The sequence below is a fragment of the Asterias rubens genome, chromosome 6 (genome assembly GCF_902459465.1).
Source record: "Asterias rubens chromosome 6, eAstRub1.3, whole genome shotgun sequence".
Lineage (NCBI taxonomy): Eukaryota > Metazoa > Echinodermata > Asteroidea > Forcipulatida > Asteriidae > Asterias > Asterias rubens.
Window position 1 is genome coordinate 2216565 of NC_047067.1, and position 130091 is coordinate 2346655.

Sequence of the window (130091 nt, forward strand, 5' to 3'; positions counted from 1 at the left end):
TAAATTTGGGCGACAAGGGTGGTGTGTTCTGAATGGGGCCACGCCGCTCTGGTTGAGGAGTGACTTCCCGTTATTCCCCTTACACCCCCCTTCCCCCAACAAAATTAAACAGAAATTGTTGTACATTGAGTTTATATGACAAGTAACTTTTAAGGAGACTTAAATAAACGACTTTGGAGTTGGTTCTACTTTTTCAATTTTTGGCAGCACAATGTCCGTGAGGAAAAATAAATTTCGGGTGGTGTTACTTTTTGGGGTAAATTAGCAAAACATAAATTTCAAAAGACTGACCTGCCAAAATATCAAAAGAAATCTGAAGGTTGGTGATCCAAAAACATATCTGAGAGTTTTCAAGGCTTTTTAAGTATGTTTGCGGATTTTGTTTACGTTATTGGCTGTTCTACTGCATGCTAGCTTCGGGGAGTTTAATTTATTTGTGGCGCGCCACATAGCCCCCTCTGCAGTTGAAATAAAGCAAACCCAAATTGCAAGAAGTCAAATCAAGACTACTACACTCAGCCTCGCTACCATGGGCAGCGCGCCGTACAGATACCTCTCGTCACTAACCCCCTGGGAGGGATTAGCCTTTAATCAAGGCGCACGCTGCGGCGGCACGTACCCCCAGATATCACGCACGAAAAAAAGACTAGCAACTCGTTTTTATCTAGTCTTCTTATTGGCCAACAACTCATCACGCTCATGCTTTATGCATTACATTTCTCCCACCAAAATCTGTGGCAAAAAGTAAAGAAAAACATAAGGCCCCAAAACGAGTTGCTCAAGGCACTTCGCGGCTCCGCCCCTCGCGCGCTGGTCTTTTTTTCGTGCGTGATATTTTGCGGTCGTGCTTGACATTCTGGGGTACCGCGTGCGCCTTGACTAAAGGCTAGGGAGGGATGTGCTGAGAAACAACGCTGATTGGCTCAGGATATTGGTTGATGTCAAGTGCGAGCGCGCGTAGTCTTAAAGGGTGTATGTAACCTTTGTAGGACAAAAAACACAATGTCCACAGATTTAACACAACTAAACTTACACAGTTTGAAGATAATGATAGTAGAAAGCTTCCCTGAAAATAATACGTGCTGAGGTGCTATAGTTTTTGGGAAATGAGTAAAACAATGTCATGAAAATAATTTTCGTCTCATGAGACGACCATTATTTTAATCATTTACAAACGGATTTTCATGACATTGTTTTACTTATTTCTCAAAACTACATCACCTCAGTAAGTAAGATTTGAAGGGAAGCTTTCCACTATCATTATCTTCAAACCCTGTAAGTTTAATTTAAATCTATGGACATTTTGAAAAAGTACCCAAATCCTTTAAAGATGCTATGTCAGTGTTTGGCCGATTTGACCCAAAAATGTTGATGGGGGTCGAGAAAGTTACAAGCTTTCATTTGAGCCATTGCTCGAAAAAGCCCGCCAATTATTAGTAGCAGTGAAATAAGTGCTCAAAATTAGATAATTAGGGTTATGATCGAGCAAGGCATGCTGGGAAAAAATGGCGCGGCGTATCACCCTTAGGAACGAGGTTGTACTGCACTTGACAGACTTTGCACAATCTCTATGGGTGCGTTCGTTTAGCTTCCCCTGGGTCGACCCCGCAGTGCTCACTCGGGTGAGCCCCTGACAAAGAGCTAATCGAACGATCACACTCGCCCTCTCAGGTCACCCCAAAGTGACCCACTCCAGAAGCAGGGCACTGGCCTGGGGGCTGAACCGGGTGAGCCCCTGGAATGACGTCAAAGCTATTCGAACGTACTGGGCAAACCTGGGTGGACACAGGGAAGCTAAACGATCGCACCCTATCTGCACAAACCCACGACTGTGAGCAAAGTCGCTCAGCATCCCATACGGCCGGACGCCGTGCGAGAGCTAGTATACACCAATCTGCGCAAGAATCTCGAGATTGAGCAAAAAGCCAGAACGCGCGTTAAACACTTCCGTATGTACTGTGTGTAAGCACACAGTCACACATCTTCGCTCGTCCCCAGCGCCTTGCTTTTAATCACAGGGAAACGTATCATACACTGTCATTGGTTTAATAATGCGCAGTCCCGTCATGCATCACACTCACACTGCACCATATTATTTCTATGCACTGCATACGGGCGTGACGTACTTCCTGAACAAGAATCTGTGCAAGCGATTAGCCCATCCCAGCGGTCTAGATAGACTGGCCGCTGGGGGGCATGGCGAATCGCACATCAACACAGTGCATGCATGCATGCAATGTGTGGCGCGTAGTATTTAGCCTATAAATAGAGTAGTGAATATTATTAGCATACAGAGCTAATGTCATGATGTCGGACACTCGTTCACAAAATCGTATTTCGCTTGTGTCTTTTGTTTTGATTTAAAGCCCATCGTGTCACCGAGAACAACAATAACACGATTCTGGGATCCCGATTTTGCACTAAAACGTCATTATTGTCGTTCACGGGTAAGTTTACCAACAGTTGAATTTGTTGCGACAACGTAACCTTCCTCCCGACGGCGAAGCCGGAGCCGTCGGGAGGGGGGTTACGTTTTCGCCGCAACTAAACAAAGTGAAACAATTGAATGGAATTGATGATTATGCATGTATGTTTCGTCATGTTCGATCTTTTTTTTAGTCTTTCCTCTAGCTCTTGTCATGTCATCCAGCAAGGCAGAGGTCTAACATTTTAACAATAACAACATATTAATGTTGACATTGTTATTGTTAATTAATCAATACCTTGGACGGTTTGAAGTCTCTGATTGGTCAAAACCCGGTCACGTGTGGGAGTGTTAACGGTGGTATAAAGACCGGCTTTGGAAAATAGCGAATAAGTGGCCACTTAATCAGCATACATTGTGTAAACCTTGCGCGTTGCACTGTATCGCACGCTTATTTATATCCCTGTTAGTTTCATTGCAACTTCGCGCACTTACGCGTACGCGCGCTGAAAATGTATCAATTTGAGTGTGCGCGTGTAACATGTTCGCGCGTATAAACTGACGCTGAGCTCATAGGGTTATGATCGAGCAAGGCATGCTGGGAAAAAATGGCGCGGCGTATCACCCTTAGGAACGAGGTTGTACTGCACTTGACAGACTTTGCACAATCTCTATGGGTGCGTTCGTTTAGCTTCCCTGGGTTGACCCCGCAGTGCTCACTCGGGTGAGCCCCTGACAAAGAGCTAATCGAACGATCACACTCGCCCTCTCGTGGTGTGGGCATGCACCTCAGGTCACCCCAAAGTGACCCACTCCAGAGGCAGGGCACTGGCTTGGGGGGCTGAACCGGGTGAGCCCCTGGAATGACGTCAAAGCTATTCGAACGTACTGGGCAAACCTGGGTGGACACAGGGAATCTCGAGATTGAGCAAAAAGCCAGAACGCGCGTTAAACACTTCTGTATGTACTGTGTGTAAGCACACAGTCACACATCTTTGCTTGTCCCCAGCGCCTTGCTTTTAATCACAGGGAAACGTATCATGCACTGTCATTGGTTTAACAATGCGCAGTCCCGTCATGCATCACACTCACACTGCACCATATTTCTATGCACTGCATACGTGACGTACTTCCTGAACAAGAATCTGTGCAAGCGATTAGCCCATCCCAGCGGTCCTGGATAGACTGGCCGCTGGGGGGCATGGCGAATCGCACATCAACACAGTGCATGCATGCATGCAATGTGTGGCGCGTAGTATTTAGCCTACAAATAGTATACACATAATGAATGTTTATGAGTGCAATGGTGCAAATATGTTCATGAGTTGAAAGATGGAATGTTCTATTCAACGAGGCGGAGCCAAGTTGAATAAAACATTCCAGCTTTCAACGAATGAACATATTCGCACCATTGCACGAATGAAAAACATTCATTATTTGTTTTATATAACATCCAAGTAGATCTTTGTCATTTTGATTGAAAGATACAACTTTTGAAACAAACAAAGCGTAGGCCTCCAATTTTTAATTGTAGAAGACGAATGCTAGTAATTTTACTAATATGCCTTGCTGCGTTACCGAAGACAACGCGCACGCAGTGATGTTTTTACTCAGCTTTTTCGTTCCATCCGAAAAGTACCATTGTGTCTTTTTCGTTTGTGTCTTTTGTTTTGATTTAAAGCCCGTATGCAGTGCATAGAAATAATATGGTGCAGTGTGAGTGTGATGCATGACGGGACTGCGCATTATTAAACCAATGACAGTGTATGATACGTTTCCCTGTGATTAAATCAATCTGATTTTGGTGATTTTTTTTTTTTTTTTTTGGGGGGGGGGGCCCGGAAGGGGGGGTACTCCTAGACCTAGAACTAATTCGGTTTCATCCGCTATCGTCTCATATAGGGTAACATCCCTCACGACAATACATATGGACACGCGTCTGGGAACCACTCTTCGTAGTTCCAAGACGCGTGTCCATATGTTTTGTACACAAAGCGCGGATTGGGTATTTTTTCTTTCCAGGGCGAACGTGTGCAGATTGTTCTCTATGTTTGTCCTGGGGAAAAAAATACGCGCATGGCTACCACCACCCACCCAAACTTGCTCATAATATAAACCTTGACATGGTTGTAGGTGGAACCAGTTACTGGGGTGCTGTACTAGTTTTTGAGAAAAATTGACATTATCGATCATACTACCGATAATGACAAATTTTGAAGAGAAAACGAGTAAGGCACCCCAGTAACTGGGTCCAAGTAGATGTATTTTGATTTTTGGGTTGTTTTAAATGATTTTTAAACAAGTTTTAACATTTTCTTTTACAGGTTTGCTTTCCAGTAGAATTTTTAAGATGGAGAAACCCAAACCGCCAAAAGGTATTAAAGTGTGTGCTGTCTGTGGAGCGAAAAACGTTCGAGTAATGCACATAAATGGTGACATAGGTAGGGCCAAGAATCTCGCAGGCCTCGTCCAGAAATATGGTGAAATAACTGTTTTTGGTGTAATGTGTTTGAAGTGTGTACGAAGAGTGCTTATCATACATAAGCATGCAACAAGATTTCACGATTTGTGTCATAAGAAAGGCATTGATAACAATGGGGACGTCTTATCTCGAGGCTGTCAACTTCCTGTGAATGACGGGACAGACACCTTAGACTTGGCTTATTGTTTACAGTCACTGCAACAAATGCAGTCTCGGTCACCGGTGATACATCTACCCCAAGCAAACATTGGTTTGAAACATTTAACTCTGAAGTCAATTGACATGCCATTGTCTGTGCTAAGACCTATCGCTCCTAAGCCACCCCAGAGTGATGTGCGCATACCTGGCAACGATTCTCTTGTTGATGGGACGCCTACTTCTATTTTGGATCTTGGGTCTAGGACTAACTCACAGGAGCTCCAAGCTAACCAAAGTGTTTCCACTCAACTCTACGAGTCTGTTATCACAAGTTTAATTGAGGGTGCTTTAGATCCCGATGCAGGCAGCCCACCTCCTCCCAAAAAGCCGAAGCTACACAAGCATCATGACGATTGGGACTCAAAACCCTTTGGTGATCATACATACGGCAAAGCATTAACTGCAGAAGAAATTCTGAAAAAGCATGCTGATGAGTGGATAGATTTACTATCGGCTGATCTTCTCCGCCAAAAGTCCCAAGAAATGATAAGTCCAGACAATCAAAATATCCTTTTAATCAAAGCATCTGAAGGTAAATTGAGCAAGATTGCAGAAGCCGTCTTAAAAATGCCAAAACTCAGAGCACAAATCATGGCTTGCTTGATGTCGGACGTGAGTAACGCTCTAACTCGCATCTCAAATCGGAAACGTGGGAATTTAAGTTGCCTGAAACCGAAAGGTTTTGAAGATAATATGAACTTCGACTGGAACAGTGTTATCCGAGAAATGGATTTGGTTTCGCCAGAGTTGCTGAAGCTCTGTATGGCTATGCTCTTCAAGCCGGATAAAACCCAGCTGAACTCAGTCAGGATGGCTAAGGAGACCATACCAAAGATCGGAGTTGTCTTCGCCGTTCTTGTCCAAGGTCGATTCAGAGAGTTGACCAAAGTGCAGCGCATTATTAGTCTGGTGCTTCGTAGAAATGGTTGCAACGGAAAGGTGAATGTTGTCCTTGAATGATTTTAAAGAAGGGCTTAAAGGTCAATTCTAATTTTGTGATGTTATATTTCATATTCCAATAGATCAAGACTTGTAAGTCTCAACTCACTGTGTAAAATACCGCTGTTGAATTTGACCTTTTGTCTGGTGGAATTTAAAGACCCATTTGTGTTTGATGTTTGAAAACGCCATGTTACAAATTTCGCTCAGAACGAGTATCTCATAAAATGATATTTCACACCAATTTAACTTGAGGTTCGAGTCTAGTATTTTCCCTCTTCACTTTTATGAGTACTCTATCCATTGGAACATAGTGCATCTCAAAATTTTAAACTTGACTTTGGGGCCCCTCTTTAAGTAATTTTCCTTAGTGTATTGTACTTTGTTGTTTTGGGTTTTCGTAATTGTTACTATGATAATACGACAGATGAGTTTTAAGAAGGTTGTTTGCCATAAATTATTATTATTATAGTAGTATTTCTGGTATGAAACTGAGGATGCCTCATACATGTTGGTGAACTTAATTACGCATAGCTCGCAAGCCTGAGAAAACCTGTTAGCAAGAGTCTTGCTGTGTGAGCCAGAAACGCTGGAGTTAACCCCCTACTCGTCTGCGATAAGTGTTCTGGGTTCTTTTTCATGTGCTACCAATCTTAGTAAATAGGACCAACGGAAAAGCATCTTGCTCACGGACACAAGTGCCACGACCAGGATGTGAACCCACATCCTGCTGATTAGAAACACCAGGGCCCAATGTCATAAAGCTACAGCTTGAGAAATGTTCTTTGTTGAAAAAAAATTGAGTTGGGTATCAGATCAGCCACAACAATACAAACTTTATGTCTTTTGGGCTGGTAACCTATTTCTGCTGAGCAAGTTTTTGTTCTTACAGGCTTTATGAAATTGGGCCCAGAGCTCGAGTCCGGTGCGCTTAAAACAACTTAGCCATAACATTTACTTGTAAATGTTATGGAAAGGAGGAAGGGTTGATACTGTGTTGTGTGATTTACTATAAAAACTACCATTGTCGTAACAAATTTCTTGTTCATTGAATATTTCCAGGCTGTATGGCAGAAGATGAACCCACTGGGTCTGTGTCTCTCCTACACAAGTATGATCACTTTGGAGCACGGACTATGTGCCAACCAAACTACCTCCCAAAGTTCCAAGATCACTGCTGGTGGTACTCAAGAAGATAGCGCAACAGTACTTGCCCAAGAAGCCAAAAAGGGAATCACATTCGAGAGCACGAAAACACCAGCTAAGAAACCTATCCTTAAAATAATTCGAAAAACTGTCACTTCTGACCAAGGATCAGGTACTACAAACAAAATCCCTGACTACTCAAGTGGTGAGTTTTCCAACGGAGGACCTGGCACTGGAACCGATGAAGCTTTCCCTGTGCCTGCTGTAGCCACCACAAATACAATGGCTATTGAGAATGCAGCATCACGAATGAGTATGGGAGCAGTACTCGCCCAAGAAGCCAAAAGGGGAACCACACTCGAGAGCAAGGAAACACCAGCTAAGAAACCTATCCTTAAAATAATTCGAAAAACTGTCACTTCCGACCCAGGATCAGGTACTACAAACAACATCCTCGACTGCTCAAGTGGTGAGTTTTCCAACGAAGGACCTGGCACTGGAACCTATGAAGCTGTCCCTCTGCCTGCTGTAGCCACCACAAATACAATGGCTATTGAGAATGCAGCATCAAAAATGAGTACTATTACCTCGGAGCTGAATACTCAAAACTACTCATCAGAACTCAAACGTCTTGCAACGCAGGTTTCTGACACCCAACAGGACGATTTGTCGGATAGTGATTTTGTTTTTCAAGGAATTACTTTTTAAAATCATAATTTGGGTCAAATTTGGTGGAGATGGTTCATGCACAGGGAAATCCTGCTAAGAAAAAGCAGGTTCTCAACCAAAATGCAAAGGGGGATTTTGTCGTTCTCCAATTGCTTTCTGCTGAACAAATGAGCTCATTTGTGAGGACCATTGACTTAGCCCAATTTCATAAAGCTGTTAAGCAGAAAATACTGCCTAGCAGATTCTTTTCCTATTAAGCAAAAAAAAAAACTGAGTGGGGCACCAGTTTGCAACATTGCCAACTTTATGGAATTTTGGCTGGTAACCAGCTTCTGTTGAACAAAATTTATCTGCTTTTAGCAAGTTTTTATGCCCACATGCTTTATGAAGTTGGGCATCATGGGCCCCATTTCATAGCTCTGCTTGGTGCTTTCGGAAGTAGTGAATTCCGTAGTTTTCTCAAGCGTGTTTTACAGATTAGCAGGGATGTTTGCTTGTGTGCTTTCAATGTCCACCTTACTGGGTAGACATTCTTCACGTACACAGCTAGCGCAGAAAATCCGCGCTTGCCGTGTAAGCGAAAATTGATGTTCGCAAGCGCAGAATTTTGTGGTAAAGCAGAGCGATGAAATTGCACTTTAAAGGAGCACATTGCCTTGCATCGGTCGAGTTGGCCTTTGAAAAGTGTTTGTAACTGTTTGTTATAAAATGCATATTATTAGAAAGATATTTTAAAAGTAGAATATTAGGATCCACACAAGTGTCACTCGAAATTGCTCGGTTTTCCTTTTACCTCGTCCACTAACACGGTCGGCCATTTATGGGAGTCAAATATTTGACTCCCATAAATGGCCGACCGTGTTAGTTCGCAAAGTAAAAGGAAAACCACGCAGTTTCGAGGCAAATTTGTGTGGATCATTGTATTCTACTTTTAAATCATCTTTCTAACCACATGCATTTTATAGCAGACAGTTACAAACGCTTTTCAAAGACCAACTCGACCGATCCAAGGCAACGTGTTCCTTTAAAGAGGGAGTTGCTAGGTTTTGTTTTACCTGAGGGTGTTTATAAAAAATACATTAATTTTGGTTTGACCCTTACACCAATGTGTGTTAGCACTGTATACTCTGTACTTTCTTGAGTTCTGTGAAACAATGCACAGGCATATAACTCGGGTGGGATCCAAACCCACGACCCTTGCAATTCTAGGCAGTTTGAATTCTTTATTTTAGCAGCGGGTACCACAATATAGGGTAAAAGGGTGTAACGGTAAAACCAATGTTAATATTCTTTATCCTTGATGCAAATTTAATATACTGTTCATACAGAAGTCATGACAATGTCCATTAAATGGTTTTTGCTTCATGTTTTAAGACAAAGACTTGGTGTTAAAGGAACACGTTGCCTTGGATCGGACGAGTTGGTCTATAAAAAGCGTTTGTAACCGTTTGTTATAAAATGCATTTGGATAGAAAGATCTTTTAAAAGTAGAATACAATGATCCACACATAAATTTGCCTCGAAATTGCGTGGTTTTTACTTTGCGAACACACAGTCGGCCATTTATGGGAGTCAAAAATTTGACTCCCATAAATGGCCGACCATGTTGGTCGACGAGGTAAAAGGAAAACCATGCAATTTCGAGGCATGTTTGTGTGGATCATTGTATTCTACTTTTACAACATCTTTCTAATAATATGCATTGTATACCAAACGGTTAAAATTGCTTTTCAAAGACCAACTCGACCGATCCAAGGCAACGTGTTCCTTTAAGGTTTTCAGATGAGATTGCTATTCATAAACAGCTATAGATGGTAGCGATTATTCAAATGAAAATAAATTCAACCTGAATTGATGTAATCTTATAATGATTCGAGGCATTGCATGGTGAGGTATCAATAAATACACCATGTGTGTATCTACTTGCCACTTAGAGTTTGTTCTTAGAGAACTGTCTTTCTTTATTCTACTACCGCGGAGTAGATTATCGGGTGTTCGGGAGACTTCGGGAGACTTCTCAGTTCTGAAAAGAACTGTCCTGCTTTTTAACTACTACCTGGGCGGAAGGTGTAGAAAATGTGAAAGAAGCTGATTAAAGTCAGTGGACACTATTGGTAATTACTCAAAATAATTATTAGCATAAAACCTCACTTGGTAACAAGTAATGGGGAGAGGTTGATAGTATAAAACATTGTGTGAGAAACGGCTCCCTCTGAAGTGACGTAGTTTTCGAAAAAGAAGTAATTTTCCATGAATTTGATTTTGAGACCTCGAGTTTAGAATTTGAGGTCTCGAAATCAAGCATCTAAAAGCACACAACTTCGTGTGACAAGGTTGTTTTTTATTTCATTCATATCTCGCAACTTAAACGCCCAATTGAACTCAAATTTTCACAGGTTTGTTATTTTATGCATATGTTTAGATACACCAAGTGAGAAGACTGGTCTTTGACAATTACCAATAGTGTCCACTGTCTTTAATACCTGTTGTATTATTCAATGTTGTATACAGCTTGGGTACAATTGTTTGTCGATTCATTGGTGAGGAGGTGTCGAGTAGTCGGGGGTGGGGGTGCTGTACAAGACAAGTCCCACTGTTAAGTTGAGTTAGCAGTGGAAATATTCCCTGCTAACTTTTGGGGTTAGCAGCGAAGTTAGTAGCAAAGTTAAGTATTTGTTTGCGTTCACACATTCAACAATTTTCACTGTTAGCTAGCAGCAAAGTTAGTTACTTGTGTGAATATACCCAACTTTTAGGAACCTAAATCAGAGTTGTATTTTGGATAGGGTGGCTGACAACGGAATCCCTGACAACACCTAGCCTGTAACCTACTACTCCCCTGAATTTGGGGTGGGGCAGCAGTCAATTAGTGGGGAAGTGCATGAGGGTGGATTGGAACTCCAAGTTGGGAAGGGTGGAGGTAGATTACGAAATAAATGCTTTACATCAACTTTTATTACTCCAAATCTGTAAGGTTACGCTGTTTGGAATTGGTGGTGGCTTATGAACGCCTTTCACCCCTGATTATATGGTGTTATGGACTGTAGTAACACTTCTCGACACAAGACTAGTCAATTGTGGTAAAAATGAGGGCGCTATTTTCGCTCAACGCGCGCACACGCTACCTACTCTTTAGAAACAAAATGGCGGATAGCAGTGTGCGAAGACGACGTCGAGACGATAGTGAAACGGTAGGAAGTGGGGGAGAAGATGGTAGCATCTCTGGTGGAGAATCTCAGTCAGGACATGTAAGTCATCTTAGTATAAATTTAATGAAATATCGTGTTGTACTGTTTACAAAAATGATATTCTTGAATGTGGTGCCCAGTATCCGGTCAACTTTAGCTCAACGTGTGTGACCCGCCGTTGTTGTATTGTTGTAGTGCTCATGCATGGCCGATTGTTTGTGTGTGTTTTCGACTGTTTTTTTTAAGCACTATCTATTAATATTTTAATGATATTAATTATATCGATATCAGTTTGATATATTAGAAGATTGAATGGTCTTATTAAGGGAAATGTTTCCGTATGGCGCCACCACTTTTTCATTCGAAATAAAATAATAGTATCTAATTTACCTGATGATATATCCCTTTTTGTAAAAATGGGTGAAAAATTGGTGGCGCCATACGGAAAGTTATCCCTATCCTTATTAAGTTCTAGCTAGCAATGTTTTTTTTATTAATGCCTATTAATTAGACATAGTTATATTATAGTATTATTATATTTATAAAAATATAACCGCATGGTGCGATAACGTAACCTTCCCTTTTTACCACTCTCAAAACTCATGACACAAATTCTGAGGGTACGAACTTAATCCTCAATGTCTAATGAAGCCTGCCATAATACTCAAAACACCATTTAGGAAGTATTTCGAAGAAAAATGGACAAAAACTTACCAGATCCCGGAGCGAATTCCCAGGTTTATATTTTGAACCTGTCGCATCGCTTTGCAAACGCATTATTTTGTTGTTGGGCTAAACCATTCTGTAAAAGGGGTGTTACAATGTTGCAATGTCCGTTTGCATTGCACGCCGTTCACAGCACTGCAACATTGTACCACCCCTTTTAGTATTTACAGAATGGTTTAGCCCAACAACAAAATAATGCGTTTGCAAAGCGATGCGACAGGTTCAAAGTTTTTGTCCATTTTTCTTCGAAATATTTCCTAAATGGTGTTTTGAGTATTATGGCAGGCTGCATTAGACATTGCGGATTAAGTTCGTACCCTCAGGATTTGTGTCATGATTTTTGAAAGTGGTAAAAATGGGGCAAATCTGGTGACTAGCTGTCGAAATTGTACGTGTTGGACCAGATTAACCATTGCCGCTCGAACCGAACTCGTAACCCTCCGGTCTGTCGGGAGGAGGGTTACTTTATCGCAACTAAACCGCATAATGCCTAGCCCCACTTGTGTGGCCAAGGCTAGCTGAATCCTTAGCCACCTGCCATACCATTTCCTCATGCAGCTAAGAAATAACCAAAAATAAAACAATTCTGGCACCTCCCCTACGAGCCACTCTGCAGTGTAACCGGCTGAATGTGTTCTCCTAGCTCTTAGCTTGCTTTGTATACATTGAAAAGTGAAACAAATAAAATTTTAAAAAGAAATTTTTAACGATAACTTTGCTACCTTTCTCCGACTCTAATTTCCTCGATTCGTACTCGGGGCAGCCATCTGGGAATATGCCAATCAACATGACGTCATCGGCTATTTTATGTGAATTAAGCTTGGGTACTTTTTAGGGGCACGCGCTTCGTAGTTCACAAAAAATACCCAAGCTTAATTCACATAAAATAGCTGTTGATTTGTATTCGCGCCGTCATGGGCCCACAGCTCGGCATATACCATATAACTACAAAGTTTAGTTGAAGGGGGTTCAACGACCATCTGCCAGATTTATTTTTTACCTATAACAACGGGAAAGATCAGCAATCTGATTTCTGAATTTCAATGGGAAGAACTAGAACATCGGAGGGCCATCCAACATTTGTCACCAGACCAAAGTGTACAGGGATAGGGTTGGAACTAGACAACAGGCTGCAACGCCAACAGAACAAAACAAGTTAAAATGTTTGTTTTAATGAATATTTGCTCTGCAGGAAAGTGATACCATTTTGGACAGGGAAGATGAAGACACTGATGATTATGAGAGCGCTGAGGAAAATCAAAAAGAGGTAAAAAGATGTCTTAATTTTGGGCATTTCTCAAACCTTGACTTGGGCTCTAGCTCCCTGGGTCGTCTGCTTTTCTGACCACTAAGATGCGTGCATGCTGCTCCAAAAAGTTCAGGCCTGAAGGCCGCTGCCTTTACACTGCATACGCAGCACCCGGAGCCCAAGCCAGAGTCAGAGACGGAGCCTTTTAAATAAAAAATTATGCAAGTCGCCAGACACACAAGGCCTGAAGGCCACTTCAAGGTGTGGGCTACAATTATTTTTGTCCAGAGGCCGTTGCCACCTACTCCTAGGGCTGAAACAGGGTTATCCCTTTACAGAACATACGAATGTATGCTTGGATATCATCAGTCCGAAGCCTGGCCGGTAGAGCAGAAAGCACTACCTCTCCAATTTTATGAAGCAAGTGTCACGACCGGGATTCGAACCCACACTCTGCTGATCAAACACCAGAGCTTGAATCCGGTGCTCTTAACCGCTCGGCCATGACACGCTGGGGTTTGAGAAAGGCCCTTGGAGTTCCATTTTCACATCAAGAGCACCAAGCTTTTCCTGTCATGGAAACCAGTTTGGTGTTTCTGAGAAGGACTGATAGACTCAACATTTTAGACAGTTTACTCTGTATGTTGTTAGGAGACTGCTGGAGACCAACTGCACCTTAAAGGCAGTGGACACTATTGGTAATTGTCAAAGACTAGCCTTCACAGTTGGTGTATCTCGACATATGCATAAAATAACTAACCTGTGAAAATTTGAGCTCAATCGGTCACTGAAGTTGCGAGATAATAATGAAAGAAAAAAACACCCTTGTCACACGAAGTTGAGTGCATTTAGATGGTTGATTTCGAGACCTCAAGTTCTAAATATGAGGTCTCGAAATCAAATTCTTGGAAAATTACTTATTTCTCAAAAACTATGGCACTTTGCAGAGGGAGCCGTTTCTCACAAAGTTTTATACCATCAACCTCTCCCCATTACTCCTCACCAGGAAAAGTTTTATGCTAATAATTATTTTTAGTAATTACCAATAGTGTCCACTGCCTTTAAGAATCTAGCAATCTCCCGATTAAGCCTGATTTGAATATCAAAGGCACTGGACACCTTTGGTAACTGTCAAAGACCAGTATTCTTACTCGGTGTATTCAAACAATATATGCAAAATAACAAATCTGTGAAAATTCTGGCTCAATTTGTCATCGAATTTGCAACGGAATAATGAAAGAAAACAACACCCATGTTGCACAAATTGTGTACTTTCAGATGCCTTAAGGCTTCAGGTCTAAAGTGTTTTAATATTTGATTTGAGAAATTACTTCTTTCTCAAAAACAACATTATTTCAGAGGGAGCTGTTTCTCACAATGTTTTCTATCAACAGCTTTCCGTTGCTCGTTACCAAGTAAGTTTTTAAGTTAACAATTATTTTGAGTAATTGCCAGTAGTGTACAGTGTCTTTAAGATATTCATCTTACTCTAATTCCACTGTATAGCGGGTCGCAGCTCAAGATGGCGCTGACCACATGAAGGATGGAGATAGTGAGATTGAAGATGGTGAGATTGTAGGAGACAGTGAGGATGACAGCCAAGATGATGCAGAGGAAGATGGTGAAGAAGATGATGATGAAGAAAGGAAGGAAGAGGTGAGACAAGATGTGCTGAGGTGACAAAATATTAAGCTTGCGCGAGTAGTGCAACTAGTGGTTTAGTCGCGACTTGGTAAATCGTGCAGCCACGACTACTGCAAAGTTAGTTGCGACTACTATAAAAATAGTCACGGCCACCTGTTTGAAGAAACAGTTGTGTCTCACAACTATTCACGACAACATAATTTACTAGAACATTTTGACTAGTCTCAACTACCGTTTTTCAACTACTAGGTTAATCCTGCAGCCACGACTACTACAAAAAAAATTGTGACTACTAAAAAAAAAAGTTGTGACCACCTGTTTTTTGAAACAATTGTCTCGCTCACGACTGTTCACAACAACAGGCCTCAAATTTCCCGGCGGCCACGACGGCCATGGCCGCCGGTGCCCTGCTTACTGGCCGTGGTGCCCCGAGAAAATCTGACATTTTCGCGGCCAAAAAGGCCGTGCCCTTTTTCTCCGATGGCCGCCGTGCCCTTTTTGAGATCAAAATTTATGTTTTGATACACCACCATCCGTCTGTGTGCACATAAAATCAAACACTTACATGTACATTCTATATTAATACACGCACACAGAGCGCGGTCGGTTGAATGCTCATCACACGGAATTTAAACGGACGGCAGCATATCCATGCAGTGCATGTGTGTGTGCACGATGCAGAACGAACGACAGACGTGCATCCATCATAGACATTGTGTACTCGAAGTTTATACACGGGCCGGATGTACTTGCAACGACCATTTGAGAACAATCGCACTGGTACTCATCTTGCAACACGCGTACCCACGCAAGGTTGTCCATGATGGGTACCAGCTAATCACAATTTCGGTTCCATTCGAGGTTGGGCGTCCGCCTATTCCACTGGTATTGTGCTTGTTCACTGGTACTCGTACATGTTTGTGCACGTGGGCCATGTTACGTAAATCACGCATCATGTACATGTACATGAAAGGTACATGTACATGTACATGAAAGGTACATGTACATGTATGGTACATGTACATGTATGTCCGTTAAATAAATTTCCGCTATGCACAGAGTCAAGTGACAGCTCATTGTTTACGTCCGGCCGTCGCAACAAAATCTCCGCTGCACACAGTTAAGTGACAGTTCATTGTTTACGTCTGGCCATCGCAACAAAAAATGGATGCTTACTTTTACTTCCCATTAATCAATAAAATTAAATACATTTAAAAATACTTGATGTTTTTTTGTTAAAGGAAAGCAAAAGTAATGAAATGGTTCATTAAAATAGCCTTCGACCTGAACAGAAATTGTTTCATGATCTTTATTTTTTATGGCCTTGATGCCCTTTTTGAAATTTTAAGTTGGCCTTTGTGCCCTACCCCATGGCCTTGGTGCCCTTTCAAAATTTGACAAATTCAAGGCCAAAGTGGCCTTGCCCTAAAAATCGGGAAATTTGAGGCCTGCAACAACATACCTTACTAGCAAAACACAATCAGACATCAGTGACCATCCCTTCAGCGTGAATTTTACTATATTGCGCCTGCGGCAAACTTTATCCCGCAATACATGTTGGGAGGTAAAAATTAGTCGCGACTAATGTCGAAGCTGCACTATTTGAGGTGCGACTGGATAAGTAATAAAGTTCACCAGTCGCTCAGGCCTACAAAATATTAAAGTCACCTGGAAATAGAATTGTTTTTTCTTCAAACATTAGAGTATTTGTTTCTGAACAATAAAATAATTTTTTGAGTAATTGTTTTTGAACGATTTGTATGTTTAAAAAAAAAATTGTGTGGGGGTGGCTCCGCCTACCCCTTTTGTGACGTCAATCGAGGCAGACTTTGCCTCGATCGAACATCGAACACACGTACGTGCAAGTACAAGTCCTAGTCGTGAGTTTGTACGTTTCGAAAAAGTTTTTTTCTTGCATTTTCCGGCAATGTCGACCAGGTGTATAATAATAATAATAGTTTATTCATTTATTATGTGCAAGTTTCATAAAAAATATGTACAGATGCGCATTACAACAACATACAGATATTAACAATAATTTAAACAGATTTAAAAATGGTAATTACACTGAAAATTACGAGAAGAATAGTTAAAATCAGACAGCAAAAATAAAACCACAGTCGGCAAAAGGCCACGTAAAAGTGTATTGCTGCTGGATGCAGCAAAACAACTGAAGATGGGCTCAGTTTGCAAGTCTTTTCAAGCGCTGTGCAGAAAACACTTTGAGCCGTCGTGCTTCGAGAAACCGGAATACACTACACATTTTGACATGAAGAGAAAAGTTCTTTTCTAAAACATGACCCCATCCCAACAATTTTTCCAGCTAGTTGGGAAGTCTAAGAAGGTACCTGAAAGATGTAACGAACCTAAAGGAGCATTTGCCTAACATGAAAAAATCAGGTATTGTTTCAACTTTGAGGGCATGTTTTTAGCTTGCGCCAAGCGTCACTATCTTGTGTTGGCAGTGCATGCGATTCATTGCACCTCGATTGACGGCACGAACAGTGCCCTCTCGGGTCGGGCTTCTTTTCAAATTTGTAAATAACATGGAAACTAATTTTGTTAAACCTTAGTTAATTGTTTATTCATATTCCACTCATCAAAACACATATTTTAGTGACAAAAGCTTTTTTTTGACAAAATACCACTTTCAGGTGACTTTAAATCATTTTTAAAGGGAAGGTTTACGTTTGGTAATCACTTCTAAAATTATTGGCAATCAAAACTAATATGTAGAAGCCTTTAGTAGCTTTCGATAGTACGTGTATAAAGCATTGTGAGAAAAACATTTCACTTCAAAGTAATGAGATTTTAAAAATTTGTTTTTGTTTTTATGCCCCTAAATTTGAATCTGAGAAGCGTTACTGTGGTAACACTATAAATTGCTACTTCTGGACCATCCATAATCTTATCTCATAGTTTTGAATAGTCTACTTAATAGTAATTTTAAAAGTATGTTTGATTTCTTTAAAGACACTGGGCACTATTGGTAATTGTCAAAGACCAGTCTTCTCACTAGGTGTATCTCAACATATGCACAAAATAACAACCCTGTGATAATTTTAACTCAATTGGTCGTTGAGTTGCGAAATAAGAATGGATAAAAGAAAAAACAAACGTCACACGAAGTTGTGTGCTTTCAGATGCTTGATTTCGGGACCTCACAATCTAATTCTGAGGTTTTGAAATCAAATTTGTGGAAAATTACTTCTTTCTCGAAAACTTTGTTACTTCAGAGGTAGCCATTTCTAACAATGTTCTATCCTATCATCAGCTCTCCATTGCTCGTTACCAAGTAAGTTTTTATGCTAACAATTATTTTGAGTAATTACCAATAGTGTCCACTGCCTTTAAGAAGTATAACTTATTTTTCTTTGTTTTGACTCCAAGAAGGATTTAGAAGATGAGGAGAGCAAGAAGAACCTTGATGCGGACCAGGACCTAAAGAATCCAGCCTACATCCCAAGAAGTGGCCCGTTCTATATGCATGATGTCAGGTCCATGGTAACCAAGGATGATGAGGAAGAACAGAAGTAAGAAACCAAACAGTAAATCACCCTCACCCTCACCCTTGACACTAGCCTGGCACAGGGTTGTAGCTAATAATAATAAAAATAATAATAATAATAATAATAACAACCAGTTTTTCAATCACAATCACAAGAACTATCTCTGCCCTCACAGGTACCCATTTACCCCTGGGTGGAGAGAAGCAATTGGGACTAGGATGCATACATTTTTCAAAGGTGATCCAAACTTTCTCACTTTTCAATGTTTTATTTTCCTTTCTCAAGACCCAAGGATAAGAAACAGTTGTGGAAGGATGACAACAGATGGCTCCATGACAAGTTTGATATGCTTGATCAAGCACCAAAGTCTAGAACGGAAATGGTGAATGTGTATGGCTATGATGTACGCAGCTCTAACGACTTACCTACGTCTGGATTCTCCAATCAACATAGGTGGGTCTGAAATTATTCACTTTCCCTCTGTTCTGTATCTGTTAGCTAGTGTGCAAACTCCATCTGGTGGATATCCAGTACAGGGCGCTGACGAGAAGCAGGCAGCAAGCATTTTAGTGAAGAGCCCCCCCCCCCTCAGGTCAGTTCAAGTAGACTACTAGAACTTGATTGATGCTTTAAGGCCAGGTCACACTGCAGCGATAACGATAACGATCATGCAGCAAAGAGAACACATTCTATTGGTTGAAATGCTCCATGCAAAATACGCCCACGCTCATTCAACCAATCGAGGGCGTGCATTGTTAGCATTCTCGTGTGTGACCGGGCCCTTAGGTTGTCTACGGTGGGTGATTGTCTAATAAATGCTGGGAGAGAATTGATTGTACAGTTGTTCTTGGGAGAAAGGAAAACTTGTAGCAGTCCTTATGGGTCGGTAGTTTCCTGTATGAGGAGGATGATGCTTGTTTGGTTGTAGGACGATGATGTCTGGCTTTTTTGTTGATAGACAATTTACTTAGGTCAATGGCTGCGGATTGGGTGGCTGCTTTGTAGAGAAGAGTCAAGAGTATTCTAAGCCGTCTCGCCTGTAACAGATCCCATTCCAGGCTCTTTTTCATGGCGGCTACGCTGCTTTTCCTGCTGTAGCCACCCGATGCAAATCTGGCAGCTCGGATTTGCACAGCTTCAATACGATCGGCTGATGTTTTGTGATATGGGTCCTAAGGCCTGTATGCTTCGTTTTTGACCAGGGGGCATGGAGGCAATCGCCTCCATGAAGTAGCCTCCATGAAGTAGCAGGCATGTTTTCCTTCAGCCCTAACACAATTGACTTTTAACCACTTTACAATGGTACTTTTGAAAAGTTTTTTTGCCAGCGTGGAATCCTTTTTTTTTTTTTTTTTTTTAGCTTCTTGAGTAATCGCTTCCCTTTGAAAATATCGTTGCCTCAATGAAACCCTTGACAAAGAGAGGAAACAAAGGTTCGCATAATTAGTTTTGGATTTGATATTGTCATGCAAAAAAAAATAGAATACGCATTCACTGTGATTGGCAGAACCTGGGCCATCTGCCATGGCCGATAATCTGCTATTGTTTGCTGAAATCTTGGAATGCTTGGACTTGCCCGCCATAAGTCTGTCCAAAATTAATATGCGCCTACAGACATCACCCATACATGAAGTGTTGAAGAGAAAAATAGTACTTTCCATGCAAGAGGATCAAGAAATGCCTTGTCTTTCATTTATAAAAGTCTGAAACGGTTTGAGATAATTTTGGTCTGTTCTTTTTTTTCTTCATTCAGAAAACTTTCAAGAGGTTCTGGTGACTTTCATTTATGCATGTCTGAAACGGTTTGAGATCATTTCTTATTTAATTTTTGTTTTCCGTTCAGAAAACCATCCAGAGGTCGTCGCGGTGGAGACGGAGGACAGTGGGGAGGTGACAGAGGTCCACGTGGAGGAGATAGAGGCCCCCGAGGAGACAGGGGGCGTCCGAGGTACAACCAACAAGACCGTTACGAGAGGCGCAACGGGAGAGACAACAACTATGACCAGTCAGAGAGGACCAGTCCCCCTCAATATGAAAGAAACATCAGAAGTAGGCAGCAACCAGGGTATGAAAACAAACGACAAACAGAGGAGTCAATTAGCCATAACGATAGCCCAGAAACGAACAATGGCGATGATAAAAGCCCAAATTACACCCGCAGTGATCATCCCTGGTCTGGGAGGTCACGAGGTCGTGGAAGAGGTCGCGGTAGAGGCAGAGGTCAAGGGCGAGATAACCTTGACCATAGCGGCCCGAATACTGATGAAAATGCAGCGATACCACATAAGAGTGAATGGATTAACAGTAACTCAAACCGTCGGGATCGTCAGCATGACGGGATGAATACACGGGGTAGAGACAATGAGAGAGGGAACCGGCAAACGATTACAGAGGATTTCCCCCCACTAGGCGCCGATCCCCAGAAACAGGAAATAAGACAGCCCAGATCCTACCAGCGGGATCGCCGCCAGCCGGCCCAGCAAGAACAAACCGGGAACGGAGGAGGAGGTAGCTGGGCTGGGGTGGTGACACGCCAGAATATTAAATCTGAACCCAATGACACCACAACAGGGTGGTCTGATGGAGGTTCACAACCCAGTGCTTTGGCAAAACAAGAACCTAGTAAACCTAGGTCGTATCAACGGGATCGTCGTCAGCGGGTTAAGCAAGAACCGGATGATCAAGAGGAAGAGTGGTCAGGGGACGTAACGACCCAGATGGGTAAGATGAGCTTAGATGAAGACAAACAAGATGGGTCACGGCAAAATGAAGGCCAACGCACCAAGGCACAAGGACTGCTTCCAAAACCAGAGCCAACTGGTAAATATTCTTCTTACAATGACAGACTTTTGAGACTTTAAGGTCCTTTTTGCGGCTCTGAGTGTGCGCGCACATGCTCGGCATTGCTCGCGTAGGTCTGAGCACGCGCACTACTGGCGAGAACTGTAGAAAAGGACCGTACAAAAGTCTCCCATTTAACAGGGCTTGAAATAAAACATGACTGCAGGCTCGAGGCCAGTAAACTTTGCGCCGGGCCAGTAATCTTACAACTGGAAAAGTCCATGATCATGTGTTTTTCAGACCTTGAGTCTGTCTGTGACAAATATCTTCCAATTATGTTGCGTGTGGAAACATGTTTTATATGGAAAGATACCTACCCTTAAAATATTAGATCAATTGTCTCTTAGTGTTTTTTCAACTAAAGCAGTAGGCCTATATTTGTTAAAACTAAGTTGATCTGTGTTTTTCTCATTTCCATTCTGAGCTTGTAAGAAGAGTTACTGGCTTAGTACAAATTTTGAGCTGCAAGATATTGTTTGAGTTCTTATTAAAACTCAAGAGAAATACAACAATATAGCACGCTGATGTTATCTTTTATTTTAATGTTTGTACTCAGATCAAGTGGAATCACCTCAGGATGGTGGAGACAGACTGTACAGCGATAAAAGAGAGGTACGTCAATTGAAACTGTGCTTATTACTCTATGGTATTTAATTAACTATTATTTTGTTTACAGATTGAATCGTTTACTGCATATTGTTGTTGTGATTTCCTGTGTAGCGTCTTATGTAAAATCCTTTATGAAGAATAAATTATTTTTGTTATTATTATTAAATAGCCTCCTAGACCGAAGCGTTACTCCTCCCAGCGCCAGCGTCAACCGGCCGATGCGGCACCCATCACCCAACCCCAAGCCGTCTTAAACACTCCGCAGTTCTACCAAGCCGCTCCCAAGGCACCCCAACCAGGGTACCAGCGGCAAGGCAACACGCCACCAGTGACAAGCTCCCCGCAGCACACCCTGGGGAACACGGCCCCGCCTGTGCGTGGAGGGGCCACACCCCCCGGGATGGGTGTGGTCGTTCAGCCATCAGTCTTACCGGGGGCGGTCATGCAGCAGGGGATTATTCTGCAAGGAGATGTGCCGATTCACCCACGTAAGTTCTCGTTCACTTCAAATCTGTTTGTAAAATATGGAAGCATGCATGCTACCTAACCCTCCCACAGTTGAAATGAGTTTGATGGATTTGGTACATAAGCAAACAGACACCAACCCTCAGAAATCTGATTCATGCAGGAATCACTTCTAAGATTCAAATTTGTTTTGGTGAAAAATTATCTAAACCATATTACTTCGATGGGAAGCCTGTCTCAAAGTATTTTAAACTATCAACAGCTGCAGTGCTTCTCATCAAGTAAGTAGATATGATCATTAAATTTTGGAGTACTTGACTCTACCCTTTAAATTGAAAACTTTCATAGGCGTTGCAACTTTTTGTATCACTTTTAAATTATTCCATGGTTCATTTGTTTTTCCTCAATGTAGGTATGCAGCATCCTTCTCCCACTCACATGGCAAACCCGTCAATTATCCATCCCCTTAGACCGCAACCTCCCCATCAACAGGGGGCGTTCCCCCCGCCCCCTTCTCATTTTGTCGTCAACTACGGCGGCCCACCTGGACAGCAGTACCAGCTGAATAGCCCGGTACCCATACAAACGTTCCCTCAGGGTACTGTACCAGTGAGCATACCAGTGAGTATATACTGTATTTGTCGTCTCTTAGCGAGTATTTTAGATAAATCCTCCCATCCCTCACCTCCCTCAAAACTAAGAACTTTTACAAAATAAATAGTTAAATTTTCATTTATTGTGATGTTTTCTGAATAAGGAAAAATTTATCAAATAAAACATTTCGAACCCATGACCTTTGCATTGCTAGAGAAGATGTTTTGCCACTAGACCACAGAGCAAGCCTGATGGCTAAAGCGAGTTGGCCCGGTGCTTAGAGTAGAGGTGGTATTGCAACGATTTAATAGATGTTTGGAAGGAAAAAAAAGATTATGTTCCTTATCCCTGAATAAAAATCTCTGAAATTGTTAGGGTAACCGCTGCTAACATTTTGAAGCTGACTTCAGCCACTAGGCTAGCTTGGTGGTATAGTGTTGAGGTAATTTCTCTGGTAATGCAAAGGTTTAATCCCATCCGGGAAAGAAACCGGGAAAGAGTATCGGTGTAAGAGGAAAAAATTATTCCTTAATAATCTTTTAGATTGTTGCTTAATAATCTTTTAAATTGTTGCGGTAACCGCTGCTGACATTTTCAAGCTGCCTTTACCCACTAGGCTAGCTTGGTGGTATATTGGTTATTTGCTCTGGCAATGCAAAGATCAAATCCCATCCGGGAAAGAACCCGGGAAAGAGTATCGGTGTAAGAGAATTGTATTAATAGTTCTGGTTGAAATGAAATCAGAGCCGTATTCATTATTTTGTTTTACATTTAATCAGTTGTAAAAAACTTTGTAACATTTTCCGTTCTATTTTCAGAACATGCCGCCTCCTCGCTCACAACCCCACCCCATTCCACCACACCCCTTACCCCAACCTACCCAACCCCTTCCCATACAAGTCCAGCCGATAATCAACCAGCAGACACCGCCCGTTCAACCTCTACCCCAAGGAGTTCAACCTCTACCCCCAGGGGCTCCATCCCAAACATTCGGGGGAGTGACGTACTACTCCCCCGAGCAACAGCAGCTGGCGGGGAAGAGAGTACAACCAAAGAGAACTGCTAACCCTATACGTATAGAAGAACCACCTGAGGTAAGACTAGTCTTTAAGTGTGCAGGTACTTATGTAATGAAAGGTATGGAGTTAGTTAGTTTTTACTCAAGCCGCTTTGTTAGTTTAAATTTAAAAAAAGTCTAAATGGTATTGGACCTCCGTATCTTAAAGCCATTGGACCCTTTCGGTACAGAAAAAAAATAAAAGTTCACAGATTTACAAATAACTTACAGGGTTTACAGAAGGTAGTGGTGAAAGACTTCTCTTGAAATATTATTCCATGAAATGCTTTACTTTTTGAGGAAACAGTAAAACAAGATCAATTCTCGATAGCGAGAATTACGGATTTATTTTAAACACATGTCATGACATGGCGAAACGCGCGAAAACTGGAGTGGGTTTTCCCGTTATTTTCTCCCGACTCCGATGACCGATTGAGCCTAAATTTTCACAGATTTGTTATTTTATATATAAGTTGTGATACACGAAGTGTGGGTCTAGGACAATACTGTTTACCGAAAGGGTCCAATGGCTTTAAGTGATCTTATACACACGTCCATTTCCTCCTGAACTACTTGTAATAAGACTACGTTGCAGCAAGTTAATACTAGGTTATGCACTATGAGAGACGGGGCTTTTTCTGCTATTGCCCCCAAAATGTGGAACACCATGGATGTATCTATTCAAGAAGTGGAGGCGGTAAATCTTTATAAGATTTTATCATTTTATACTGGTTTCATTTTAAATACTTTTCTGTTGTCGATCTTATAATTTGTTCATGATTGTTTTATGTTTTACATGGTTTTACTGTTGTGATTGATTGCTTACATACCTGTATACTTTATTTTTTATTTTTTTATGATCACATTTGTGGATCTTATTTTGATCTTTTCATGACTACTTTTCGTGGTTAAATGCTATAGGTTTTGTTATGTTGTTTTTATAATGAATTTGGCGCTATATATGTATTTTATTATTATTATTATTAAGAGTAAACTTTTAAAGAAAGCTTTTGAGCAGTCTCTCAGGTTTTAACTGTATTTATATTGTGTGCACAATCTGTGGGATTGTGTTGTCAGTAAGAATTTATTGTCATTTAATTTTAAATGTGTAATGTTTTATTCCTGTGTACCTTTCTATGCTTAAGTAAATCATCTTATTGAATTTTAACATAACCTTTTCAGTGTTTTGTGTTTCGCTTTAGAGCATTTCACGAAAATAGATTAGGCTCTATATAAATTTATTATTATTAACATTATTTTAAAAAGTAGGAGTTTAAATTTTGCATGATGGAAATATGATATAGTAAGGTTTGCGGTAACACCATGTAATGATAATTCTCTAAGTGAGGAGTGGTGGTTCTAAAAAGAACCGTTGGTTTCAACTCAATGTTTCGATTAGGATGCTTTGATCGTCTTCTCCACTGATCAAAATGTCGAGTTGAAACCACCAACGGTTCTTTTCAGAACTGCACACCAACTCATTTGGAGATTATCATTACACGATGTTACCGTAAACCTTAATAGATATCGTATTATTATTATTATTATTATTATTATTAAATTGTGTCAAGCTGTCTCCTAAACAACACAGTGGTGTATTTCTCATACCTTTTCCTTCATATTTTTGTATGCAGCGTCCAAAGCGACTTTCAGAGCAGTCTCAAGAAAGTCCGGAAGATTTAGCACAGCAGCAATTGTATATGCAGCACCAACAACAACTGCAGCAACAGCAGCAACAGCAGCAGCCGCAACAGCAACAGCAACAGCAGCAGCAGCAGCAACAGCAACAAGTATTTGAAGGTGGGACTACATAGTACATATCAAATTAGTAGGATTTTATACATTGGAGTGAAGTAGATCTCTTTGATTAAGTAGTTTGTTAATTTTAATGTGAAACATATTGATGGGACTCCCTGCAAATAGAAGGTTGTTCTTGAAAAGTGGTGGAAAGAGTTGAAATCTGCTGCAAACAGGGCCCAATGTAATAGAGCTGCTAAGCACAAAAATTTGCTTAAACATGAAATTTCTTCCTTGATAAAAACAGGATTACCAACCAAATTTTCACCTAATTTTCAGGATTAGCAAACAACAGCTGAATACCTGTAACAAGCAATGTGCAACCTATGGAAATTTGGTTGGGTAATCTTGTTTTTATCCAGGAAGAAATTTCACGCGAAGCAAATGTTTGTGCTTAGCAGCTCTATGAAATTGGGCCCAGGTTAATAGGGAAGGTTTATGTTGAAGGCCAAGGGATCGTCCAAAATGATTAAACCAAAATGTTTGCGTTCGTACAAAGAGTAAGGCAGTGGAGGGGGGTTGAATACCACATAGGACTTTAAACAGATGTTTAAAAAGTTGATAGATAAATAACCTGAGTCAGCTTCAAGTACTTCTTGGGGTTGGGAAGGGGGTCTGCCGACGATTTCACAAAACTCTTCCTAAGTTAGTTAGGACGAGTTACTCGTCCTAACTCGAGATGAGACGAGTCCTAACTCTTTGTGAAATCGACCCCTGATCACTTAAAGCAATGCTCTCTGTACGAGCTGGAAACTGTTGATAACTTTGGATGATTCAACATAGAACATTCATTTCACTATTTCAGTGCACGCTTTTTGTATTGCATTTTGAACCTAAAATGCCTAGAATTGTTTTTCTTTTTTGAAATTCTGTTTTGGAAAATAATAGAAAAATCTTTCTAGTCAAACAAAATATATCTTGCTGATTTTTGCTACCGTGGTACAATTAAAAAGTCAATATTATTATGCATTAGAGTGATTGCCCTCGCAAGATAACTGTCTGTTATTGGTCACGTAAGATATTGGTTACAGGTTGGATTGATGGCACTTTTTGAGAACATAAAATAGATTGTACATGTACGATACTGGCACTTTCGGAATACTTATCTTAATATAGATCATACATGTACGATAATGTCGTTATGGAATACTTGCAGGAGATCATACAGGTTCAATAATGGCGCATGCAGAATACTTATAATAAAATCGTACATGTTCGACCTTGGCACTGAAAGATTTAAGTACTGAAGCTAGGCATACCTGGAAATTGAATTAGTTAAAATATGTTCACAAAAACTTGTCTTCAGTTTGATTTTACTTTTTAATTTATACACTAAGATTCAGAGTTTGACTTTTTTAAAGTTCTTTAAAATCAAATTGTTTTTGTTTGTTTTCTTTTTTTTTATCAGAGATTGTTTTTACTTATCCTTGAATTTTCACAAAGAAGTGAATTTATAATTAACATTAAATCATTTGAATCGGAAAGATATCTGAACATTGAAAACAAAAAAATTTATTTATCACTTCATTTGTTGCAAACGAAAACTTTGATAGTGCCTGTAGTCTATCTGTCAATCTGTCTGTTTGTCTATCTGTCTGTTTTTCTGTTATTTGTTTCAAGTCTATTGCTCTTCATGCCAATTCAAACCAGACAGATGCTCCCCCCCCCACGCCAATGTTTTTTGCTTTCTCTTTTAATACCTATGAAATAAATTCAGATCATTATTCTCCCACAATAAAGAAATATTTTGGACACGTTATTTGCAAACAAAATATTCTGGATATCCAAAACACATATTTATTTATTGAAATTATTTGCATAAAGTTATTTCCAATAGTAGAAAAGGTACATTAATAAATAGCCAGGTAGATCATAGAAAACATTTAAGACAACAACAGTAGTATCCCAATAAATAATAAAACACGGTAAAAACATTCTCAAATATATGCATCCATATTTACAGTTGAAAGAATAACTGGTATAATTAGAAAACAAATGTACCGGTAAACATTAAAATTAACATAATCCTTTTTTGTATGTATTTCATTTTATTTTACTTGTAAAAGGGGTGGGTTTTTCCTGCCATTTCTGTAGCTGATTAAATTTACATGTTAAAGGAAACTATACCTTAGGTTTATGGAACCGTTTTATTATTTTAATCTTATATAAATATAGACATCTACAGTCAAACTAACCGGTGAAAATTTGTTTCAAAATCTTGTATCTTTTTTTTTGAGATATCGCAGACTATCTGGAGAGGTTATGTCCACACAGGAAGAATAATCCATTATTGGAATACACAACCTGAGAAACATTTCAGGCCGAATCTTTTTTTTTTTTCTAGATTGAAATGGTTTTGAATCCCTCTCTAAAACTGCATTTCTTAGAAGGGAATCGTTTCTGAAGATGTTATACAATATTAACAGCTTCAGTGCGTCTTATCAAGTAAGTTTTTATGGTAATTAACTTTGGGAGTAATTACCAATGGTATATTCCCTTTAAAGAGAAGACAAACGGATTGAGCTATTAATTGTTTGTTCAACAAATGTTTTTCCCCAAAAGTTCTTAATTATTAAAAATTATGACAAGAAAAAGACTTATATTGCACTTTTCTTTTGTTATCAATGCATCCATCATTTAGTTATGATTTTTATTTTGTGTTGAGCAATCTTCCTCAATCCGGGCCCGATATTATGGCTCTGACTTACCGTGGAATTCTGCGCTTACATCCCTCAGAATTATGTGCTGAGTGCTTTATACAGGGATCAGTAAGCGCAAAATTTGTGGTCAGCAGGGTCATGAAATACGACCAAGTTCTATGTTTAATTTTACCCTCTTTACATGTAAATCTTTCTTAACACAATTCAATTAGACAAACCAATAATACTATGAGTAAGTCATTCCAGTGTAGATTTTAAAACGGCAAACTTTCCTCTTGTTTTGAAGTTTTATTTTTGCAGAGCCATGTACAAAACGTCACTGCTTTTGTTTAACTTGTTCCAATATCCACAAAAGGTAACAAGCTAGAGAAAATAATATCGCCTATAGTTGAGTAATTGGTTTATAGAACAGCGCCCTCTATCATGAAGTAGGGTGCCATTGAAAAGTAATCCAAAAGCCCATGTTATGTTGTAGTGCTGCTATTGGTGGTAATGTTTCCCCACATCAATCCGGCATGATGTCATGTTTACAAAGGGCCAGACTTTTTGTTTCTTCCTGGGGTCTAGCCTTGTTGGTTTTGGCATGTTTATCTGAGTGGTATGAAGGCAGTATGTCACAAGAAGTCTGCAGAAATCTTCTGTGAGGGACACAGAAAAAAAATGTCTTTGAGGTTAGACAGGAGTAACACTCGATTCTTGATTAGGACTCCCAGCTTTTTTCACGGATTTTTTGTTGGTCAAACTCCATCCTATAGTTGTGGGGTCTTTTTACTTTGTTTTCCATAGGAAAAAGGGTAAAACATAGTATGAAAACAAAATTGTGTATTTTTAGTTTCAATGGTCTTTAACAATAGGAATGAACTTGAAGGGCTGTTCCCATGACGATCAAGCCACAGTGGATGGCTTCGGCTCTAAGTTTTTAATTGGTTTAATTGTGTTTGTGTGAGAGAAACTCATGTGGACAATTGACATGGTTTAACTTTAAATCGGTCATTACAATGCATATAATAATGTTTGTTTGCTTCTTTTCTGTTGTAAACAGAAGCGGTATTTCAATTTACAAAAACAAAACAATGAGAAGACGAAAAGAAAGACTTGTTCCTGATAAAGCTTATATACAAATAAATAACGAATCGTTTGACAAACCATACCGAGTTTACCCGAGTTTACCCGTAAGAAATGTTTTGTACAATAATTAATTGGTAACATTGCAGAATTGGTTTTTGCTAACAAAACAGTTGCTTGCAGTGTAAGCACTTAATGTAATCCACCATGACCATTAACATATACTGACAAACCTGTAGAAGTTTGAGATCAATCAGCCATTTTGGGTCATGAGAAAATAGTGAAAAACCTATGACATATTTTGCATGACATCAATAAAAACATTTTTTTTTATCTATATCTCATCAAATATGACATTTCAGACAGAAATATTTCAAGGGATGTTTTCTACTATCATCATAATTAGACCGTGTACATTTTATGTAAATCTGTGATCTAAGACGAGTTTTTGTTTTACCAATTCTGTAATGTTCCTTTTAAAGGTTTATAAAAAATGCAAACCAAGTTTTTTGAGAATGCCACATGTTAGTTTTTTTCTTTCTAAGAGATCGATGTGTACAATGTCAATGATGATGATGATTTGGGAAATACTTGGTTCCCAAAACCATCTTTTCCCTCTCGATCTGTTCCTTCTCTTGTTTTTCTCTCTCGGTCATCTTCTTCATCTTCATCCTTCTATTCTGGTACCAAATCTTGACCTGTAGAAGGGTTAGGTGAGATGTGGAAATATAGAAGAGGCAAGATGGAAAAATAGAGGTTTATTTGATGTAATTAATCCTAAAGTGAGTACACTGTTGGTTTTCCGTTCGATCTCTACAGATGCATAAAGTATCGCCCACTATATAGGCTCTGGTTTCTTTTAGTAGAAATTTTGCATTGTACACTGAAAAATCCTAATTTCTTATAGCAGAAAATGATAATTTCGAAAAAAGGACTTTATTTGAACGTGAACAATGTTTTTACCCTACCAGATTTTTGGAAAATGGGTTGTCCATCCTTTTGTTCAGATATGTAAAATGGTGGAAATGTGCACGTTTAAGTACGTGCCACGTGCAACTCTCAGCCAATGATAGTCTTCCCGGTGACGTCATAAGGGGTCTACTCGTTGAACTAAAGTGCGGTGAAAATGCTAGGCATGTTTTGTGTGATGTTATATGCGGGAACTGAACCCCGCCCACCCCCTGCACGTGGATGTAAACATGATGATAAACAACCGAACGGTGTCCACTCACTGGGCTACGAAACGCCGTTGCCACAGTTTACATTTTCAGAAAAAAGAGTGTGCTGGGGTCGAAACGTCAGGACATTAACTGTTTTTTGCAGTTTACATTTTGCAAAGAAATTCCTGCTTTGTTTTTGAACGTCATTTAAATTTAATTGAGCCCTTACACCTGTTCACAGACAAATAGACGACAGGGCAGAAGAAGACAAAGGAAATGCCTATAGACAAGAAAGAAGTACAGGTTATTCATTTAGACCGGGCAAAAATCGTAGTTAATTAATAAATTTATTTGATAAATTTAAGAGATTTAATAAATCACTTAATACCTGTCTCTCGGATAAGTTTAAAACTTCCGCCAACCTCGATCTCCGGTCTCGTGTCAAGTACATGTTATCCTGAAACTTCTTCTCCAGTTCAATGATCTGCAGCTTGGAGTACGGTCTTCGTTTCGCCCTCCTTGGGTTCGAGGTTACAGCCGATACCCATACGGAAGACGGCGTGGACGAACCTATGAAAGATAAAATTGTTTATTGTTAGTGTTTAAAAGTACAAAAAGATTGAATTGCGTCAAAATTACCATAGACAAAAGAAATTGCTTATTATAGACCTTTCCAACAATACTTATAAACAAACTGAGCTTGTTGCCATGGGATTCTGAATGTTAGTAATACAAAAAATAACTCATTTGCTTTAACCAAATTCTAAATTTTCTACAAACTTTCAGTTAAATAAAACACCTCTATCCAATGATTGGTTGTTTTGTTTCTAAATAATTCAATATTATGGTTGAATAATTGTGTAGCAATGATACAAACATAGCTTTCTGGTGTTTTTTCCCATTTTTTTTTTCCATTTAGGGCTTTCCATAGTTCTCCAACTTTAAAGTTGGTAAAACTTTGGGCTGTTAGACCTTTCTATAATTGCAACGTCACAGCCCGAGTTTTGCCAACCGAGGTTGTTAAATTATAGAAGGCCATAAATGCAAAGGAAAAAAAAACCACAATTTGTAGTAATTTTTCACAAACATTCAGAAATAGTGTTGAATTTGTTGGAAATAAAGCAACGAACCAGTTGACGTATTTTTTTGTTATTGGAAGTTAAAAAAAAAAATGTCAACCATGACCATTTTTTGATATGATGGACGCCATTTTGGACGCGATTTGTATCCCGTTTATGCATAAACGGGTACCAGCCAAAACATGTATTTTACTCTGTGAGCATTGACTAGGACTGGACACCAGCTGTCAAATTTAAAAACAAATGTGTGTCCTGTTATCTGCTGAGGCTGAATTAAGGCCTGTTTTGTGGACCCCACATTGTGGCATTTTGTATGGAAAGACCATGTATGAAAGAGATCAAAGCGTACAGAGGAAACAGGGAGTGGACAGAGAGGAGGGTACAATACGAGGGTTCTAGGGGTTGGGGCTTGCTGGAATTAATTGACCTAAAAATTCAGCTGAGATTAAATTATTATTCATCTAGATAACATTGATAATAACGAGTCGGAAAACACCGTGTAAAAACAACAATAAGTTTCTAAACTACAACGTGCGCGATAGTTCAAACGGTCACGAGAATCTGGTTCGGACCTAAAACAAACTTGACCGCACTAGACGGTCGTTAAAAACTACTTCAATAATGGTGTTTGGTCATAAAAGAGATTGTTTTCAAGTCTAGTGTAATGAAGGTATAGATAAGATAGGATCAAAACTTTCTTATTTTAAACTGGCGAAATTAAAAAAGTAGGTCAGACAGGCTGGTCAGAATCAGTATATTATACAACTTTTTAAAAGTGATTCGCACCAAATTCGCACCAAATTATTAGCGTAATTTCAAGGCATGTCCATGCAATCTATAGTGTTAGTCGTGTTTTACGCAAACGATTATGTTTAAAGTCACTGGACACTATTGGTAACTACTCAAAATAATTGCTAGTATAGTTTTTGAGAAAGAGGTAATTTCTCTCTTAAATAATAATGCTTTAGTTGAAATCTTGTATTATGCATCTGAAAGCACAGCAAAGTAACGCAACAAGGGTGTTTTTTCTTTCATAATTCTCTTGCAAATTTGATGACCAATTGAGCCAATTCACAGGTTTGTTATTTTATGCATGTTTGGACACTATTGGTAACTACTCAAAATAATTGCTAGTATAGTTTTTGAGAAAGAGGTAATTTCTCTCTTAAATAATAATGCTTTAGTTGAAATCTTGTATTATGCATCTGAAAGCACAGCAAAGTAACGCAACAAGGGTGTTTTTTCTTTCATAATTCTCTTGCAAATTTGATGACCAATTGAGCCAATTCACAGGTTTGTTATTTTATGCATGTTTGGACACTATTGGTAACTACTCAAAATAATTGCTAGTATAGTTTTTGAGAAAGAGGTAATTTCTCTCTTAAATAATAATGCTTTAGTTGAAATCTTGTATTATGCATCTGAAAGCACAGCAAAGTAACGCAACAAGGGTGTTTTTTCTTTCATAATTCTCTTGCAAATTTGATGACCAATTGAGCCAATTCACAGGTTTGTTATTTTATGCATGTTTGGACACTATTGGTAACTACTCAAAATAATTGCTAGTATAGTTTTTGAGAAAGAGGTAATTTCTCTCTTAAATAATAATGCTTTAGTTGAAATCTTGTATTATGCATCTGAAAGCACAGCAAAGTAACGCAACAAGGGTGTTTTTTCTTTCATAATTCTCTTGCAAATTTGATGACCAATTGAGCCAATTCACAGGTTTGTTATTTTATGCATGTTTGGACACTATTGGTAACTACTCAAAATAATTGCTAGTATAGTTTTTGAGAAAGAGGTAATTTCTCTCTTAAATAATAATGCTTTAGTTGAAATCTTGTATTATGCATCTGAAAGCACAGCAAAGTAACGCAACAAGGGTGTTTTTTCTTTCATAATTCTCTTGCAAATTTGATGACCAATTGAGCCAATTCACAGGTTTGTTATTTTATGCATGTTTGGACACTATTGGTAACTACTCAAAATAATTGCTAGTATAGTTTTTGAGAAAGAGGTAATTTCTCTCTTAAATAATAATGCTTTAGTTGAAATCTTGTATTATGCATCTGAAAGCACAGCAAAGTAACGCAACAAGGGTGTTTTTTCTTTCATAATTCTCTTGCAAATTTGATGACCAATTGAGCCAATTCACAGGTTTGTTATTTTATGCATGTTTGGACACTATTGGTAACTACTCAAAATAATTGCTAGTATAGTTTTTGAGAAAGAGGTAATTTCTCTCTTAAATAATAATGCTTTAGTTGAAATCTTGTATTATGCATCTGAAAGCACAGCAAAGTAACGCAACAAGGGTGTTTTTTCTTTCATAATTCTCTTGCAAATTTGATGACCAGTTGAGCCAATTCACAGGTTTGTTATTTTATGCATGTTGGGAACAGTGAGTGAGAAGACTGGTCTTTGACAACTACCAAATTATATAAGGCCTTATCATGCATTCACAAGGAAGCAGTTGAACCCAGTTCTTACCTTCGAATACACGCTTAATTATTTTTTTTAAAGTCCTAACGAGAACAAAACCCCACACTGCTTAACATATACATGTACTTCAGTTTGTCAATGTGTTTCTTTTCATCTTCTGTGGTCTTACAGCAATAACAAAAACACACAGTTGTACAGCTGTATTGCCTACCATCCGTGCCTGCCATAATGATTCAGCAAGCGTGTGATTAGCCAACCGTGTCGTGGCGTCTTCAAAACGTGTGGTACCCGTATATTTTAGCTTCATTGTTCCACTGAGTGGTTTTAATGCACTGCGCATACAGTAATACAAATCAGCCTATGTCTGAATATTTATTCAGTTCAGAAACTGGTTAGATATTCTATATACAGAAACAAATACATAAAAGTAAAATACAAATTGGAACAAATTCTGCCCACATTAAAGTATCATAATAATTTCAGCATGCCATAAACGGAAGAAGAACCCTCGAAATCTATTGTGTTTACAGATAATGCGTTGTAGCTATTTCATCCTTTAACTGAATCCATTTTAAAAACTGATAATTCAACTGTAGTTGGTGTCGTCCACGCTGGTAGATTGTAAATGCGTTTTCCGTAGTGGGGTTAGGGCCATATAATACCTAAATTTTGAACCACCGCTAGTGACCGGAAAGTCACAAAAAATGTAAACATATGCCATGATGTCTCCGTGAAACACCACAAACGGTAAATGAAAACGTGTATATTATTCACAATTCTTGTCTCCAATGATTCAACTTTACACGCAGGCAAGAGCGCAAACTGGCGGTACCACACGTTCTGTACGAAGAGATTTAATCCTACTCGTTAATCGGCCGTCCAGCTGGAGGTCTCCTATCTTTTTCCATTGGTCAGACAGGGGCATTGTCAGAGTATTCTTTTGTTACTCAGCGGTTTTGCGGGTCGTTCGAGCTCCTTCTCTTCCTTCCTCCATGCTCATCGTAACAACCTTAAAGCTCTGACTTAATTTACAAATAATGTTGGCCTCGAACAATGGTACAAGCCACTATTGGTAAAGGGCTATACAAGAAGAGAACATTTAAAGTGAAAATAACTCAGGGGAGCTGAAAGTAGGAATTGCTGGCCCTCCTAAAACAAACTGTATAGGTTGAGGGAAACGTGCACCAGGCAAGGGGTTCCAAAGAGATGTGTCTGGTCTACGTAGAATAACGTTGTTGGAATGGCCCTGTGTTCTACTTAAAGGCAGTGGACACTATTGGTAATTGTCAAAGACCAGTCTTCTCACTTGTTGTATCTCAACATATGCATAAAATAACAAACCTGTGAACATTTGAGCTCAATCGGTCATCGAACTTTCGAGATAATAATGAACGAAAAAATACCCTTGTCACACGAAGTTGTGTGCATTTCGATAGTTGATTTCGAGACCTCAAGTTCTAAACTTGAGGTCTCGAAATCAAATTCGTGGAAAATTACTTCTCTCTTGAAAACTATGGCACTTCAGAGGGAGCCATTTCTCACAATGTTTTATACCATCAACCTCTCCCCATTACTGGTCACCAAGTAAGGTTTTATGCTAATAATTATTTTGAGTGATTACCAATAGTGTCTACTGTCTTTAAGTTAGGAAAGTGGATGTGTGATGTTGAGAAGAAGCTAGCCTGGTGTCACGTTCATCCACCAGCCCAATAGCGACTAATATTAAGAGGAAAACTTGTAATTATCCAAAGGTTATTAATAAAGGTTGAATGTCATTATACAAAAATAATTAGTACGCCACGCTGTTGCTAATTCCATTTTTCATTGTCTAATTGCTTTCGTACAGGCTCGTAATGTTGCGGGTTGTGGGTGAATAATGACCCCATTCCTCCTCGTACAATATGCGTCATCTTTTTTTACAAATCCACCCGCTTTTTCAAGTTGTCTGAACATCCACGACTAAATAAAACGGTGTATATTTTAGTTGGCTAAGACTTTCTAGATGCAGCCTACCCCACTGATGATTGGGAACACACGTGCAAAGTTCATCGCTCGAGTTTTTAAAAAACTGGGCGAAGCAAAAATTTAGTAAGTTCTGTACATTTTCAACTGATTAGCCAAGTACATTTTATTCATTTATATCTTGTAGGAATGATGTGCCAAATGACAAAAACATATAACTTTATATTAAAGAAAACCATAACATTACCAAAGATACTCTACTAGCTTATTAAAGCAATCGCACAACATCGGTAAACAGTATTGTCCAAAGGCCCACACTTCGTGTATCACAACTTATATATAAAATAAAAAACCTGTGAAAAGTTGGACTCAATCGGTCATTTTGACTAGGATGTGATTTTAACCTGCGATTTGTTGATGAACAAATTGTTTGTGTCTGCGATTTTGTCGCTGGTGTATGTCCCCCCCCCCCCCACCCCCAATATTGTAAAAAGAACTTGGTTCAAAAGAGGGCGCTACCAGAGAAAATGTCTACACATTTCGCAACGGGGAACAGAATCTCCGAGGGGAGGGGTGGGAGGGGGAGGTAAAAGATCTCCTGCCACACCAAATAGTTCACACGTACTACGGCCTGTTTGTCAACCTTTTCCATTGACTATCAAGTGTACACAATTATTATCTGACATAAATTATTATAGTGAGGCCATCAATTCATAAAATTATTACAATCACCACTCAGCCGACTAAAACAATAAAAAGTGAACAGCACTCCTAAGTTATATAGTCTTAATTTATAACTATTATAAAGTTAAATTGAATTGTAAACAAAAATCTTAAGTGTGTAAAATAATACCTCAGACATAAAATATAATGAGAATTGGAAAGGCAAACACACAAGTTTTATGTTAAAGTGATTAAAGGTGATTGAGGGCGTAAAATTGTATATGGATTATTTTTTGCATGGTACCGGTGTGATATCGTTTACAATCGTGTGTATCTTCCAGTGTCAACCTTCAGAGCTACTTTTGTTTGACCGGGGACAATGTCCATTTATTTTTGACTGGCCTTGTGTGAAATCTGAACAGTGTTTCTAAATCTGAGAGTTTTTGGTTTTAGTCAACCAAGGCCAAAAACGCTAGAATCTTATTGTTTAGCGTCCTGCCTTGTTGGAAAAAGGAAGGACTTTATTTATATATATTTTTTTTTAAATGGCCGCCCGAAACATTTTTTTTTAGACAACCGTCTGTGCTATTTTTCACAAATAGTTTTTGTTTAAGTCAACCAAGGCCAAAAAAAACCCAGTATAATCTTATGTTCAGCACCCTGCCTTGTTGGAAAAAGGAAGGAGTTTATTTTTTATTTTTTATTTTTTAAATGGCCGCCCGAAACATTTGCTATTTTTCAAAAAAACATTTTTTTTTCGTCAGAGTTGGTTTAAACACGTTTTTTTTTAAGGTTATATTTGTTTACTTTGTTGGCCTAAAGTCTTTCTGATTAATTGTTTGTTGAAATAGAATGTCAACTTCATTGATCACCAAATTTTCGCTAAACACTGAAGGCCTACAACCATGACAGAGGTGTACATGGTTTGGGGTTAAAGGCAGAGGACACTATTGGTAATTGTCAAAGACTAGCCTTCACAGTTGGTCAGGATCTCAACATATGCATAAAATAACAAACCTGTGAAAATTTGAGCTCAATCGGTCATGGAACTTGCTAGATATGAATGAAAGAAAAAAACATTCTTGTCACACGAAGGTGTGTGCGTTTAGATGGTTGATTTCGAGACCTCAAGTTCTAAATCTGAGGTCTCGAAATCAAATTCTTGGAAAATTACTGATTTCTCGAAAACTATGGCACTTCAGAGGGTGCTGTTTCACACAATGTTTTATACCATCAACCTCTCCCTATTACTCATCACCAAGAAAGGTTTTATGCTAATAATTATTTTGAGTAATTACCAATAGTGTCCACTGCCTTTAAATTCATTTTAGCCATCGGGGTACAAAGTGAGGTGGGGATTGGGAGGATTGAAGGCTTGGCAAATTGGGAGGCGGGTCTACAATGAATGGGCCTGGGGCATCCCCGACCTATTGTAGCTTCGCCTCTGCCCACATATGTATTTATTAGCATGTAACATTGACCACTCCGTCCCTATACACAACCTCCAAGCCACCACGGACCGACCGGAGCCCGCTAGCTCTCACCGATAGCCGTTGTTATTCAAAGCAAGTTTGACGGGCGAAATTATTGGCGATCAACACTGCTACCCTACCCGTATAATTTCCTTATTCGCTCGCTGAACGTTTCAATAAAACAACAAAATACATGGCTCTTGAAAAAGCCAAGCCATTTATCCAAACTTTATTCTAGGTTCTGTGAGAATGCTGTTGTTTTCATTTGTACTTATATTGGGTCGCCCGGTTTCATTGAAAGCTATTATCTGCTAAAACGCGAATAACCACAAACAAAACAATTTACAAGTCGGGTATGATTTATGTCTACACCTCCATTGCCCTTTTCTAACTTATGCCGATATCTTGGTCTGCGAAAACAAATAACAAAATAATTGTGTAAGTTTGATGTGAATTCTCATAATGAGCAAGAGTTGCCACTGCCACATCAAGTAATATTAGGCCTAACTGCTCAAACATTAAGTGTAAATCACAATGAAATATTCAAAGGAAAGCACATAGTTGTTTAAAACGAACATTAACAGTGACAATGAAATCTCCTTTACTGTCTTCTTCATCATCCACTTTTAGATTGTATTATCATCCTATGATGTAATTTAGATTGAAGTTTATTTTTGTAAGTAAAAAATATGTGTTTATTGGTGCTGCTGTACATGAACCGCATGCGGTCCTGAGGTTCATGTAGTTGTTCCTGATCATGCTGCTGCTGTTGTTGCTTTTGCTGTTACTGGTGCTGATGATGATGTTGTTGTTGTTGTTGTTTTTGGTTGTGGTAGTGTTGCTGCTGCTGCTTTTATTTTTGTGGTAACGATGATGTTGTTGGTGTTGTTGTTGTTGTTGTTGTTGTTGTTGTTGTTGTTGTGTTGTGTTGTTGTTCAAGGTGATGATGATTCGCCCTGGTATTGGATCATTTGCATATCAAAATTTATGGGATACGTATGCAAATTAAAATAGTCTGGCTACTTTTCGAAATATACATCTTCGTCATTATCTCATAGTAGGGTACCAGATTTAATAGCTTGTTTGTACATTGTTGGTTGCCGGCGGCTGGCTGTACTATGAATATGAAACATATTATAATATTGTAAAGTCGTTGTCCAACCAGGGTCCAAGTAAGGAGTTTCCATCCAAGAGTTTACTATTGTAAACATGGTTGAAAATAAAGTAAACCACGGGGACGAGGTTGGTGTTTAAAGCACTTGAACAAAAACAGCAATTTGAAAGTCTTATATATAGCGTACGTATCTACCAACAAATTACTAAAGGCGCTGAGTATTTATACAAACTTTCAGAAATAATATATGTTATTGAAGCATGGAAGTATAGAACATGAATTCTGAGACCCAATTATGTAGCACCTTATAATGGTTTACAAGGTGCTACGGTGCATTCAGCAGCCACAGCCAGGATCAAATTTAAGAGGTTTTAAGTTTTTGTTTATGAGTAATGATTAGTTTTTTTTGCGGCGCACTCGGCAGCCAATGCCAGAAACACCGGGGCAAACCATTTCTCTTAACGATAAGTGACTGCATTAACGCACGGGACTAACGGCTTTACGAAGGAGGAATGAAGATTGGCTAAGTGTCTTGCTCAATCAAACATGTATCATAGGACTCGATTCCAAACCCTGCTGAACAAAACAGTTTGACTTCTCATAATAGGACTCGATTCCAAACCCTGCTGAACAAAACAGTTTGACTTCTCATAATAGGACTCGATTCCAAACCCTGCTGAACAAAACAGTTTGACTTCTCATAATAGGACTCGATTCCAAACCCTGCTGAACAAAACAGTTTGACTTCTCATAATAGGACTCGATTCCAAACCCTGCTGAACAAAACAGTTTGACTTCTCATAATAGGACTCGATTCCAAACCCTGCTGAACAAAACAGTTTGACTTCTCATAATAGGACTCGATTCCAAACCCTGCTGAACAAAACAGTTTGACTTCTCATAATAGGACTCGATTCCAAACCCTGCTGAACAAAACAGTTTGACTTCTCATAATAGGACTCGATTCCAAACCCTGCTGAACAAAACAGTTTGACTTCTCATAATAGGACTCGATTCCAAACCCTGCTGAACAAAACAGTTTGACTTCTCATAATAGGACTCGATTCCAAACCCTGCTGAACAAAACAGTTTGACTTCTCATAATAGGACTCGATTCCAAACCCTGCTGAACAAAACAGTTTGACTTCTCATAATAGGACTCGATTCCAAACCCTGCTGAACAAAACAGTTTGACTTCTCATAATAGGACTCGATTCCAAACCCTGCTGAACAAAACAGTTTGACTTCTCATAATAGGACTCGATTCCAAACCCTGCTGAACAAAACAGTTTGACTTCTCATAATAGGACTCGATTCCAAACCCTGCTGAACAAAACAGTTTGACTTCTCATAATAGGACTCGATTCCAAACCCTGCTGAACAAAACAGTTTGACTTCTCATAATAGGACTCGATTCCAAACCCTGCTGAACAAAACAGTTTGACTTCTCATAATAGGACTCGATTCCAAACCCTGCTGAACAAAACAGTTTGACTTCTCATAATAGGACTCGATTCCAAACCCTGCTGAACAAAACAGTTTGACTTCTCATAATAGGACTCGATTCCAAACCCTGCTGAACAAAACAGTTTGACTTCTCATAATGGTTGTTGTTACACCACATTTCACGATGAAAAAGTGCGTTAAAATGCAATATTTCTGTTTAAAACAATATTGAATGGTTCCATTGTCTATCTTGTTATGACAAAGGGAAAACTTATTGCTTTCAGCTTTGTAGTTAAGAGCCAGGGTCCAATTTCATGGAGCTGCTTGAGCACAAAAACAAGCCAAACACAACCCAGATGCTTACCAGAATAAGGTTACGAGCCATATCTCTGGCTGTTTCCTGCTTACATTTTCTAAGCAGAAATAATTGTTTAAGCAAGAGGCTTGCAGCCAGCCCAACCCGAGGAGCTCGCATGGGGCGAAACCTCACATGAGAAGTTCTCTCCTTCGTGGACATGCCGAAACGGGACCCGGCTTCGGCTGCGCCGGTGTGCTGCGTCTTGCATGCTAGATCGGGTCATCACATGACCAATATCACTGGGCAGACTCGAGATGTCGTATGACCTCGTCTTATTTAATCATACGGATTGCTGAAAATATTACTTTAATCGCTTTTTATTTACCTGTTACGGAGAAAGGGTAACTACTGCTCCGATGGCCTGCCGACGAATACACAGAACTTGGTGTCGACACTGCTGCCGTGGTGTAGTTGTCTCTTGGGTTCTGATGGCTCGACCCTGCCGCAATAGCTGCCGCTGCAACCGCCGCTGCGGCCGGGTTGATAGGGGTCGGTGCAGCCGGAGTAGTGAACGGGTTGTGGTATCTCTGGTGTGGGTTGCCCGTACCGAAGTCGAAGCTATTCCATGCTGAGAAATCATCACCGTAAGGGGAGATACCAGTCAGGGAGGATGAAGCCCCAGGATCAAGGTTGTTGTAATACGGGTATCGGCACGGTATCGGGATGGGTTGATGGGTCGATGGTGAAGAGATGGTATCCCCACCCTTGGTGTAAGCGCTGCTCATCCCACCCCGGGTGGAAAACAGTTGAGACCCGGTAGTCTCCGCCGTGGTGGTCGCCGACCAAGTATCAGAGTTCCACTGCATTATTATTATTATCACCTAATAACAACTATAATATTATACACACCCCAAACACAAATAAAACAAACCCCCAAATAAGCTACCAAGGTTTATAGTGCAATAAACGGTAAACTCCAAGTATATACTTTAGTGTCTGCGATCAAAAGTTATAGCCCGTAATTCGATCGCAAACACATCACGAAATACCCGGTGCAAAGCAGAGTGAATCCCATTTGTACTTGGTTTTAAAACTGCCCGTATAATTCTCTAGAATTCATCATTCCTGTTGAGCTCCCTGAGCACGTGATCCCCCCTACCACAATGTGTTGCTTGATATGGGTTATACTATGCATGGAGCCTTCAGCCCCTAGACTACCAGCATTTCAAAAAAGTTTGCATTCGTCAGGGAAAATTCAGACGTGACTGTATAATAGAATTATAATGAGTATTTTTTTTTTAATGTAGCTTATACGAGTATTACTATCCATGGTGCCAGCTTGGCTGTTAGATTGCCCGTAGATTTTCGGGTCCAACCTAATCATTATGCAGTTCTTTTTTCCTTTGCACGCTCAAATCTACCACAAATTTGGCCCAGTTGTTATTATTTTGTTCCGTTTTTCTATCTTCTGCAAATAAGAATAACGTTGTATTTTCATCAAAGCTCGATAAATGTCATTATTTGTGTAAGACATTTAAAGGGACTGGGTAATGTTTACTCAATTTGTCAGCTTAGAAACTTACTTGGTAACGAGGATTGGAGAGCTGTTGTCAATAATTATAACACATTGTGAGAAACGGCTCCCTCTAAAAGTAATGACGTTTTGAAAAGGTAATTTCTCACTCAAACAAATAATAAAAGATTTCAGACCTGAAACATCTTAGGCATCAGCTAAAATCACTAAATTTGTGAAACAAGAGAGTTTTTTTTTCATTGTTCTGTTGCAACTTCGACGTCCAATTAAGTCAAGTTTGAGCCTTTAATTATAACATCCCAGCAGTTTTTGCGAGAACAATGTTTTGCAGTTACTCACCTTTATAATTATTTTGCTACATCACAACCGCGAGTTTTGCCGAAATGTTGCTTTATAAAAGTCCTGTATAGCCTTCACTGACAAAAACACAAACATTTCTCTTCATTATTATTATTTTTTTTTAAATGGCCATGGCTATTAAAAAAAAAATTAATGAAGAGTAATTTTTGTGTTTTTGTCAGTGATGGCTATACAGGACTTACAAAAAAAATGTTGTTTAAAAATTGATGCACCGTCAGCATTCAATAATTTATTTTTCAACTATTTAGCATTCACTGGTCAAATTCATTAGGTTGCACAGATCTTTCAATTTCGTAAGAGTATTGTTAGCAAGAGTTCCATTCTCTTATTATTAGCAAGAGTTCCAAGGCATTGTCAACCATTCTAAAAAAAAAAAAAACGTCCGCCATGCACAGTTTTCAAATCCTACTCACAAAACTCGTTAAATGTCAACCAGTGAATTGTTGTTTCATCATGTGCAACGGGGCAAAACATCAGGAAGAAGAGCAAGGGCGGCGTGGTTCATCTTGCCTGTCTTTGGTAACCAACAAGGAAAGCAGAACATTAACTTCTAGTCCACTCTTTACTGAGTTTGCACAATTAATTATTTAATTTAGTTCAATCCTGATTCAATTCAGTTTGGTGGTCCTTACTACCAGGGAGGAACACTAATTTGCAAACATGCAATACACAGTAAAATTGAACTACACACAATCATAAATAATTTTACTGAAAATAATTAAACACTAGGCTTATTAAACCCCAATGGAATCAATTAACCAACATGAAATGAGCAGTTTTTAATTAAATGATATTAGGATAGTTAAAGTCTTCTAGCTGTGAGCATTACAGGTGAACAAAAACGAGATTTGTTGTTACACATTTTACCATAGACATGGAACCGTAATAATAATCAGAAACAAAGGGTTGCTTCTTGACACGCGCGGCCGAGGATCTTTGATATTATTATCATCCCATGAGACGCTTCCAAGCCAGAGTTTGGTGAGTGAGTGGCTGGAAATTCTGCCCCCCCCCCCCATATGGCGGACCAATGGTACGAACTACTTCTGATAGCGCCTTCTTTTGAATCACCCTCCTTAAGTCCATATTTTCCTTCCCCCCCCACCCCATTATGGGGGGGGGGGGGGGGGGGGGGACATAGGCTGAGCACTCGCCTCGTGAGGGAGGGAGTCCATTGTTTACGTTGGCGTTTGAAGTCAGAGAGAGGGCGCCCTACAAACTTATGACAATTAGAATTCAAAATGGCGACTACCGTGGTGAGTAATGTAAAGAAAACTGTGGCTGTCATAACTGTCAATTATTTCTTTGTTTGTGTTAACATTTTGTAACACTGATACGTCTTATAATGACAATAACTGGAACCCAATAACTTCCCCTTAGTTGAATTGTAAATGGTACTCTGGTGATATAGCATTTACATTTATTTTAATTTACAATTTTCTGAAGTGAATTGAATTGAATCAGAATGTGTTTGGGGGTTGGGTTGTCCGTTGTGTGGTGAACGGCAAGGCAGGGGTGCGTTCCACTCGCGCAAACGTTGCCAACAGTTGCGCACGTTCGCCAACAATTTCAAGTGGAACGAGTTCTTCGCCGCCACCGTTGGCGAACGTTGGCAACTTTAGGCGAACATACTTCGCAGGTGTTGGCGAGTGATTTTTAAAATGGCGGACAAGCATACCGTATTATTTCTTTGTCACAAACATAATTACATTGTATTTTTGGTGGATGATTATGCAGATTTGGAATAACAAAGTTAATTAGTTGATGTAATGATGTCAAAAAGAGGACTATTGCAGCAAAAACGAAGTTTAAAAAAAACCTACGTATGGTGCGCGCCATCTTCATTTCAGGGCGCCGCCATATTGACATCGCGTATACGCACCAATCGTTCAAACGATAAAAAATGTCTGCGCGAACAGTTGCGAGTCGTTTGCGCGAGTGGAACGCACCCCTGGTTCTAGCATGGCCTGACGCTTAATTGCTTCACATTTTTTGAACTTGAAGGAGACTCTTACTAGTGACAGTCTTACTTTTAGGGAGCGTTCGTTTAGCTTCCCTGGGTCGACCCCGGTGTGTGGCGTTTTTTTTTCCAGGACGAACGTGGGTAACTATCTGCACATGTTTGTATTGTCCTGGAAAATAAACCCGCCACACACTGGGGTTGACCTGGGGAAGCTAAACGAACGCAACAATTGTCTTACAGTCTTGGTCCTGGACCTAACCTAAGCCTTACAAAAAGGGTGCTATGATTGGGCTATTAGGGCTTTAGTTTAGTAGGGCAAGTAAAATAAATAACTTTTTGAAAAGTTGGAGAGGGAGCTCCTTGTTTATAAGATAAATTATTTGATCATGATGACTCGGATTTTTGCATACTTTTCACATTTTTATTTGTTTTTCCTTTGTGCTCCAGGATGCATCAGTGAAGAGGAGGAGTCTGCCACCTCTTCGTGCCAGCGATGGAGGTACATAAACAACAATTTGCTCCATCCCAGTGTCTGAACCACAGGCGCTGTGATGAGCTGATTTTGCATCTGGCATGCTCAAATCGTTGGACCATTCTCTTATAACCCATGATCATCCCATGGCCATTTACGAAAGATTCAACCTCTTTATCAATAATATTGTTGTAGCTCTACAGTTAGTTGCGATAATTTGTAATTCTACATCCTCCGGATGGTCGCAGAACAGAGGGTTACGAGTTATTGTAAAAGCTATCCGATTGTGCCATTTTGACCATTTTTGCCAGACTAGTCACCAGATTTGCCAAATTTGTACTACTTCAAAAAATCATGATGTGCCCATTCTAAGAACAGGGATTTAATCTTCAATGTGTAATTAATAGTTCAAACAATTTTTGTGGAGTGACATAGCAGAAGAGGATGTGGAGGATTATGGCCATATGATCGCAACGAATTCCTTATCTGTTAGGGCTTTAAAGACACTGGACACTATTAGTAATTGTCAAAGACCAGTCTTCTCACTTGGTTTATCTCAACATAATAAAGCATAAAATAACAAACCTGTGCAAATTTGAGCTCAATCGGTCATCGAAGTTGCGAGATAATAATGAAAGAAAAAACACCCTTGTCACATGGAGTTGTGTGCTTTCAGATGCTTGATTTTAAGACCTCAAGTTCTAAATCTGAGTCTTGAAATCAAATTCTTTGAAAATCACGTCGTTTCTCACAATGTTTTATACTATCAACCTCTCAACCTCTCCCCATTACTCGTTACAGAGTAAGGTTTTATGCTAATAATATTTTGAGTTATTACCAATAGTGTACACTGCCTTTAATGCCTGAATCATGAGCCTTCAGAAAGAGAAGGAAAAAATAACAAATTAAAGAAAAACAAATTCCTGCTTTATACTCTAACCTATGTTATGAAGCTGTTTTGCTCATCTTCATTGACTTGAAAGAACCACCTCGTTAATATGTGTATTTCTTATTAAATACTTAACAATGATAGATTTGTCTGCAAGTCGAGCTCAGCGACCAAAGAAGAAAAAGAAAAAAACAGTTGAAGGTAAGACTACTCTTGAATTGAATTCTCAGGGCTCAAAATATTTACCAGACCGGAAGTTACTTTTACCCTAGACCAGAGTTGAAATCAGTTCAATAAGGATTAAGAGAAGATCTAGACTGTTGTCGGATGCATCAATTCCTACCTTCAGCTCCCTTAAAGCCATTGGACCCTTTCTTGAAATATTATTCCATGAAATGCTTTACTTTTCGGGAAAACATTAAAACGTGAAAACATTAAAACAATTATCAATTCTCGTTGTCGAGAATTTAAACACATGTCATGACACGGCGAAACGTGTGGAAACAAAGGTGGGTTTTCCCTGTTATTTTCTTCCGACTCCGATGACCCATTGAGCGTAAATTTTCACAGGTTTGTTATTTTTTATATCGGTTGTGATACACGAAGTATGCCAATCAGCATACTGATCGAAGCTTTCTACTATCATAATCTTCGAACTGTGTAAGTTTAATGTAAATCTGTGGACATTGTGTTTTTTGTTAGGAAAAAACACATTTTATGTATTTCGTAAAAACTACAGCACCTCAGTTAGTAAAATTTCAAGGAAAGCTTTCTACTATCATAATCTTCGAACTGTGTAAGTTTAATGTAAATCTGTGGACATTGTGTTTTTTGTTAGGAAAAAGTACATAGACCCTTTAAAATAACGTTTATCTTAAATGTTTTCTTTGTGTAGCCCCTTACCGATAGTGGGTTTCAGCTTTGTTTGGAGCAAACTTGTACTTTTTTTTTTTAAAGGACTTTCTCAGTCTAGTTGTAAAGACACTGCTCTAGAATTACAAAGGTCATGGGTGCGAATCCCAACCGAGTAATATGCCTGTAATATTTGTTCACAGAGTTCGGGAAAGTACCGAGTATACAGTGCTTTCACACTTCAATGTATATTGGTAAATCCAGATATACTGGTAAAAACAGAATTATTATTCTTTATCCCCGATGCAAATTTCCATCTATTTTCTTGATGTTATTATTGCCTTGTAGATGTTAGCGATTCACAACATTCGGCATCCAGCAAGCCACTGCCGTCCAACTCGGAAAACAAAGTGGAATCTCCTGCGATGGGAAGCAGAGAGAATCTCGTCCAGAATGGTACGAGTCCCGTCAAAAGACCGAAACGAAAGAAGAAAATTACGCATGGCTACGACTTTGAGAGCGGCGCTGATGGTAAGATCATAAAGTTTCAATTCTGATTATAGAAACAAGTGAAGTTCTTCCATTTGTGGCTGTTTATTCTTCTTCACAATTTATTTATTTCCACTATGATATATCAGAGCCATGTCACACGAGTCAATTAACAGGCAACCTGATCTTGGTATCTCAAGGGAGAAAAGCCATTCACCTGTAATTGTTCATATAGCTATGGGGAATAGTTTTCCAGAAGACGGTTTAAAAACCACACTGACGAGCAGAACAAACCGGCTGCTCTCAGACCCACTACTCACAAAGAAATGTTTACATGGAGCAAGTTCGAGTGCGCACATTTAGTCCACCAGTGGTCGACCACAAACTAGCAACGCACATGCGCAGTGACGAACTCGCCCGAACGACTCTTTTGCTAGTCTAGTCAACCTTCCACCTTTTCGCTAAAGTGTCACTGGTTCCCCTCTGCGCTCAACACATGTTAGAATGGAACATGCTGTTGGGACCAGTGAAGAAACCATGGACTTGAGGCTGGTTCCAAATGGTCAACCACAGTAGTCAACCAATAGTCGGCCAGCCTGGGTTTGAGTCAAAATGGTCAACCTTTAGTTAACCATTGTGCACACTCGAACTTGCTCATGGTGTCACCGCAAACCTTACTGAGTAGAATATAGACATCTTTGATAGCCACCAGCATTTACTCTTGACCCCAGATGCAGTAGATGGGAATATGTCGGCCAGTACACCAGCCATCAATCACCTTAAGATGTCTCCCGGCTCATCAAGGAGGAAAAAAGGTATCTTCGAATTTCAACTCAACGTCTTACTTTGGGTCAACACCTTTTTGAGGGTCTCTTGTAATATCGTGGTTTCATTAACGCAAAGATAAAATAATTGCATCCCAATGGAATGTTTATCATCAAGTAGTGTTGTAGCCATAGTGGGCAGTGAGCAAATTATACCGTGCCGGCTAGTACATATTTCAAAATATTGTCCACTGAGCATTGATCTGAGACACAGCTAGTGATAAGACGTATCAAATGTCACAGAGAAAGAGCACAGTCAAACTGCCATTCAACTGGATAAATGGTTTATTGACAATAGCCATCACAGCATAAAAACTGAATTGCAACTATGATACAATATTTTAAAAGGTTAAAAGGACATCATTTAGAGAACAACAATATGAACAATTTGGAAACCTGGCCCCACTTCAGCTACAATGGCTCAAAAAATAAACATTTTAAAGTTAAGTTATTAAAATAACTTTGTTGATCTGCTCGCCCTTGGTGGACTTCAACAACAAAACAGCAGAGAAACATAATTCTGTACACATTGTATTCATGGTTGGAATCTACCCGTTTGATGATGTTTGTGTTTCATTTTGTCCAGAAAACAGACAGTCTCGACTCCCACGTTCCGTCAGTGATGAGGTGCTGAGAGATAATGGGACATCAGCATCCGCAATGAAGAAGAAGATACGACGACCTCAATCCAAACACTATGCAGGTACAAAGAATAGTATTAAATGTGCATGTGGATTGGGTTTTCAGTCATTACCTGATTATGTGTGTTTTCCTCATTGCGGTTTTCCTCCCCACTTTTTAAACTGAACATTTCTTCTTTTTTCCTACTCATCTTTGTGGCGTGTCGTGGCTGAACGGTTAAGAGCACTGGACTCGAGCTCTGGTTTTTCTGACCAGCAGAGTGTGGGTTCGGTCATAACACTCGTGTCCTTTACCATAATTGATGAGACTTTGGATGGGACATTAATCTGTATTTCCCATGTACCAGGATTGGTAGTGCATGTAAATGAACCCAGAACACTTAAAAGAAAAGTCGCCAGACACACAAGGCCTGAAGGCCACTTCAAGGTGTGGGCTACAATTATTTTTGTCCAGAGCCGTTGCCACCTACTCCTAGGGCTGAAACAGGGTTACCCCTTGAACAGTCCATACGGATGTAGGCTTGGGTATCATCAGTCCGAAGCCTGGCCGGTAGAGCAAAAAGCACTACCTCTCCAATTTTATGTAGCAAGTGTCACGACCGGGATTCGAACCCACACTCTGCTGATCAAACAGCAGAGCTTGAATCCGGTGCTCTTAATCGCTCTGCCATGACACGCTTATCCTGAAAGAGTAGCTAGGGGTTGACCCCGGTGTTTCTGATTCACATACCAAGCAGCCTTGTTAACAGGTTTCCTCAGGTTTGCGAGCTTCAGTCAGTTAAAGTCACCTGGAAATGGTATTTTTTCAAAATAAAGCTTTTGTCACTAATATATGTGTTTTGATAAGTGGAATGTGAATAAACAGTTAACTAAGGTTTTAAACAATCAGTTCTTATGTTATTTACAAATTTAAGAGTAGACCTCGACCCGAGAGGGCGCTGTTCGTGACGTCAATCGAGGCAGACTTTGCCTGTAATGCGTAGAGTAAACACAATTGCAAAGTACATGTACGGACCAAGTCGTGAGTTTGTACGTTTAAAACAAACAAATTTTTGTTTTTTTCCGGCAATGCCGACCAGGTGTATTGCTGCTGAATGCAGAAAAACACTTTTTGAAATGTACCAACTCACGACTTGGACGTACATGTACTTTGCACGTGTGTTTACTATACGGATTGCAGGCAAAGTCTGCCTCGATTGACGTCACAAAAGGGGTAGGCGGAGTCAGCCCCCCAAACAACTTTATATATTTTTTAAACATATAAATCGTGACAAACAATTACTAAAAAAATTGTTTTATTGTTCGTAAGCATATACTTTGAAAGAGAAAAAAAATCTATTTCCAGGTGACTTTAAGATCACTTATGAGGCATCTTAGGTTTCATTACCAGAAATGTATAATAGATGTTAGTTTTGAATTGGGATCAAGAGTGTAATTTGTTTTTACTTTTACACCGATGTGTATAAAGCACTGTATACTCAGTACTTTCCCGATTTCTGTGAAAAAAAACCCAACATATATAAATAATAATTATAATCTTATAATATGAATGAATGAATGAATCTTGTTATCAGCAAATAGTGCTAGTTGATGTGTAAGAAGATAAATATAGAAATTAATTGTATTTCTTGTCTTTATCTTATTTCCGTCCATCTTAAGATGACAGTGCTGATGATGAGGATGATGGAGGTACATCTAAATCCCACGGTAGACCTCCTCCTCCAAATAAAGCTAAGAAAAAGAGAAAGGCGCGGTAAGATGCTAGTGCCTCCTTTATTCAAACTTTTATGTGCTCTTCATGGTTGCTTGAACTTTGTGGTTGTTAAAGGGTAGACAACATTGGTTTTTGTTGTATGGTTTTTAAAGGAACGTTACAGAATTGGTAAGAAACAAAAATCGTGAAGATCACAGATTTACATAAAACTTACATGGTCTAATGATGATGATAGAAGAAAACATCCCTTGAAATATTTCTGTCTGAAATTTCATATTTGATGAAAAAATAAATAATCTAAGTTCGCGTTTAGAGTTTATCGCTCAGTCAGCGTTTTATTCATTTTTGTTTTGGCATCGATGCAATGCAAAATTTGTAAACGTTTTTTCACTATTCTCTTGTGACCCAGGTGGCCGATCGATCTCAAATTTCTACAGGTTTGTCAGTTCATGTATATGGTGGATTACATAAAGTGCTTACACTGACAGCAACTATTTTGCTAGCAAAACCAATTCTGTAATGTTCCTTTAAGAGAGGTTTGTGGTTACACCATGCGGTTATTTCTTTTGAGTAGTGTTGGTTTTGAAAAGAACCTGTGGTTAACGACTCAATGTTTCGATCAGTATGCTGATCGGCATACTGATCAGCATACTGATCAAAATGTTGAGTCGTTAACCACTGGTTCTTTTCAAAACCAACACTACTAAAAAAAAGGGATATTTTGTTACAGTGGTTTTGACATGTCTTCTAGTGTGACTTTAATCTATAGACCGATTTGTATGTGTGTATTGGTTAGCCTGAATCTAGCTGTTTCAATAGTAACTTTCTTATTTTTATGCTGTCTTGTTATAAAGTTGCCTTAAATCTGTATAATATTTGCATTTCTTTTGCTTAAGTGCAGTGTGATGGTGTCATTGATGGCTTTGTGCATGTTAAGTTTGATTTGCTTTATTCACAATGTATTTTTGATGCACCCTGGTTTAGAGATGTGTTTTACATTTTTGTAATTTTGCGTCCAACGATGAAATTTGTTTGTTTTTGTTTTACACTCAGTTTTCTGTTTTTAGATTCATGGTTTTACTTTTCACTGATAAGGCGCTATATAAATACTGTTTATTATTATTGTAGGCCTATTTTTTAGCGGCATACATCTCAATACTTCATAATGTTATACTTCATGAAGTCCTCTTTGCAGTTTAGATTTTCTGACAGCTTTTTGATTTCTGTTTCCAGACCTCCCACCTCAGTAGATGAAAACTACCATGCGGATGGTGAAGGTATGTCTTTAATAATGACAGTTTTTGTTGTTGTAAAAATACCTATTTACAAAAAGCAGCACCTTACGATAACATCAAAAAGTATTACTAAAGTTAAATATCCAAACAATTTTGCATTTTCAAGTTTAGTATATATTCCAAATTTAAACCATAGTACTAATTATTATTATGAGATAACAATTGTTTTAAGTCAATGAAACTTTTGCTTTTTACTTAATGTTTCCAATGTAAAAAAAAAAAAAAAAAAAAATGTGGCCTAACCATTTTGGCTGTGATTGTAGAAAAGCAAAGTTGGTGGGTTCCAATTCCTAATGATTAATATGCTTGTGGGTTTTGTTCCCAGAACTCGTGGGAAGTATGGAGTATACAGTGCTTGCCACACATAGGTGTAAGGGTCAAAACTCTAATAATACCTTGAATTTCCTGTTTATTCTAGCCATGTCATTGGACTTTATGATAGCTGCTGAAGATGTTGTTGCTGCAGATAAACAAACAACAGAGGATCAACAACAACAACCTTCCCACACCACCATCCTACCGAGCCAACCCGTATCTCGCCTCTTCATGCAGAGAAAAAGTACGTAGATTTATAGTGCGGGTGTGTGGTAGACGGGGAAAAAAAAGTGTATAATAACACACCTCTTGCTTGTTCTGTATTCTGGTTGGCTGAAACACGGTCACTTGGAATAAACTATTATAGTCTAGTGATCACGAGTGCATGTTTTGTGGGAACTCATTCTCGAGCGGGCACTAGTCTTTGAAAATAGTGCCTAGTTACAGCGTCCTCTCTTGACTTGAACCGTGAACAACAATTGCAAAACTTCCTTTCTTTTCCAGATTTCTGTTCTTATTTCTCATTTAAGACCGAGCTGTGTGTGACCAGAAGAGGGGCCTATTTCCCTCGGCCTCGGGAAATAGGTCGTCTTCTGGTCACTCAATGTCCCTCAGGGGAATAGAAGTTCAATACTTACCTCATTGCCAGTCAATATGTGTATAAAAGTTAGCAGACAAGGAAAAAACAGCAGCATCTCAAATTGCACCATCACATAAACTAGTCTACTTCCCAAGTCACTTAATTCCTGTTGTCTTGATTACACTTTGCAGGTGGCTTTAAGAGTGAAGATAGGGGGAGACTAGCAAGGCAGAGAGAGAGGGATCTAAACAATCAACAGGTCCAGATTGAAACACAGACTACAACTACACAGGTTGCTCTGGTAAGCAGGGATTTGATTTCTCTGTTTTGACCCCCCCCCCCACAACCGTGAATTACACTTATTATTATTATTATTATTTATTCAGCCATTTCAACAATACATGACAATACAAAAATACTTTAAGATGGCCTTGGAGAAACAAAAGCAAAATAATTACTGTGGTCCATAGACCTGCCTCCCCACATCTTGGCAAGTGCGGAAATCTCTGCTTCCATAAACGCTGATTGTTTGCTTACAATAAGCAGAGCCATAAAATTGGGCCCTGATGCTTTCATCAAGATGTCATCAATTTTTGAGCCGTGTTCATACTGACGTTCAAATGCATGATAACTTTCATGTTTCAATGTACAAATGAATAGTTCAATCAACACATTATTTAGCCCATCCCACCCCCGTTATGTTTTGTTGCAGGCAACCCATCGAGCATCGTTGACCTTTGCCCTCTTCTGCCACGGTCTCCTCGCCGGCTTTGCTGTATGGCAGTGTGTCATGGTGTACATGCTGCAGAGACAGGTTCCATCGTCTTCTAAATCGGGCAAGATACAATTCTTGGAGCATTACAGTCGCGTCGCCCAGCCAGCGTCAGCTGCATACTACTTTCTTTTGACTGTATCGACGGTGTCTGTATTCGATAGGTAAGTAGGGATGGTGTTGTGGAGTTGGGTACAGCGGTGGATTCATAGGGTGCGGTAAAGAGTGTTGTAGCCACAGTGGGCAGTGCTGGGCGGGCCTACCTAGAACTAACACATGTCACCCAGCACTCTCAGCAAAATATTTTCCCCAGATTGCACTTCAGCAATGATGGCCTCATATCCAAACGTCAATAATTTTATAAGAGATGTTAAATTTGCATCGGGGATAAAGAATATTATTTTTGGTTTTTACCCATACACCGATGTGTGTTAGCACTGTATACTCAGTACTTTCCCGAGTCCTGTGAAAAAATATCACAGGCATGTTACTGTGATAAAAACTGCTGCCAAAACATAGGATTCGCACTGCCTCTAGCTACCGGGCAACCTAGGTAGTCTAGTTGGTAAGACACTGCTCTAGAATTGCAAGGGTCGTGGGTTCGAATCCCACCCGAGTAACATGCCTGTTTCACAGGACTCGAGAAAGTACCGAGTATACAGTGCTAACACATATCGGTGTATGGGTAAAAGTCAATAATTTTTGTTGAAGATCACTAGCTCTTTGTGGTCTTAATTGGGTTTTGAGCCCACCACTAAAATTTGTGTAGCTACAACACTGGCGGTCAGCAAATTTTGTTTGAATGGCTTCTGACTGGCACCCCTGAACAAAGATATTGACAAAATAGATAGGCGGGCAAACATTAGAGCTGCAATCCCGGCTAATGACAATAAACACACCCTCTCCCATGAGGTTTATCACGATTCAGAACCGCAATGCGTTATTGTTAGACAGATGGGGCCTTTGCTACGGCAGTGTATGTTGTCATGCATGATGTGCGCACGCATGGCCTGTATCTTTGTGTGGGGTTCAACAGCGCCCTCTCTTGATATTTTGCTGTTCGTGATGGTCCTTATTCCCCGCTGTAAACCCCAGCTGGAGCACAAACCGCATAATCAGAGCCAACATTAAATGGGGGCTGGTGTGGGGGCCCAACAAGGTAGGGCTGGGATTGTAGACAATTGGTAGAGCACCGGCGCTAACCTGCAGGCTAATCTGGAGGTCGCAGGTTAAAATCCATTCTCCTAAACTGTTCTGTTTACCCGAATTTGAACTAAAATTTACCCAGTTATTTTCCGTTGTAGTTTGTTACATAATAATATTGAGCAATCTTTTGATCAAGATGTAATCTGTTTTGTTTTTGTCTTTGAAGGTTTGACATTGGTCGTCCGGACAAACAGTTTTTTCGTGGACTTATAACATTTCAATCTGGTGCAATTTCCATTTTAAGTAAGTTTGTTTTTATTTGTTTGATCTGATTGTCTTGTTTACAATCTTGCCCATTTTTATTTCTTCTTTGTTGTATTTTGTTGTTGATTTTTGTTGTTGATATTATAATGCAAATGTTCATTATCAATGGTATTTGCGGAAAAAGGTTTTTAAGTAAGTGTGTTTTTATTTGTACAATCTCATGTCTTGCCTGTAGTTGGGAATTTATTTTCTTTATTTTCCATTGTATTTTATTATAGTTTTTGTTGTTGAATTTATGACCCAAATTGTTGATGATCATTGCGTCAATGGTGTTGATAAGAGCTGTTACATATGAAGTTAAAATCTTTAACAATTACCATTTTAAGTAAGTGTGTTTATATTTATACCATCTCATTGTCGGGCCTACAATCAGGCACATTGTTTTTTCCATTTCATATTTCGATGTTGATTTTTGTTGATGAACTTGTTACCCAAGTTTTTCATGATCAATGATATCTGTGTCAATGTGGTTGAATAGAATCATTGCGTATGAAGTCATAAACAGTGTCCTCAAAATTGATAATTCACCAGCCTGATGAACAATTTTATCAGCCATAGATTGTACATAAGACATGGTGTTTTGGCGGGTAATCTTATTCTGGTAAGCATAATGTTGTTGTGCTTTTAAAGGCAGTGGACACTTTTGGTAATTGTCAAAGACTAGCCATCACAGTTGGTGTATCTCAACATATGCATAAAATAACAAACCTGTAAAAATTTGAGCTCAATCGGTCATCAAAGTTGCGAGATAATAATGAAAGAAAAAAACACCCTTGTCACACGAAGTTGTGTGCGTTCAGACGGTCGATTTCGAGACCTCAAGTTCTAAATCTGAGATCTCAAAATCAAATACGTGGAAAATTACTTCTTTCTTGAAAACTATGGCATTTCAGAGGGAGCCGTTTCTCACAATGTTTTATACCATCAACCTCTCCCTATTACTCATCACCAAGAAAAGTTTTATGCTAATACTTATTTTGAGTATTTACCAATAGTGTCCACTGCCTTTAAGCAGTTGTATGTAATTGGGCCCTGTTATCAGAAGGCTGTCCTATTGCCTGATTTCTATCTGTCGCTTATATATCTTATAATTTTCTCATTCTTTTTCTCTCCCAACAGTTTACTTAATTTCACTCATCTTATCAGTAAGCATAGCGGCCATTGATGACAGAATAAGTCTATTCTTTAAGACAACTCCACCATACTGGTAAGTAATTTAACATTTACCGATGGAACCGTAAAGTGTTCTGAACACATTTAAGACCTAGAGAGCGTGTCAGTGCAAAAAGAACGTTCCTGTTGGTACATGCCTACAATCATTTATGGACTGTTATAGCCTCAGGAGTAGGTGGCAGTGTGTTTTTGTTGACAGTTGATTTGGGTAGACAGCGTTACTCAGTCAAGTGTAGCCCTCACCTTGAAGCTTGTTAGGTGATTTCTCATGACAAAATAAGAAAGAAAAACAAGAAAACAACAAAAACAAAAACTCAATATATACATGATAACCTACAAATAATTCACCTCTTTTTTTTCCCCCCAGTGGTGTTGTTTGTCCAGACAGTGGATCTTTATGGTAAGAGTAGATTTTTGTCTGTTATTCATTAATTTAATTTAATTTTCATTCATTTATTATTCTTCATCATGAAAAAACCCCATAATACTCCATATCCAAAGTTTTAAAAAACAAGACATCAATATAAACATGACTTCGTGTTGACAAACTTTTCTGTATTGGGGGGAGGGGGTCTTGCCTCCCCAAAGTAAAATACCTGATTAAGCCAGTGATGAACACACTTACTCAAATTAAAATGTGGTGTTGATTTTTATTGACAGGGACAGTGAGGAGGCCACGACACAACTCAATATCTGGATGATAGTCAACTTAATCCGTGCCATAGCCGCTTGTTTAGGATGGTTTGTTGTCTCGCTCACACCAACTACAGACTACACCTCAGGTAAAAATACATTCACCTCTCCGTATTGTCATTCCACTTTGCCTCCTTGTTGAATGGAAATATTCTCACACAGTCCTGCGAATGGGATGTAAAGTCGTTGGCCCTGTGTGTTGTGTAATGCCTGTAAAAGAACCCAGTGCACTTATGGAAAAGAGGAGGGGATCTTCCTGGTGTTTCCGGCACCATTATTACACCACAGCACCTGTAAACCATAACATGGTGCTCAAACTGAATGGGTCTCGCACTTCAAAATATAGCTCCACGTACCTTGCAGGACAAAACACCGAGCGCTTTGATATGCCCCTTATGGTGTGAGAAAACGCTATCAGAGATGCCAAGTCCAGAGGCCAGCTATGCGCGAGTTTTTTCAAAGCTCAACCCCCCCCCCCGCCTTTTGAAATCAAATCGACTAAAAATGATGTCCAAAATCCTCCGCTCACTTCTTCTGCCTGTTGTGTCTTCGCTAGTGGAGCGCATTTAACGAATTTGCTAAACGAATCGGGAAAAACTTGTGCGTAATACGCGTTTGTGCTCTGCCGAATTTTAGCTGAACCTCCTGGAAGAGCAAAAGCGTGCGCAATCTGCAAATTTGCGCTCTGTTTGTACAAAGTTTGTACAAAAAATAATGATGATTCTGATAAACTGCGTGCAATCTGAAGATTGTGCAAACATTGTAGATTGTGTTTTTTGTACACACGAGCGCGATTTGGCAATGCATGTGGTTAATTTTTATTTTTTTCCTGGTCTGGCCCCAATGCGTGAGAAAATGGTTGCTGTGCGTGTGAGCGTGAGACAGAGCCCAAATGCGTGAGTCTCACGCCTAATGCGTGAGACTTGGTAGGTCTGCGCTATGTACGAACCTAGTATAATTATATCATCACCACTCATAAGTATTCATTTATTGTGTATACTATTCTGTGGAGTAGTAATACAAATAACTAGTTTTATTGTTGCGCCTTTCCTGTGGGCGTCACAAAGCGCTTATCATCATTTATTTTGAAGGTTTTGAATGAAGGGACTAGTTATTTTAACACATTGTAAGCATTTAGCAGCTACTACACTGCACCAGGCGAACCCTTTCTCTTTATGTAACTGGGTTCTCTTTACTTGCACTATACTACACACGTGACCAACAATGCTTGACGTCACATCCGAAGGTGCACTTTTTACACCGGAAGGGCTTCTCAAAAGTGCCCCAACATCATTACCCCCCGAGTCACTGGGCCATTCAATTAATACCTTAGACCATCTCAGCTCCCTGGGGAGTATAATGCCTATGCTACAAATATGCACTACTATAAAAGCTCAATCAATCACAAGAACCATCTCTGTCCTCACAGACACCCATTTAACCCTGGGTGGAGAGAAGCAATTATAGTTAAGTGTCTTGCTCAGGGACACAAGTGTCACGATTCAATTTGTAATTTATAGCTTAATTACACTAAAAAGTGAAGGTTGTTTCTGCGACCTTTGGACCCGCTCTCTTTTCCATTTAAGCTTTGTTCAAAATAATACATATATTATTTTGTGTGTGTAATTGTGGATATCCCTACAGGGAGCATAGGGAGCATGGCTCTGGCCATGCTTCAAACACTGTTTACTTGGGAAGGATAATGTCCTTTGGTTATCTGTGGGTGTTGGTTTGTGTTTACATTATCTTTTTATCACAGTAATATTACAGTTTTAATGAAAGGGTATAGTTACATCTTGTATTGTAAAGTTGTTTGTTTGTAGCCAGATTTGTGTTTACACTTTTCCCATCACATCACTTTAATTTTCATATGGATGTTCCCAACAACCGTGAAACTGTTATTTTTCGTGATTTGTTAGATACTTCCAACCTTCAACAACATGTTACTTCGTCTACTCATATCGCTGGACATACATTGGATTTACTGATTTCTAATGTCACTGATGATTTAATTTCTTCGGTTTCAACTCATCATGATCTTCCTTCTGACCATGCTGCAGTGAAGTGTCTGATTAATATTGCTCGCCCTCCAGCATCAACTAAGACATTACTTACTCGCAAACTTCGTTCAATTGATATGCCTTCTTTTAAATCTGATATTTGTAACTCTTCTTTGATGACGGATCCTGCCATCGATTTAGATGAACTTGTTTGGCAATACGATTCTGTTCTTAAGGATATTCTAGATAATCATGCTCCTGAAGTTCTAAAAACTGTAATACTACGCCCTCATGCCCCATGGTATAGCGATACTTTACGTGCAGCCAAGCAAGTGAAACGTCGTCGTGAGCAAAAGTGGATAAAATCTGGCCTTGCTGTACATCATGAGTTGTATAAAGAACAGTGTATTATATACAGAGACATTGTAAACAATAGTAAATCTAATTATCATCGCCATCAAATATCCGAGTGCAACCAACGAAGTCTGTTCCGTGTTATTGACAAGCTTTCTTCTCCGAAGTGTTTGAAAAAGCTTCCAAGCTTTGATAATCCTGTTGATCTTGCCAACAATTTCGCTAGTTTCTTCGAAGACAAAATTAAGAAACTGTATGGCAGATTTGATAATAATCATCCTTCACCCATCTCCGTTGACATTTATGATCATTGTACTTCGTCATTTGCCACTTTTCGTGTAGTCACTTCTGATGAAGTGATGAAGATGATCAAATCTTGTTCGATTACCTCCTGCAAGCCATTATCTGTTTTTAAGGAGTGTTATTCTGAATTGCTGCCAGTCTTCACAGAGATTATTAATAGATCTTTGTCTTTTGGTCATTTCCCTGATCATTTTAAGGAGACTTGCATCCTGCCACTTCTGAAAAAGCAACATTTGGACCCAGAGTGTTTGTCAAATTATCGTCGTATCTCTAACTTGAGATTCATCTCCAAATTGATTGAGCGTGCTGTTGTTAGTCAACTTCATGACTATCTCCATGAAAATAACCTCCATGCTAAAATGCAGTCTGCTTATCGTCCTTTCCACAGTACTGAGACTGCTCTTGTTCGTGTGCAGGACGAAATCTTACGTGCACTGGACAACCATAAGGAAGCAATCCTCGTGCTGTTAGATTTGTTTCGCAAAAAAGATTTCGCCGCCAACAATACAAATTGCCCAGTCTGTCATTGAACCATCTGAATTTGCCCGTAACCTCGGTGTTATTATGGATTCATCATTGTGCATGAGTAGACATTGTGATAATGTTTGCAAAGGAGCTCTCATGGCTATTAGGAAAATATCACAAATTCGCCGCTACCTGGATGAAGCAACTACTCTTCGTCTTGTTCATGCCTTCGTCACTACTAGACTTGATTCCTGCAATTCACTTCTGTATGGACTCCCCGATAAAGATCTTGCTAAAATTCAACGTGTACAGAACACTGCTGCTCGCCTCGTTTCTTGTCTGCCTCGTTCTCACCATATTACACCTGTACTAATGCAATTGCATTGGCTCCCAGTTAAGTTTTGAACAGTTTACAAAATTCTTCTGTTAACTTTCAAGGCTCAAACAAGTCAATCTCCTGCTTATTTATCAGAACTTGTTCATCATTATTCCCCTACTCGGACTTTACGATCATCTCAACAGTCATTGCTTTCTGCTACTAGAGCTTCTTCCATTTTTTATGGCCAGATATCTTTTTCTTACGCCGCACCGTTTCTTTGGAATAGTCTTCCTGTGCATATTCGCCAAGCTAATACTTTACAATGTTTTAAGTCCTTGTTGAAAACTCATTTGTTTAAAGCTTCTTTTTTATAATTTGCCTATTTGTATCTTGTATCTTTCTCTAATTGTTTATTTTATTGTTTCTTTAATGCGCTTAGAGGCTTTTGCATTAGGCGCTTTACAAATGTCTTATTATTATTATTATTATTATTATTATTATTATTAATGATTAGGTGGTGCTATTTGTATAGTGTTCTATTGATTGGATTGAGGTGCGGGAGATCATGTTATATTTTATATGTCCTTGTGTGGATTTTGCTGTAAGATTTCAGTGAATGCTTGTCCTTTTTAATTAGAAGGTCAGCCTTTTTGCAGTGCTTCCCTAAAAATATATTCATAAATACCTCGGACAGTTTCGCTATTCCTATTGGTGGAGAGCGCGTCACGTGGGGGTGTTTAAACCGTTGATAATGACCAGTGTTTATAACGGATTGTGAGCGGAGACTCCGCGCTAGTCTTGATGCAAGACGTTTCTTGTTACGGGCGATGCAGGCGCTGTCGGTGAGTTGGTCGCGCTGTGTGTGGAAGGAAAACCAGTGAATATGCACCAAGACTATACGCGCATGTGCACGAACGAAACCGGAAGACACACGCATTCGGACGTCGTACATGTGCATGTAACATGAACATACCATAGAGGTGGAAACATACAGAGCTCAAGCACTCGGAAACGGATAGGTTTTACAGAGTTTCTTACTTAATTAGGCCTTTTAACCAAAAAGGTATTTATGAATTGGAATCAAAGTGTGTTGCATCGGTTTTCAAGTAGTGGTTTAAACCCGCCGAGGCCTGGTTCTTGATAATTTACCTCGACTTCGTCTCGGTTAAATTATCAAGAACCAGGCCTCGTTGGGATTAAACCACTAGTCGAAAACCTCTTCACCACACATTGATTCCCTTATTTATACCTTTGTGACCGAGAAATATATTTCTGAGATGCTTTGTTTCACCGTTGCAACTGTTTGTCTTTTTGTTTTCTAGACCATCTTCATGATGCAGAGGAGCCTCTTTGGGATGAAACAATAGACATAGAGCTCAACAACATTCACAGTGCTTGATGGATGGACCACACCCACCATTCACAGTGCTTGATGGACAGACCACACCCATCATTCACAGTGCTTGATGGACAGACCACACCCACTCCTCACAGTGCTTGATGGACGGACCACACCCACCATTCACAGTGCTTGAAGGATGGACCACATCCATCATTCACAGTGCTTGATGGATGGACCACATCCATCATTCACAGTGCTTGATGGACAGACCACACCCACTCCTCACAGTGCTTGATGGACGGACCACACCCACCATTCACAGTGCTTGAAGGATGGACCACATCCATCATTCACAGTGCTTGATGGACAGACCACACCCATCATTCACAGTGCTTGATGGACAGACCACACCCACTCCTCACAGTGCTTGATGGACGGACCACACCCACCATTCACAGTGCTTGAAGGATGGACCACACCCACCATTCACAGTGCTTGATGGACAGACCACATCCATCATTCACAGTGCTTGATGGACAGACCACACCCATCATTCACAGTGCTTGATGGACAGACCACACCCACTCCTCACAGTGCTTGATGGACGGACCACACCCACCATTCACAGTGCTTGAAGGATGGACCACACCCACCATTCACAGTGCTTGAAGGATGGACCACACCCACCATTCACAGTGCTTGAAGGACGGACCACATCCATCATTCACAGTGCTTGATGGACAGACCACACCCACTCCTCACAGTGCTTGATGGACGGACCACACCCACCATTCACAGTGCTTGAAGGATGGACCACACCCACCATTCACAGTGCTTGAAGGATGGACCACACCCACCATTCACAGTGCTTGAAGGATGGACCACACCCATCATTCACAGTGCTTGAAGGATGGACCACACCCACCATTCACAGTGCTTGAAGGACGGACCACATCCATCATTCACAGTGATTGAAGGATGGACTACACCCACCATTCACAGTGCTTGATGGACGGACCACACCCACCATTCACAGTGCTTGAAGGACGGACCACATCCATCATTCACAGTGCTTGATGGATGGACCACATCCATCATTCACAGTGCTTGATGGACAGACCACACCCACAATTCACAGTGCTTGATGGACAGACCACACCGACCATTCACAGTGCTTGATGGACAGACCACACCCACCATTCACAGTGCTTGAAGGATGGACCACACCCACAATTCACAGTGCTTGATGGACAGACCACGCCCATAATCCATATATGCATTAGTCAAGAGCTCAACAACAATCACAGTGCCTGATGATCCGACCACACCCATAATATGTATTTATTAGTCATCATTCAGCTCAGCAACATTCACAGGTATTGAATTCACACCCATCAATGCAACTTCATTAGTCAAGAGCTCAACAACATTTACAGTAATTGATTGACAGACTACACCCATCAATGCTTATTCATCAGTCAAGGGCTCCACATCATCCACTCTGATTGGTTGACAGACGGCACCCATTAGTGCATAGAGCTCAACAACAACCACTGGGCATGAAGGACAGACCACACCTACCATGCATATTCATCAGTCAGGGGCTCCACCCATCCACTTAAGTTAATGGACAGACAATTCATAATCATTAGTCTAGACCATAATAAGCATCCACTGCAACGATGGAAAGACCAGTCCCACAATGCTGCATATTTATCAGCCAGGGGCTCCATGTCACACTCTAATTGATGTACAGACCACGCCCACAAAGTATTTTCATTAGTATAGAGCTCAACAAAAACTACTGGGAGTGATGGACAGACCACACCCCTCATGCATATTCATTCAAATTATGGTATCTTCATTGCAAGATAAAGGTGTCAAGGCACCGACTGTAAAGAAAAGTGCCATCTAGTGAAATAGTTTTAGCAAAACAGTTAATTCCCACCTTGGTAACTGAGTTTTCAGTTATATATAAACTCAAGTAATTCTAAACAAATTTACGGTAATGTCATATTATCGTTTGTTACAATTTGTTCCTTGATATGACACCCAAGTGAATTTTTATGTGTAAATATTTGTAAGTAGTTTTCATATAAGGATTGTAATGTTAACTTATTTGTACTAAATCTGTTTGTTTTTCTATATATGCAAGAATACATGAGTTTTTGTTGTTAACAATGTAGTCTAACAGTACTGTTGGTTTTGCAACAATAAAAAAGTATTTAGAATGAACACTTATGTTTGTCCATTCTGTCTGAAAAACCAAATTTCCAAAATTATTGGACAAACTTGTGTGCTTTCAGATATATCTGAAAGCACACATAGGGCTATAGGCCTGAAGTCTTTAAATATTAATTGAGTGAGAAACTATCTGTTTTTTCTTCTCAAAGACTACATTACTTCAGGGAGAGCCGTTTCTCACAATGTTTTATACTATCAACAGCTCTCCAGTGCTCGTTACTAAGTAAGTTTTTTTGCAAACAATTATTTTGAGTAAATTACCAATAGTGTCCAGTGCTTTTAAAGCCCTGCACTAAGAAATTTTCCAATAGACTTTATGTACAAAAATGTCCTTGTGGACCACCCCGTCTTCAGAAACTCCCTAAAGATGTAGTTTTTTTGTATTTCCCCGTTTCATTGTGTCCTTGGTTTCCATAAGGTATCATAAATAAGCACAAATCTCTTCACTATGTAGACTTCGTTTGTTCCCAGACCCACACTTCGTTTGTAGTGTTATGAAACACAAACACACATTATAATGTTTACATCCCTTCACTTGTGGAGATATCTTCTTTTTTTTTCGTAGAATTTGTACACAAAATAATCCCTGGTTTTTGGAATTCCCCTATGGAGACCCGGTTTGTGTTCCATTTCTGTTTTGTTCTCGGCACCCCCAGATGTCACGCACTTGATATCTGGGGGTGCCGCGTGCCCCTTGATAAAAGGCTACACAAGGTAGTGGTATGAAACCGCCACATGTGTCTTTGCATCCCAACGATTAGGTCTACAGTGTTCTTTCCTTTGTCCCTGTAGTTTCGAACCTTCCATAAACATTCCTCGTGCAGCACCCCTTGGAATTCCCCTATATAGACACTTTTCGGTTTTGTTGTCGGTTTCAAGGTATTTAATAAGAAGTCAATGCTTAGATAAGCCACCTCCCAGTGTTCCTTTTCCAACATGACACAACACAGCATCAGAGTCCAGCTTTCTCCAGAAGACGATCAGAGCATGGAGGAATATCAGAGCAACGTTGAGACCAACGGTTCTTTTCAGAACCACCCAACTCATTTAGAGATAGTCATTACATGGTGTTACCGCAAATTAATTTCCATATCGTAGTTCCACGGTTCCACTGTGCAAAGTTTCAAATCCTACTAATGACAAAACAATGTGCGTTACACCATGGAGGTAGAATTCTCCATGGTTACACTGGGCGGTATTACTTAAGGCACCATGGCATACCCCTTAACTATTAACCATCCAATTAATAATTAATTTGGGTTTTCCCCCACCACCGTCAAACAAGCGTAAACATTACACCATGGCGTCATACATGACTAGCATCACATCAGCGTGTAACTATTAATTGCTCACTTTGACATTTGCGTGTGAAGGAAGAGTCCATAAAATCGACAATTGAACAACAACGAAACGAACACTCACGCACGGCATAATTTGTGATAGATGTCCCAGGCCGTTGGAAATTCAGTGGAAGTCACTCATCTCCATACATGAAGACGTCGTCCCGGGAATAAGTCTTTTGAAAACAAGATTGTCTTGTTTAATATTAAGGAGCAGACAAATTTTTCGAATTATATTGAGAAACAATGGCGCGATATTATAAGGCTTGTCTGATGGTGCATAAAGCTGTTGTGTTATTGATGGTGTGCAAGTTGAACACCGTATTGGCTGATGGATCAGGTAAGATTTTTTTCCTTTTTCAAACATTCACGGTTTAACGGCAAATTAGTAGTTGTTATAGAATGGTATTTGTTGTGCAGTCATGATGACTTTGGGATTGAAGGAACTCGATGATCCGAATAAAATAAATGAATAAATAAATAAATATCTGCGTTTTGTTTTTTACGGAGGTATGGAATGGATAAAAAAAACTAAATTTTCTTGTGAAGCCTATTCCTTCACTAGAAAATTGAATTAAATTACTGTTGAATCATTCAGAAATTGGCCCTGTCCGAATGCCGGTAGCCCACCTTGTTGGGCTGTTTAAAGGAGTTATAACAATTAACAATGATGGCTATAAATTGCCGGTTGTGGGTGTGACCCGTTGGTGCTTGATATGTGGCATGTTGTATCCCCTCCTATTATGTCTTCATTGTGTTCTGGGAGTCTCAGGAATTCTTAAGGCCTCGATGATTTTAGAGTAGGGGTAAATCTGTACAAGAGAAAAAGAGTGTAATCAGGCATGGTGTTTATATTTATTTTATTTATTTATTTATTTTAAATTATGTTGATTGGGCACCCTTTACCACATATTATTTCGGACAGGTTATAGAAGTGGCTTGGTGGTTTCGTTAATTTTAGCACATAGCCGATTATATAGCCAATAGCAATATTGAAAACCATGGGCCTCTATTTCAGATACGGCTACCAGAACAGAACGGTCCTACTACTTGGGGTCAGCACGACCCCATTTCCCTGACGTTGACTTGGCCCCAGTCTTGGTCAAAGTGTTTTAAAGATTTATTATTATGACTGTTAACTCAGAAATAAGGATGCCAGGTTCAAAAAGTGATCTGACTCGACAAGGAATTGTACAATATGATATTTTGATCACGAGTTCAAACATTGAATTTAAAACTTATAACAACATTATTTGTTTATATTATTTTGTGTGAATTTGGCTATCGACATTTTTATCCTTAGATGACATTTTTGATGTTGGACATTTTGTAGACATGTTGTACTTATGGCATAGGCCTTATGTGTGCTAATCATTAAGCTCCAACTAATAAGCTTTTAATCAACTAAAAAGTTAATTGGCACGTAGCATTAATTTGACATCCGTCAAATCTGACATTAAGCTTCTAGACATTGTATTTACTGATAGCAGAATATTGACCTCGCTGTACAGCATAGCTATTACAGTTTTTAGTACGGGACCTTCCGTTACAATTCCCCTTTTAAAGAAATCTATTTCGAAACTAAAACCAAGTATTGACAGTTTTAGATTCACTAGTGTTAAACCATAGTGACTGTTTGTCACACTGGAACTGTTTATATGTTGGTATAGTGCGAAACAAAAACATATGTTTTCAGCCTACTACCCAAAGCTTGTTTCAAAACCTTCAGTTATAAAAGCTTTCATTTCTCCATCCTCTGAGCCTGTTTCAAAGAAGAATTGTTTGGTGTTGTAAAGTCGTTATAACATTCATAAGAGATTGCCTTTTTTTTATAGGTTCATTAAAAGGAAGTTGGTTATAAAATAAATATTACCCCACCCATCTGAAGAGGGCACGTGATAAGTTATCTTTGGCACATTATAAAATATAATACACTAACTTCAGCTTGCGGTATCGATTCGTATTAATATAAACAAAACAAAAGAGGTCAGTTTGTTTTGCTACATTGTCTCTACTCCTTGTTTTGTAGGCTTTGTGCTTAAATCCAACTGGTTCCATTTACTTTAAAGGCACTGGACACCTTTGGTAATTGTCAAAGACCAGTGTTCTCACTTGTTGTATCCCAACATGCACACAATCTCCAGTCTGTGAAAATTTGGACTTAATTGGTCATCGAAGTCACACAAGCTCTCATTGGTCATCGAAGTTGCACAAATTTGTGTGATTTCGGGCTTAATAAAAGGCTTCAGGCCTGAAGTCATTTTTAATTTGAGTGAGAAATTAACTCTTTCTCAAATGGTCATCGAATTTGCAAGAAAATAAAAAATGAAAGAAAAACACCATTGTTGCATGAATTTATGTGCTTTCTGAGATGCATAACAGAAGGCTTCAGCGAAGTTTCATATTATTTGAGTGAGAAATTACCTCTTTCTCAAAAACTACATTACTTCAGATAGAGCTTTTTCTCACAGTGTTTTATATTATCATCAGCTTTCCATTGCTCATGTATAAGTTTACTAACAATAAATTATTTTTAGTACACTAAATGTGTCCACGCCTTTAACTCTAACCCTGGCTAGAATCCGGGCTCTTTTATTAATTTTGCTGGTTGAAATGCGATCACATGACGCGCCCCCAGTTAATCTCGTTTTCTATACACTGTACTCTCTTGTCTGTTGCACTAGAAACTACCATTACTATATTACTGAAACCAATTACTAGGCAATTTTTACTTCCTGAATGCATGTTGTACCGGTATACAATTGCATTTTATAGCTACTTATGCATATGTGTATGGTCTTCGCTAAATCATGTTGGAACGATATTCATCCCAATAATATTTGACATGCTAAATTGACGTCAGAAACAATGCAGTCTGGCTCATATCTTACAGGATATCACAAAATCAATCCAAAACATCGTCACATAGCTAAAGCCATACCAATGGTAAATCCATCAGAATTGTTTTTTTTGAAAACGATTATTTTATTGAGATCTGGGCCCAATTTCATAGAGCTGCTTAAGCGCAAAACGTAGCTAAGCAAAACCAAATTAGGCTTACCAGAATAAGGTTACCAGCCAAAATACCATTCACACCTACAATCTGTGACTGGAATCCTGCTTATTTTGGGATAAGCAGAAAACTTTCAAGCAATATTCCTGCTGAAGCGACTCTCTGAAGTTTTGCCCTGGTCTTTATGTTACAAAGAAAGCGAATTGCTTTCTAGTTTCAACGAAAAGGGTATAGCATTATGCCTACTTCAGTTGTGCTCTATATCGCTTGTTCGTTTAGCCACTTCCCGCTCGATCGTAGGCACTTCAAACATAATAATCGCATTAATAGATATCATTAATATATTTCAAATCGCTGGATTATATTATAATGAGCAATTTCAGTACCGATTGTAATCACTAACTAGTCTGAAAGATGTGGACATCGTAAATGTTGTCCTGATGAAAAAGCTATGACAATATTGCAAGGTACTCCAAAATGTTATATTCTTTTTTACGAAGTTCAAATTATCTGTTTCGTATTAACAGAATTCCAAATTGGTTTGCGGTAACACCATGTGTGAATCTACTTGCCAGGTAGATTAGGTTCTTTTATGAATGTTCTTGCTTTATATTCTACTATAGACTTCCACGGAGTAGAATTCCACTAGAAAACCCCCGCAATTTTGCATAAGCTGGTTTGTTTGGCGTTTACTAAAAGTAATACTCCTATAGCACCATGCCAACGACATGTCACATATAGGAGAGGCAAAATACAAAAGCGGTTTATGACTCTGTTAAGAGCATTGCCGCGAGATTATGTGTCAAAGCTAACACCAGAAGTTGTCAAGCGTTCTTGTTTCACTGCCCATCCCGCCAAAACCGTAATCAATAAATTATTAATAGACAACAAAACCTCAACGGAAATGTTGGTCAAGGGTGGGTCCTTAAAATCTTTGGAATAACTCGGTGGTCAAAGTGTGGGTTAGTATGTGACGAAATGACATTGGAACGTCCACGCCTTTTTATTTGATCTGATCTCACCATTTTCTTTTTATATTTTTAAGTGGTTTGGCTAAGAATTTTACGTCTGGTTAATCGGAAGGAAGCTCAAAGGTCAAAAAGAAGCTTATCTCGTCCCGACGAAAGACTATTCTTGTCTGTGTTTACACCACTGGGCGGTGAATTGAATGGTGGCAACTTCTAACAATGCCACCCGAGCCACAGGTGGAAAGACAGGAGCTTAAGTGTTCGTTTTACCAAATAATCAAATTCTAAAGTCCCTAAAATAGTGTTGATTCCCGCCTAGCAACCACCGAGCTTTCTGTTCACGTGGATTTTGGGCAACAATTTAGGGGCGATGGTATGTATGGGGCGCCGTTTGTCCATTAATTGTTTGACACTTTTAAGGCATGTTTTTACCATGGTTTACAGCAATTAGATGTAAACCATAGAAACTGTTGCCAAATCCTGTTATGGTTTACATACAAGTAAAGTATTTGTTGTGTATAAGTTTATGGTTTACAAACCATGAACATACAAAACACATTTACAAATCGTGAAGGCTCGGTCTTTTCCGAGGCAAACAAGTTCAACACGCTAGTGTTTAACCAAATTTAGTGTTTTGCCCCACAATTTTACCAAGCTTGTAAGCACACAAAACTTTCGGAGGGGACATATTTTGCTTAACAGAAAAAGATCAACGACCAAAATTCCATTTACATTTTTACCACTGGTCCCCCATTTTAATTTATTAGCAGCAATTTCCTGTTTATGAAACTTGATTTTGAGGTGATGTGTAAGAGCATAAGCAATATGTGCTTAAAGAGCACCAGACTCAAGCTGTGTTGTTTCTGATCAGCAGAGTGTGGGTTCAAGTCCCGGTCGTGTCACCTGCCTCATTGAACTTAGGGTGCGTTCGTTTAGCTTCCCTGGATCAACCCCGGTGTGTGGCTTTTTTTTTCCCAGGACGAACGTGGGTAATTATCTGCGCACGTTCGTCCTAAAAAAACAAAACGCCACACACCGGGGTCGACCCGGGGAAGCTAAACGAACGCACCCAATATGCTTTATTTAAAGTGCTTTGTCCTTCGAGTTGGACATTACAGTCATGGGTCACAGGATTGGCATTTGGAGCTCGATTAGCTGCCTTATTGTATCCCCATTGTGCTTTGGAATCTCAGGAATCCTTTAGAGGGTTCTAGGAGGGGGGGGGGGCTACCTCTGCACAATAGGAAAACAGTGCGTTAAAGTATAGCACCATAGGGGTAGTGCACGTAAAAGAACCCAGAACACTTATCGTGGAAGAGTAAAGAGGTTAAACCTGGTGCTGCTGGTTCACATTATAGCAAGCACTCTTATTTACAGGTTTCCTCATCAGACGAGTGATGTTAGTTCACTTGTGAAGCCTCCTTGGTTTTATGACAAGAAATACTTAAGAATAATCAAGATGTTAACCAGGACGAGAAGAAGATTTAATTGCTATCTATTTTTGTGATTGCTGTTTCCAGAAATTAACAGGACAACATTCGCTACAACAGAGAGCTTATTGAACCCAACGAGTGAGCCGTCTAGCAGCTCTGAACAACCCCTCAGTATCTCGCTAACAGCAACATCAATGGGCAACTTCTCAACACCAACACAGGTGTCTGAAACAGCAACACCAATGGGCAACTTCTCAACACCAACACGAGTGTCTGAAACAGCAACACCAATGGACAACTTCTCAACACCAACACAGGTGTCTGAAACAGCAACACCAATGGGCAACTTCTCAACACCAACACAGGTGTCTGAAACAGCAACACCAATGGGCAACTTCTCAACACCAACACGGGTGTCTGAAACAGCAACACCAATGGACAACTTCTCAACACCAACACAGGTGTCTGAAACAGCAACACCAATGGGCAACTTCTCAACACCAACACGGGTGTCTGAAACAGCAACACCAATGGACAACTTCTCAACACCAACACAGGTGTCTGAAACAGCAACACCAATGGGCAACTTCTCAACACCAACACAGGTGTCTGAAACAGCAACACCAATGGGCAACTTCTCAACACCAACACAGGTGTCTGAAATAGCGACCACAGACGTCACAAGTAAAACGACAATGTTCCAGGACCCCACAACAGCACAGATGAGCGAATCCACCGAGGTCATCACTGACGTAACGAAAGTCTCGTTTACAACCACAACAGAGCCGATCGAGAACTCCACGGAACTTGGCAACTCGACTATTTTTCTTACGGAAATAGTAGAAGACGGCACTACAGAAAAACCTGACACTTCCACCGTTATATCAAAAACCACAAATACACCATACATTAGCATTGTAACACCGACGGAAACACTTGAAAACGCCACAACAGAGCAACCTGACACTTCCACCGTCATATCACACACCACATATACACAATTTAGTACACTCGAAACACCAACAGAAACATCTGACAACTTCACAACTGAGCAAACTGACACTACCACTTCTATACCAAACACTACAAATACATCATTCAGTAGCCCTGTAACGCCTACAGAACAACCAGACAATTCTACCTTCGAATCGAACACCACAACACCATTTAGTAGCCCTGTGACACCAACAGGTCAAACTGAAAATTCCACATCTATATCAAACACCACACCATTCAGTAGCCCTGTTACACCTACAGAAACATTCAACAACGTCACAACAGTTCCACCTGACAATACCACTTTTACACCAAACACCACAAATACACCATCAATTAACTTTACAACTCCAGAACTTGAAACCTCCACAACTGATCAGAAAGTCACTGTGACGTTCTCCACTGTGAATGGAACTGAAATGACCACGGATATTAGATCAGAACAGACCACTAGGTTATCATCATCTGCACCCCCTCAAGAGACCACTACGTATGGTCCGACGGAGACACCTAACGTACCAAGTGATCGACCGCCAATTTTTAAAAGTAAGCGACTTTCTTCTTTTTAAAATTCTATTAGGGTTGCCCGTCCAAAGGAAAGTTGGTTTCTCAATGTGGGACGCCACTAAAAGGGGATTGAAACATGGAACATAACACCTCAGTTAAAAGCTCGTGGGAAGTTTTTGTTTTTATCACAGACCATCCATTTTGTGAGTACATGATACAATAGAAAAAAAAATCAAGTTAGCCCAATTATTGGTCATTAGAGTCACAAGACAATAGTGGAAAATCCGTCATTGTGTTTGTTTGCATCAGGTTTTGGATTCACGAGATCCGAGCTAAGTTTGTCTACCATTACAATCTGTTTACAATGCGAGTTGTGTACACTGCACGAAACTGTTAAAGAGTTAGAGCCATTGGACACTTTCGAAACATGAATAAAAGTCCACAGATTTACAAATAACCTACAGGGTTTACAAAAGGTAATGGTGAAAGACTTCTCTTGAAATATTATTCCATGAAATGCTTTACTTTTTGAGAAAACATTAATTCAATGATCAATTCTCGATATCGAGAATTACGGATTTATTTTAAACACATGTCAAGACACGGCGAAACGTGCGGAAACAAGGGTGGGTTTTACCGTTAATTTCTCCCGACTCCAATGACCGATTGAACCTTAATTTTCACAGATTTGTTTTTTATATATAAGTTGTGATACACGAAGTGTGGGCCTTCGGACACCACTGTTTACCGAAAGTGTATAATGGCTTTAACATCGATATGAGGGTTTTGTCACATATGGATAGTAAAACAAAAGTTTTAAAATTTATAACAGCGTATTTAAGAAACATTATGTGACCACACCAACGGTGTTAAATTTAACACCCCAGTTTTTTGCAGTAAACAAATCAGTGCTTATAAAGTTAAACCTTACCAATGATTTGCACACCCTTAAATGTTAAACATGTAAATTCTTGAAGTTATTTCTGTTAGTGTTATTTGATTGCCTTCTTGTCTGTCCGTCCGTATGTCTGTAAATGTTTTTGTATTTTGTGTCCGTTGTTTGTCTTGTCCTGTATGGCATCCCCAAATTAAGCAAACGCTCACCGGGGATTGCCACCATTTCACTTATATACTCTGTCCTTTTCCTACTATTATTATTTATAATCATTAGCTGTTTTAATGTCTTTATTTTGTATGATACCTGTAATATTGATTGTGAAATGGCAATAAATGTTGTTGAATTGTATTGAACAATCACCAGCTGCTGGGTCCAATCTTATAAAGCATATAAGCACACACAAACTTGCTAAGCACAGAAAACTCTTGCGTAGCTAAAAATAGGTTACCGCTCCAAATACCGTTCATTACATTGCTTTGACTGGTACCCCACTCATTTCTTACTTAGCAAAGGAATTTGCTGAGCAGAATTTTCACCAGCTTATAAAATTATGATTTATTTTATTTTATTATCTGAGCAGATAATCCTGAGAAGACAATCCTTATAGAGTTAGCGATTTCAGAGGAGTCGACGTTGTGTCGACCCGAAATGGATTCATCGTCGACACAGTGTGAGGAATTGATCATCAAATATAAGGCTGGGGTAAGTGACATTTTTTTGTTTCGTTTAATCTGTACCTTTGATCTGATCAACCACAACAGTCCCTGAAATAATAATAAAGGATATCCGCCATATCTCAAAATGGCTTATTGGAAAACACTCGTTTTGAATGGGTTAACGTATATCAATTAACTTTCAATGCATAAATAAATGTTAACAAATCCTCCTTTAAAGTGTACAATTATTTAAGTAATCTTCATTTTATGCTGAATTGATATTTCGATCGATTTTGACATTTTGATCCTAACATTGCGCAATTTTAATATTTGTTTGTCGAATTACTTTGCATTTAGATTGTGTTCATCCAGTGCAGGATGAAGCCCTCCTTATGCAATACCACCGTTAACTGATTATCGTTTTATACAGTTTTCCTGCTGGTTAACGATCAAGAAATGACAATGAAAATTAATCAAAATGAGATATAAATTGATTTCTGACAGATGCTCTCAAACAAATTGACAGAATGAGCGCAATTAGTTCCGAATCAAGGGAATGCTGTCGACAAACGTAAAGGTCGCTACCCATTAACTCCCATCAGTTAATTATACAGACGTAACTTATTGTCTTAAGGACACTAGACACTATTGATAATTTATTGTCAAAGACCAGTCTTCTCACTTGGTGTACAACAAATGCTAAAAATAACAAACCTGTGACATTTGAGCTCAATTGGGCATCGAAGTTGCGAGATAATAATGAAAGAAAAAACACCCTTGTCACACGAAGTTGTGTGCTTTCAGCTGGATGCTTGATTTCGAGACCTTAAAATCTAATTCAAGGTCTCGAAATCAAGTTCGTGGAAAATTACTTCTTTCTCGAAAACTACGTTACTTCAGAGGGAGCCGTTTCTCACAATGTTTTAAACTATCATCAGCTCCCCATTACTCGTTTCCAAGTAAGGCTTTATAATAAAAATTATTTTGAGTAATTACCAATAGTGTCCACTGCCTTTAACAATGAAAACTGAGCGTGAACGCTTGTTTGCCATTCATAAGTCATTATATAGGAAGGTAAAATTCTGCAATTTTAGCAACAACAAGCAATAATTATATTGTAGGCCTAGTACTACTATATATATTTTTGTCTAGAGCCATTTTATTGTTTTCGACCTTTTGTCGTACACTTTGTCTGGAAGAAGCGTAAAGCATAATACTTATTTTAGAATTTATTACCATCTGATGAAGTATAGACCTAGTTGTCACTGGGAAGGTTCATGCAGTTATTAAACAAATGCTATTAGGCAATATTTAATTGCCACGTCACTCCTTGTCTTATCTACCCTAGACTAACACAGCTTGTTGTATTATTATGTTATTACCATGTAGGCATAATGATTGGTTTTGGACTTACTGCCAATCCGTGCTTGAATTTATGATGAATGAAGTAAATAATTAAGTATTTTAACACAACTCTATCAATTCCTACTCCCTTTAGGTCGAGGCTCTATACAGCCGTATCGATGGATTCTTACGAGTTGACATACTTCAACTAAGGTGAGGGAAAACAAATGTGTTCATTTACACTCCTAGAAACCACTTGAGTTCACCAAACATAATCATTAAATGCCATTGTTGGGTTAATGCATTCGCTTGTCCCTAGTATGGTAGTACAATGTGCGTCATTGTTCAATGCACTTTACTCTTGATGCGCAATACTGACAGTTAAGAGCTTAATCTTATTGAACATATCAAACTGGTATACTGGTAAAAAAAAAAGGTAGTTAAAGCCATTCTTAAGCCAGATATTAAGAACATTGTCAACGATATCAAATCGGTCAAAATATTTAAAAGGTTGCCGGTCAGAAGCCAAATATTGTGAAAGTAAAAGTAGGATATAAAGCAAGATCAACAGAACATACTCTATGTAAGTAGATACACACAAGTAACACCAAATATAATATGTTGATGTCTAACGATGCAATACCTCCAATCCCATACTACACAAGTTGTCACCAACACCACATCGGTCACCACCATGGTGTTGTCACATCATATAATAATATTATGTAACGAAAACAAAATATCACAATTTACACCACAGGGTTTTAAAATAACACTTATTTTTGCCAACACTATTACATTGGTGTTATATTGCTATCCTATGATGTCAACTTAATTCTCTCGTGGTTCAATTACGTGGCCTTCTTGTGTTGAATCACGATGACAATTCATTTTGATGGCTGTTTGAGCGATATTTGTTAAGTGGTTTGGACATTTTGAAACAGGTTAAACATTAGCTTTTCTTAATTAATAATAAAAAACACACCTCCTTTAAGTACAACTATAACTTTTGAATAGCATCACATTGTGAAATTCTTTAAAATTATCCTGCATTGTACATAACTATTTTATATAAGTAGTGCGTGATGATTGCAAGTGTTGTTACATCAGTGGTTAAACGCCTACGTTTTTGATATTGTGACATGTTGCACGATATATGTTTACAGTGACTTTTCTTTTGTTGTTTATAGTCTGTTTTTTTTCTACTGTATTTTTTTCTGCAATTATGACCCTTGACCGTAATGGACATCCTAATTAAACAAATTCACTTCAATTCAACTCAATTTAAATCAATTCAGTTAACCGTTTCAGTTAATAAATTCAATAGTAAGATCTTTATAAAAGGAATTAAAACCCACCCAAATATTGGGGATGTTTACGGAGGATTATAATGATTAAAATGACCAACATTGTTTTATTTAAATTTTCTTGTAAACAGTAAAGGTAGTGTTATCATTAGGCAAAATGCCGTGTACAACTTCACCGCCATGACACCGGAAGATCAAAGCCTGACGGGACAGCAGGTGTTTGACCTCACAGTGGCTCAAGCCGTTACTGACGGAGAGCTTGGCAACTTAACGGTGGTGGAATGCACAAACTGCAATCCCCCAGAAGGTAACACAGTTATTGTTTGTGTTGGTTAAAAGGTGAAGTTACCCTTGTTTTTTTTGGAACCGTTCAAAAGTATATCAATCAAAAGGTGGTTGCGTTGTTTAGATATCGTCCGGAGTGAATATTATGTCCAAGCTGGAAGAATAATCCCTACCAGGAATACACACAATCTAATATAGACGCGTAAGTTATGCTCTTAACAACGTACTTGGTAAGACGGACTGCATCTGTTGATAATGTATATCATGTTGACATTCCCAAAGGAACGTGTTTTTAATAATAACAATTCTTATATAGCGCATTTCACAATAACCGTTTCAATGCGCTTTACATAGTGCCCCTGCAGCCGATTTCAACGTTTATGGCGCAAGTTGCTCCATAAGGGCCAATAACATCTTTTTTTTTGTTTAATGTTTCTCAGCTCCCTTTGGAGTACACAACCTGGGCAACAGTTTATATCGCCCCAGAGGCTTTTCATTCACAATATCAACCTCTACCCTCGCAGGTACCCATTTATACCCCTGGGTGAAGAGAAGCAATTACAGTAAAGTATCTTGCTCAAGTACACAAGTGTCACGACCGGGATTCGAACCCACACTCTGGTGACTTAGCACCAGAACTTGAATTCGATGCTCTTAACCACTCAGCCATGACACCCTAGAAAGAAATATTCAAAAACATTTTTAATCTGTTCGGGATTATTTTTCCTTTGTGGACATAATCGCTCCAGATTTTCGGCAATATCTCAAATCGCTACCACCGTTTTTGCGTTTTGAATTAGGCCTTTACATTTCTTGTTATTTTGTGAGTTCTCAAAAACACTATTCCCTCTTTTGACCAAGCAATTCACCGAAGTATAAAAGCGATTGGATTACTGTGAGTTCTGACAGATCGCATAAATCATGTGGAAGATGCTAGCCTAACTCAGACAGAAACACATTGAGTTTAAATCCTGTAATCTTTTAGATCCAAGTGGTCTTCCAGTCTTTGCATGCATCGAATGACCACCACATTTAAAATGTAGTTTTAAATTTACTGTATATAATAAAAAAAAATCTACATTTATAGAGGGTTTAAATTAATTTAACGGTCCCATATAAACCAAAGTGTATGTTTTTAGGTAGGCATATCCATCACATGTTGTGAGACATTTAAAATGTCGTCCAGTTCAAAATAACGTTACATGCACTTTTTTCTTGTTGCTGTCAATTTCGTTCAAAAGGTTATTGTAACTTTATAGGATTAACGACAATATGCCTAAATGTAAAAGATAACCTTTTCAAGTTTGTGTGTCCTAATAGAACAAAGAGTACAGTAATTATTGGGGATTTTATTGCCTTAAATGCAATCCTCTCTGCTGGACGCTCGTTTTGATGACTGGTGACCTTTACAACAACAACAAACCACTGGCAGATAAATATTCAACAATTACTTGTTTAAACTGTAACTCGTTGTGTATAAGCAATTGATTACTGTTCGTCTTTGAAAACCTGTTTTGTGTGTGTGTTTGAATATGTAATTTCGTTTTTTTTTTATCTGTAGGCCTACTGTTAGTTTATATACAATCAACATTATACTGACTTTCAAAAGGTTAAATAAATAGCAGCGTATAATATTGCCCTTTTGTAGTCATGAATATGCTTTATAGTTCGCATGGCACTGCTTTAAAAAGGTCGTGGGTTCGAATCCCAACCAGGCATATGCCTGTGATTTGGTACCACAGAACTCGGGGAAGTACTGTATACAGTGGTAGCACACATCTGTGTACATTGGTAAAACCAAAATAAATATATTTTTTATCCCCGATGCAAATAAACATCTGTTAATATTTAATTGTTATAATTCTTTTTTGTTTTAATGGCAGATATATCAGACTTTTGCTCGTTAATAAATCAAGCAACCTGCGATGACATCTTCCTCGAGCCACAGTGTGTCAATGGTTACGTCATATGTAGATCTCCATGTAAAGGCACACCAGACTACTGCAATCAGCGTGGAGTCTGCAGCCAGGCATCCAATGCGGAGCCAGTCTGTCAGTGTACGGATAATGCCGAGGCGTGGATTAGCGGAGGGAGATGCGAGGTGTTCGTCAGTAAAATATGGGTTCTCGTTGGGGTTTGTTTCGGTGCTGGTTTTCTGATCATCGTGGTTGCTGTTGTGTTGTATCTATGCTGCAGGAGATGTCAAAACAGGTACGAAGAACAGCTACATATTTCTTTTCTTTATTTTGTTCTCTTATTTCCTTAAAACCTCCCAAAACGGAGAAGATAAAAAGATTTATAAAAGTTACATCACACTATACAGTATAAGGGACGACAACACGTAAATAAGGAAACATGATAACCCAGACACTCTCAGACGACCCCTCAGACCATATTGAAAAAGTATGAAACAAAAGGACATAACGTTATATCTCAATTTAATTTTACTGTATTTTATATAAATTAATATGCAATCAATCAAATAATATTATAACAAACGAAACCAAGAGTGATATTGTAATCTATAATCACACATCGGATTCCATATTCTGACACTTCTAAAACGAAAGCGAATAAGTAAATAAAACAACAATACATAAATTAGTACACTTTTTTCAAGAATAGCACCCCAGTGGTAATTTATACTGCAAAAACGGGGTTTTTAAATTGATATACTTGGTGTTTTCATCATAAAGACACGGAAGAAAGAATTTAAGTTTATGTAAGCTGTATGTAAGCTGTAACCTTTTGAAGCTTAGCTTGTGATTATTCAATTGCTGTTTTTAGTTTTCTATAAAATTGAAATAAATGACGAATTAATAAAATGATTGAGAGAAAAATACCGTGTAAAGAACTGTCTCGCATAGTATTTTTTTTACAATTCATTAAAATTTAACTATTGAAATCAACCTTTATGAATCATGGCCATCATTTAACAATTATTGTTTACTTTTTAAGTAGCTTCAGCTACAACTTGTAAATATAGTTTCATTATTGTTTAAAGTTTATGTGATTTTTGGGGGTAACTTTTAACGTATATTTATATAGAATCCAACCCTAATATTGTTACAAATGAATTATCATTACCTTACCGAATTGTTTGTTTCCCCTCGCAGGAACTTAACAGGGGCTCGAAAAAAAAGTTTTCTCACTGGGGACGACTTCGACGGGGAAGTGTACATGCTGAACTCCCATGCACTTGACGATAGTCTGGTGCCTGGACGGAGCGGTCCGTCAAACCATGTCACGGTAGGCTAATCAACAAGTACCATGGTATACTTTTTTTTATTGCTGGTACATCATTAATATGATATCTTTCACATATTTATTTGAAGTTTGGTCTATTATAAAATTCAGGGATGGAAGGGAATCTTTAAAAAAAATATGAAATAAAAATATGAAAAACACTATATTGTTTTACCCTTACACCAATGTGTGTGGAATCACTGCTAACTGTACTTTCCTGAGTTCTATGACAAAAATCAAAGACATTACTCGGGTGGGATTCGAACCCATGACTCTTGCCAATCTAGAAACCGTCAACGTTTTCGATTGATTTTGATTAATTTAAGGGCGCTCTTTTCCTCTAATTATCCTCAGGCTTTCTCAGGAGGTCTTGACGGTCCAGCAAGTACATTCGGCAGACAAGACGAGGGAGAAAATGAATATATTGATATCATTGACGAAAGACGCCCTCAGCCAAGGGTAAGTCCTCCCCCGATCTCCGTTAAAAAAAGTCTTATACTCTGTCTTTATAAACTGGTCCCCTGTCTTTATCCACAATAGTAAAGACAGGTAATTGCTTTTCAGAACCAGTGATTTCATTGGATACAATAATTTCATTGGATAAACGTGCAGTGACGTACGCTTTCTATATCTGTGTTTTGATTGGTCCAAGGTAATGTTTTACAGCTGCACTTTCGGTTGTCTGCATAATATGAATGTAGGTGAAAGGTGATTATGGACGGGGATATGACTTAAAAGCAGTGGACACTATTGGTAATTGTCAAAGACTAGCCTTCACAGTTGGTGTATCTCAACATATGCATAAAATAACAAACCTGTGAAAATTTGAGCTCAATCGGTCATCAAAGTTGCGAGATAACAATGACAGAAAAATAACCCTTGTCACAGCATAGTTGTGTGCGTGTAGATGGTTGATCTGAGGTCTCGAAATCAAATTCGTGGAAAATTACTTCTTTCTCGAAAACTATGGCACTTCAGAGGGAGCCGTTTCTCACAATGTTTTATACCATCAACCTCTCCCCATTACCCGTCACCAAGAACAGTTTCATGCCAATAATTATTTTGAGTAATTACCAATAGTGTCCACTACCTTTAAGGTAGAGGCCACTCTCTGACGTTATTCACGAGTTTTGAAGTCTTACGTGGTCGATACACTGCAGAGTGAAGCCTAGTCTTGGTGCAAGACGTTTCTCGTTCCCTTTTTACGCACACCGCGGCCAATTCACCGACAGCGCGCGCACCGACTCACCTGACTTAGGCCGTGTCCGAAACGACGACTTCGGCTACAGCTACGTCTAGATCAGCGCGTCTACCAGTGTTGAAGAATAGGCAGACGCGCGCGATCTAGCCGTAGCTCTAGCCGAAGTCGCCGTTTCGGACACGGCCTCATAGTCCACTCACCGCCCCCGCGCACCGACTCACCTGACTTATAGTCCACTCACCGCCCCGGGGGCGGTGAGTGGACTATAAGTCAGGTGAGTCGGTGCGCGCGCTGTCGGTGAATTGGCCGCGGTGTGCGTGAAAAGGGAACGAGAAACGTCTTGCACCAAGACTAAGTGAAGCCCTCAGCATGATGCCGCCAAATATATTTAGTTTCGTGCTTGTTTATGTAGAGACACGGCAAGGAGGCTGGCCTTATTATTATTTATTTTTTTAAGTACGAGACTTCACACCAAAATGTTCATTTTGGATTTTACCCATATACACCGATGTGTACTAGCTCTGTATATACTCAGTACTTTCCCGAGTCCTGTGAACAGATATCACAGGCATATAACTCGGGTAGTATTCGAACCCATGACATACGAAGAATTGGATGATTTTGTATAAAATATTAATATGATGTTTTGTCATCGTGTGGATAACATAATTACATTTTGAGTGTTTGAATAACAGCAATGAAAGACAAGGGCAGATAAAGGAAGGTTAACAACTAGACAAGTGTGATAGTTCTTTATATTATCATTAAACACGAAACTGAAATATGTTTTACATTCGATGCGAATGAAGGAACGTTTGTCATTAAAGGGACTGCATGGAACTCAAAATAATTGATAGCATAAAAACTTACTTTGTAACAAGTAACGGAGAGCTGCAATGCACATTGTGAGAAACGGCTCCCTCTAGCGACGTAGTTTTTGAGAAAAGAGGTAATTTCTCACTCAAATAAAAGACTTCAGCTGATGCCCTTTATTATGTATCTAAAAGCACACAAAGTTCTGGAACAAGGGTGTTTTTTTTTTCACTATTCTCTTGCAAATTCGATGACCAGTTGAGTCAAAATTGTTACAGATTTGTTATTTTATGCATTCGTCGGGATACACCAAGAAGTGATTATACTGGTCTTTGGCAATTACCAAACTTGTTCAGTGCCTTTAAAACACGAATTTGAATTGTTTTACATGTGACGCAAATGCGAATGAGCGGAACGTTTTGCAAAGGTTAAAGTCACCTGGAAACAGAATTTTTTATTTTTTTGAAACATAGTAAGAGTATATGTTTAGTAACAATAAAACAATTTTTTTTAGTAATTGTTTATCACGATTTATATGTTTAAAAAATATATAAAGTTGTTTGGGGGTTGGCTCCGCCTACCCCTTTTGTGACATCAATCGTGGCAGACTTTGCCTTGATGCGTAGAGTAAACACACACGCAAAGTACATTCAAATCCAAGTCGTGAGTTTGGACGTTTCCAAAAAGTTTGTTTCTTGCATTTTTCCGGCAATGGCGACCAAATGTATTGCTACAGCAGCAAAACAACTACAGATGGGGTCAGTCTGCATGGCTGGTCAGACTCACAAGAGCAATAGTACCTAGTGGTACGGTCCGATGTCTTTTTTTCAGCGCTGTGCAGCATTTTCTCTTCAAATATCGTGATTGACGTCACGAACAGCGCCCTAAACTGTTTATTCACATTCCACTCATCAAAACACATATATAGTGACAAAAGCTTTATTTTGACAAAATAACACTTCCAGGCGACTTTAAACCGCTGCTTATGTGAGCTTGAATCCAATATTGATGTACAAGGTATAGACATTCACTGTACAAACCTACTGGAATGACCAATATCCAATATCGATGTACAAGGTAGACATTCACTATACAAACCTCGCGCATGACCAATATCCAATATCGATGTACATGGTAGACATTCACTGTACAAACCTATGGGAATTACCAATATCCAATATCAATGTACAGGGTAGACATTCACTGTACAAACCTATGCGAATGTCTAATGTCCAATATCAAACTAACTTTACTGTTATTATATACCTCACGATCACGTTGGCGTGATATGGATGAGAATATTATTGGTAATATTGGCCTTTTGTTTTTATTTTTATGTCATTAGATAACTAGCTATTGCCAGGATGTCCCTGTAGTGAAGCTATGTATGGATGATAATTCTCAGGCTACCCCTGGTGTATCAGATGCTGCTGTTGTTGAAGAGGACATCGGTGAACCTCCAACGCCCCAGGCAATGGTGAGATAAACAAATTTTAATTCCTAGTTTTACTTTTCATTTTATTTGGTTAAACATCCAAACCACAGCAGCTAGCGAGTAATTATAAGGATGAACAGGAAACAAGCACAATGTTCAGTTTTGAAATCCCGCCCAATGGGGAAGAAAAACACATCCAGGTATGGACTGAAAAGCCAATCCACGTGTAAGTCATTAAATCTGAGGTGGGATTCGAGAACCGGGGTCCACAAGAGGTGAAATTCAAGACAAGAGACAACCGAGCCAACCAGAATATAGCAGGTTATACCAAATGGGGGAAGAAGAAACGGATAAAAGGGTAACATAAATAAATACTTAAATATGAATAATTAACAAATAAATAATTAAATAAATGAGTACATTAAACGAACAAAAAACAGACAAACACAAACATTTAAAGCATTGTATAGAACAATAAATACAGTGTTAAATTAACAAAAGGAGTATAGATAATGAAGGGGTGGGGGAGTTTGGCGGACAAAACACTTAAATAACAAAAACGTGTTGTCGCTCTGCATATTTTGAAGATTTCTGTGAAAAAAAAACCTTACATGTTACTCATTATTATTTATCTCATACCTTATCGAAACCTACATTTCAACAGCTTAGCTAATAAATTAAATCATAGTTAGATGGTATTGCTTATACAAATATAATGTAATGACAGATTAAGTTATCGTGTTGACTTGAACTCTATTTCAAAAGCATAATTTCTGTTATTTCAGGAGAATATTTATTTCTAATTGAATCAACATGGACATTGGATGAGCTACCAGTGATTGTGAATCAACCTTTGCCTCCAAGCGGTCGGTTTGTGGTTTTAGTCTTTGATCACTTTTCTACAGTCAGTGAACTTCAGTGCAGCCCAAGTTGGATTAATGATTGTTTGATTTGGACATTTATTAATTGATCTTTCACAATTTCCAAGAAGTATGTTGCAACGTTAAGGCCATGTTACCGAGGCAGTTGTATATTATGTTAATATCCAACAGAGGGTCCTCCAAATTGTTAAATTTTAAAGGCCGTGGACACTATTGGTAATTACTCAAAATAATGATTAGCTTCAAACCTTTATATTAAACGAGCACGATGGAGAGCTGTTGGTAGTATAAAACATTGTGAGAAACGACTCTCTCTGAAGTAGTGTAGATTTTGAGACATAGGTATTGTCTCACTAAAATAATTATTTGAATTGAATTCGAGACATCAGCCGAGGCTTCTGAAAGCACACAACTTGTGCGACAAGGGTGTTTTTTCTTCTTTCATAATTCTCTCGCAACTCTACGACCAATTGAGCTCAACATTTCACAGGTTTTTTATTTTATGCATATGTTGAGATACACCAAGTGAGAAGACTTGACTTTGACAATTATCAAAGGTGTCCAGTGTCTTTAACTTACTATTTTCTTCTTGTACATAAGTACCCTCATATCCAACAACTTGATGCACCGTCCCTTTCTTTTCTTATACATAATTTTATAACCAAACTGTACAAATAAATATGTATCCGTTAAATCATTTTATAGACGCAAAAATCATAAAAAGTGTTGCTGTTTAAAACTTATAAATACAGACATACAATAGTATGATTAGTTTTATTACTATCGTTGTTCAGAAGATAAATATTGAGCTTAAAGTCAATTTTCAAAAGTAAAGAAATCAAAATAGTAGTAAAATAAGAAAAACTGAAATAAATACAAAAATAAATAAATAATACAAATAATAATGCTAGTAATAATAGTTGTTTTTAATCCACCGTATATTTATATATTGATTTAATTTATAAACTAAAAACCTGAAGGTGAGGTTTGAGCACAAATTGACGTGTCAATCTCTTTCTAGAGTGTTGTTCTGTAAATGATCGTCTTCAGAAAGATGTTTAAACCTAAAACTGTTTATAACTAAAACTGAATCCTTTCTTAAAAATACAGTGTAAATAATGCAGCTCGTTTTGTACTGTTTATAGTTGATAATGCTATTTTGGTCAGTACTATTTTTAGAAGGCTGGTCCTGTTCAAAATACAATAAAGGTTTATGCTCGAGTAGACGCTTTACAATATACACGCTTTCTGAGTAATATTTTAAGAAGAAAAATATACATGAAATAAGGCAAAACAAAAAATAACACTACAATAAAACGAACTACAATACAAATAACACGTTTAGCGTCCTGCATTTTTAAAAATGAGAAGGGGAATCTTTTTTTTTGTTTTTTTGTTAAATGGCCGCCCGACACAATTTTAAAGACAACCGGCTTAGCTATTTTTTTAAATTCGTCTGAGATCGTTAAAAAGTATTTTATTGACTTTAAATCTTTTAGACAAACACAACTATTAACAGTTGTACAGGGCTGTCAAGGTTAACACAAAGTATAAACACTGTCATCAAGAGATGTGTAAAACCAGACCCCTGCTAACGATTAAAATATAATTATTATTGTATTAAAAGGAGATGTTGTTCCGTTGAAAAAGAGGGGAAAGAGGCGGTAAGGGGGAAGCAGCCGTTAATAAAAGGGGAAGGAGGTGGCCTCTAAAAAGGACACTTTCGGGGACAGTGTAAGCATGTCTTTGTTTGGCCCAACACTGCGAAGTAATGATATTGTGTCACCATTTCTAGCGACAACATAGTCTAGGTTCCTAGACCATTGGTGTTGCGTGGTCACACACAACCAACGTTCCGATTATGCACGGCAAAAACTGTACACGCTTGTAATGAACAAACGCTAGCGGGCGCTCTGTTTCTCTGATTTCCTGGTGAGCACAGGACACGGTGAGCACAGGAAAAAAAATCAGAGAAACAGAGCGCCCGCTAGCGTTCGTTCATTACAAGCGTGTACAGTTTTTGCCGTGCATAATCGGAACGTTGGTTGTGTGTGACCACGCAACACCAATGGTCTAGGAACCTAGACTAGCGACAACACCATGGTGTTTCAATCAATAAAACATTTACACAAGTGAATTTGTTTCCACTATGCTCGGTCTCAAGTTTCATTAAAAAATGTAAAATTTTGTAATTTTTCTCTTTATAAAAGAATGTTTTGTTGTAAAAATTATACTTTCATCAGGCGGAAAGCAATTTGAACGATTAATACTTTTGCATAGGTAGCGTGTTACAAAGTAACAATGCACATGGTTATTTTTTTTTATCCGCGCAGTAAAATTCTTTCTAGCTTTTTGTATTATGTATTATTTATTAAGTAAGGTTACTGTCAAAATCGGGGATGCTAAAATTGACACAATGGGTTTGGTCACATAGATACACAAGAGGGAATAAAAGTAAAAATATCATTGTAATGCGTGTGCCCACAGGGTGTCTAAAAAACTTTAAAGAAGAGCAGCAAAATATGAAAACGGCGTGACGGCTTTACTTATGCATCAAACTATGGTTAATCGCTGAATTACCATCTGTATTGTGTCTCTCAAAAGTAACGGCATGAACTTAGTGTGAAGTTTTGCGTATAGGCCCTACACCGACAAAATGGATTGTTATATTTTACACCAAAGGTATTGTCACATACCAACAATGTGACACATGGTGTAAAGTTAGCACCCTATTGCAGTGTATAGGACCCTAGACTGGTCCCATGTCTTTATCCGCAGGGTACTTGCTTGTCAGAACCAGTGATTTCATTGGCTACATTGATTGCATTGGATAATGTGCAGTGACGTAAGCATTCTGTATCTACGTTTTGATTGGTCCGAGGTAACGTTTGGCAGCAGCTGCACTTCCTCCAGATAAAACCATGGAGGTAGAAATAACGAATGAAGGTGAAAGGTGAAAGGTGATTGGATTGACCTTAGGCTCGAGGTCACTCTCTGGCGTATTTCATGAGCCTCAAAGTGTGACGTCAGATGTTCAAGTTATGTAGGGCCCAAATAGTTGCATACAAAATGTGAAACTTTTGCGACGAGAGTGGGCGTCCCACTCACCGGTCTTTTTCCATTGACCTTATGCGTGGAATGAGGTGCATGCTGGTCTAGCTATAGCGATCAAGATTGGAACCGAATTTAGGTTCCATTTATTGCAAAATGTCGACATACATAATAACTGACAATAATACCACTGGACAATGAGTTAATACTATTTAAAATTTGAAAACATAGGGACTCGTTCCGAAAGTGTTCGGAATCGGATTCGGACCGGATTCGGACAAGTATGGCAAATAAATCATACTCATATAAGGCCTATATTCTTCATATAGGATTAAAATAATAGTATACGTTCCCTTTAACTAGCCCTTAGAACTACAATATTGCTTTTAAAGGTAGTGAGCACTATTGGTAGTTACTCAAAATAATTATTAGCATAAAACCTTTCTTGGTGACGAGTAATGGGGAGAGGTTGATAGTATAAAACATTGTGAGAAACAGCTCCCTCTGAAGTGACGTAGTTTTCGAGAAAGAAGTAATTTTCCACGAATTTGATTTTGAGACCTCAAGTTTAGAATTTCAGGTCTCGAAATCAAGCATCAGAAAGCACACAACTTCGTGTGACAAGGGTGTTTTTTCTTTCATTATTATCTCACAAATTCGACGACCGATTGAGCTCAAATTTTCACAGGTTTGTTATTTTATGCATATGTTGAGATACACCAAGTAAGAAGACTGGTCTTTGACAATAATCAATAGTGTCCACTGTCTTTAAAAGATGTTTTAAAAACAAAAACAAAACAGTGCTCAAGGCACATCAGAGACACATCTTCCCCAGTAGCAGGTTTTTTCTTAAGAGAAAACACTTTTCAAGAACAATGAGCTTCTCTTGCTCAAATCTTAAAAGGAAATAAAAAAGGTATTCGCTAAAAATCGTGATCCCAAAACATAACTTTTTAATACAATAAATAATACAAAATACAATTTGGATATAACACCCTTAACTACTAAGGGCGCACGTGGGTTCCCTTTTACGCCAAGTATAAAATCTTTTCACGAGGTCGTGCTCAATCTCATCTTAACTTGGCTCGATTGTCGAAGCTCAAATTGATAATATCACTCCCGAAATGGAAAAACCCCCACTTTGATTTGTTTGCTCAACATGTCCTCTTGCGCTTGTTTAACGCATACCTCATACAGATAGTTCCCTTTTCAATCCTATATAGAGAACACAATGTGTAATACGATTATCTGTAATACTTATAAAACACATAAAGATAAGATTTGCTGTTTGTTGCAAAATATCACTGATAATATAAAAGCTGAATGAAGCATGTAATGTGAATTGACGGTTCTGATTTCCGTATGTTGACGATGAGACAAGTCCGGGTCTCGTTCACCTCGTGTCCAAAATGGCTGCAAGTTTCAGAACTATTGTTTCCCTGATGTTTTTTGCGGTGAAGTTGGGTTCTTTTGAATCTACACAGCTGGAAGAAGTCGGACTATATATGGGTGAGTAACAATGCAATTAATTATACATTAAATACTATAATACTTAAAGTTAGTTGAATCGTGTGAGCAACTTTGTGCGTTTCCACTGTTCAGTTTACTCATTCCTTAAACAGTGATTGTCTGTGCTTGAAATTCTTGAAACACGACCCTTTTCGTCAATTTGCATCATGTGCTTAAGTTTTCTTTTGTTTAAACGAATGGTTTACTTGCCATGAACTGGTCAACATTATCCAATAAAATGCGTCTAGGGCTATTGTTTGTAACCTACACGTCACAGGATTTTGGAAACAAAATTGCAGTAACATTTCGATTTTGTTTTCAATCGGTCAACGGTGACCGATTTTACATATACAAATTATTGGTCGATGTTGCTATAACTCAAAAGTCTCCAGTATCTTATATTTTTCTACTTTATTATATTAACTTTTTGGTCATTTATGTTCTGATTATGTTGCACCGGTATTGTCAAATATTGTATTGTAGCCAACGAAGTCTACGGATATCACAGACTTTATAGTCTAGTCAATCTATGGTTTGACCAAGACAAAATTGCAACAGAAATGATTTTTTTCGCAAGTGTCTTCTGAAACCCTCTAAAACAGCATAATAACATAGGTTTTCTCGGTCAATTTCGTAAAAAGAGCAGCCAATTTAACCACCAATCTATTGTATTTCGCGCGCAATCGAATTCTACTACTGAAAAGGGTCATTCGTTTTCGTTTTATGATTAGTCAAATGTAATGTTGCGTCATTCGATTTAACAATTAATAATCATTCAATTTAGCAATTCATCAAAGCAGCATTCAAAATCGCAGACGCTTCTTGAGGCGTGTGTGTCACGAGAAAGAATGTTGATACGCAAAATTGAACAGAGTGCTAAAGGAATTTGACTCGACTCAAAACGAAACTGAATGGCCGAATTCTGAATTTGAAACGCAGTAACAACTGAAGAGGCAAAACAGGTTTAATTCGAACGCATGAAAATGAAATTGACTGCTAAATTGCCGAATCTGACCGAGAAAACCTATACGAAAAGTATAAAAAAATATTTAGGGGAAATATTTTTTGTATGCATAATTTGCGTAAATTAAAAATTACCATTTCCCCCCTAAAATACGTATGAATGGTCACCGCATTGTTTCTTAACATAATGAGTGCATATAAATTCAAGATGACGGCCAATTTTCCCCATCAAAATCGATTTAAGGCTTTTAAATTTCAAATTTAAAATTCTAAATCTGAGGTCTCGAAATCAAGTTTTGTTGAAAATTACTTCTTTCTCGAAAACTACATCCCTTCAGAGGGAGCCGTTTCTCACAATGTTTTATACTATCAACCTCTCCCCATTACTCGTAACCAATTAAGGTTTTATGCTAATAATTATTTTGAGTGTTATTACCAATAGTGTCCACGGCCATAGGAAAACAAATTCGTGTCATTTCCACATTATGACCGTAACTTGTTTTAACAGTCGTCTACATGTAGACACCGGGTATAGGATTTAACTTTAATCATGGGGCCAAACAAGCAAAATGGTTGTTAAAACACAGAATGTAAAATTTAAATTACACGGATACGCTTCTTACAAAAATTAAGTCAAGTGCCAGTAAATGAGCTATATTGCCAGCTTCGGGAGCTATAACTCATATTTAATGTACACATGAAGTTGAAATTTATTGCCCATAAACGAAAAGGAAACCGCAAACTTGCAACGAACAATGTGTACGTCTCGATAAGTTAATAGGTAGGAGAAATTCAACTTCCGAATGGTCAAAGTGTAGACTTGAATGCCTTCAAGTGAAATAGAAAGACTTATGACTAGTATACAATGCGAATAACTAAATGAGAATAACAAATTTTGACTCGTATTCTGGGTCAAACTTACCTGAAAGATAGGTCAAGTCCATAGAGCTATATTATTATATAGCTCTATGGTCAGGTCCCAGGTACCCAAGCTGGGTCAATTCTTTACCGGACTTCTTTATAGTTCCTTTCGCCATAACTCAGACATAATACCATGCAGAGCATATACATTTACTATTGTATTGCAGTTTGACCCAGTTCCGGGTCACTTGACACCGATTCCGGGTCAAACTGACCCAGAAGATGGGACAGGTCCCAGGTACCCAAGCTGGGTGAATTTAGGACAGGACGTTGGTAGTCGAGAACATTTTGGTATAACCCGAAGGTACACCACAGAACAGTTACTCATTGCTTCGGTAGTCAACGCCCAAGGTTGATCGCATTAAACCCATTCTCTGATCATTTAGTTCAATAAAATAAGGGTTATCTCGCACTCTGTTTGACTGGTTTATCAGCTTTGGAAATACCTACGGTTCCGATGAGATAAAACCGAAACCATGGATTGCGAGCCAATTACGGGGCCTTCGCTGTTCCAGCTCCATAATCCACATGAAGGAAAAACAAATAACTATAGGCCTATTATTCATTGCGAGTTTTAAAGTATTAGACAAATCAAACGGAATTACTTTTGGGCGTTGCAGAATCGTAAAGGAATAGGGGAAAACAACGCTAGTGTGTTTAACTAATATTTATATTGTTTGAGGGAAGATAATACGTTTGGTATTCACTGTGAAATATAATGGCAATAAAAGCTACTTGGTTGAGAGTGAACCATTTGACTTCGAAGTAATGCGGTTATGGAAAAAGATATAACTTTTTATCCCCCAAAAAATTTAATATGAAAACCATTACTGTTAAAGACGTTTCTTCCTATGTGGTCAATTATATTCTCTCCTCATTTTTTGGTGATATCTCTAATTAAATAACATGACAAAAGACAATACTGGTCAATATTGCAACTCTCTAAATACAAAGCTAAGACCACGAGCAGCAATCTTTTCGTTTAACATCGCTTTACCTGGAGATCGCCAGATGGTGTAGAAATATAATGTTGATATAATATATGCCCAATAAGGGTTAAACATTTGAAGCGTTGTTTACTATTTGATTAAACTTGTATATGACGACAGCATTTTACTACTGTCTTTCGTGAAATTGCATGATCTTATTATTGATCAGCGAATGATTAACTGGTGAACTTGAATTTTACTTATGACTGTTTAATGCTAAAACAACGGAGAATTCAGTTTCAAAACGAAAGTGATTGCGCTGGGTTTTCAAATGAAATATTTGTTGTTTAAATTGGCCATGAAACCCTATTTATCTATAATTATAGTTGTTTTTTTCATCACTCTTCATAATTCACAAACAATTGTACAAAACTGACTAAGCCACAAGGAAGACATAAATGAGTGCATGTGGGAAAACGTTCAGTCGATTTAGCCGGTTTAACTTTTCCCTTCAAACATTAGAGCGGCCACGAACGGCCGCATAGTTTTGCTCAAATAAGAGGGCCAAAAGAAAAGATATGGACCAAGATGACAATAATTTTGTCCAGACGTTTCCATGGAAACAGAGAATCTACAGCTTTAGAACAAAACTATGTTTCTGGTTGTTATAATTTTCCTGAATTTGTTCCTGATTTTTTTGTCTCCAGAAAATAACGGTGCAAAAAAGCTACACTATTAGCAATGTCTGAGTGTTGAAATGAGTGATCTCTTTAGGATACTGGACATTGTTGGTAATGATATTGTAAAAGAAGTCTTCTCACTTGATGTATCTCAACATATGCACCAAATAACAAACCTGTGAAAATTTGAACTCAAAATGGTCGTCAAAGTTGCGAGATAATAATGAAAGAAAAAACACCCTTGTCACACGAAGATGTGTGATTTCAGGTGCTTGATTTCGGGACCTCAATCAAATTCAAAAATTTAGTGGAAAATTACTTCTTTGTCTTAAACTACGTTTCTTCAGAGGGAGGCGTTTCTCACAATGTTTTATATTTTCAACAGCTCTCCATTGCTTGTTACCGAGTAAAGTTTTATGCTTATAATTATTTTGAGTAATTACCAATAGTGTCCAGTGCCTTGAACACAACCTACAACATAGGTGGACTTTAGTCAACTACACCAGTCTAGAGAATGCGTGCTGTAATTACATAGAATATACTGCGTTAGGATCTCGTGAATGTAATTCAGACCACATCATGATTGATTTGGTGAAGGTGGGCGTGTCACATTTAAAGAGGTCCAAAGTTCAGCCTCTGTTCCTATTTCTCATCGAAACAAATTTTGCGATGAGAAATATGTGTTGAACACAAAAGGATGGTTCCATTTATTAGGAATTGCAATCAGCTACAAAATAAATATTAAATTTGATAATTTTATGAAAGGTCACCCGTTAGTTTTGTCCTGATGTTGAGGACACACAATGTTTTATACTACAAACCTCTCCCCATTACACGTTACCAAATAAGGTTTTATGCTGATAATTATTTTGAGTAATTACCAATAGTGTCCACTGCCTTTAATCTAATCTGGCTTCGTGTAATGGGGAGAGGTTTGTAGTATAAAACATTGTGAGATACGGCTCCCTCTGAAGTGTATTTTATGCAGCTTATTCGGGAGCCATATTAACTCATGTTTATAATCACAGGCATAATTTTACTCAGTGCACTGAGTAAAATTATGCCTGTGATTGTTTTCACAAACTCGGGAAGATACAGTGTTGATATACATCGGTGTCAGAGTTCAACCAAATAGTATTCTCTAATGCAAATTTAACATCTATTAAGATATTTGTTTCTTATTATTTCTAGAAGACAACCTGATAATGCCGTCCTTGATTTTCAATGACAGTTTGATTGAGGAAGAGTTTACTGCCACGCCTGAAATAATTACAGTAAGCCAAACACAAACTCTTTTCTTCCGAATAATCCTTCACAATGCCAACCACAAGAGGGCCTCGTTGCGTGGACTGCGACGACCTTTTCGCAAATACCCTTTGCGCTGGTTTATCTAGCGATCAAACTTGATCGCTAGATAGACCAGCATACACCTCATTCCACGCCTAAGAGCAAATTCGATTGTGCACAATGGTTAACTAAAGGTTGACCATTTTGACTCGAACCCAGGCTGGCCGACTATTGGTTGACTACTGTGGTCGACCATTTGCAACCAGCCTCGAGCCCATGGTTGGTTACTTCACTGGTCTCAACACCATGTTCCATTCTAACATGTGTAAAGCGCGGAGGGGAACCAGTGACACTATAGCAAAAAGGAGGAAGGTTGACTGGACTTTTCTAAATGAGGCGTTCGAGTGAGTGCGTCACTGCGCACGAACCTTACTGGTTGATAGTTAGCCACGGGTTGACTTATGTACCCACTAGAACTTGCTGAGTGTTTACTAAAATGTTTATGGGGAACCCTTACTTTCTATGAAGTGACCTCACTCCTACAATAAAATTCTATTCCATGACACCCACACCAACTTATAATGACTTTTGAATGCCTGACCATGGTCAGTAGGAATAATATGCACATTCTTATTTGGGCACGACACCCGTATTCCTTCTATAATAATTCACTTCGGCAAAGATGGGTTAATAATGCCAGAGCATTGGTGTAAATTCTAACTTTGTTAGGAAAGTAAATCAATGGTAGTTTATAAATTAACCCCAAAAGCAACATGTCTTCTTTTGAAATAGGCATATGTACGAAAATGTCATTTTTTTCGCACGATTTTATGCCGAAGTCTACTTTAGCCTGAAGAAATTGCGCCCTTGTGCGGTTTCAAAGTCTAACATACCTCAAGAAAGGCTTCACTAGTAATAATAATAATAATAATAATAATAATAATAATAATAATAATAATAATAATAATAATAATAATAATAATAATAATAATAATAATAATAATAATAATAATAATAATAATAATAATAATAATAATAATAATAATAATAATAATAATAATAATAATAATAATAATAATAATAATAATAATAATAATAATAATAATAATAATAATAATAATAATAATAATAATAATAATAATAATAATAATAATAATAATAATAATAATAATAATAATAATAATAATAATAATAATAATAATAATAATAATAATAATAATAATAATAATAATAATAATAATAATAATAATAATAATAATAATAATAATAATAATAATAATAATAATAATAATAATAATAATAATAAAATTACTTGAGATTAATAAATACAAAAAAGGATTCCGCTGTTCCGCTCATAGAACATGTAAACCGAGAAATTAAACACAAACCCTCTATTTTGTTTTACAGGACTGGAAAACTAGAATATCTACCTCTGAGAATATTTCACCTACAGAATACACCTCAATTGACACATCAACAACAGACGGTTTGCTTATTGACTCATCAGCAGAATCTTCGACAGGAGCTGTCCTCACAACAACAACAAAAACAACAACAACAACAACAACAACAACAACATTTCCAACAATAAGACAAACTGAAATGTCTACAACCGAACACTCGACACCAGATGTTTCTACAACTGAAAGCTCAACAACTGAAAGTTCTACACCAAAAGTGTATACAACTGAAAGCCATAGAACTGAACAGTCTACAACTAAAGTTTCGTTAACCAAAAGCTCTACACCAACAGTATTAATCACTACAAGCATTGCAACTGATCGCTTCACGACTGAAGTTTCTTCAACCGAACTCTCAACAGCTGAATGGTTGACACCACAAGTTTCTACAACTGAAAGCTCTTCCACTGACAGCCTTACGACTGAAGTTTCTGCAACCGAAAGCTCTTCAACTGAACTCTCTACCACTGAAGTTTCGTCAACCGAAAACCCATTTAAAAAGTCTACACCACAAGTTTCTACAATAGAAAGCTCTTCCACTGAAAGCTTAACGACTGAAGTTTCTTCAACCGAAAGCTCTTCAACTGAACTCTCTACCACTGTAGTCTCGTCAACCGAAAGCCAAACTGAAGGTTCTACACCAGAAGTTTCTACAACTGAAAGCCCAAATGAAAGTTCTACACCACAAGTTTCTACAACAGAAAGCTCTTCCACTGAAAGCTTTACGACCGAACTTTCTTCAACCGCAAGCTCTACAACTGAACTCCCTACAGCTGAAGTCTCGTCAACCAAAGGATCAACTGAAAGTTCGACACCACACGTTTCTACAACTGAAAGCTCTTCCACTGAAAGTCTTACGAGCGAAGTTTCTTCAACCGAAAGCTCTTCAACTGAACTCTCTACCACTGAAGTCTCCTCAACTGAGAGCCCATCTGAAAGTTTTACACCGGAAGTGTCTACAACTGAAAGCTCTTCCACTGGAAGCTTTATGACTGAAGTTTCTTCAACCAAAAGCTCTTCAACTGAACTCTCTACAACCGAAGTTTTGTCAACCGAGAGCCCATCAACTGAAAGTTCCACACCAAAAGTTTCAACAACTGTACGCTCTTCAACCGAAAGCTCTTCAACTGAACTCTTTACAACCGAAGTCTCGTCAACCAAGGGCCCATCTGAAAGTTCTACACCAGAAGTGTCTACAACTGAAAGCTCTTCCACTGGAAGCCTTATGACTGAAGTTTCGTCAACCGAAAGCTCTTCAACTGAACTCTCTACCACTAAAGTCTCGTCAACCGAGAGCCCATCAACTGAAGGTTCCACACCAAAAGTTTCAACAACTGTAAGCTCTTCAACCGAAAGCTCTTCAACTGAACTCTTTACAACCGAAGTCTCGTCAACCGAGAGCCCATCTGAAAGTTCTACACCACAAGTTTCTACAACAGAAAGCTCTTCCACTGAAAGCTTAACGACTGAAGTTTCTTCAACCGAAAGCTCTTCAACTGAACTCTCTACCACTGTAGTCTCGTCAACCGAAAGCCAAACTGAAGGTTCTACACCAGAAGTTTCTACAACTGAAAGCTCTTCCACTAAAAGCTTTACGACCGAAGTTTCTTCAACCGCAAGCTCTACAACTGAACTCCCTACAGCTGAAGTCTCGTCAACCACAGGATCAACTGAAAGTTCGACACAACACGTTTCTACAACTGAAAGCTCTTCCACTGAAAGCCTTACGAGCGAAGTTTCTTCAACCGAAAGCTCTTCAACTGAACTCTCTACCACTGAAGTCTCCTCAACCGAGAGCCCATCTGAAAGTTCTACACCGGAAGTGTCTACAACCGAAAGCTCTTCCACTGGAAGCTTTATGACTGAAGTTTCTTCAACCAAAAGCTCTTCAACTGAACTCTCTACCACTAAAGTCTCGTCAACAGAGAGCCCATCAACTGAAAGTTCCACACCAAAAGTTTCAACAACTGTACGCTCTTCAACCGAAAGCTCTTCAACTGAACTCTTTACAACCGAAGTCTCGTCAACCGAGAGCCCATCTGAAAGTTCTACACCAGAAGTGTCTACAACTGATAGCTCTTCAACTGAAACCTTTACGACTGAAGTTTCTTCAACCGAAAGCTCTTCAACCGAACTCTCTTCCACTGAAGTCTCGTCAACCGAGAGCCTATCTGAAAGTTCTACACCAGAAGTGTCTACGTTTGAAAACTCTTCCACCGAAACCTTTACGACTGAAGCTTCTTCAACCGAAAGCTCTTCAACTGAACTCTCTACAACCGAAGTCTCGTCAACCGAGAGCCCAATTGAAAGTTCTACACCAGACGTTTCTACAACTGAAAGCTCTTCCACCGAAACCTTTACGACTGAAGTTTCTTCAACCGAAAGCTCTTCAACCGAACTCTCTTCCACTGAAGTCTTGTCAACCGAGAGCCCAACTGAAAGTTTTACACAGGAAGTTTCCACAACTGAAGGCTCTTCAACCGAAAGCTCAACGACTGAAGTTTTTCCAACCGAAAGCTCTTCAACTGAACTCTCTACAACCGAAGTCTCGCCAACCGAGAGCCCAATTGAAAGTTCTACACCAGAAGTGTCTACGTTTGAAAGCTCTTCCACCGAAATCTTTACGACTGAAGTTTCTTCAACCGAAAGCTCTTCAACTGAACTCTCTACAACCGAAGTCTCGTCAACCGACAGCCCTATTGAAAGTTCTACACCGGACGTTTCTACAGCTGAAAGCTCTTCCACCGAAACCTTCTCGACTGAAGTTTCTTCAACCGAAAGCTCTTCAACTGAACTCTCTACCACTGAAGTCTCGTCAACCGAGAGCCCAATTGAAAGTTCTACACCAGACGTTTATACAACTGAAAGCTCTTCCACCGAAACCTTTACGACTGAAGTTTCTTCAACCGAAAGCTCTTCAACTGAACTCTCTACCACTGAAGTCTCGTCAACCGAGAGCCCAATTGAAAGTTCTACACCAGACGTTTCTACAACTGAAAGCTCTTCCACCAAAACCTTTACGACTGAAGTTTTTTCAACCGAAAGCTCTTCAACCGAACTATCTTCCACTGAAGTCTCGTCAACGGAGAGCCCATCTGAAAGTTCTACAGCAGAAGTGTCTACGTTTGAAAGCTCTTCCACCGACGAATTTACGACTGAAGTTTCTTCAACCGAAAGCTCTTCAACTGAACTCTCTACCACTGAAGTCTCGTCAACCGAGAGCCCAATTGAAAGTTCTACACCAGACGTTTCTACAACTGAAAGATCTTCCACTGAAACCTTTACGATTGAAGTTTCTTCAACCGAAAGCTCTTCAACCGAACTCTCTTCCACTGAAGTTTCGTCAACCGAGAGCCCAACTGAAAGTTTTACACTGGAAGTTTCCACAACTGAAAGCTCTTCAACCGAACTCTCTTCCACTGAAGTTTCGTCAACCGAGAGCCCAACTGAAAGTTTTACACTGGAAGTTTCCACAACTGAAGGCTCTTCAACCGAAAGCTCAACGACCGAAGTTTCTTCAATCGAAAGCTCTTCAACTGAACTCTCTACAACCGAAGTCTCGTCAACCGAGAGCCCATCTGAAAGTTCTACACCAGAAGTGTCTACGTTTGAAAGCTCTTCCACTGACGGATTTACGACTGAAGTTTCTTCAACCGAAAGCTCTTCAACTGAACTCTCTACAACCGAAGTCTCGTCAACCGAGAGCCCATTTAAAAGTTCTACACCAGACGTTTCTACAACTGAAAGCTCTTCCACCGAAACCTTTACGACTGAAGTTTCTTCAACCGAAAGCTCTTCAACTGAACTCTCTACCACTGAAGTCTCGTCAACCGAGAGCCCATCTGAAAGTTCTACACCAGAAGTGTCTACAACTGAAAGCTCTTCCACTGAACTCTCTACCACTGAAGTCTCGTCAACCGAGAACCCAATTGAAAGTTCTACACCAGAAGTGTCTACAACTGAAAGCTCTTCCACCGAAACCTTTACGATTGAAGTTTCTTCAACCGAAAGCTCTTCAACCGAACTCTCTTCCACTGAAGTTTCGTCAACCGAGAGCCCAACTGAAAGTTTTACACTGGAAGTTTCCACAACTGAAAGCTCTTCAACCGAACTCTCTTCCACTGAAGTTTCGTCAACCGAGAGCCCAACTGAAAGTTTTACACTGGAAGTTTCCACAACTGAAGGCTCTTCAACCGAAAGCTCAACGACCGAAGTTTCTTCAATCGAAAGCTCTTCAACTGAACTCTCTACAACCGAAGTCTCGTCAACCGAGAGCCCATCTGAAAGTTCTACACCAGAAGTGTCTACGTTTGAAAGCTCTTCCACTGACGGATTTACGACTGAAGTTTCTTCAACCGAAAGCTCTTCAACTGAACTCTCTACAACCGAAGTCTCGTCAACCGAGAGCCCATTTAAAAGTTCTACACCAGACGTTTCTACAACTGAAAGCTCTTCCACCGAAACCTTTACGACTGAAGTTTCTTCAACCGAAAGCTCTTCAACTGAACTCTCTACCACTGAAGTCTCCTCAACCGAGAGCCCAATTGAAAGTTCTACACCAGAAGTGTCTACAACTGAAAGCTCTTCCACCGAAACCTTTACGACTGAAGTTTCTTCAACCGAAAGCTCTTCAACTGAACTCTCTACCACTGAAGTCTCGTCAACCGAGAGCCCAATTGAAAGTTCTACACCAGACGTTTATACAACTGAAAGCTCTTCCACCGAAACCTTTACGACTGAAGTTTCTTCAACCGAAAGCTCTTCAACTGAACTCTCTACCACTGAAGTCTCGTCAACCGAGAGCCCAATTGAAAGTTCTACACCAGACGTTTCTACAACTGAAAGCTCTTCCACCGAAACCTTTACGACTGAAGTTTCTTCAACCGAAAGCTCTTCAACCGAACTATCTTCCACTGAAGTCTCGTCAACGGAGAGCCCATCTAAAAGTTCTACACCAGAAGTGTCTACGTTTGAAAGCTCTTCCACTGACGGATTTACGACTGAAGTTTCTTCAACCGAAAGCTCTTCAACTGAACTCTCTACCACTGAAGCCTTGTCAACCGAGAGCCCATCTGAAAGTTCTACACCAGAAGTGTCTACATCTGAAAGCTCTTCCACTGAAAGCTTTATGACTGAAGTTTCTTCAACCGAAAGCTCAACAACTGAAAGTTCCACACCAGAAGTTTCTACTACTGAGAGCTCTACCACAGAAAGATCCCCGACTGAAGTTGCTCCAACCGAAAGCTCTTCAACTGAACTCTCTACCAACGAAGTCTCATCAACCGAGAGCCCAATTGAAAGTTCTACACCAGACGTTTATACAACTGGAAGCTCTTCCACCGAAACCTTTACGACTGAAGTTTCTTCAACCGAAAGCTCTTCAACTGAACTCTCTACCACTGAAGTCTCGTCAACCGAGAGCCCATCTGAAAGTTCTACACCAGAAGTGTCTACAACTGAAAGCTCTTCCACTGAACTCTCTACCACTGAAGTCTCGTCAACCGAGAACCCAATTGAAAGTTCTACACCAGAAGTGTCTACAACTGAAAGCTCTTCCACCGAAACCTTTACGATTGAAGTTTCTTCAACCGAAAGCTCTTCAACCGAACTCTCTTCCACTGAAGTTTCGTCAACCGAGAGCCCAACTGAAAGTTTTACACTGGAAGTTTCCACAACTGAAAGCTCTTCAACCGAACTCTCTTCCACTGAAGTTTCGTCAACCGAGAGCCCAACTGAAAGTTTTACACTGGAAGTTTCCACAACTGAAGGCTCTTCAACCGAAAGCTCAACGACCGAAGTTTCTTCAATCGAAAGCTCTTCAACTGAACTCTCTACAACCGAAGTCTCGTCAACCGAGAGCCCATCTGAAAGTTCTACACCAGAAGTGTCTACGTTTGAAAGCTCTTCCACTGACGGATTTACGACTGAAGTTTCTTCAACCGAAAGCTCTTCAACTGAACTCTCTACAACCGAAGTCTCGTCAACCGAGAGCCCATTTAAAAGTTCTACACCAGACGTTTCTACAACTGAAAGCTCTTCCACCGAAACCTTTACGACTGAAGTTTCTTCAACCGAAAGCTCTTCAACTGAACTCTCTACCACTGAAGTCTCGTCAACCGAGAGCCCAATTGAAAGTTCTACACCAGAAGTGTCTACAACTGAAAGCTCTTCCACCGAAACCTTTACGACTGAAGTTTCTTCAACCGAAAGCTCTTCAACTGAACTCTCTACCACTGAAGTCTCGTCAACCGAGAGCCCAATTGAAAGTTCTACACCAGAAGTGTCTACAACTGAAAGATCTTCCACTGAAAGTTTCACAACTGAAGTTTCTTCAACCGAAAGCTCTTCAACTGAACTCTCTACCACTAAAGTCTCGTCAACCGAGAGCACATCTGAAAGTTCTACACCAGAAGTGTCTACATCTGAAAGCTCTTCCACTGAAAGCTTTATGACTGAAGTTTCTTCAACCGAAAGCTCAACAACTGAAAGTTCCACACCAGAAGTTTCTACTACTGAGAGCTCTACCACAGAAAGATCCACGACTGAAGTTGCTCCAACTGAAACGTTTACAACTGTAAGTTATACTCCATACTTTACAACTGGACGCTATTCGACTGAAGTTTCTTCAACCGAAAGCTCAACCACTGAAAGTTCCACACCAAAAGATTCTACAACTAAAGCCTCCACTGATCGCTCCACGACCGAAGTATCTACAACTGATGGTTTTACAACTGATAGTTTTTCATCAAACATTACAACCAAAATCCCAACAACTGAAAGCAGTACGACTGAAGTTTCTTCAACTGAAAGCTCTACAACCGATCGCCCAACAACCGGCGTGTCTTCAACTGAGAGCTCTACCATTGAAAATTCTACACCAGACTTTACAACTGAAAGTTCTAGACCAGAATATTCCACGACGGAAGCCTCTACAACTGATCGGTCTACAACTGAATTGTCTTCAACTGACAGCTCTACCACAGAACGCTCTACAACTGAACGCTCTACAACTGACAGCTCTACCACAGAACGCTCTACAACTGAACGCTCTACAACTGAACGCTCTACAACTACAACTACAACTGACAGCTCTACCACAGAACGCTCTACAACTGAACGCTCTACAACTGACAGCTCTACCACAGAACGCTCTACAACTGAAACTTTAACAGAACTACCGAGTTCAACATTAAACAATGGCTTCTCCTCAAGTTCTCAAAGTTATTCCACCTGGACGACAAGCGAGCTTCCTGAAGTCTCCAAAACCTCACCAAGTGGAACGTCACCAGTAACAACAGAGCTCTCGCCAACGGATTCTTCTTTACCAGCTGACCAACCTCCACTATTTGATGTTCCCGATGGAGGTAAGTTTATTTAAAGGGGAGACTTTCGGGACGCTTGGTGGCAGAAGACTTACCGGGTAAAACCCATTGTTTTGGGGAACGTGCACATGCTCAGAACTACGTAAACATTTGCAATTTACCTGTTAAGTCTGCTGCCACCTTAAGTCTCCCATTGTTCAATTTTGATTCGAAATTCACCTCTTTTTAAAGAACTTTATGTGAACCAATCAAAATCTATACTCCATACAGTAACCGATGTTTTCCGTGCAGTCTTTAAGCACTGGATTATATTTAACTTCTCATAACATTTTGTATTCGTTAGTGATAACAGCTTAGATCTTTGCTTCCAAATGATAAACTTTTGAACGCTAGGTGGCAGCAGACTTAACATAATACATTTCCATTGTTAACGTTGTTCTGAGCATGGGCATATACCGAGACGATGGATTTACTGTGCCCAATTTCATAGAGCTGCTTAAGCAGAAAATATTGCTGAATAATTGTCTGCTTAGCCAAAAAACAAAAATAAAAAAATGAGCAGAACAGTCACAAATTGTGACATGGTGTTGTGGCTGGAAACCTTATTCGAAGCATAATTTTGTTGTGCTTAGCTATACTGTTTTGTGCTTGAAAGCATCTCTATGAAATTTGGCCCTGGTATGTCTGCAGCCACCGAGCGTACCACAAGTGTCTTTTATCGATGAAATCTATCTCTGTTTTTTTCTTTCACAACTGCAATGAACCAATGGTGAACTTCAAGTAACCTTTTGACACGTCAGAAATTTGACACTTTTAACACTTTTGATGATTCAGAAACTGCAGAAAGAATATTGGAGGTTGAGATAGCGGTACCGGAGACCGAGACCGACTGTAGACCTGAAGAAACCGAGGAGTCAGATCCTTGCAAGGAACTGAAGAGTTTGTTCCTTAACGAGGTGAGTGTGTGTTCATAAGTTTAAAATATCATACAGTGGCAAACTATCCTTCTTTAGATATTTTGAGGTTAAAAGGTTACAATACTAAGGTAATATAGACTGACAACGTCATCACTACTAATAATTGACTGTTGACACAGCAGGTAATGTAGGCCTACTTGTTTTTACCTCCATTTAAAGGGTCTATGTAACTTTTGAAGGACAAAAAAACACAATGTCCACAGATTTACACTTAACTTTACACAGTTTGAAGATAATGATAGTAGAAAGCTTCCCTGAGAATATTACGTGCTGAGGTGCTGTAGTTTTTGGGAAATGAGTAAAACAATGTCATGAAAATAATTTTCGTCTCATGAGACGCAAATGATTTTAATCATTTACAAACGTATTTTCATGGCATTTTTTTGGTTTTGATAGTGGAAGCTTTTCCACTATCATTATCTTCAAACCCTGTAAGTTTAATGTAAATCTATGGACATTTTGAAAAAGTAACCAAATCCTTTAACATGTTATCGTTTTTTTAAATTAAAAAAACCCTATTTTAGCAGCTCATGATAAAACCTCTTGTGTTTCTTTCTAACAGGCGTCACCAATCTACGGCGAGGTTGACGGATTCATGAGGGTTGAAATTCTCAAGTTAAGGTAATTTTACAATCGCACTGATTTGGCTGATTTGGGTCTGATGACTAAGGGGCTACAGCCAACACAAAGCTGTCCCATCACTCTCAGGTTCCTTCGTATACACCTGGTATAAGGGAAGCAATTATGTTCAAGTACATCGCTCATAAATACGCAAGATTCGAAAATTATATTCAGTCAAAATGTTCTTCTTCCTGCACAATGTGGCTAAACTATCTTTTGTAATAATAACCTATTCAGGAATTGTCCACAGCTTAACAATTTTAGAAGACATCGTCTAGGAATATTTATAAGTCGTACCCAAGTCCTTCTGGTGGCTTTCTTGAAAAATCATTTGAACAATAATGCCATCTGTACTCAACACTAACCCTGTACGCAACACTCACCGTCATGATTTCTTCTCCCCACCTAGGAAGGGAAGCGTCATCATTGAACATATTGTTGTGTATGATGTCAGTCGTATGACCCCGTCCAACCTAGAGATGACTGCCGATCAGTTGTACGAGAAGACGGTAGGACCGGCCGTAACGAGTGGGTCAATCGGTAGCTTGGGCGTAGAGGAGTGTCCCTCATGCACACCTCCATCGGGTAGGTTTTTAATTAATAGTTCAGCAGCTTTTGAAAGTATAAAATAAAGCATTTTTTTAAGAACAATCGTTTCACTTTGAAGTAATATGGTTATAGAAAAGTATAATTATAAGTTTTTTTCCCCCAATATTTTCTATTAGAGGTTATTCTTCCTTCGTGGCAAAAAATTCGCTCCGGATTTTCGGCGAAATCTAAAAAAATCGACCACTTTTTGAAATGGCATACATACCCTGTAAGCTATAGAGGGGTAAAAGGGGTAACCCTGTTTCAGCCCTAGGACAAAAAAGTTGTAGCCCACACCTTGAAGTGGCCTTCAGGCCTTGTGTGTCTGGCGACTTGCATAACAAAAAAAGTGTTTTTTTCCTGGATTTGTAGTAATTTTCTTCTCTTCAATGAAATAATGAAAATGTTTTCCATTCTTTTAAAAGATCTAATAGATGTATGCACATACATTGAAGAAGGTTTTGCAGTCTGTGAAAACCCAACCTTATCCCCTCAGTGCGTCAACAATAACATCCTCTGCCGGTCACCATGCAAACAGGCAGCCGACTACTGCAACAGCCACGGTCTGTGTAGCCAGGCAGAAGGCGAGGTACCAGTCTGTGATTGTCAGGATACCAACGAGGCTTGGTATCCTGGAACAAGGTGCGAGGGTTACGTCAGCAAGCTAGGTCTTTTGGTTGGTCTGTCTGTCAGTTTGTTTGTCTTTCTCCTGGTTGGTATTGGGATCATGGCGGTACTTCTCAAGAAAACGTACTCGAAGAGGACGCGGAAGGAAAGTAACAGCTTCTCACAAAGGTAAGATGGATAGGACAAATAGATGGATAGCAATTTTAAATGCTTATGGGATATCTTTGGCAATTGTCAAAGTCGTATTCTCACTTGGTGTATCCCAATATGCTTAAAATAATAAATCTGTGAAAATTTTGACTCATTTGGTCATCGAAGTTGCAAGAGGATAATGCAAGAGAAAAATATACCCTTGTTGCACAAGTGTTCCACAAAATGTGTGCTTTTAGATGCCGAAAAGGCTTGAAGTTTTTTTCTTTTTTTTCCTTCAGATTTTGAGTGAGAAATTACCTCTTTCTCAAAAACTAAGTTTCTTCAGAGGGAGCCATTTCTCACAAAATGTTTTAAAGTCTATCAATAGCTCTCGATTGCTCGTTACCATGCAATTTTCTATGCGCACCAATAGTGTCCAGTGCCTTTAAGGGGTTGGGCAACAGAGGGCCTTAAAACATTACACCACTGATTTACAGTTTACCAGCTCATACACCCTGATGCTGGAATACATTTAACAATCAATTTGTAAATAGGTTTTATATTTCCATTTTTATCTCAGTTATTATACTTATTTTATTTCAGTCGAGATGATGTCTTTAAAATGGACGAGTTATCGGACGAGGAAAAGGTACATGAATTTGATTGATCGATCGATTGATTGGTTGATTGATTGACTGATTATATTTACATATTTATTGATAACCTAAATTGGTTAACCGCCACTATTCTCAAATAAGAAACAAGAAAGCAATAAAAGAATTGAATAAGATAAATTCTTAAATATTTAAGAAAAACGTTGATTAATTAATTGATTGATGGAGACATGGATAGATAGATAGATTTATTTGTTGGTTTAATTGAGTGATTGATTGATCGATTGGTTTTGTTATAAAACGTATTGAATATTTCCGATTAGAAGCTGTTACATTATGGTCCCGTTAAAAATTGAAAAGGGAAAACTGTCAAATTTGTACCAGAAAAAAAACTATCAGGTTCTACAAAGGAAAAAACAAAACACGTTAAAATAAGTAGTTTCTTGTGAGCTAGTAGTGCATGGAAGAAACTGGTTCCATTCCTTTCCAGCGAAGATCGCAAGTGTTTTCTCTAACGATTTATCTTCACGTTTGGTCTTGATAGTTCTCGAGGCAAGAGTCATTAAATAACAACGGGGGAATCGACGCACCGTCTCGGGTCTTGGATCTTGAAGAACCAGCATCAGCCTCGGTCTTAAACATCCTGGAAACATCGGTAAGTAAAACAATTTCTCATCGTTGTCGTGGGTTCGAATCCCACCCGAGTAATATGTCTGGGTTTTTTTTTTTTTCGCTGAGCTCGGGAAAGTACTGAGTATACAATGCTAACACTGATCGGTGTAAATGGGTAAAAACCAAAATCGATATTCTTAATCCCCGATGCAAATTTAACATCTATTTTAATAAGACACTGGACACCTTTGGTAATTGTCAAAGACCAGTCTTCTCACTTGGTGTATCTCAACATAATGCACAAAATAACAAACCTATGAACATTTGAAATCAATTGCGTCGAAATTGCGAGATAATAATGGACGAAAATACACCTTTGTCACACGAAGTTGTGTACTTTCAGATGCTTGATTTCGGGACCTCAAAATCTAATTCTGAGGTCTTGGAAACCAAATTCAAATATTATTGTGGAAAATTACTTCTTTCTCGAAAACTACGTTTACTTACTTAAGAGGGAGCTGTTTCTCACAATGTCGTATACTATCAACAGTTCTCCATTGCTTGTTGTATAGAAAGTAAGTTCGTACGCTTATAACAGTTATTTTGAGTATTTACCAATAATGTCCAGTGCCTTTAAGTTTCTCCTTTCTACTCAAAAACTCCCTGGATCAGAATTGACCCGGAATCCTCGTCCCATGGAGTTTGGTTCATATCTTTGGTCAGTTCATCTGGATTCTGGTTTAACAAAAATGGCTTACTTGGATACTGCGTAAATGTTGTCATTTTCTGGGTCATCTTGACACGGATTCCGGACCATACTGACCCATAAATGCGGGTCAGGCCCACAGGACCCGGAATTAGGGTTAATTCTGACCCGGTAGTGTAGCTTCACATGGTGCAGAAACATTTGTATAAATTATGTTCCGTACAGCGTCAACATTTGTAAAGTTAAAAAAACATTACAGAATTGGTTTTTGCTCGCAGTGTATAATTATTATTATTTATTATTATTATTATTTATTCGGCATAAAAACACATACAAAGTACAAACATATACAGAACAAAAAAAAAGCCAAGGACATATGCCTGGAATTTAAAAAGTTTACCTTCAAACTGTAGCCCGAAGGCCTTCAATTCCAATATCCCTGGCCATATTTATATTAAAAATCTATAATCACTTGATGTATGCCTAATCCATCATATCAAAAGACTGACAAACTTGTAGAAGTTTGAGATCAATCGGCCATCTGGGTCGCAAAAAAAACAACAATGAAAAACCCATTACACATTTTGTATGGCATGACAACGATTCAAAAAGAAAAATGAACAAAACACTCACTGAGCGTTACACCCCAAACTGGAAATTAGTTTTATTTATTTCTCATCAAATAATATGACATTTCAGACAGAAATTGTTCAAGGGATGTTTTCTAGTATCATCTTAATTAGATCGTGTCAGTTTTATGTAAACTGTGATCTGTGATCTAAGTTTTGTTCTTATCAATTCTGTAAAAATCCTTTTATTAATAATATTGTTTAATACTCGTTTCAGATGGATAGATCGATGGGAACTTCTTCGTCACCAAGGTTGGTCTTAGAGGATGAACGTAGCTCAATTAGTTGTTAAAGGCAGTGGACACTATTGGTGATTACTCAAAATAATAATCAGCATAAAACCTCACTTGGTAAAGAGTAATGAGGAGAGGTTGATAGTATAAAACATTGTGAGAAACGGCTCCCTCTGAAGTGACATAGTATTCGAGAAAGAGGTAACTTTACACAAATTTGATTTCGAGACCTCAGATTTAGAACTTGGAGGTCTCGAAATCAAGCATTATGAAAGCGCACAACTACGTGTGACAAGGGTGTTTTTCTTTCCTTATTATCTCGCAACTCCGACAACTAATTGAGCTCAAATTTTCACAGGTTTGCTATTTTATGCATATGTTGAGATACACTTAGCGATAAGACTGGTAATTGACAATCACCAATAGTGTCCAGTGTCTTTAAGTCTTTGAGATTGTCAACAAATATTTCTGAAGGGCAACTTGTATTAACGTTTTTGTTTCATACAACACCGAGGTGTGAAAAGGTCTAAAAATAGCTCTACTTAACCAATACCATTCTTTGTTTGTATATAATGCATTCATATTTTTAAGTATGTAAATATAAATATACATTTTTAAGGATTTATAAATTGAAAATGCACTTGAAAGAGAGGCTTTCATATTTGGTATTTTCCAATTATTCTAAATAATGATGATTGTTATGGTAAGCCATGAATCCTAAAAATATACAGGGAGACAGAACAAGTTATTACACTAGACTTTGAAATTAAAAAATGATTTCTTTATAAACAACACAACTGTAATAATTAACTTATAAAGAAATGTTAAGAATACAGATGAGCGATTGTAAACATTTAACGGATTGGAAAGCATAGAAATTATATCGGTTTAATTTTTAGTCTGAAAGCTTGCTGATTGTGAATTCTATACTTCTAGAATCATTGTTTTCTGTTAAATATTCACACTGAAATGAAGTCATGTTTCAGAAAACTGTACCTCAAGAATACCTAATGATTTTGGTTATTTACAGTCAAAAAGAACAATGTGTTTACATACTGAAGATTGAGCATGGCTTTACACTTTCTTTTCATGACTCCCTTTCGAATTAGAAGCAATTTTAACTCTGTATTGTTACTTTCATCAAAATAGATATACAAATACACTAAGACAATTCAAATAAAGATTAAGTCGGGTGTCTATACACATCCATGGCGGATCCGCGCAGGAAGCGAATGCTCCTTAAAAATATGTCGGAGAAAGTGTAGATTCGTGGAATGTATGATCCGAAGGCGAGTACACTGTAGTCACGAACCTACACTTTAGGGTGTAAAAGACTGCCATCATTTCATATTATATAACTAGTTAACGTTAATAATAATGCCAAAGTAACTTCAATTTGTTTTTGATTAGTTTGTTAAATACAAATAATCTTTTAAAAAGGCTATTGCACAACAGCTTCCATTGGCACACGAAGGAAAAAACTCTGACTTGTTAATGGAACAATTACAATAACCGAAACCGGGATTCGAACCCGCACGACAACCCCAGTGCAATTGGAATTTGGGATCACATTGTGGACTGAACAGCACATTCCTCAACCTTTTCATGAAACAAGACCATTGTTCATCATACATTTCTATATGCACACCTCTTTTCTACATGGTTCTTCCGCCTGCGTGTTTCTTCCCATATCTTCGTGTACCTATAAAAGGGGCATAAACAGAGTAAGCCCTGGTAGGGCGTCAGTGTCGCGTTGTATGCAACATGGAGGAGTCCAACCTGGGCTAAAACTAACAGTGTCCTTTCCGAGACGTATACAGTTGTCGATTTCACCACACCCTTCCGAACTTAGGATCAATCTTAGGACTTAGGACGAGTTAAACTCCGTATCCAAATTCGTGAAGGAGGTGGGGGAGGGGGTTACTCGTCAAAACTCAAGATTATCATAATTTATCGGCTGCAGGTCCCCTACTCATGTGTTATTCTTGACAGTGTAAAGACTCAAGTGTGCATCTGGTGGCATGTTCGGACTGTTTTAAACTGTATATACCACGCAAGACATTGAACAGTGCAGGATTGGGGCTGCGGACATGACACAAAAATACAAAGCCTCGCACATTATGGAGGGATGATACGAAACACTGTATGTAAAACCAAGATACTATTGGGGATGGCGTTTGCTGCAGTGAATCTGACATGAATAACATCAACTGAATAATGTTATGAGAGGTAGGGCTTACTCAGAATGGAGCTTCGAAAGTTTGAATAATATTCACCACAAAGCATAGAAAGGACTAAACATGGTAAGTTTCTCTTTTCCGTAGAATTACAATTATATTACACATGTGATTTGAGGCATTGTATGGTGGTGTATCAATACAGTCAATCTGCGGTATCTTGCCACAAGGTAGATTAAGCTACGTCTGAAGTCTTGGCCTAGACACTAACCCAAACTCTGATGCCTTAAACTATTTCTTTGACGTCACTCTATTGTTGAAAGTGAACGAATCTACACTAAACGATTCGTAGATTCGTTAAGTGTAGATTCGTAACGTAATCTACAGCTGAGTGTATATATAGTTCAACTTAAAAATTACTGTATTTTCAAACTGAAAGTAGGATGACGTGCAACAAAACATCGGCTGTAGCTGAATATTTGTTATCTTTCAGTTTACAAAAACGTTTTCCAGTTGAGAAAAACACAATTTATTGTTAGCTGAGCAAACTGACGTTGTACTCGATAATGTTGCAAGCACTGAAGTATGTGTCTATATGTTGTAAAATATTTATAAAATGTGACCAACCATTGTTTGTTAACGCATACGAAATTAGATAGACTAGTGTTGTTACCATTGCGAAACCCAATTCATTGAATCTGTTATAAACCAATGGGGAAATAGTTTAAGTCAGAGAATAGACTATAAAGTGTAGATTCGTGAATACAATGTACTCGCCTTCGGCTCGTACGTTCTATTCACGAATCTACACTTTATCGTCCATTCTCCTCAACAGAATATCTGAGTTATCCATTTAGTCGTCCAGAGTCATCCACTGTAAGGGAATGTTCCGTCTTCTCCCGCTAGTCCCATATTAACATCGATTGCACACTGTACAAATAGGTACATCAAATTATGTATAGTAATGTTGTATTTTTTGGTGCCTTAGTCCTAGGGAAATCTGTGCACCGGAGATTATGTCCCCATATCGGAATTTAATGTGAACTAAAGGAGGATGATCAAAAGAGGGCGCTATAGGAAGAAGTTTTTACGAAGTCCACCGTAGTAGAGGGTACAGAATCTCCTGCGATGTGGCAGATGATTGGACCGTAAAGTAATTTTCTTACCAAGCGTTCATTTGGGTATACTGTTTTTAATCGATACACATTTTGTCTTCTGGCTGGTAAAGGATTTGGGTACTTTGTGTAACACAAAACACAATGTCCACAGATTTACATTAAACTTACACCGTTTGAAGATAATGTACCTTGAAATATTAGATGCTGAGGTGCTGTAGTTTTTGAGAAATGAGTAAAACAATGTAATAAAAATACGTTTTTACATGCTATATTAATTTTCGTGTCATGATCAGTGAGTCGAAAATTATTTTCATGACATTGTTTTACTCAATTCTCAACAGGATGTAATAATTTCAGGAAAGCTTTCTACCATTATTATCTCCAAACTGTGTAAGTTTAGTGTAGATATGTGGACATTGTGTTTTTTTGTCCTACAGAAAGTACATAGATGAGTAGACTTCAGGAAAGTTTCCACTAATTAGGAAAGCTGCCAGTGAGTCTATTGGGATAATGTAAAGAGTCGCAATTTAAATAAATTATGAGATTACAGAAGTCTTTAAGTGATAGGGGTCATGTTTGGTGCTTTTTTAGAAATCAATTATTAATTCCGTAATGGTCAGTTATCTCGTTTGAGAAACCAGTCTGGCACGCCATCTTTTCTGCCAAAATGCAACGAAGTGAACACGTGTGTAATATGCGTGTTCGGCTAATTTTTATCCCGTCAATTTCTAATGTTCTGTTCGCTTCGCATGAACACTTAAAGCCATTATACACTTTCGGTAAACAGTATTGTCCAAGTCCCACACTTCGTGTATCACAACTTATATATAAAATAACAATCCTGTGGAAATTTAGGCTCAATCGGACATCGGAGTCGGGAGAAAATAACGGGAAAACCCACTCCTGTTTTCGCGCGTTTCGCCGTATCATGACATGTGTTTATAACAAATCCGTAATTCTCGTTAACGAGAATTGATATTGTTTTACCGTTTTCTCAAAAAGTAAAGCATTTCATGGATTAATATTTCGAGAGAAGTCTTGCACCATTACCTTGTGTAAACCCTGTAAATTATTTGTAAATCTGTGAACTTTTTTTTCTGTACCGAATGGGTCCAATGGCTTTAAAGACAACTTATGTATCAAAATGAAGAGGGATGCATGAATGAGTTAGTTGTTCAAGGATGTTATCTATAAATCACAATGAAAACGGCTGAAACAAACTTGCACTGCACTTGCCATTTGTATGTGTCATACATGCATCATTACAACATCAAGCCTCTTGTCGACCCATACGTTTTGAACCAAGTGACGTCTTGAACCAAATCGTTTTGACCCAAGGAGCGTCTTGACCCAAGTAACGTCTTGACCCAAGTAACGCCTTGAATCAAGTAACGTCTTGAACTAAGTGACGTCTTGACCTAACTAACGTTTCGAACCAAGTAACGTCTCGAACCAAGTATGGTCTTGCGTCTTGACCTAAGTGGCGTTTTGACCCAAGTAGTATTTAGCCCCAAGTAGCCTCCTGACACAAGAAGCTTCTTCTAGCACAAGTTGTGTTTTGACCCAAGTGGCGTATTGGCCAACAAACAAATTGAAAGTTGGTAAGAAACCTAATTACACTTGTCCGTAAGTTTTCGCTTCGTTTATAAATATCACACCATATCTCCTCCAGCTTAAAATGTGATTAAGGCACTGGACACTATATTGGTAATAACACAAAATAATTGTTGACAAAACAAGTTTACTTGGTAACGAGCAATGGAGAGGTGTTGATGATGAAACATTGTGAGAAACAAGCTCCTCTGAACATAGAGTTTTTGAGAAAGCGTTAATTTCTCTCTCAAATAATGTATTAGTATGCATCTGAAAGCACACAAAGTTGTGCAACGTGTTTTTTTTTCTTCATTCATTATTTTCTCATGCAACTTCGATGAACAATTTTTCTTATATGTTTTTTTATTTTATGCATATGTTGGGGAAAAAACAAGTAAGAAGACTGGTCTTTGATAATCACAAAATGCGTCCAGTATCTTTATTACTACAATGTAGCACTATCAACATAATACAAACTAAACGTATGCTTTATAATGCACACAATGGGAGTTAACATTAGCGCATCGAATGGGGACATCTGTGATGGATCATCACCCTAAGTTATCTCCTTCGGAACAGCAGAGGTACTGATTCGACCCAAAAAGGGTAACATGTTTTTTTACTTGCTCTCTAAATGCAAAACAGTGAAAATGCACTCTTTGAAGAGCCATATGAATGACAACTCTTTTTCGAGTGGTCTTCCACTCTTTTAGATTGAAGTTTGCATTTTTTGTTGTTGTGATTTTTCACTCTGTCCTGGAGTGAAACCCCTCTAAAAGAGTGAAATAACCACCACTATTTTTAATGAGCCATCTGAGGGACAACTCGAAATGTAAAGAGTGGTGTTTTTCACTCTTTTACATTTAGAGAGTGGTAAAACACAACAGTCAGCAATATTATTAGACATTACACGTTACGCCAGCATCTTCACCATGAACACAGTTGTGATCCGAAATGTAAGTACAATCCCAAAGACTCGTTTCATCCCCAGTACATGCTACATTGTCGAGAAGTATGCTTCCCACTCCTCCGCCGAAGTGAGCATTTTCCCAGACCGCAGAAGCGGACTGATAGCCGAGTTGTTTGCAGGCAACGTGTCCGTCATTTATTTCCCAGTAATCGTCGCAAACTGTGCCCCATTCCGAATTATCATACACCTCTACGCGGCCTTCATTTGGGCTGCCGCCATTGACCAGACGAATGAGATCTTGGCAAAGAATGGACAAACGGAAATACAATAAATTAATGATAATAATATTAAATTCATTCAATTCGAAGAAACATTAGTTTCCACATTGACATTTGTAATTAGAGGATACACTAATATACATATAATGCGGAAAACAGGGCTTGTCAAGGAACTACAAACAAACATCTAGACAAAGGTAACCAAACAATGTGTTAATATATACGTGTATACAAGGTTATATAAAACAACAACAATACTAGAAAATAAATAGTTCATGAGAGACCAACAATAGAAAACTTCTGTTTGAAAAGTGCAACAGAATGTCAAAGCAGAAAGCTGCATAATTAAAAACGATACATGTTTGTCCGCAACATTATTAATGACTACCCAATGGCATTTTATTATACAACCCCCTTAGCCTTTGTACTAGAAATTGAATAGTTAATGAGAGAACAACAATAGAAAACGTTAAAGCTTCTGTTTGAAAATGCAACAGAATATCAAATTAGAAAGCGGCATAATTAAAAACGATACATGTTTGTCATCAACATATAATGACCACCCAATGGCATTTTGTTATACAACCCCCTTATATCCTTTGACAAGAGTGCCGTTCATTTAAAGGCAGTGGACACTATTAGTAATTACTCAAAATATTTATCAGCATAAAACCTCCGTTGGTAACGAGTAATGGGGAGAGGTTGATAGTATAAAACAGTGTGAGAAACGGCTCCCTCTGAAGTGATGTAGTTTTCGAGATAGAAGTAATTTTCCACGAATTTGATTTCGAGACCTCAAGTTTAGAATTTGAGGTCTCGAAATCAAGCATCTGAAAGTACACAACTTCGTGTGACAAGGGTGTTTTTGTCTTTCATAGTTATCTCGCAACTCTGACGACCAATCGAGCTCAAATTTTCACAGGTTTGTTATTTTATGCATATGTTGAGATACACCAAGTGAGAAGACTGGTCTTTGACAATTACCAACAGTGTCCACTGTCTTTAAGCGTACCACCCTGCCGCTTGGGGCAATTTGTAAGGGCTGCCATTTTCAGCTGGAGGGCAACTATTGGCTTTCTCACTGCTGATAACCTGGTACAGTGCCATACAGTAGTATAGGTCCGACCTTCTTCCGGGCCGCAATTGTTTTTCTGTAGTTCAGAATTGCCATCCTCAAAAATGTTCCTGGTATTTTTTAAGAATAAAAAAAAATCGATTTATAAAAAAGAAAAAACGCCCATTGAAAAAACTACGAACTACGACTAGCAAATGATGTTGTACATAAAACAAACCTCCGGGCGGGCACCGGGCAAGCCCCCTACTATTACCGGGAAGCCGGGCCATTTCTGGCCTGGGAGTTTTAAATGTGTATTTTTATTTACCATTTCAACTATAGGCACTGGACTCTATTGGTAGTTACTCAAAATAATTGTTAGCATAAAAAAACTTGCTTGGTAAACGAGCAATGGAGAGCTGTTAATAGTAAAAAAAAAAAACACATTGTGAGAAACGGCCCCTCTGAAGTAACGTCGTTTCTGAGAAAGTGGTAATTTTTTTTCACTCAAATATCAAATATTAAAGACTTCAGCTTCAATCCTTTCATTATGCATCTGAGAGCACACAAAGTAATGCAACAATGGTGTTTTTCTTTCACTATTCTCTTGCAAATTCGATGACCAATATTGAGCCCAATTTTCACAGTTTTGTTTATGCATTATGTTAGGATACACCAAGTGAGAGTACTGGTCTTTGACAATCATACCAAACATGTCGAGTGACTTTAAGTCTATGCAAATCCAAGCCTAAATTATTTTCATTATTTTAAAAATGGTTATTGAATTGGGAAATTGATTTTGGATATCAATCGTATATGTTTGGTTTGCGGTAACACCATGTGTGTATCTACTTGCAAGGTAGAGTTTGTTCTTTAGAGAACTGTCTTGCTTTATTCTACTACCGCGGAGCCAGCAGTTCGGGGGTTCGGGAGACTTCTCAGTTCTGAAAAGAACTGGACTGCTTTTAAACTATTACCAGGGCGGATGGTATAGAAATAGGCTGGGACTACTACTTTAGCTTATAGGATCGTGATTAACTGTACTGCCGCAGAGACAGTTCTTAAAATTGGTCTCAACGTTGAGACTGGCTTGCTTTAGTCATGATATCAATCATGTTTGAATGAATACTCACTTGTTTGGCACGAGGCCCCGTAGTAACCATCCAAACACGCACACGTAAAGCTGTTCACTCCGTCAGTACATATTTTACCATTCGTACATGGGTTTGAACTGCACTCATTAACATCTATATATTATTCATGAAAAGACAAAGAACTCAACACATGAGTAAACATATCACTGATTTGGGTCAATTTTTCAATTGGGTAGAAACACTACTTGGGAACACATGCTACTTGGGTCGAGAGGCTATTTGGGCCAAGGCGGTTTTTGGGTCAAGACGCTTCTTTTTTTTGTTTTACATTATTACTAAGTAGATAGTTATTTCTCAATGAAAGCATAAATTGACTAACAATGGGTGGTTCGTTTAGCTCACTCGGGTGAGCCCCTGGCAAGAGCTAAACTCCACAAGCAGGGAACTGGGGCTGACCCGGGCCCAATTTCAAGGCTCTGATAACCGCCGAATTCTGCGCTTACGATCGCGATTCCCCGCTTACATGCAAGCGCCGAATTTCTGCGCTAGCCTTGTAAGCCTAGAATGCCTAGTAACGGGGAGTATACGCACGCGCAGAAGCCCAAAATCGCCGCTAACCCGTGAAATACGCTTGCCGTAAGCACAGAATTCCCTGCTTCCGTAAGCGCCGATTCTGTGCTTACGGTAAGCAGAGCCATGAAATTGGGCCCTGGTGAGCAAAGCTAATCTTTCGAACGTACCTGGGCAGACCGGGGTCGACCCAGGGAAGCTAAACGAACGCCCTTTGACACAGGATGTTGCTCGTTTGTGTGTTTGTATTTCTCTCTCCATCAACCGTTTGTTCTGCGTTTAACATGGAGCCTCATTTTCTACAAGGGTGCAAAACTGTATCGCCCCTAATCTTATATGTCTTATAGATAAAGAATTGAAAAGTGCAAGCGTGTGCTCGCTGCTCACGCAAGCAAGTTTCATCCAAGATGGCGGCCAATGGCGTCATGTTCAATCCATCTCTGCATACATATGAAGCGATAAATACTCATGCAATGTTGTTTCCACGGAAGTTTCCGTGTACGCACAAATCCCATACACTGAAAACGGTTAAGACCCTTCCCCACACGTTGTTCCATTAATGGATTGGGACCAACCTCATTAATGTCTAAAGGGATGGTATAGGAGGGGAATACATCATTTCAGTAATATTACAATAACACGACCCAAAAGGTAACTTGACTCTAGTTAACTGTTTCAACGCACCCGTTCCACAAGCAGGTCCATTGTAGCCGCCAACACACGTACATGTGAATCTGTTCACTCCATCAATACACGTTCCGCCATTCATACATGGGTTTGAGCTGCACTCGTTGACATCTGTTTTCCATGGAAAGACAAAGAAGGCAAAACATGAGACGACAGATCACTGATTTAGGTCAAATTTTTAATTGGGTCGAAATTCTACTTGGGACAAAATCCTACTTAGGTTGTGATGCTATTTTGGTCAAGAAAGCATTATTTCCCTAAAAGGTGTCGTGACTCTATAAGTTAACCGTTTTTACGCACCGGTTTCACAAGCGGGTCCAATGTAGCCGTCAACACACGTACACGTGAAGCTGTCCACTCCATCAGTACACGTTCCGCCATTCATACATGGGTTTGAGCTGCACTCGTTGACATCTATTTTCCATGGAAGGACAAAGCACGCAAAGTAAACAGATTACTGATTTAAGTCAAAATTAATGTTTAATTGGGTCGAAACACTACTTAGGACAACATGCTTCTTAGGCCGTGATGCTATTTGGGTCAAGAATACATTGTTTTCCGTAAAGGTGTCTTGACTCTAGTTGACCGTTTATACGCACCCGTTTCACAAGCGAGTCCAATGTAGCCGTCAACACACGTACACGTGAAGCTGTCCACTCCATCAGTACACGTTCCGCCATTCATACATGGGTTTGAGCTGCACTCGTTAACATCTATTTTCATTGAAAGACGAAGAACGCAAAACATGAGTTAACGTATCACTGATTTAGGTCAAAATGTTTAATTGGGTCGAAACACTACTTGGGTCGTGATGCCTATTGGGTCAAGAATATATTATTTCCCTAAAAGGTGTCTTGACTCTAGTTAAAAATTTCAACGCACCCGTTTCACAAGCAGGTCCAGTGTAGCCGTCAACACACGTGCATGTGAAGCTGTAATTTCCATCAATGCAAGATGCTCCGTTCAGACACGGGGCTGCTAAACAGTCATCAATATCTAAGTCAATAAAAACATATTCAATCAAACTTTCGTAAACAGAAATCCCAGTCAAAGTGTTTGAACGTAAAACTATAAACTAGGAATTTTAAACCACTGGACACCTTTATTTTGGTAGTTAAAGACCAGTATTATAGTTATTTGTTGTATCCCAAAATATGCAAAAAATAACAAAATAATCTGTGAAAACTTGGACTCAATTGGTCACCGAAGTTGCAAGAGATCATTGAAAGAAAAAAAAACCTTCTTTGCCTCAATAATTATTATGCTTTCGGATGTCTACCAGGTACTTTAATATTTGGGGGAGAAACTACCCCACACAATTATCAATAGCTTTCCATTGCTCGTTACCAAGTTTTTATGCTAACAATTATTTTGAGTAAACATTGCTAATAATAGTGTCCAGTGCCTTTAATAGATGTTTATTTTTTACAAATCTCTTTCTGGAACATACATCATTTTACTCAGCCGATATCAATGTACTAAATTGCCTCATGATGGCGATGTTGGCCGCCATCGCGACGTGCTATATGAAACAAGGGACTAAAACCCTAGCAACCGATCTACTATCCCCCCCCCCCCCACGGCTGTTACCTATGTTCTGTTTCTGCATGGTCCTGGTGAATTACTGCACAATCTCCACATATCGGGATATACACGTGAATTAAGGTGACTGAGCAGCAATGATTTACATGGTGTGAGCCCCCCCCCCCCCTGGTGATGTTACTCATACCAATAGCTTGAAGTTTACCCTTAAAAATACTAAATTTGCTATTCGTATAATTTGTTTTGTAACTTTGTGTTTATATTATGTGAAATTTCCAAATAGATAATAATAACATTAACAATAGTTGGTACTTTGCACAGTCACTAGCCTATAATAATGGACCCGCCACCGTTAGCAGGAATCCATTTTTAGGGTACTTCATGGTTTTTCATTCTCTGTCATCCTTGTTTTTTTTTTCTTCACATTTTTTCTCCCGACTAATTGTTGGATCCTTGAAAACATTGTGAATAATTTAACAATTTTCAGATTAAAGTTTAACTCAATAAACCCGCTTACTGCCAGCTAGTTACAGCTACTGGCTTATTATTTTTTTTTTTAAATAGTTTTGTTGTTGTATAATTTATTTGTTTTAAAGCCAGTGGACACTATTGGTAAATGTCAAAGACCAGTCTTCTCACTTGGTGTACCTCAACATATGCATAACATAACAAACCTGTAAAAATTTGAGCTCGATTGGTCATCGGAGTTGCGAGATAACTATGGAAGAAAAAAACACCCTTGTCACACGAAGTTGTGTGCGTTTAGATGGTTGATTTCGAGACCTCAAATTCTAAACTTGAGGTCTCGAAATCAAATTCGTGGAAAATTACTTCTTTCTCGAAAACTACTCCACTTCAGAGGGAGCCGTTTCTCACAATGTTTTATACCATCAACCTCTCCCAATTACTCGTTACCAAAAATGAGGTTTTATGATGGTAATTATTTTGAGTAATTACCAATAGTGTCCACTGCCTTTAAAAAATTACTTTGCATGTGAATTTAGTTAAAATCCAAAAGTGCCGGAGAAACACAATTTAAAGATCGAGTGTTCGGGGCAAGGTAGTTTGCTGGCTGTATTATTTACAGCATAGCCTGCGCTGTCTGATGGGATTTCCCCATTGACATTTTGAGTGATGAGTTTAGAGATACCGCAGAAAAACTGGAGCGGTGGCTCCACGCATACAGGGAAAAAAAGTCGATAACTGGAATACATAATATGAGAAACGTTTCATGCAGAAATGTTTCTCAGATTGCGATTTGTTTAATTCCCCTCTACAAACCACATTCCTTTAAAGGGAATCGTTTCTCAAGATTGTATACATTACGTACAGCTGTAGTGTTTCTTACTAAGCAAATGTTTACGGTCATTTATTTTTTGGATAAATATAAACAAAGTATACCCTCCCTTTAGAAACTAAGTCAAAACCATTAGCTCTCATGCGGTATACAACTCATTTATTTATTATGAACTTTAATGTTACATAGCTGAACATAAATAGCCTGTGTTGAGTCATTTTTTTGGCGGAAAAAATGATTGATTATAAAAAATGACAATCTAGACAGAAACATTACCTGCTCAGACCGCAAGGCCGGAAAAGTTATCGTGAGGGCACTGATATGCACCTGGGGTGTATTAAAGGCAGGGACATTATTGGTAATTACTCAAAAAATAATTATTAGCATAAAACCTTCCTTGGTATAACGAGTAATGGGGAGCTGTTGATAGTATAAACATCGTGAGAAACGGCTCCCTCTGAAGTAACGTAGTTTTCGAGAAAGAAATAATTGTCCATGCACGAATTTGATTTCGAGACCCCAGAATTAGATTTTGAACACGAAATCAAGCATCTGAGAGCACACCACTTTGTGTGACAGTGGTGTTCTTTCTTTCATTATTATCTCGCAACTTCGACAACAAATTGAGCTCAAATTTGCATAGGTTTGTTATTTCATATGCATATGTTACAGATATACACCAAGTGAGAAGACTGGTTTTTGACAATTACCGATAGTGTCCAGTGCCCTTAAAGTGCAAGGCATTTAATATGAGCAATTAATTATTATTATCAATATCGTAAACACTGGTCTTTCAGTGGAACATCATCAATATAGACCAGCTCTATTGAACGACCACTTTCATAGTATAAAACAAAGGTTGTTTTGTAACATTCTTACCTGGGATTAGTTTGGTCTGTGCAGTCCTCTGAAACGAAACACAAAAAAGATATTGTAGGTTTACTTTTGAATGTCTGCTAGACATATTTTGTTCTTGTGTAAGAAAGTAAATTAATGAAGTAACATAATGTTTTTACTGTGACTCTTCACTTTTTTTTTTTTTTTTTAGTTGAAACTTATGACCTTAAAAAAAAAATCGAAAGTATGAAGAATGAACTAAATAAATATAGGAAGGATGAAGTTAACATCGAACTGCGGCGTGCTTATAGTTTTCCGAGTTACCTATTAGTTTAAATTGTAATTTCATTTTTATTTTGGTTAAGAAGCCAAGGACTCTCAGAACACTGGTAGTAATAGTAATAATAAATTTGCGCATTTCAACATAAAATGTTCTAACAGAATAAAAATCAGCACAGTCGAGAAAAACAGCAGAGATTAAAAAATAGCAAGGTTACATAAACAATAACAAATTATAGCCAAAAGCTGGTTTAAAAAGAAACGTCTTAAGCTTAGCCTTAGAAACCAAAAGAGACTGTATTAATTGAATATCTGATGGTAAACCATTCCAAAGTGTCGGTGCAGCTTCAGTAAATGACCTGTCCCACTGAGTGGATTTTTGCATTTTACCTTTTCGGTAAGTTAGGAGTAACCTGTTATGGTACACGCCCAAAAACCCAAAGGAGAGAAGACACAGAAGGGAAGTTTCAGGTTTTAGTTGTAGGAGGAAAAATCCAGATAATTATCCGAGGGGAAAACCCACGCAGTCAGACATGAACTGAAAACCTCAATCCGCGTAGTGCCCTGGCGTAATTCGAACCAAGGCACTACAGAAGTAGAAGGCGGGGGACAGATACCACTAGCCCGACCACCCAATTTGTTAAGCTGCTTGTTGAACATTGCGATGCTACAAAGGCCCATTAGTGCCAGCAAAAAATATAATTCAAATCCGTTATTACGGATTTGCAATGCGTTATTACGGATTTGCAATCCGTTATTACGGATTAGTTATCCGTTGTTACGGATTAGTTATCCGTTGTTACGGATTAGATATCCGTTATTACGGATTTGTAATCCGAAATTACGGATTCCCTCGAGGATCCCCCGAGGGCGCTATGTGCTGGTTACTCAGCCTAGAGTGCAGTGGTCTGATTGACGAGAGCTATCGACTGGCGTCCGCCATTTTGTGGAGTCAAAGATTTGACACCACCAAAATGACGAACAGTTTTACTTCACGTAGTTTACATTATACTTTAAAAACATCTTTCCAACCATTTAAATTTACTTCATAACATTCGCTAAATCCAGGGCAATGTGTACTGTTTTTAGGGACCGATTTCTGCAACGTTACATGTTAAATGTTAAATGTTCAACAAAAAATAATAATAAAACAACTGTTCATGTTTTCATCATGATTTATTGGACTTGAATTCATAGTTTTTCTGTTAAGCAAATACCGAGCGTTTTCGGAAATTTGAAGGATATGCATGGATACATGTAAATATATCATGACAAAAATTGCTTCACGGTGGAGACTCGACTTGATGTATTTCATTAAAACTACTCAGATATAATCAATGTCAATTTTGCCAACCAAGTGATGTTAATTTTGATTTTTATCCTTTTAATAATTTCACTCTGGGGACTTAGAAAGTCATTGGGTCACCCAGAATTAATGGAACTACAACTGTCTTCTAATCATTACACTTAACTCCGTCGGGATCTAAGATTCCTCAAAAGACGGCGGACAGTTCCCTGTCCAAATTGCGAATCCGTAATAACGGATTATAACGAATCCGTAATAACGGATTACTAATCCGTAATAACGGATTGCGGTTATCCGTAATAACGGATTTCAAATCCGTAATTACGGATTGCTAGTCCGTAATAACGGGTTGCGAATCCGTAATAACGGATTTGAAATTTATATTTTACTGGCGCTAATGGGCTTCCGTACGATGCAGATATTATGGTAAAAATATTGTTCTTTTTTAAATTAGGGGAATAAGAGTGGGCAGTGGTATAACCGGGGGGAGGGCAGGGACATAAGCCTCCCTCCCCGTTCAAATGAGACCGGATAATTCGTAAATGAATGCGTCGATAAATAGTCCCCCTCCCCCGCTAATTTATGTATATTGCCATTGCTTGGCCCACACCTTTCATGGCTGGTCGCATACTGTCCGTTTGACCTCACCAGAGCTTCGACTTTCGGGCCTCGGTCAATCATCACCCCTCTAAACAATTTCGGTCAGGTATACTTTCGTCGTTTCCGATATCCCCCCAAAATTTTTTGAAATGAAAATATTATCATAGCTTATAGAAATTTCATGATCACCATACTAAAATATTCAAGAGTCGCGTAAATCCGTATTTGTTGTAATCCGTAATTTAGTTTATTAAAAAAAAAATTGAGACGAACATTTTCGTAAAATTGTTTTACAGCACCTCAGCAAGTAATTTTTAGGTAAGAATTCTACCATACTTATATTCAAACCCGTAATCTATGGAGATTTGTGTTTTGTGTAAAAAAAAACATTTAAAAAATACAGACATCTTGTTAGACTCACCTCCCATACTTCTCCGTCATCTTTCCCACAGTAGACGAACTTCTCATCTTCCGTCAAGTCCACTGATGAGAAGGCGTTGTTAAGATAGCATTCCTGCATCCCCGAGAGGTAGTTGATGGACTGGCATTCGGGATGAGCAAAACATCGGGTCAGACATCGAGTTTTAGACTTGATCTTATCCAAGACCTGCAGGGTGTGGCCCGTCAGACGGGCCCCGGAGTCACACCTTGTGTTGAAGTCGCGGTGCCCCCAATCCGTCTGCTTGCCATCGACCAGCAATCCCGGTAAGGTCACGAATAAGCACAATACTAAGCGTACAACCATGCCCACATCCCACATGGTTGATAACAGTTTAAAATGTTGCAGTAACTAATTGCTCCCTTTTTCAGTTGAAACAGTTTAAAGTACCAGTAACCTGGCTCCTTTTTCGGTTGAAACAGTTTGAAGTATCAATAACTTGGCTCCTTTTCAGTCAGTTGAAACAGTTTGAAGTATCAATAACTTGGCTCCTTTTTGGTCAGTTGGAACAGTTTGAAGTATCAATAACTTGGCTCCTTTTCAGTCAGTTGGAACAGTTTGAAGTATCAGTAACTTGGCTCCTTTTTCAGTTGAAAGAAACAGTTTGAAGTATCAATAAACTTGGCTCCTTTTTCAGTTGAAAAAGTTTGAAATGTTATCAATTTAAACCATTCTCATTTGTTAGATGAAGTTGCGAATATTGTTACCAGTAACCTGTTTCCTTGTTCATTTGAAACGGTATATAAAGACACAAGTAAATGAAGTATTATTTTGGGTTTTTACCTATATGAAGCTGGAACCACAAGCACACAGTTGATTGGTGTAAAAGTGTTCCCTTTTCACATTGCCATTTCAGAATTTACAGTTTAAAACACATTGTTTTGCTCAACCAAGTACCCTCGTAAAGCAAAACACTGCTGCTTCATTTGCGCACTGCCACTCCCGTGTTAACACCTCGCTGAACTGGACTGATTCACTTGGCAGGCAGAGGGCTGTTCTACTCTCAAGGATTCTCCATACGTTCATCTAAATTGTTATTAATAAACAACCACTTTCCATTATCATTTTACAGGAGCATTGTTACTACAACGTTAATAGGGATAACAAATTATGTCTACATAATTTGCTCACTGTATACTGACAACAATGTACTCATCAGGTTTACGGATGAAAATTATACCTCGGGGACAGGGGGGGGGGGTGGGGGCGGGGGCTGGCGACCCGAAGAAAGTAAACTGATGTTGTTTTCATGATGTCATGGCCGAGCCGTTAAGAGCATCGAATACAAGTTCTGGTGGTTTTAGTCATCGGGATGTGGGTTCAAATCCCGGTCATGACACTTTTGTCCGTTAGCAAGATGCTTTAATTTAATTATTGGTCCTCTTCACCAGGGGTATAAATGGGTATACCTGCGAGGGTAGAGGTTGATATTGTGTTTGTAAAAGCCTTTGGAGCGCTATGGCAGCCCAGGGTTGTATGCTCCCCGGAGAGCTAAGAAAACTTACAGGAATTTTATTGGCCGAATGACCACGACCAGGGCACTAATGACTAGCGCATTGATTCGTTATTGTATTAATGCGCTCTATAAGAACTAGGTATAATAATTTTTATTGTTAATTATTCATAGCATGCAAACGATGGATGGTCAAGGGTTTTTCTGCACTTGATCTTATAGCAGCGTAACCCCATTTTACCGAGGCCCCAGTTGGCTTGGCGTTTTAAAGGCACTGGACACCATTGGTAATACTCAAAGCAATGGAGAGCGGTTGGTAGTAAAACACATTGTGAGAAACGGCTCCCTCTGAAGTAACATATTTTTTAGAAAAAGTAATATTTTTTTCTCACTCAAAGACAGGCCTGAAGCCTTTTTTTTTAGGAATCTGAAAGCGCATATGTTATTGTGCAACAAATGTGTTTTTCACAGATTTGTCAGATTTTATCCATGTTGGGAAACACAATAGTGAGAATACTGGTCTTTGACATTACCAAAGGTGTCGACCAGTGTTAAAGCCATTGGACACTTTCTGAACAGAACAAAAATTAAAAGTTAATTAAAAGGGTTTACAGAAGGTTATAGAGAAAGACTTCCCTTGAAATATTATTCCATGAAATGCTTTACTTTTTGAGAAAACATTAAAACAATGATTAACTCTCGATATCGAGAATAACGGCTTTATTTTAAACACATGTCATGACACGGCGAAACGGATGCGGAAACAAGGGTGGGTTTTCCCGTTATTTTCTCCCGACTCCGATGACTGATTGAGCCTAAATTTTTCACAGGTTTGTTATTTTATATATAAGTTGTGAAACACGAAGTGTGGGCCTTTGGACAATACTGTTTACCGATGTTGTGCGACTGCTTTAAAGAAAAGAACGCATTCAAGTCAATGTCATTGCGTTGAAGGAAAAGCGTTTATCATTTTATAAAATTGATAGCAATGAATATTGTTTCATAGGAGATGACAACAAATACTGACTTGGTAATAAATCAAAAGGAAATTTGACGCCAGGTTGAAAAACAATCATTTATCATTTTGTATCAAATTGAGCTAATTATTTATTTTGTTTGACCATGGGACTTTACAAAAAAATATAAGTATTGTCTCGGTGGTAAATCAATATGAAATGTTAATGCCAGGTTAAGCCCTGTGACATTGGCCATTATTTAGTTCAACCTTATACAAAGTAATATACACGTATGATTGATTAGCTATACCACTGAGAGATAATTAGCGATAATGTATTACGTGAGTTGCTACTTTGTGAACATAAAGGCAAAGTATACATTTGATTTTTTGGGGAACAATATTGTTTTAATTTGATGTTTTTTTGGTAATTGTAGACATAAAATAACAGCTCTGAGAATTCGCTTCAAAAGGTGGTCGCATTTCTTTTTTTAGGTATCACCGAAAACTTGTTGTGATCCATGTAAGAATGATCCTTAATTGGAATACACAATCGTGTGAGAAACCAATATCTTTTTACTCCAGGTATACGATGTGACCTGTGACATCACATGTTTACAAAAGAGCCACCAAGCCTTGACTTCTTGTAGGCAGGATTTGTTCACAGCTCAATATTGAAGAAAACATCTTATATTTTATGAAGATGCACAGTCTAATTTGTATGTCAACTTTTGATATAATGAAAGGGGGGGGGGGTACATCTCAAAACTTTTTCCAGCTTTTAATTTCATAACTCTTTGATTGATGTGGAAATTATGATACAACATGTCAACTTTCCCATATGACCTGTGCAGTATCTTGCCTACCAGAACAGCCAAAGAACGTTCAAGGTCACACTTATTGTAAACAAAGGTCACATGGTGTATACCTTGACGTGAAATTATTCTCAAAATGCTCTATTTACCCCCAAAGCGGCGTTCAAACAAATAAATTGATACTAATTTTAATGATACCAAAACGCCCTTCCATTTTAAGGAAGCTATTATTGTTCAATCATTACTGTTTGCGGTAACACCATGCAACACTATTGGTAATTACTCAAAGCAATGATTAGCATACAACCTCATTGAAAACGACTAATGGGGAGAGGTTGATAGGATAAAACATTGTGAGAAACAGCTCTCTCTGAAGTGACGTAGTTTTTGAGAAAAAAAGTAACTTTCCACGAATTTGATTTCGAGACCTCAGAATTAGATTTTGAGGTCCCGAAATCAAGCATCTGAAAGAAAACAACTTCGTGTGACGGGGGTGATTTTTCTTTATCTCTCTACTTCGACGACCAATTGAGTAAGTTTTCACAGGTTTGTTATTTTATACATAATGAGATACACCAAGTGAAAAGACTGGTTTTTGACAAACCAATGGTGTCCATTGTCTTTAAATGAGTTGCGTGGTTCTGGAAAGAACCGTTGGTTTTAAAGTTCCCTTGGGGTAGGGGAAGGGATTTTGACCTTAAGAAGATGGGAATTAAAGGACAACATAAGATGTAAAAAGGGAGAAAAACTAATAAATAGTGAAAGAGGCAGGCTAAAAGGGGGATTTCTGCAGGGAAAAGGAGAAGGCAAAAACAAAAGGTTCTTCCGTCCGGCATAATTCCTTCTTGGACGTTAATCAGACCATGAGATTGAATGGTCTAAAGGTGTATCAATAGTTTCTGCATACTAAATACAAACAGATCTCCATTGTTATGTGCTTTACTGCCCCTTTAAAACCATGTTAGAAAAAAAACCACTTGTTATTATTTTTTAAAAAGTTGACTATACAACAATTTAGCCAAGGTATACACGGTTCATGCACGGTGATGGGTCAGCTTTTGAATAGCCATTGGCTTTGCATACGATAGTTCATAATATTGTTTTTTATTATTAATAATTACTGAGCTTCTAATTCTTGAGATAGCATTAACAAACCTTGAAATTGAAAGCTAGTTAATGCCGCTAATGCATAATTCAAGGGGTGGTTATATAAAGCTGCCTTTAAAAAGGGACATGTTATAGTCGCCTTGGATTTGGGGCCATAAAAGCGTTTGTGTGAACCGAAGTGGTTAGAAAAGGTGTTACACGTCAATAAAATGGTTTACAATGATCTCGCTCGACATTGTACGTGTGATTTTACTTTTACTTCGTAAACCAACACGGTGCGCCATTTTTGTACATCACCAAACCGTTTTACTCCACAAAATGGCGGACTTGTTAGTTCACGGAGTAAATGACAACCACGCAATTTCGAATGATATTTTGTTTGAATTAGTTTTCTACTTTAAAACATCTGTACGACCATTGGCCTATTTATTTAATACTTTAGTCCAGCGCACAATCCAAGAGGACGTGTTCCTACGATGTTATAATGCATGGGGGCGAAATTATCATTCGGCGATGAGTGGAGAGCCATGGTATTACACTCAGTTGAAAAGGTTGCTTCGGTTCAAGGCATAACATAATTAAGTATTGATAAGGACAATTTGCGCTTAAACAATAGGCCTACGTCTCGGTTGTCATTTTGGAGAGCCGTCCATTAAAAGTTTAAATAATGCATCGATGAAAGGCAGTGGACACCGTAACTGGCTCAAAATAATTGTTAGCATCAAAACTTACCCGATAACAAGAATGTAATGGAGAGATGTGGATGTTATCTGGTTCTTGCTCTATGGTATATAACACATTTGTGAGAAACGGCTCCCTCTGAAGTAACATGAGAAAGACGTAATTTGAAGCTAATTTTAAGCTCCTTTTTTAGCATCACAATTTTTTTTTCAGAAGGGTGTTTTTTCTTTCATTTAATAATAGTAATACCGAAGTTTTATATATATATAGCGCACATATCTACCAAACAAGACTCGAGGCGCTGAGTATAAACTTTCATCAGAAAGATAGGTTATTGCAGTGATTAATTCTGAGACCAAATTATTTGGCACCTTGTACGGGTTTACAAGGTACTTCGGCGCATTGAGCCACAGCCAGGACTTTTCGATAAGTGTAAAGATCGGTTCTTCACATGCGTTACACAACACATGGGACCACAGGTTTTACGTCCCATCCGAAGGACGAAGCAATGGTTAAGTGTCTTGCTTAAGGACTTAAGGACTTGAGTGGCTCGGTGTCACTTACGGCTGGTATTCGAACCGCTATTTAAATCAGAAACACAATAGTTTGAATTCGGTGCTCGACCAGTACACTTCCACTTATGATTCTCTTGCACCTTCCGATCGATGACCAATTGAGTCAAAATTTTCACAGGTTTTGTATGCATATATTTTGGGACGAAGTAAGAATATACTGTTCTTTGGAGGGCACTGGGCGTCGTTTGGTGCTTTTAGAACACATAATGCACTGATATATCACTAAGTGCCACTTTGTTCCGTTTTAATTATAAATAGGCCGACACCGTGGCGCCTGACACGTGATTAATTTCGAAATGCTGGGTACCAAACTACTTCAAAACGTTCGAACTACCGTCCTTAGAAAAACCTCGTAAAACTGTTTGGTCTAGCCATGGTCTAGCTTGGCCCAGAAAAAAAATGTGATTCCGATGTATATTTTTCCCTTCTCCCTTTCTTATTCCCCAGTCTTCTTTCGAAAAGTTGTATTCTTTGTTTCTTAACAACTAAACGTTCCTTTCTTTTCCTTCCCCACATGAATTTTGTTCTTCGAAAAAGGGGGGGGGGATGGGGGTGGGGGGGGGGGCAGCCGCTCGTCT

At 38.7% G+C, this 130091-nt stretch overlaps 7 protein-coding genes across 9 annotated transcripts; 5 read left to right on the forward strand and 2 right to left on the reverse strand.

Moving 5' to 3' along the window:
• The first annotated feature begins 4748 nt into the window (after nt 1–4748).
• Nucleotides 4749–8119, forward strand: LOC117291941. The gene is made up of 2 exons (XM_033773962.1): nt 4749–6044; nt 7107–8119. Exons 1-2 carry the CDS (start codon nt 4776–4778, stop codon nt 7896–7898), a joined length of 2061 nt encoding a protein of 686 aa, XP_033629853.1. The 5' UTR covers nt 4749–4775; the 3' UTR covers nt 7899–8119.
• A 2797-nt stretch (nt 8120–10916) lies between these two features.
• LOC117291932 (protein CASC3-like) lies at nt 10917–25798 on the forward strand. Of its 2 annotated transcripts, none has more exons than XM_033773951.1 (11): nt 10917–11107; nt 12966–13040; nt 14529–14678; nt 18057–18199; nt 18461–18628; nt 20019–20995; nt 21573–21628; nt 21795–22113; nt 22503–22711; nt 23503–23778; nt 25376–25798. In XM_033773951.1, the coding sequence occupies exons 1-11, from the start codon at nt 10946–10948 to the stop codon at nt 25553–25555; spliced, it is 2715 nt and encodes a 904-aa protein (XP_033629842.1). In that variant the 5' UTR covers nt 10917–10945; the 3' UTR covers nt 25556–25798. The 2 variants fall into 2 exon arrangements, with proteins under 2 accessions (XP_033629842.1, XP_033629843.1); XM_033773952.1 differs by having other exon boundaries at nt 18060–18199.
• A 3870-nt stretch (nt 25799–29668) lies between these two features.
• Nucleotides 29669–41944, reverse strand: LOC117291642 (homeobox protein Hox-D9-like). The gene is made up of 3 exons (XM_033773484.1): nt 41285–41944; nt 30812–30993; nt 29669–29961 (listed from the first exon to the last, which is right to left on the reverse strand). The coding sequence occupies exons 1-3, from the start codon at nt 41763–41765 to the stop codon at nt 29827–29829; spliced, it is 798 nt and encodes a 265-aa protein (XP_033629375.1). The 5' UTR covers nt 41766–41944; the 3' UTR covers nt 29669–29826.
• A 2090-nt stretch (nt 41945–44034) lies between these two features.
• On the forward strand, nt 44035–63953 carry LOC117291270 (transmembrane protein 237-like). The gene is made up of 16 exons (XM_033772902.1): nt 44035–44049; nt 45204–45255; nt 46262–46318; nt 47318–47500; nt 48190–48273; nt 48869–48985; nt 50583–50676; nt 51871–51914; nt 52351–52491; nt 53019–53128; nt 53540–53763; nt 54972–55048; nt 56189–56276; nt 56610–56642; nt 56903–57024; nt 61699–63953. Exons 1-16 carry the CDS (start codon nt 44035–44037, stop codon nt 61773–61775), a joined length of 1518 nt encoding a protein of 505 aa, XP_033628793.1. The 3' UTR covers nt 61776–63953.
• A 6711-nt stretch (nt 63954–70664) lies between these two features.
• LOC117291108 (mucin-2-like) lies at nt 70665–84706 on the forward strand. Of its 2 annotated transcripts, XM_033772635.1 has the most exons (10): nt 70665–71321; nt 71370–72258; nt 73698–73819; nt 75272–75330; nt 76556–76731; nt 78593–78920; nt 79826–79958; nt 80310–80414; nt 83315–83446; nt 84190–84706. In XM_033772635.1, the coding sequence occupies exons 1-10, from the start codon at nt 70911–70913 to the stop codon at nt 84205–84207; spliced, it is 2373 nt and encodes a 790-aa protein (XP_033628526.1). In that variant the 5' UTR covers nt 70665–70910; the 3' UTR covers nt 84208–84706. The 2 variants fall into 2 exon arrangements, with proteins under 2 accessions (XP_033628526.1, XP_033628525.1); XM_033772634.1 differs by having other exon boundaries at nt 70665–72258.
• A 10521-nt stretch (nt 84707–95227) lies between these two features.
• Nucleotides 95228–102254, forward strand: LOC117291271 (mucin-3A-like). The gene is made up of 2 exons (XM_033772903.1): nt 95228–101867; nt 102058–102254. Exons 1-2 carry the CDS (start codon nt 95228–95230, stop codon nt 102252–102254), a joined length of 6837 nt encoding a protein of 2278 aa, XP_033628794.1.
• Nucleotides 102255–113933: 11679 nt separating this feature from the next.
• Nucleotides 113934–124498, reverse strand: LOC117291273 (neurogenic locus notch homolog protein 1-like). The gene is made up of 6 exons (XM_033772904.1): nt 123910–124498; nt 121346–121373; nt 118510–118623; nt 117928–118041; nt 117574–117738; nt 113934–114241 (listed from the first exon to the last, which is right to left on the reverse strand). The coding sequence occupies exons 1-6, from the start codon at nt 124246–124248 to the stop codon at nt 113934–113936; spliced, it is 1068 nt and encodes a 355-aa protein (XP_033628795.1). The 5' UTR covers nt 124249–124498.
• Nucleotides 124499–130091: the final 5593 nt, after the last annotated feature.

Excerpts from the sequence above, each read along its gene's own strand:
- LOC117291932 (XM_033773951.1), top strand. The coding sequence starts at position 10,946 with ATGAGGGCGCTATTTTCGCTCAACGCGCGCACACGCTACCTACTCTTT. Across the intron at positions 11,108-12,965 it reads GAGAATCTCAGTCAGGACAT|GAAAGTGATACCATTTTGGA; the intron begins GTAAGTCATCTT and ends TTTGCTCTGCAG. Across the intron at positions 22,114-22,502 it reads AGATGTGCCGATTCACCCAC|GTATGCAGCATCCTTCTCCC; the intron begins GTAAGTTCTCGT and ends TCCTCAATGTAG.
- LOC117291270 (XM_033772902.1), top strand. Across the intron at positions 48,986-50,582 it reads TCAATCCAAACACTATGCAG|ATGACAGTGCTGATGATGAG; the intron begins GTACAAAGAATA and ends GTCCATCTTAAG. Across the intron at positions 56,277-56,609 it reads AAGACAACTCCACCATACTG|TGGTGTTGTTTGTCCAGACA; the intron begins GTAAGTAATTTA and ends TTTTCCCCCCAG.
- LOC117291271 (XM_033772903.1), top strand. The coding sequence starts at position 95,228 with ATGTCTACAACCGAACACTCGACACCAGATGTTTCTACAACTGAAAGC. Across the intron at positions 101,868-102,057 it reads AATCCCAACAACTGAAAGCA|CTCTACCACAGAACGCTCTA; the intron begins GTACGACTGAAG and ends TTCAACTGACAG.
- LOC117291108 (XM_033772634.1), top strand. The coding sequence starts at position 70,911 with ATGGGCAACTTCTCAACACCAACACAGGTGTCTGAAACAGCAACACCA. Across the intron at positions 78,921-79,825 it reads TGCAGGAGATGTCAAAACAG|GAACTTAACAGGGGCTCGAA; the intron begins GTACGAAGAACA and ends TTCCCCTCGCAG. Across the intron at positions 80,415-83,314 it reads AAAGACGCCCTCAGCCAAGG|ATAACTAGCTATTGCCAGGA; the intron begins GTAAGTCCTCCC and ends TTATGTCATTAG.
- LOC117291941 (XM_033773962.1), top strand. The coding sequence starts at position 4,776 with ATGGAGAAACCCAAACCGCCAAAAGGTATTAAAGTGTGTGCTGTCTGT. Across the intron at positions 6,045-7,106 it reads GAAATGGTTGCAACGGAAAG|GCTGTATGGCAGAAGATGAA; the intron begins GTGAATGTTGTC and ends GAATATTTCCAG.
- LOC117291273 (XM_033772904.1), bottom strand. The coding sequence starts at position 124,248 with ATGTGGGATGTGGGCATGGTTGTACGCTTAGTATTGTGCTTATTCGTG. Across the intron at positions 121,374-123,909 it reads ATGACGGAGAAGTATGGGAG|AGGACTGCACAGACCAAACT; the intron begins GTGAGTCTAACA and ends GTTTCGTTTCAG. Across the intron at positions 117,739-117,927 it reads TGGACCCGCTTGTGAAACCG|ATGTCAACGAGTGCAGCTCA; the intron begins GTGCGTAAAAAC and ends CATGGAAAACAG.
- LOC117291642 (XM_033773484.1), bottom strand. The coding sequence starts at position 41,765 with ATGCAGTGGAACTCTGATACTTGGTCGGCGACCACCACGGCGGAGACT. Across the intron at positions 30,994-41,284 it reads TTACCCTTTCTCCGTAACAG|GTTCGTCCACGCCGTCTTCC; the intron begins GTAAATAAAAAG and ends TATCTTTCATAG. Across the intron at positions 29,962-30,811 it reads TAAACTTATCCGAGAGACAG|GTCAAGATTTGGTACCAGAA; the intron begins GTATTAAGTGAT and ends ACCCTTCTACAG.